The following is a 129,210-nucleotide window of genomic DNA, read 5'->3' on the forward strand; positions in this document are numbered from 1 at the left end:
CACCACTCCCCTCCCACCCCCCCATTCCACCCCCCCCACCCCCCCATTCCACCTCCACCCCCCCCCAGCCCCCCAACTCCACCCCCCCAGCCCCCCAACTCCACCCCCCCCAGCCCCCCAACTCCACCCCCCCCCCAGCCCCCCAACTCCACCCCCCCCAGCCCCCAACTCCACCCCCCCCAGCCCCCCAAGTCCACCACCCCAGCCCAACTCCACCCCCCCAGCCCCCCCAACTCCACCCACCCAGCCCCCCAACTCCACAGCCCCCCAACTCCACCCCCCAGCCCCCCAACTCCACCCCCCAGCCCCCAACTCCACCCCCCCAGCCCCCCAACTCCACCCCCCCAGCCCCCCAACTCCACCCCCCCAGCCCCCCAACTCCACCCCCTCCCCCAGCCCCCAACTCCACCCCCTCCCCCAGCCCCCCAACTCCACCCCCTCCCCCAGCCCCCAACTCCCCAACTCCACCCCCCCCAGCCCCCCAACTCCCCCCCCCCAGCCCCCAACTCCCCCCAGCCCCCAACTCCCCCCCAACTCCACCCCCCCAACTCCATCCCCCCAGCCCCCCAACTCCACCCCCCCAGCTCCCCCCCCAGCCCCCCAACTCCCCCGCAGCCCCCAACTCCCCCCGCAGCCCCCAACTCCACCCCCCTACTCCACCCCCCCAGCCCCCCAACTCCAACCCCCCCAGCCCCCCAACTCCACCACCCCAGGCCCCCAACTCCACCACCCCAGCCCCCAACTCCACCTCCCCAGCCCCCCAACTCCACCCCCCAGCCCCCAACTACACCTCCCCCAGCCCCCCAACTACACCTCCCCCAGCCCCCCAACTACACCTCCCCCAGCCCCCCAACTACACCTCCCCCAGCCCCCCAACTCCACCCCCCACAGCCCCCCAACTACACCTCCCCCAGCCCCCAACTCCACCCCCCCAACTCCACCCCCCCCGACTCCACCCCCCCGCCCCCCAACTCCATCCCCCGCCCCCAACTCCACCCCCCGCCCACAAACTCCACCCCCCCAGCCACCCTACTCCACCCCCCCCAGCCCCCAACTCCACCCCCCCAGCCCCCCAACTCCACCCCCCCCAGCCCCCAACTCACCCCCCCCAGCCCCCCAACTCCACCCCCCCAGCCCCCCAACTCCACCCCCCAACCCCCAACTCCACCCCCCCAACCCCCCAACTCCACCCCCCCCAACTCCACCCCCCCCTGCCCCCCAACTCCACCCCCCCCAGCCCCCCAACTCAACCCCCCCAGCCCCCCAACTCCACCCCCCCAGCCCCCCAACTCCACCCCCCCCAGCCCCCCAACTCCACCCCCCCCAGCCCCCCAACTCCACCCCCCCCAGCCCCCCAACTCCACCCCCCCAACTCCACCTCCCTAGCCCCCCAACTGCACCCCCCCAGCCCCCCAACTCCACCCCCTCCCCCAGCCCCCCAACTCCACCCCGTCCCCCAGCCCCCCAACTCCACCCCCTCCCAGCCTCCCAACTCCACCCCCCCCCAGACCCCCAAATCCAGCCCCCAGCCCTCAACTCCACCCCCCCAGCCAACCCAACTCCACCCCCCCCAGCCCCCCAACTCCACCCCCCCAGCCCCCAACTCCACCCCCCAGCTCCACCCCCCCGACTCCTCCCCCCAGCCCCCAACTCCACCCCCCTACTCCACCCCCCCAGCCCCCCAACTCCACCCCCCCCAGCCCCCCAACTCCAACCCCCCCCAGCCCCCCAACTCCACCCCCCCAGCCCCCCAACTCCACCCCCCAGCCCCCCAACTCCACCCCCCCAGCCCCCAACTCCACCCCCCAGCCCCCCAACTCCACCCCCCCACCCCACCCCCACTCCACCACCCCACCCCACACCACCATCATTCCACCACCCCCATTCCACCACTCCCCCATTCCACCACCCCCATTCCACCACCACTCCCCCATTCCACCACCACTCCCCCAACTCCACCACTCCCCCCACATTCCACCACCCCACCCCCACCCCACCACCCCACCCCCATTCCACCACCCTCACCCCCATTCCACACCACCCCACCACCCCACCCCCACTCCACCCCCACCCCACCCCCATTCCACCACCCCCACCCGCATTCCACCACCCCAACCCACTCCACCACCCCCACTCCACCACCCCACCCCCACTCCACCACCCCACCCCCATTCCACCACTCCCCTCCCCACCCCCCATTCCACCACCCCACCACCTCCCCCATTCCACCACCCCACCCCCACCCCCATTCCACCACCCCACCCCCACCCCCCATTCCACCACCCACCCCCATTCCACCACCCCACCCCATTCACCACCCCACCCCCACCCCATTCCACCACCCCACCCCCACCCCCATTCCACCCACCCCACCCCCACTCCACCACCCCACCCCCATTCCACCACCCCACCCCCATTCCACCATCCCACCCCCACCCCCATTCCACCACTCCCCTCCCCACCCCACCCCCCATTCCACCACTCCCCTCCCCACCCCCCCATTCCACCACTCCCTCCCACCCCCCCATTCCACCCCCCCCACCCCCCATTCCACCTCCACCCCCCCACAGCCCCCCAACTCCACCCCCCAGCCCCCCAACTCCACCCCCCCCAGCCCCCCAACTCCACCCCCCCCCAGCCCCCCAACTCCACCCCCCCCCCAGCCCCCCAACTCCACCCCCCCCAGCCCCCCAACTCCACCACCCCCAGCCCAACTCCACCCCCCCAGCCCCCAACTCCACCCCCCCAGCCCCCCAACTCCACCAGCCCCCCAACTCCACCCCCCAGCCCCCCAACCCCACCCCCCCCAGCCCCCAACCCCACCCCCCCCAGCCCCCCAACTCCACCCCCCCAGCCCCCCAACTCCACCCCCCCAGCCCCCCAACTCCACCCCCCCCAGCCCCCCAACTCCACCCCCCAGCCCCCCACTCCACCCCCTCCCCCAGCCCCCCAACTCCACCCCCTCCCCCAGCCCCCCAACTCCACCCCCTCCCCCAGCCCCCCAACTCCCCAACTCCACCCCCCCCCAGCCCCCCAACTCCACCCCCCCCAGCCCCCCAACTCGCCCCCCCAGCCCCCCAACTCCCCCCAGCCCCCCAACTCCCCCCCAACTCCACCCCCCCAACTTCCATCCCCCCAGCCCCCCAACTCACCCCCCAGCCCCCCAACTCCACCCCCCCAGCCCCCCAACTCCCCCCGCAGCCCCCAACTCCCCCCGCAGCCCCCAACTCCACCCCCCCTACTCCACCCCCCCCAGCCCCCCAACTCCAACCCCCCCAGCCCCCAACTCCACCCCCCCAGGCCCCCAACTCCACCACCCCCAGCCCCCAACTCCACCTCCCCAGCCCCCCAACTCCACCCCCCAGCCCCCAACTACACCTCCCCAGCCCCCCAACTACACCTCCCCCAGCCCCCCAACTACACCTCCCCCAGCCCCCCAACTCCACCCCCACAGCCCCCCAACTACACCTCCCCCAGCCCCCCAACTCCACCCCCCCGCCCCCCGACTCCATCCCCCGCCCCCCAACTCCACCCCCCCGCCCCCCAACTCCACCCCCCCAGCCACCCTACTCCACCCCCCCCCAGCCCCCAACTCCACCCCCCAAAGCCCCCCAACTCCACCCCCCCCAGCCCCCCAACTCCACCCCCCCCAGCCCCCCAACTCCACCCCCCCCAGCCCCCCAACTCCACCCCCCCAGCCCCCAACTCCACCCCCCCCAGCCCCCCAACTCCACCCCCCCCCAACCCCCAACTCCACCCCCCCCTGCCCCCCAACTCCACTCCCCCCAGCCCCCCAACTCCACCCCCCCCAGCCCCCAACTCCACCCCCCCCCAGCCCCCCCAACTCCACCCCCCAGCCCCCCAACTCCACCCCCCCAGCCCCCCAACTCCACCCCCCCAGCCCCCCAACTCCACCCCCCCCAGCCCCCAACTCCACCCCCCCAACTCCACCTCCCTAGCCCCCCAACTGCACCCCCCCAGCCCCCCAACTCCACCCCCTCCCCCAGCCCCCCAACTCACCCCGTCCCCCAGCCCCCCAACTCCACCCCCTCCCAGCCTCCCAACTCCACCCCCCCCAGACCCCCAAATCCAGCCCCCAGCCCCTCAACTCCACCCCCCCCCCAGCCCCCCAAACTCCACCCCCCCCAGCCCCCCAACTCCACCCCCCCAGCCCCCCAACTCCACCCCCCCAGCCCCCCAACTCCACCCCCCCAGCTCCACCCCCCCAGCTCCACCCCCCCGACTCCTCCCCCCAGCCCCCCAACTCCACCCCCCCTACTCCACCCCCCCCAGCCCCCAACTCCAACCCCCCCCAGCCCCCCAACTCCACCCCCCCTACTCCACCCCCCCAGCCCCCCAACTCCACCCCCCCTACTCCACCCCCCCAGCCCCCCAACTCCAACCCCCCCCAGCCCCCCAACTCCACCCCCCCTACTCACCCCCCCCAGCCCCCCAACTCCACCCCCCCTACTCCACCCCCCCAGCCCCCCAACTCCAACCCCCCCCAGCCCCCCAACTCCACCCCCCCAGCCCCCCAACTCCACCCCCCCAGCCCCCCAACTCCACCCCCCCAGCCCCCCAACTCCACCCCCCCAGCCCCCAACTCCACCCCCCAGCCCCCCAACTCCACCCCCCCAGCCCCCCAACTCCACCCCCCCAGCCCCCCAACGCCACCCCCCAGCTCCACCCCCCGACTCCACCCCCCCGACTCCACCCCCCCGCCCCCCAACTCCACCCCCCCAGCCCCCCAACTCCACCCCCCCAGCCCCCAACTCCACCCCCCAGCCCCCAACTCCACCCCCCAACTCCACCCCCTCCACCCCCCAACTCCACCCCCTCCACCCCCCAACTCCACCCCCCCAACTCCACCCCCTCCACCCCCCCAACTCCAACCCCCCCCAGCCCCCCAACTCCACCCCCCCAGCCCCCAACTCCACCCCCCCAGCCCCCCAACTCCACCCCCCCAGCCCCCCAACTCCACCCCCCAGCCCCCCAACTCCACCCCCCCAGCCCCCCAACTCCACCCCCCCAGCCCCCCAACTCCACCCCCCAGCTCCACCCCCCGACTCCACCCCCCGACTCCACCCCCCGCCCCCCAACTCCACCCCCCCAGCCCCCCAACTCCACCCCCCCAGCCCCCCAACTCCACCCCCCAGCCCCCAACTCCACCCCCCAACTCCACCCCCTCCACCCCCCCAACTCCACCCCCTCCACCCCCCCAACTCCACCCCCTCCACCCCCCCAACTCCACCCCCCCCAGCCCCCAACTCCAACCCCCCCAGCCCCCAACTCCCCCCCCAGCCCCCCAACTCCACCCCCCCCAGCCCCCCAACTCCACCCCCCCATCCCCCCAACTCCACCCCCCCCCATCCCCCCCAACTCCACCCCCCAGCCCCCCAACTCCACCCCGCCCAGCCCCCAACTCCACCCCCCCCCCAGCCCCCCAACTCCACCCCCCCCCCAGCCCCCCAACTCCACCCCCCCCCAGCCCCCCAACTCCACCCCCCAGCCCCCCAACTCCACCCCCCAGCCCCCCAACTCCACCCCCCCAACTCCACCCCCCAGCCCCCCAACTCCAACCCCCCCAGCCCCCCAACGCCACCCCCCCAGCCCCCCCCAGCCCCCCAACTCCACCCCCCCAGCCCCCCAACTCCACCCCCCCAGCCCCCCAACTCCACCCCCCCAGCCCCCCAACTCCACCCCCCCCAGCCCCCCAACTCCACCCCCCAACCCCCCAACTCCACACCCCCCAGCCTCCAACTGCACCCCCCCAGCCCCCCAACTCCACCCCCCTAGCCCCCAACTCCACCCCCCCAGCCCCCCAACTCCACCCCCCCCCAGCCCCCCAACCCCACCCCCCCAGCCCCCCAACTCCACCCCCCCAGCCCCCAGCTCCACCCCCCCAGCCCCCCAACTCCACCCCCCCAGCCCCCAACTCCACCCCCCCCAGCCCCCAACTCCACCCCCCCCAGCCCCCCAACTCCACCCCCCCCAGCCCCCCAACTCCACCCCCCCAGACCCCAACTCCACCCCCCCAGCCCCCCAACTCCACCCCCCCAGCCCCCCAACTCCACCCCTCGCCAGCCCCCCAACTCCACCCCCCCAGCCCCAACTCCACGCCCCCCAGCCCCCCAACTCCACCCCCCCAGCTCCACCCCCCCCGACTCCTCCCCCCAGCCCCCCTACTCCACCCCCCCTACTCCACCCCCCCTACTCCACCCCCCCTACTCCAGCCCCCCAACTCCACCCCCCCAGCCCCCCAACTCCACCCCCCCCAGCCCCCCAACTCCACCCCCCCAGCCCACCAACTCCACCCCCCCAGCCCCCCAACTCCACCCCCCAGCCCAACTCCACCCCCCCCAGCCCCCCAACTCCACCCCCCCCAGCCCCCCAACTCCACCCCCCCCAGCCCCCCAACTCCACCCCCCCAGCCCCCCCAACTCCACCCCCCCAGCCCCCCAACTCCACCCCCCCCCAGCCCCCCAACTCCACCCCCCCCAGCCCCCCAACTCCACCCCCCCCAGCCCCCCAACTCCACCCCCCCCAGCCCCCCAACTCCACCCCCCCCAGCCCCCCAACTCCACCCCCCCAGCCCCCCAACTCCACCCCCCCCAGCCCCCAACTCCACTTCCCCCAGCCCCCCAACTCCACCCCCCCCAGCCCCCCAACTCCACCCCCCCCAGCCCCCCAACTTCACCCCCCCAGCCCCCCAACTCCACCCCCCCCAGCCCCCCAACTCCACCCCCCCCAGCCCCCCAACTCCACCAGCCCCCCAACTCCACCCCCCCCAGCCCCCCAACTCCACCCCCCCCAGCCCCCCAACTCCACCCCCCCCCAGCCCCCCAACTCCACCAGCCCCCCAACTCCACCCCCCCAGCCCCCCAACTCCACCCCCCAGCCCCCCAACTCCACCCCCCCCAGCGCCCCAACTCCACCCCCCCAGCCCCCCAACTCCACCAGCCCCCCAACTCCACCCCCCCAGCCCCCCAACTCCCAACTCCACCAGCCCCCAACTCACCCCCCCAGCCCCCCAACTCCACCCCCCCCAGCCCCCCAACTCCACCCCCCCCAGCCCCCAACTCCACCCCCCCCAGCCCCCCAACTCCACCCCCCCCAGCCCACCCCCCCAACTGCACCCCCCCCAACTGCACCCCCCAGAACTCCACCCCCTCCCCCAGCCCCCCAACTCCACCCCCTCCCCCAACTCCACCCCCTCCCCCAGCCCCCCAACTCCACCCCCTCCCCAGCCCCCCAACTCCACCCCCTCCCCCCAGCCCCCCAACTCCACCACCTCCCCAGCCCCCCAACTCCACCCCCTCCCCAGCCCCCCAACTCCACCCCCTCCCCCAGCCCCCCAACTCCACCCCCTCCCCAGCCCCCCAACTCCACCCCCTCCCCCAGCCCCCCAACTCCACCCCCTCCCCAGCCCCCCAACTCCACCCCCTCCCCCAGCGCCCCAACTCCACCCCCTCCCCCAGCCCCCCCAACTCCACCCCCCCAGCCCCCCAACTCCACCCCCCCCAGCCCCCCAACTCCACCCCCCCAGCCCCCCAACTCCACCCCCCCAGCTCCACCCCCCCCAGCCCCCCAACTCCACCCCCCCCAGCCCCCAACTCCACCCCCCCCATCCCCCCAACTCCACCCCCCCCAGCCCCCCAACTCCACCCCCCAGCCCCCAACTCCACCCCCCCAACTCCACCCCCCCCAGCCCCCAACTCCACCCCCCCTACTCCACCCCCCCCAGCCCCCCAACTCCAACCCCCCAGCCCCCCAGCCCCCCAACTCCACCCCCCCCACCCCCCCAACTGCAACCCCCCCCCAGCCCCCAACTCCACCCCCCCACCCCCCCCAGCCCCCCAACTGCAACCCCCGCAGCCCCCAACTCCACCCACCCCCAGCTCCAACCCCCCGACTCCTCCCCCCCAGCCCCCCAACTCCACCCCCCCTACTCCACCCCCCCTAGCCCCCCAACTCCACCCCCCTACTCCACCCCCCCCAGCCCCCCAACTCCAACCCCCCCAGCCCCCCAACTCCAACCCCCCAGCCCCCCAACTCCAACCCCCCCCAGCCCCCAACTCCACCCCCCCAGCCCCCCAACTCCACCCCCCCAGCCCCCCAACTCCACCCGCCCCAGCCCCCAACTCCACCCCCCCAGCCCCCAACTCCACCCCCCAGCCCCCCAACTCCACCCCCCCAGCCCCCCAACTCCACCCCCCAGCCCCCCAACTCCACCCCCCCAGCTCCACCCCCCACCGCATCCACCCCCCCGCCCCCCAACTCCACCCCCCCGCCCCCCCAACTCCACCCCCCCCACCCCCCCAGCTCCACCCCCCCGACTCCTCCCCCCCAGCACCCAACTCCACCCCCCCTACTCCACCCCCCCCCAGTCCCCCAACTCCACCACCCCTACTCCACCCCCCCCAGCCCCCCAACTCCAACCCCCCCCAGCCCCCCAACTCCACCCCCCCAGCCCCCAACTCCACCCCCCCAGCCCCCCAACTCCACCCCCCCAGCCCCCCAACTCCACCCCCCCAGCTCCACCCCCCACCGACTCCACCCCCCCGCCCCCCAACTCCACCCCCCCCAGCACCCCAACCCCACCCCCCCAGCCCCCAACTCCACCCCCCCAACTCCACCCCCCCCAGCCCCCCAACTCCACCCCCCCAGCCCCCCAACTCCACTCCCCCAGCTCCACCCCCCCAGCCCCACCCCCCCAGCCCCCCAACTCCACCCCCCCAACCCCCCAACTCCACCCCCCCAGCCCCCCAACTCCACCCCCCAGCCCCCCAACTCCACCCCCCCCCAGCCCCCCAACTCCACCCCCCCAGCCCCACCCACCCAAGCTCCACCCCCCAGCCCCACCCCCCCAGCCCCCAACTCCACCCCCCAGCCCCCCAACTCCACCCCCCCCCCAGCCCCCCAACTCCACCCCCCCAGCCCCCCAACTCCACCCCCAGCCCCCCAACTCCACTCCCCCCAGCTCCACCCCCCAGCCCCCCAACTCCACCCCCCCAGCCCCCCAACTCCACCCCCCCAGCCCCCAACTCCACCCCCCCAGCCCCCAACTCCACCCCCCCAGCCCCCCAACTCCACCCCCCAGCCCCCCAACTCCACCCCCCCAACTCCACCCCCCCCAGCCCCCCAACTCCACCCCCCAGCCCCACCCCCCCAGCTCCACCCCCCCAGCCCCCCAACTCCACCCCCCCAGCCCCCCAACTCCACCCCCCCAGCCCCCCAACTCCACCCCCCCCAGCCCCCCAACTCCACCCCCCCAGCCCCCCAACTCCACCCCCCCCAGCCCCCCAACTCCACCCCCCCCAGCCCCACCCCCCCAACTGCACCCCCCCAACTCCACCCCCTCCCCAGCCCCCAACTCCACCCCCTCCCCCAACTCCACCCCCTCCCCCAGCCCCCCAACTCCACCCCCTCCCCCAGCCCCCCAACTCCACCCCCTCCCCCAGCCCCCCAACTCCACCCCCTCCCCCAGCCCCCCAACTCCACCCCCTCCCTCAGCCCCCCAACTCCACCCCCTCCCCCAGCCCCCCAACTCCAGCCCCCCAACTCCACCCCCCCCAACCCCCCAACTCCACCCCCCCAACTCCACCCCCCCAACCCCCCAACTCCACCCCCCCAGCCCCCCAACTCCACCCCCCCAGCTCCACCCCCCCCAGCTCCACCCCCCCCAGCCCCCCAACTCCACCCCCCCCCAGCCCCCCAACTCCACCCCCCCCAGCCCCCCAACTCCACCCCCCCCCCAGCCCCCCAACTCCACCCCCCCAGCCCCCCAACTCCACCCCCCCAGCCCCCCAACTCCACCCCCCCAGCCCCCCAACTCCACCCCCCCAGCTCCACCCCCCGCCCCCCAACTCCACCACCCCTACTCCACCCCCCCCAGCCCCCCAACTCCACCCCCCCAGCCCCCCAACTCCAACCCCCCCAGCCCCCCAACTCCACCCCCCCACCCCCCAACTGCAACCCCCCCCAGCCCCCCAACTCCACCCCCCCAGCTCCACCCCCCCGACTCCTCCCCCCCAGCCCCCCAACTCCACCCCCCCTACTCCACCCCCCCCAGCCCCCCAACTCCAACCCCCCCAGCCCCCCAACTCCAACCCCCCCCAGCCCCCCAACTCCACCCCCCCAGCCCCCCAACTCCACCCCCCCAGCCCCCCAACTCCACCCCCCAGCCCCCCAACTCCACCCCCCCAGCCCCCCAACTCCACCCCCCCAGCCCCCCAACTCCACCCCCCAGCCCCCCAACTCCACCCCCCCAGCTCCACCCCACACCGACTCCACCCCCCCGCCCCCCAACTCCACCCCCCCGCCCCCCAACTCCACCCCCCCACCCCCCAGCTCCACCCCCCCGACTCCTCCCCCCCAGCCCCCCAACTCCACCCCCCAGCCCCCCAACTCCACCCCCCCTATTCCACCCCCCCCAGCCCCCCAACTCCACCACCCCTACTCCACCCCCCCAGCCCCCCAACTCCAACCCCCCCAGCCCCCCCAACTCCACCCCCCAGCCCCAACTCCACCCCCCCAGCCCCCCAACTCCACCCCCCAGCCCCCCAACTCCACCCCCCCAGCTCCACCCCCCACCGACTCCACCCCCCCCAGCTCCACCCCCCACCGACTCCACCCCCCCCACCCCCCAACTCCACCCCCCCCAGCCCCCCAACTCCACCCCCCCAGCCCCCCAACTCCACCCCCCCCAGCCCCCCAACTCCACCCCCCCCAGCCCCCCAACTCCACCCCCCCAGCCCCCCAACTCCACTCCCCCCAGCCCCCCAACTCCACCCCCCCCAGCCCCCAACTCCACCCCCCCCAGCCCCCCAACTCCACCCCCCCAGCTCCACCCCCCCCAGCCCCCCAACTCCACCCCCCCCCCAGCCCCCCAACTCCACCCCCCCCAGCCCCCCAACTCCACCCCCCCAGCCCCCCAACTCCACCCCCCCAGCCCCCCAACTCCACCCCCCAGCCCCCCAACGCCACCCCCCCAGCTCCACCCCCCCGCCCCCCAACTCCACCACCCCTACTCCACCCCCCCAGCCCCCCAACTCCACCCCCCCTACTCCACCCCCCCCCAGCCCCCCAACTCCAACCCCCCCCAGCCCCCCAACTCCGCCCCCCCACCCCCCCAGCCCCCCAACTCTGCCCCCCCACCCCCCCAGCCCCCCAACTGCAACCCCCCCCAGCCCCCCAACTCCACCCCCCAGCTCCACCCCCCCGACTCCTCCCCCCCAGCCCCCCAACTCCACCCCCCCAGCCCCCCAACTCCACCCCCCCCAGCCCCCCAACGCCAACCCCCCCAACCCCCCAACTCCAACCCCCCCAGCCCCCCAACTCACCCCCCCAGCCCCCCAACTCCACCCCCCCAGCCCCCCAACTCCACCCCCCCAGCCCCCCAACTCCACCCCCCCAGCCCCCCAACTCCACCCCCCAGCCCCCCAACTCCACCCCCCCAGCCCCCCAACTCCACCCCCCCAGCTCCACCCCCCACCGACTCCACCCCCCCGCCCCCCAACTCCACCCCCCCGCCCCCCAACTCCACCCCCCCGCCCCCCAACTCCACCCCCCCCACCCCCCAGCTCCACCCCCCCCGACTCCTCCCCCCAGCCCCCCAACTCCACCCCCCCTATTCCACCCCCCCCAGCCCCCCAACTCAACCACCCCTACTCCACCCCCCCAGCCCCCCAACTCCACCCCCCCCAGCCCCCAACTCCACCCCCCCCAGCCCCCCAACTCACCCCCCCCAGCCCAACTCCACTCCCCCCAGCCCCCCAACTCCACCGCCCCCAGCCCCCCAACTCCACCCCCCCAGCCCCCCAACTCCACCCCCCCAGCTCCACCCCCCCCAGCCCCCCAACTCCACCCCCCCCCAGCCCCCAACTCCACCCCCCCCAGCCCCCCAACTCCACCCCCCCCCAGCCCCCCAACTCCACCCCCCCAGCCCCCCAACTCCACCCCCCCAGCCCCCAACTCCACCCCCCCAGCCCCCCAACTCCACCCCCCCAGCCCCACCCCCCCAGCTCCACCCCCCCGCCACCCAACTCCACCACCCCTACTCCACCCCCCCCAGCCCCCCAACTCCACCCCCCCTACTCCACCCCCCCCCAGCCCCCCAACTCCAACCCCCCCCAGCCCCCCAACTCCGCCCCCCCACCCCCCCAGCCCCCCAACTGCAACCCCCCCCCAGCACCCCAACTCCACCCCCCCAGCTCCACCCCCCCCGACTCCTCCCCCCCAGCCCCCCAACTCCACCCCCCCTACTCCACCCCCCCTACTCCACCCCCCCCAGCCCCCCAACTCCAACCCCCCCAGCCCCCAACTCCACCCCCCCCCCAGCCCCCCAACTCCACCCCCCCCAGCCCCCCAACTCCACCCCCCCAGCCCCCCAACTCCACCCCCCCAGCCCCCCAACTCCACCCCCCCCCAGCCCCCGAACTCCACCCCCCCAGCTCCACCCCCCACCGACTCCACCCCCCCGCCCCCCAACTCCACCCCCCCGCCCCCCAACTCCACCCCCCCGCCCCCCAACTCCACCCCCCCACTCCACCCCCCCCACCCCCCAGCTCCACCCCCCCCGACTCCTCCCCCCAGCCCCCCAACTCCACCCCCCCTATTCCACCCCCCCCAGCCCCCCAACTCCACCACCCCTACTCCACCCCCCAGCCCCCCAACTCCAACTCCACCCCCCCAGCCCCCCAACTCCACCCCCCCAGCCCCCCAACTCCACCCCCCCAGCTCCACCCCCCCGACTCCACCCCCCCCAGCCCCCCAACTCCACCCCCCCAGCCCCCCAACTCCACCCCCCCCAGCCCCCAACTCCACCCCCCCAGCCCCCCAACTCCACCCCCCCAGCCCCCCAACTCCACCCCCCCAGCCCCCCAACTCCACCCCCCCAGCTCCACCCCCCCCGACTCCACCCCCCCCAGCCCCCCAACTCCACCCCCCCAGCCCCCCAACTCCACCCCCCCCAGCCCCCAACTCCACCCCCCCCAGCCCCCCAACTCCACTCCCCCCAGCCCCCCAACTCCACTCCCCCCAGCCCCCCAACTCCACCCCCCCCAGCCCCCCAACTCCACCCCCCCCAGCCCCCCAACTCCACCCCCCCCAGCCCCCCAACTCCACCCCCCCAGCCCCCCAACTCCACCCCCCCCAGCCCCCCAACTCCACCCCCCCAGCCCCCCAACTCCACCCCCCAGCCCCCCAACTCCACCCCCCCCAACTCCAACCCCCCCAGCCCCTCAACTCCACCCCCCCCAGCCCCCCAACTCCACCCCCCAGCCCCACAACTCCACCCCCCCTATTCCACCCCCCCAGCCCCCCAACTCCACCCCCCCCCAGCCCCCCAACTCCACCCCCCCAGCCCCACAACTCCACCCCCACAGCCCAACAACTCCACCCCCCCCAGCCCCCAACTCCACCCCCCCAACTCCACCCCCCCAACTCCACCCCCCCAGCCCCCCAACTCCACCCTCCCCAGCCCCCAACTCCACCCCCCCCCCAGCCCCCCAACTCCACCCCCCCAGCCCCCAACTCCACCCCCCCCAGCCCAACACCACCCCCCAGGCCCCCCCCCCCACCTCCACCCCCCCCCAGCCCCCCAACTCCACCCCCCCAGCCCCCCAACTCCACCCCCCCCAGCCCCCCAACTCCACCCCCCCCAGCCCCCCAACTCCACCCCCCCCAGCCCCCAACTCCACCCCCCCCAGCCCCCAACTCCACCCCCCCCCACCCCCCAACTCCACCCCTCCCCAGCCCCCCAACTCCACCCCCCCCCAGCCCCCCAACTCCACCCCCCCCAGCCCCCCAACTCCACCCCCCCCAACCCCCCAACTCCACCCCCCCCCAACCCCCCAACTCCACCCCACCAGCCCCCCAACTCCACCCCCCCAGCCCCCCAACTCCACCCCCCCCAGCCCCCCAACTCCACCCCCCCAGCCCCCCAACTCCACCCCCCCAGCCCCCCAACTCCACCCCCCCCCCAGCCCCCCAACTCCACCCCCCCCAGCCCCCCAACTACACCCCCCCCCACCCCCCCAACTCCACCCCCCCAGCTCCACCCCCCAACTCCACCCCCCCCACCCCCCAGCTCCACCCCCCCACCCCCCCAACTCCACCCCCCCCCCAGCCCCCCAACTCCACCCCCCCAGACCCCCAACTCCACCCCCCCCAGCCCCCCAACTCCACCCCCCCAGCCCCCCAACCCCAGCCCCCAACTCCACCCCCCAGCCCCCCAACCCCAGCCCCCCAACTCCACCCCCCCAGCCCCCCAACCCCCCAACTCCACCCCCCCAGCCCACCAACCCCAGCCCCCCAACTCCACCCCCCCAACTCCACCCCCCCAGCCCCCCAACTCCACCCCCCAGCCCCCCAACTCCACCCCCCCAGCCCCCCAACTCCACCCCCCCAGCCCCCCAACTCCACCCCCCCAACTCCCCCCGCCCCCAACTCCACCCCCCCAGCCCCCCAACTCCACCCCCCCAGCCCCCCAACTCCACCCCCCCAGCCCCCCAACTCCACCCCCCAGCCCCCCAACTCCACCCCCCAACTCCACCCCCCCCAGCCCCCCAACTCCACCCCCCCAGCCCCCCAACTCCACCCCCCCAGCCCCCCAACTCCACCCCCCCAGCCCCCCAACTCCACCCCCGCCCCCCAACTCCCCCCCAGCCCCCCAACTCCACCCCCCCAGCCCCCCAACTCCACCCCCCCAACCCCCCAACTCCACCCCCCCAACTCCACCCCCCCAACTCCACCCCCCCAACCCCCCAACTCCACCCCCCCAGCCCCCAACTCCACCCCCCAGCCCCCCAACTCCACCCCCCCAGCCCCACCCCCCCAGCCCCCCAACTCCACCCCCCAGCCCCCCAACTCCACCCCCCCAGCCCCCCAACTCCACCCCCCAGCCCCCCAACTCCACCCCCCCCAGCCCCCCGACTCCCCCCCCCAGCCCCCCAACTCCACCCCCCCCAGCCCCCCGACTCCCCCCCCCCAGCCCCCCGACTCCCCCCCCCAGCCCCCCAACTCCACCCCCCCCAGCCCCCCAACTCCACCCCCCCCAGCCCCTCGACTCCCCCCCCCAGCCCCCCAACTCCACCCCCCCCAGCCCCCCAACTCCACCCCCCCCAGCCCCCCAACTCCACCCCCCCCAGCCCCCCAACTCCACCCCCCCCCCAGCCCCCCAACTCCACCCCCCCCCCAGCCCCCCAACTCCACCCCCCCCAGCCCCCCAACTCCACCCCCCCCAGCCCCCAACTCCACCCCCCCCCAGCCCCCCAACTCCACCCCCCCCAGCCCCCCAACTCCACCCCCCCCCAACTCCACCCCCCCCAACTCCTCCACCCCCCCAACTCCACCCCCCCCAACTCCGCCCCCCCAACTCCACCCCCTCCAGCCCCCCAACTCCACCCCCCCAGCCCCCCAACTCCACCCCCTCCAGCCCCCCAACTCCACCCCCCCAGCCCCCCAACTCCACCCCCCAGCCCCCCAACTCCACCCCCCCAACTCCAGCCCCCCAACTCCAGCCCCCCCAGCCCCCCAACTCCACCCCCCCAGCCCCACCCCCCCCAGCCCCCCAACTCCACCCCCCAGCCCCCCAACTCCACCCCCCAACTCCACCTCCCCCAGCCCCACCCCCAACTCCACCCCCCCCAGCCCCCCAACTCCACCTCCCCCAGCCCCACCCCCCAACTCCACCCCCCCAACTCCACCCCCCCCCCAGCCCCACCCCCCCCAGCCCCCCAACTCCACCCCCCCCAACTCCACCTCCCCCAGCCCCACCCCCCAACTCCACCCCCCCAACTCCACCTCCCCCAGCCCCACCCCCCAACTCCACCCCCCCAACTCCACCCCCCCCCAGCCCCCCAACTCCACCCCCCCCAGCCCCCCAACTCCAGCCCCCCAACTCCACCCCCCCCAGCCCCCCAACTCCACCCCCCCAACTGCACCCCCCCAGCCCCCCAACTCCACCCCCCCCAGCCCCCCAACTCCACCCCCCCCCAGCCCCCCAACTCCACCCCCCCCCAGCCCCCCAACTCCACCCCCCCCAGCCCCCCAACTCCACCCCCCCAACTCCACCCCCCCAACTCCAGCCCCCCAACTCCACCCCCCAGCCCCCCAACTCCACCCCCCCAGCCCCCCAACTCCACCCCCCCCAGCCCCCCAACTCCACCCCCCCAGCCCCCCAACTCCACCCCCCCCGCCCCCCAACTCCACCCCCCCCGCCCCCCAACTCCACCCCCCCCGCCCCCCAACTCCACCCCCCCCCCGCCCCCCAACTCCACCCCCCCCGCCCCCCAACTCCACCCCCCCCGCCCCCCAACTCCACCCCCCCCGCCCCCCAACTCCACCCCCCCGCCCCCCAACTCCACCCCCCCCAGCCCCCAACTCCACCCCCCCCCAGCCCCCCAACTCCACCCCCCCCCAGCCCCCCAACTCCACCCCCCCCCAGCCCCCCAACTCCAGCCCACCCCCAGCCCCCCAACTCCAGCCCACCCCCAGCCCCCCAACTCCACCCCCCCCAGCCCCCCAACTCCACCCCCCCCCAGCCCCCCAACTCCACCCCCCCCCAGCCCCCCAACTCCAGCCCACCCCCAGCCCCCCAACTCCACCCCCCCCCAGCCCCCCAACTCCAGCCCCCCAACTCCACCCCCCCCCAGCCCCCCAACTCCACCCCCCCCCAGCCCCCCAACTCCACCCCCCCCAGCCCCCCAACTCCACCCCCCCCCACTCCAGCCCCCCAACTCCAGCCCCCCCCCAGCCCCCCAACTCCACCCCACCCCTTCCCTCCCATCCCATCCACTCCACTCCCATTCCCATTCCACCACCCCCAACAGCCAGCCCCTCAAGAGATCACCCTCCTGCCCCCCGCAAACCCGGTGATTTCTCCACGCCCCGCTCCCCCAGCGGTGCCGTTACTCGGATGGCCGGGCGCGCTTCGCCGCCTCGAGCCGGGACAAATGGCTTTGAAAGGGATGGGATGTGAACGGTGCCTTGCCTTCTCTTCCCAGCATCCTCCTGGCCGCCCTGCGCGGTGCCAGGTGCAAACGGCAGAGGCATCCCTGTCTCCCAACCCGACAGAGCTCGGCTCCGACCGTCTGCCTCGGCTCTTCATCCGCCACCGTCTGCTCCTGGCCGTTTGCGGTAAGAGAAACTTGTTCAAGTGTAGAGAACAGGTTTCGATCCCTCGTTCCCTACAATCGCCGGCGTTTTCGGTCTGTTGGTGGCTGTAAATAATTTTTCAGAGGGCACGGTACAGGGGAAAATGGCGATCGGTGCAAAGCAGTGAAGGCTTTCAGCAAAATAACTGCAGAAATTACAATCCAGTTGCAGAAGTGAATATTTGCATCAGATTCGATTAATGGACATATATCAATGCTCCTTAGAAATTATAATAAAATGGCGAATAAAATAATACTGTGTGATTATCAAAGCTCACCCGTTAACTCTTACTGTACGTGGGAAAGTGATTTGATTGCATTGGATTTTTTAATTTATTGAAACAAGGGAGGCTGTCATTGAAAGCATTGTTGCTCGAACGATTAAATTGATTTTTGTTTCGGTGCTTCATCGAACCCAGAGTTAGTTAGTTACCTTTACTGTCAGTGAATCTGAGTCACAGAATAGCGCCTCACTTATTTCCAATGAGAGTATTCGAATGGAAATTGGGAAGCTGACTGGGGATGAGAAAATACATCACTGTTTATCCATTTCTACGCTTTTGAATATATTGTGTTTTCCTTAAAAAAAAATCACCACAGAAACTCCAAGGATAGATAATATTGTTTGTAACCTTTCCAAGGCAATGGTTTCTTTCTGAAATTACATGATATATATCTGCATATATATATACTAGCTTAGCTGATGTCCCTTGACAATGTTCATGGTTTATCAGAGGACAACAAGAAAAAAATAACTTTTTTTTCAAAAGACTTTTAATACAAATGCCTTTATTGAGGTAAATTAAAAGATGCTGGCCCAGATCTTCTATTCTCCAGAGGATCGAACCCTCCGAAGATGCGCTTCGGTACTCCTTGGAAGTCGCCACACAAGGACTGCATGGGAATTGGGTGCAAAGTTTCCATCTGGAACCTTCCAAAACTCTGGTGTAAAGTTGCAGACTCCAGATGGTTCTGACTCACTGAGCAGAATAGAAGGATTAAACCCTGTTCTAACTTCTGGGTAACTGCTAACACCTCTTAATTCCAACCCCCCCCCCCCCCCAACTGGGCTACCAAGCTATCCCTTCCCCATTCCCTGACTATCCCCAGACCCCTAACTACTCCCCTGCCACTCAACTACTTCCTGATACACCTGACGATCCAATCAACCTCTAGTAACTCCACACCCCAAACTACCCCGTCACCCCCGACCAACCACCCAACCATTCCCCCCCCCCCCATTCCCCATCACAGCCACTGACTACCAAGCCGCCCCCCCCCCCCCCCCCCCCTGTGAACAATCACTGGACACCACCACCTAACCCATCCTACACACTTAACTTCTCTCCTAGCTTGTCAAACAAAGGGATATTCAAACTTACCAGTATCATAGAATCATACAGTACAGAGGAGGCCCTTCGGCCCATCAAGCCTGCTCTGAGAAAAAAAACTATGCTTTAAAAAAAACCTACTCTACAATAATCCCTCTTCCCAGCACTTGGCCCGTAGCCTTGAATGTTATGACATTTCAAGTACTTATCCAAGTACTTTTTAAAGATTGTGAGATTTCCTGCCTCAACTGCCTTCCCAGGCAGTGCATTCCAGTTTCCACCGCCCTCGGCAAAAAAAAGTTTCCTCAAAACCCCTCTAAACCTCCAGCCTTTCACCTTAAAATTATTCCACCATGTTATTTACGCTTCAACTAAGGGGAAAAGCTGCTTTCTATCCACTGCCCATGCCCCTCACCATCTTATACATCTCAATCAGGTCCCCTCTCAACCTTCTCTGCTCCAAAGAAAACAACCCGATCTTATCCAGTCCCGCTTCATAGCTAAGGTGCTCTACCCCAGACAACATACTGGTGAAACTCCTCTGCACCCTGCCATATAGTGTTGTAAAGAAGGGGGCAATGGCTTTGAGGGCAGCACAGTGGGAGGGCAACACGGTAGCGCTGTTGCTTCACAGCTCCTGGGTCCCAGGTTCGATTCCTGGCTTGGGTCACTGTCTGTGCGGAGTCTGCACGTTCTCTCTGTGTCTGCGTGGTTTCCTCCAGGTGCTCCGGTTTCCTCCAGGTGCTCCAGTTTCCTCCCATAGTCCAAAGATGTGCAGGTTAGGTAAACTGACCATGGTAAATTGCCCTTAGTGTCCTAAAAGGTTAGGTGGGGTTCCTGGGTTATGGGGATAGGGTGGAGGTGTGGGATTAAATAGGGTGCTCTTTCCAAGGGCTGGTACAGACTCGATGGGCCCAATGGCCTCCTTCTGCACTGCAAATTCTATGTTTCTATGATTCTCCCGATGCTCCTACACTACACTGAAGGACTCTTAAGGACTTCAGGAGCAGCTGTGCTCCACATTTCTCAGGGGACACCGGTCAGATATTTTGGGAGAGAAATGTAGAGCTCCAGTCAAAGGTGGGAAAATATAAGTGGATTGGCAATCCAATGGTGATTGTTGCTCCATGAAAGAATCAGCCCATTGTTTTACAGCAGTTCATTTAATTAAATAGTGTGAGAGTTTGACAGACCAACAGGTACCCTTGGAGTTAATGCAGTATATAAATAATATTTGAGTGAAATTATACCACAGTGAGAATGAAATAAATCACATAGGAAGTTAATGACCACAATTTAAAAAAAATAATTAAGAGTTGAACTCATCAGCCACAAAGTTAAGTAAATAAGCCAGGACTAAAATAAAACCAAATAAAAAATGGCTGGTCCGTAATTTTGGCAGGTAGTACAATGTGGAGATCTTGTGGCGCAGTGTCTAGTGTCCCCCCTCTAAGCTAGAAGCATTGAGTTAAATCCCACCCTCAGACTTGATGGCTAAGGATGGTACGTTCATAACATGGCCAAGCATGTTGAGTATCAACCTGTAAATCCTTCCAACACAAGCCAATGGCAGGCGGTAAGAGTGGACGAAATTCCTGCATAGACATGTAATATAAAGAGTGTTGGAATCTCTCATCACTTTCCATAACTCCAGATTGCAACATGCATGTAAAAAGTGCATGTTTCTACAGCAGTTCAGACTCCCTAAATGGACTGTAACATACCACCATAATGTTGCCATGGCTTCCATCAGAATTGAAGGAGTTAATTAAACAAAAAGCAGCAACAGTGACAATTAAAAACAGATAGCGATGAATTAAATAAACTGGTAGCAATGATTAAAACAGAAACAATAATTTGTCTTTTTAAAAAAAGCATGAAAACTGAATTAAATTAAACTTGTCAGAAATTACTCAATTAAAACTTAGGAGATTGGGAAATTGTGGTCTTACCTGAGTGACTCACCACATTCCAACTAATGGCAGACTGATTACAATTACAGTATAATAGGCAGATAGGTTTTGCAATCAAGCCACTGATGCAGATAAGCCAGTGTGTAGCAGTGGTGGTCCCCAGCCAAGATAAATGGAGAAGGTTAGAGGCAAGAAGGACATCCAGCTGTAAAACCACATACCAAATTAAAAAAAAGATAATTGCTGTGAAGGGTGATCAACCAGCATTGTGGTAACCTCATGTAATATGGAGAAGCCGAAAGAGAAAGGAAGGCAACAGATAGGTATTGCCATTAAAAATGTTGATGTGCCCTTTATTACCCATGCCTATTTGCTGTGAGAAGGTAGCGTGGTGTTTTAGAGACCATTAAGAGACACCACCTGGAGTCCACCACCATTGGGTCTGGAGTCAGACCCAATAGAAGTTTCAGATTCCCATCTTTGAAGGACGCTAATGTTCATAAGATATTGGAGCAGAATTAGGCCATTTGGCCTATCGAGTCTGCACTGCCATTCGATCATGGCTGATCACATCCTGGCCTTAACTCCACTGTCCTGTCCGTTTTCCATAACCCTTCAACCCATATAATGAACCAGTTGGGATTTTGCCGTATCTGATTTTATTTATGGGATGCCAAGAAAACTGTTTCACAATTCTCAGTTTCCGAGCATTTATTTCTGTACACATGTTGCTGTAACAGTATTTATTTTCTTTAACAGACAACTTCCACATGGATACTGGAGGATAAAATATTGTTGAAGGCTGCAAATCCCAGGAAAATAGGACGTGCTCAAATCAGGTAGTTGCTGCTGATGTACATACATTTCACTATAAACTGAAACTAAAACACTCTTACTTCAGAATGTTATTTTAATTCTTGGTGAACTACTCCTAGTATTGTCATAAAGATTGTTGTGACAATATTTTATTGAAAATTAATCTGCTGCACTGATACAACAGAATACACCCAAAAAAGCTGATTATCCACAAATCTTAGAGTTTACAATGCAGAAGGAGGCCATTCGGCCCATCGAGTCTACACCGGCCCTTAAATGAGCACTCTACTTAAGCCCACACCTTCACCCTATCCCCATGACCAGTAACCCCACCTAACCTTTGGGCACTGTGGGGTAATTTAGCGTGACCAATCCACCTAACCCTCACATCTTTGGACTATGGGAGGAAACTCACGCAGACATGGGGAGAACGTACAGACTCCACACAGACAGTGACCCATACCAGGAATCGAACCCGGGTCCCTGACGCTGTCAAGCAACTGTGCTACCATGACGTTCATTGAAATGGCAGTTCATTGCCTTATTGTCAAATATGCTTTGCAACCTCTCCACTTGCCTTAAGAGATACAGTTGGAGAATTGCTTTCTCTCTCCTCATCTTGACCCAGCCCCCTGATCTGTCTAATTAATGACTCCATCTATTCCACTGGTCTTCCTCCTCCAGTAGCAAATAGAGTTCCCTCCTTTATCTCCCAGCAGTTCAAACTTTAAGATACAGCACCCACGGAAACTATATCATGTACAGACACAATTCCTTCCAAAACAAGCTTAAAGGAAATTCTTGCATGCAATCGGATGACAGTCAATGCATTTGTGCATTGCATCTTGCATCAAAGACTCCGAGGAGATGCTATTGGAAATCCATTCTGCCACCTCCTCGAGGAGTTTTACTGTATCCTCAGGATCTGAGACAGCACTAAAACAGAACATGCTGTATGATGCAGAGTTGCTGTCAGAGTCAGATCAGACCTCTTTAATGCAGTATTTGCAGAAATCTTTGACGTCAATACTACAGTCAGAGGGAGCACCATCTAAACAGGCTGGAAATGAGCCAGGTGAAGGAAGCAGATACCTTACTGAACTAAAAACAAAGGTGTTCCACTTACTGAACAAATACCAGGAGGTAGTTAAATAAATAAATAATCATGACAATCAAGGACATCACAGAAGTATCTGTATCTTCATTCCTGAAGGCATGCAGAAAAATAGATTTATCCCACTTCATCTAGAGCACCCTGAAATCTATCCTACCTCTTGGCAACTGATCTGCACTTGCTCTGGACAGTCCACAGAATATTCATCCTCAGAGCCAAAAAGCCCCTAATGAATTGCCAGGATACAAAACTACGAATGTAAAAAGATTATCGGGGCTAATACAGAAGTTAAGAGATAACTGGACTTCCATAGGCACCGACTCTTAATTTCTGTTCACATTTCTCCTGAACTCCTCTGGATGCCCAAGACAGTTAATGTCATTAAACAGCTGTCTGCAGCTTGAATGATTGCTGTATTCTGCCAAGCTCAAAACCCTGAATAAGGGCTGCCTGTTATCACTTAGGCTACGATCGCCAAAGACATGAGAGCCACACTGCCTGAAGGATACGTCATACCCAATCCCATGTTGGCGCCAACTACATTGACAGAAACCCAGATAAAACAAAAGCACCTTTAAGCTGAAGTTGAACCATAGCACAAATTAGATAGTAACACTGCCCCAAACATGAGAACCCTACTATAGATTTCGATACATCATCACGACAACACAACCACCCCGGAGGATCGTTCTGTGGATGAATGTTTAACCTCCAAACCTAAGATTGTTTTCCCAGAGTTCTTTCCCCAAGAGGTACAGGAACCTCTGTCTTCGAAGTGTTATAATCTTTGATTGTTCCGTAGGTTTTTATCTGTAGTCAGGACACTCCTATCACAAGCAATGAATGGTAATGAAATATTGCAACAAATGTATGGAGGCAGTTATCAAACCTGGCACTCTGTCAGCCATTTCATGACGCTTGAGTATTTAGCTTGCAACCTGGAAAAAGAAGAGGCAGCTGAACTTCAGCTATAACCTACTGCTTAAATTTCTAGGGGATTTTTTATCTAACCTGTACCCTTCAATAATAAAGTGCTGTAGCTACTGAGGGAGGGAAGGGAATACATTCTGTACATGATATTTAGGATTGCTCACCTTGTGCTTGCAGAGTCAATCTAGCCAGTCCCGAGGAGGCCTAGCTTGGAAAATAAAAGAGAATGATAGGTCCTGGAGAATTATGGATTAAAATTCTAATTTGACCAACATTAAAATGTTGGCTTAAATTGTCCGTAAGAGCGAAACAAATCCAGACATACTGGAAAAAGAACAGTATGTCTATATAAATCTCCACATTTCCCATGGCAACGCTCCCAATGTCACGTCCTGTGTAGGAGGAAAGTGATAATGGGAGTTGTATTCTATCCCCAGGCCTCAACAGGTTTCCTGCAGACCTGAGATGCTGAGCAGACAATCATGGCAAAGACTGGCGCTGTGACCCGGGTCTTGTGAGTGACTAAAATGTAGGGTTGGATTCTCCGTGACATCATGCTGAAATCACTATTTCTATTTCCTTGCAAAAGGAGCTGAGAAATAGAGGTCTTGCTTGAAGAGCAAAATAGCCACATGGCAGAATGTGAAATACTTTTGAAAGAAGATTTCTCCGTGACATCACGCCAAAATCACTAAAAAGCGATCGGCCGGAGAATCGGCTCCGATTCTGAAATCGGGCTTGACGCCTGTTTCGTGCCGATTCGGAATTCTCTGGACCCCCAATTCGACGAAATCACGGCGCCTGCCACGTGGACCGGAAGTACTGTATGCATCTCATTATCAGCCCTGACGACCGATTCTCCGGGGCCTCAGCGATTCTGCACCCTGAATGGGCTGATTTCCCGAAGGCATGTTTCTATCCACCTTTTAAAAATCGTGAAGCTGGCGTGCTGGCTGAGGCGGCTGTGAGAGGAGGTAGCTGGTGTGGGGGGACTGCGGTCTCCCGTATCGGACACTGGCCGTGCTTTCGGGGGGGGCCCTGCCAGGGCCAGGAGAGGGCCGGGAAAGCGGGTAGGAACAGGCCGAGCAGCCTGGGAGCCCCTAACATGACAGGGCGGTGCCCACGCACTGAGCCCCATTACGGCGGCCATCTTGTTGGCCACCCACCCCGGCCCCTGGGTGCACGCCGAGAAAACGGCTGTATGGGGCCATATGGGGCACCGACAGGGCCAGGATACAGGGGTGGGGGACATGTGTGGTTGGGACACACGGTGACAACCGGGGCCACCGTGTGGCCCATGGTACCTGGTTGTGCACAGTTGTATGCGCCATGATAACATGTTTTCCCCTCACCCCCTGCAGATAATAATGTTTGGTCAGCAACCAGCGATGTTGGCCGCTGTGGCAGCGGCCGCTGCCCCTGCATGCAGCCCTGTGGCAGCATGAGCGGGGCAGCTCAAGAGAGGAGGCGGAGGCTTCAGCAGAGGAGTGGGCTGCAGAGGAGCAGATGGCTGCCACTCAGGATGGAGGGCCGGCCGCCCGACAGGACGAGAAGGAGGAGGAGGTGGTGCCAAGGAGGCACACCTATATTGCGAACGCATGTCCTTTGAGGAACTCGCGGACCGGCAAGATGGAGAAGACTGCGGATGAGCCGTAAGACAGTGCGACACATCTGCCATCTGATGGCACACCTGGAACCGCGTGGGAATGGGGGAGGTCACCCGCTCCCGGTGGCCGTCAAGGTGATGCTGGCCTCAACGTCTATGCGACGGGGTCTTTCCAGTCGCTGAGTGGGGGCCTGTCCGGCATTTTACAGGCATGGATGCACAGGTGCATCCGCACCGTAACGGATGTCCTGTATGCCCTTGTGGACCGGTACATGAACGTTCAGGTGGTCTGTGACTACCAGGTGAGGATCCTGCACGTCTGCGCCTGGAACCCGGGCAGTGTACATGATTCGCTCATTTTGGCATAATCTGTGATCCCCGACATGTTCGTGGGACCCCCCTGGCTGTGGGGCTGGTTGCTGGGCGACCAGGGTTGCCCGTTGCAGCCGTTGCTGATGACACCAATACGGAGGCCACAGACCGACGTGGAGATCCAATATAATTATACCCATTGTGCGAACCAGGGATGTGGTCGAAGGTGCTTTGGGGTGCTGAAGATGCGCTTCAGGTGCCTGGACCGCTCTGGAGGGGCCCTCCAGTACAAGGCAAGGAGGGTCGGACGCACAATATAGCCCAGCAGAGGGGCGATGTGCTGGAGGAGAACGAGGAGGATGAGGAAGAGGGGGACAATGAGCGGGACATGGTGGCTGGCTAGGCATGGGAGGCACACAACGGAACTGCCAGGGCCAGCAAGCACGGGACACATTAATCGACACACGTTTCACCAACTAGTGGGGGGGGGGGTTGCTGGGCAGTGGCACGGACACCACAATACCACACCCCTTCACCACTGAACACCCTTACCTCACACCACTGACCACCCTCAACCCCCACCACCAACCACTCTCACCCCCACACCACCAAACTACTCGCATGCACACTCCCCTCCGTTATATATACTTGAGGCATAATGAGCCGAGGGCACTGGGTTGGCAGTGACAGCGGGTCTGGCCCATGGGATGGAGGATGATGTCAGCCCGCACCGCGATGAGCTCCGTGCTCCACATCGTTAGACGATGTCTGACTCATGCCCACAGTACCACCTTCCACCTGGGTGATCATTGCATGCGAGCTGACCCGTCCATCACATGGCCCTGTTGAATCGCTGTGGACTGAGTGATGGGGATGGTCAGTGGAGGGGGGGGCTGCACGGTCCACCCACTGGGCCTCACTCGTCCACCACCCCTCACTCCCAGTGGCCATCACTGACCGCGCCACTCCCACACCCGTCAGACAGAGCACAGAGGCAGGTATCAACAGAGTGAATATGTGTTTATTCTGAACAATCCCATACAGTCTGTGCCCGATGGCCCTTGGGCTTCTCCATGGGACGGGGTTGCGAGCGGATCCATCCCCTGAGGCCCCCCCGACACCTGGCGCTGCCAGTCCTGGATGCCCACTCTGGTATCGACAAGGGTCTGAATGTTAGCGACAATGGAGCACAGTGAGTGGGCCACCTCCCTCTGGGACTGGGCCACCTCCCTCTGTGTCTGTACGATGCTGGCCAGCACCTGGGCAATGCTGCCGATGCTGTCAGCAATGGCCTGCTGTGACTGGTCCATCACCTGGGCAATGCCGCCGACACTCTCAGACATGGCTTGCTGTGACTGGGCCACACCAAGGAGCGCCGCTGCAACCTCCCGGCAGCTCTGGCACATGGTTGATTGTGAGTGGGTAGCCCTGTCCTGGGCCTCAGCCCCCGCCTTCACAAAATACTCCAGGCCTTGCACATGCTGACCTATGTCTGACACCATCGCCCCATTGCCTCCACCACGGACGCCACCTGTGCGGTCTTGGCATGGGTGGCACGCATGACCGGAACCACTCCCTGCTCCTGCAGGACTCCTCTACCTATGTCTGCCGGTGCTGGAAGCCTGCTGTCATCTCCTCTAGTCCCTGTGTCTGTGAGTGCACCTGCCCCATGTGTGGGACTGATGTTCGAGGAGCCCTGGGCGGCAGCTGGTTGCTGGGGCCGGGCTGCCCTCCGACAGTCCAGCCCCTCGGCTGCTCCTACCTACACCTGCTGTACCGGGACGACTATGTGATGCGCACCACTGAGTGACCCAGAAGCCTCTTCACTAATTTGCACAACCGGGGTGATGGTCTGTGAGATGGTGGAGGGTGTTGGAGATAGCTGTGATGGAAAGCCAGTGTCCTCATCCGACTCAAACTCCTGGGTCGTGGTCTCCTGGGTCGTGGTCTCCTGGGTCATGGTCTCCTGGGTCGTCTCGGCCAGAGGCCTGGTGTTCCGACTGCTCTCTCCGTCGGTGTTCTGCTGTCTGGGGGGCACCGCCCTGACACTCGCTGGGGGTGGGGGGCCCCTGATGGGCTGGGCTCTCCCCGGCTGGTCCTGTAAGACACAAGACGGCATGTATGGTTAGACATCCGGACGGGGGTGAGGCGTGAGGTGGCGTGGTGAGGGGGTGTGAGGTGACGGGTTTGGGGTGAGGGCGGTTGAGGTGAGGGCGGTTGGGGTGAGGGGCTGACGGGTGTTAGGGTGTGGTGGGTTGGGTTAGGCACACATTTGACGTGAGGACCCGAAACCGGGCAGGGGGGGTTTGTGGTGCGCTGCCGACCTCCACGTCGGCGACATCCCTCTCCTCTGGTCCGCCGACAATGTCCAGTGCCCTCTGCTCGGGCACGGTGAGCGGACGCAGGTCTAGTGGTCCCTCTCCGGTGTTCTCCCGCTCCCCGCGGTTTACATAGATTACATAGAACATACAGTGCAGAAGGAGGCCATTCGGCCCATCGAGTCTGCACCGACCCACATTAATCCCCCACTTCCACCCAATAACCCCTCCCAACCCTTATGGACACTACGGGTAATTTAGCATGGCCAATCCACCTAACCTGCACGTCTTTGGACTGTGGGAGGAAACCGGAGCACCCGGAGGAAACCCACGCGGACACGGGGAGAACGTGCAAACTCCACACAGACAGTGACCCAGCGGGGAATCGAACCTGGGACCCTGGCGCTGTGAAGCCACAGTGCTAATCACTTGTGCTACCGTGCTGCCCAGCCTTGTGCGCAGCCTTGTCCTGGGAGGGGCAAATACAAACAACAGCAGAGTTAGACGGCCCGATGCTTGCAGCCCAGGGGTTGGGTATCTGTTGGCATCAGTGGCCAGGGCACCCGGCCATTGTGGCTGGCATGGGTCCAGCCATGTGTGTCAGGGTGTGTCAGGGTGTCCGACCGTCCCTTGAGGTGGGGGGGGGAATAGTACCAGGGGCACAGCGCTGGGTATTCACCCTGGCTGCCCTGAGGAGGTTGTGCAGTTTGTTTCTGCACTCGTCTCAGTCCGGGTCACCACTCTGACGGCGGCATCCACCTCTGTCCAGGCACGATGAACTATGGCGCCTGCGAACCTCCGTCCCGGCCCGGGGTATAGTATCAGCCTCCTCTCCTCCACGGAGTCAAGGAGGGGCTCGAGTTCAATGTCCAGGAATTGCAGCGCTGCCCTCCTTGTGGCCATGTTGGCTGCGGCGCTAGTGTGAGAGGGGGAGAATGCATTATGTGCAGCCGTGGCGTCGCGTCAATCATGGAACTGGTGAATCGGCCACCGGTCCGTTAACAGCATGTTGTGGTTCCCGATACGCCTGTGCTAGCCCCTTTGCAGTCTCTGAATATGTTCACCTGTGGACCCTTTCATGCCATTGTGAAACTCCACCGTTTTCATGATGGTGTCAACACTTAGTCTCCAGAATGGAGAATTCAGCCCATAGTCTTGAACCCACAGTTTTGCAAGCTGCAGGGTCATTACACCTCTGCCTTGAGTTCCACAATGTCTAATTCTTGAATTAAGATAGCTTTTCTCCCATTTTTTAACTATATATATTCTCTCAGGATCCTTAAAATCAGTTTTGATCACTCTTAGAGAAAGCCTAACATCTGTGCGTTCCACAGACCATTTCATTCTCTCAAATTCTGGCCTCCAGATTTGATTCAGTTACCATCCTCCCAAAATAAAACAAATTCATCTAAGGATACTTCTAGGTGAACATAATAACATTGTTATGTAATATTGTACTTGCTCAAATTTTCTGTGTTTTGCACCATCACAACAGCAAGAATGTTGTTGTAAATTCAGAAAAATGTTTTTGAATACATAGGCCTGGATTTTGCCGACAAACGTGAAAGAAGGGTGCTTGTTGCTGACCTCCAAGAGAGCAGATCCATGGTAGGTTAAATGTGACAAAGGGATGCAACTGCAGTGATGTCAGCAAGCAGTTAGGCAGTCAATCCTATTAAAACCTACACAGCAAACGAGAAAGTTAAAAGCACTTAAAATCCTTCAGTTTTACTTACATTTATTTCTCCATCAGAAAATGCATGATTGTATTAAGATAGAAGCTAAAATAAAGACTTTCAAAAAACCCTCAAAAATTGTGGGCTGGATTCTCCGATTTTGAGGCTGTGTCCGGAGGAAGCGTCTAGTTTTACAATGAAAAAGTCGGCGCCAGCCCTGCACCGATGCTCCGCCTGGTGGGGGCTAACAGCCTTTGCCACGCAAGCCCCCAGCTATGCCTGCAGATATGGATGGAGAATTGTCCAGTCCGTGGCCACACATGGCGGCGACCTGCAGCGGTTGCGCCGTACAACATGGCGCCGGCCGCACGCGCATCCGGCCTGCCAAATAGTGCTCCCCTGTAACCCCAATGCCCCCCCCCCCCCCCCCCCGACTGGCGGCGCTGGACACAGTCCGCAGCCACCATGGGAAAAGTCCCCAAAAACTGAGAGGACACGTGACCACGCTGTCGGGAAGTCGGCCCGTTGGGGATAGAGCATCGGGGGAGGGCCTCGGGTGACGTCCTGAGGCCGTCCCAACGGCGTGCCGGGTCCTCGGAGGTTACACCATTTTGGATGGAGCGGAGCATCTGAATTTCAGCATAAAAACGGATTCTCCGGCCAATTGCTGAATGTGATTTCGGCGTCGGCAATCGGAGAATCCTGCCCTGTGTTTCTGAACATGTAAAAATTTTAATCATGTGGACAGATTTGATATTCCAGAAATATAAAATTAGCTTTTCAGGGCCAGTAAGGCTATTTTGAAGTAATTATGAAATTAGAATATACCCACTACCATTAAAATTCCAGTTACAAAGCATTCAACAAGGTGCGACTTTTTTGGGGGGGAGGCGTTAAATTGTAAGTTACAGCATTGGTGGAAGTTCTGGTCAATTCATGATTTCAAGGGATATATCAATCTGTGTAAACTCAGCATTTTGTTATTTTGTACATGTCCAAACTCCTAAAGCTGCTGCTAGTTTCAATGGAAAATGACGGCAAACACTGGCAGTTTTGCAGTCGTTATCACAACAAAACCTGGATCATAGAATGGTGCTTTCTAATTAGCCCTGCAGAAGAAAATGGCTTTGGAGACGGGCATAGATTTTGGATCAAAATTCTTTAGCATTTCCCTCATCCTCCATTGATGACAAGTGAGCAAGTTTCTCTTGCATTCTTCCTCCAAAGTAGACTAGATAGAATTGCCTCTTATTTACCATTCCTTGTCCTGTCCACAAAGCCCACACAACAACCAAAAGAATGAACCACTGCATTCAAAGATTGCAAACAGGGAAAGTATTATATGAAATGTCAACAAATTACATCCTGCTATATAACACCAGCCTTGCCACTTACCCCACCCCCCACACACATTCTAACCCCCCCCACACACATTCCAAACAATCAAATAATTCTGCTAAATCCCAGGTTACAACCGGATTTACCCAAAGGTGGAAGACATTTTCATAGCTGTTTACTGGGAAAAATAATTTAGAATTGCTCATTCCTCAAAAGCATAAGTGGTAACCTGAGCAGATGGCAGAGCCTGTTTGTCTTAATGTTGAGTAAAGCGAGTGCCATAATGATGAATCTTCTGCCCTACCTCCACTTTATGTTCCAAATGACGCTAATTTGTAATGCAAATGTTTATGTTCCAAATGACGCTAATTTATAATGCAATTCTGTGGTTCCAGGACTTCAACAAGTTCCTTAGATCACAAAGGTGGCTAAAGGTATGCTTGTGATTTCTGCTTTCTAAAATAGGAAAATGGATACAATCCTCGAAACCTTGATTTAAAAAAAAAAAGGTTTTCAATTAAGAGGCAAGTTAGCGTGGCCAATCAACCTATCCTGCACATCTTTTTTTGGGTTGTGGGGGTGAGACCCACGCAGACAAGGGAGAATGTGCAAACTCCACATGGACAGTGACCCAGGGCCAGGATCGAACCCGGGTCCTCTGCGCCAGGAGGCAGCAGTGCTAACTACTGTGCCGCCCTAACCTTGATGTTTTTAACCACAATCCTGTTCCATTTTCTTGGATAGGACATATTTCCTGCTTAAGGTGAGCTCCCAGCACGTTTCCAATCAACAAGGGGTCCATTGGTGGCACAGAGGGAAATGCCAACAGTGTAACAATGGGACTCCCATTGTCGCAAACCGTGTGGTAAAACAACAAAAATTGTTTGAAAACTGAGGGAACTACAACCTTGTAGGCCTTAGCAGAGACCAAGGACCATGCATAAAAGTCGAACTGGAGGGAGTGCAGGCACACGAACGTCGCCCCTCCTTGGATCCTAATGGTCACTTTCAGGTCCTTTATCACCTCCCCATTCCCATCCTCCTCTGTAACTTGCATGACTTTCCCCCTCCCACTTTCTATTTTCTCCTCCTTCCCACCCCCCACTCCATCCATCCTCCATGCTTCAAAGATGGAGGACAAGGTTGCTCAACTTGGGGGAGTTGGAATGAATGGTAAAAATGATGTTCGTTAACTAGGGTGGGGGTTGTGAACTTCCTGTGAATGGAGGGGCAATTACCAGGCATGATTAAGAACCCTGCTATTAAATGCGAGCGTATCCCAAATCCTAGAAAGGAAATTTGGAACACCGGTTCTTAACTGTTTATTTTGCCATTTGGTACAATGTGAGAAAAGAGATAAAACTCAGTGAGGAACATTCCTGTCTTGTAATTATTCAAATAAATAATGTTTATTAAACTGTAAAACACACGAGAGGCAACAATACAGAACAAAAATACAATTAAGCACAATTATGACTACATATACAGTATAATTGAATTAACCCCATTCCAAATCTATCTACTGCCCTAAACCTCAAGAATGTGCCTTTCCATCACAACATCCCATTGATCTTGATACTACAGGCCAAAACCAGCAATAGTTACCACGCACAACCATTTGGGAACCTTTCTTCTTCTTTAGTGTAGCCCACCTAGAGTTTAAAACAGACCTCAGGCAAAAGCTTGTTTTGAGCGAGCTGAGCTTCCAGTTCGGCGTGGCTGTGATCTTGGTCGCCAGTCAGCTCTCCTCCAGTACAGAACTAACCATGCCACTGATGCACTGTGTATTCCTATTGATGTCATCTTACCTGAACAACTTATTTTAGAAGTCCTGCTTTTAGTAGGTAAGCATGACATTCATTCTTATTTCCCCCTTTGAACTCTTATCCTTTTTATCTTTAACTTCTGCAATTCTATGTCCTATTGTTCTCTACTTCACTTAGGTATATATTCATTCACCCTGTTACTAGGCTATCTGCATATCAAAAACCCTCAGTGCAGCTGAACCCGTATCAATTTCCTTTGATTCAATTCTTTAATCTTCATTTTTAATTCTAATTTATAAAGTTGAGAACAAAATACAACAGGAAGTCAAGTGATGCAGAGAGGATGTACAAAATCAAAATCCTGCAAATACTGGAAATCCAAAATAAGAATAGAAAATACTGGAAAAGCTGCAGGTTAAGCAGCATCAGTCGAGAGGAAAACAGTTAACTTTTCAGGGTGATAGCCTTTCATCAGACAGGAAGTGCATACAAACACCTAACATATTGTAAGTATTTCATTTTACTCTTTTGCTTAGCCCCAGAAACAAAGATAAAGTCTGCTGGATCGACAATGTGCCAACAGCCATATCGCCATACAACTCTATCCCAGACACTGCAGCCTCCTGCTATCGAACCTCTGCTCTTAAAGCAACCACAGAATCTTCAGTCTACCTCATCTGCAATGATGCCACCATCCTCCCAGTTGTTACCTGCACAGATGTTTAAACCATCTCAGTCAGAGCTTGTTCTGTTATCTCAAGAAAAAGTACCATCCTTTGACGCAGACCAAGATCCTATTTTAGCAGATCTCTGTAGGCCACTACTTTGTAAATTGTGCAATGTATCCCTGAATTCAACACAGCAAGCACAAGCACATTACCAGGTGAGTGGGCCAGGAAGGAAGTGCGTGTGTTTGCATTATGTTGAATCGCACTATAAAAATAACTAAAGATAAATTTGTATGAAAAAATAGAATGCTAAACTTAAATTTTCTAATTAGTATTATTTGTTGAACAGAAATGGGTAAATGGCAATATTAAAATAACACTAATTGGAAAATCTAGATTAAATCTGTTAAAGAGTGTCATTTTGAGTACAGTGTTCTTTAAGCCTTTCTCCTAATTGTTTCTCTGGCATCTGTTGAGGGTTTTGAGCAGGTATGGGCTTTAATGGTTCTTTTCAGTCTGCAAGATGGTGACTTGTAAGCCAGACCTGTTTTTACTAATGCTCCTGTTTTCATAGTTATAATTGTTACCACTTACTGTTCTGCTATTGTCAAACTTTGTTATTTATTGATATAAAGAAGTTCCTTCTTTTAAACAATGCATTCGACTATCTACTTTGTGGTCTCAAGTTACCACATTTTTATCGACGAGGAGAAAACAGCAAGAAAATGAAAAAAACTTTTTGATGTTGGGCATGGCAACATAAGGTTGCATTCAGTGAGAAGCTAGTTTTCATCATGGGTTTAATAGATTAAATTTTAAGTTGCATCGTGGCTATATTCAGGGTGGCCGGTGAGTTCGAATAGAGAAGCAAGGACTAGGCTGAATACATGAAGAGGTTGCAGCATTTCTTTTTAGCAAATGGAATAGATGATGAGGCAAAACAGTGCCCGATTCTCCCGAGTGTATGTGGGGCAAAGACTTATAAATTGATGAGGAATTTGACCATGCACCAGAAGCCAGGGGACATTTGATTTGCAAATACAGTTGCTTTGGTCCAGAACCAATATAACACAAAGCTCTCAATGATTGTTCAAAGATTCAAATGTCATAGCAATTTTCGAAAAGCAGGTCAATCATGAGCTAACTTTGTGGCAGAATTATGCCAACTTTCAGAACACTGTGATTTTGGTGCAGTTTCAGAAGATACGTTCAGAGATAGGCTTAACAAGGTCAGCATTCAGCATCAGTTGTTGGGTGAAGCTTCACTGACATTTAAGACGGCTCTGGAAATTTCGGAGGGCATGGAAGTGGCTGCCAGTAATGCTAAAGATATTCAGAAAGTTAACTTTGGTGTCCAGGTGGAGCCGCTGCTTCAATGAAGAAAGATGAAAGCAATGGAGTGTCTTGGGTGATGAGCCACAATATGGGAATCATTGGAAATTTAGGAATATTGTTTGTCATCAGTACAACAAGAAGGGGCATTTAGCGAAGAAATGCAAGGATGCGAAGCACAAGGTGAAGGCTGAGCAGAAAGATGATAATTCAAAGAAGCCTCAATCAGCTACACATTATTTTGATATCTCAGAGTAGGCAGTGGAGTAAGCTTACAGCATGTTTAATGTGAATGAGGCATGAGAGCCTATTTTTATTGCAGTGGTGGTCGATGGTAAACAAATCAAGTTGGAGGTGGACACAGGATTAATTAGTGATTAGTGAAGAGACCTACAAGTCAACATGGGACTCTAACCGAGCGGCAGTCCTTACTCTGGCTGAAATTAAACTACTGACATACACCGGAGAATCCATACCTTTGCTCGGGGCATTGGAAGTCCATATTACGTATTAGGGTCAAGAAGCAAGGGCACTTCTAATTGTGGTCAAAGGATAGGGCCGGGTTTGCTAGGGCGTCCCTAGCTCAGCAAAATTCCATTGAAGTGAGGTGAGATGAAGCAAACGAGAGTAACCGAGGATGTTGTCAACAAGTATCCAGAATTGTTCAAGGATGAACTAGGTTAAATATGTGGTACTACTGTGAATTTGAATGCAGATCCTCAGGCTACTCCTCGCCTTTTCAAGTCCAGACAGTGCCCTATGCCATGAGAAAGAAAGTGGAGGAAGAATTAGAGCGGCTGCAAAGGCTTGGAAACATTGAGCCTAATTGAGCTCCAATCATTCCTGTACATAGAAATGATGGTATGGTGTGCATATGTGGTGGCTACAAGCTCACCGGGGGGGGGGGCTGGTTCGTGGTGCCGAGCAAGGCCAGCAGCGCGGGTTCAATTCCCCTACCGGCTGAGGTATTTCATGAAGGTCTCACCTTCTCAACCTCCTCGCCTGAGGTGTGGTGATCCTCAGGTTAAATCACCACCAGTCAGCTCTCCCTGTCAAAGGAGAAAGCAGCCTATGGTAAACTGGAACTATGGTGACTTTACCTTTTACAAGCTCACCATTTACCAGGTTTCCAAGTCGGATGCGTATTCATTACCTCAGTTGGAAGATCTGTTTGCAAAGCTTGCGGGAATGGAGGCAAAATATTTTCAAAACTGGACATGAGCCAAGCATGTCAACAACGTTTGCTAGAGGAAGATTCGAAGCAGTACGTGACCATCAACACGCATAAAGGGTTGTTTAAGTACAATCATTTGGGTTTTGGCCTATCCTCCAGTCTGGCGATCTTTCAAAGGACAATGGACAACTTGTTGCAAGGCATTCCTCAGGTTGCAGTCTACTTGGATGACATCTTAATTACAGGGAAGATGGAGGAGCACCTCAGCAATCTGGATCATGTTTTAAAAAGTTTTCAGAGGCCGGACTGTGTCGGAAGAGGAGCAAGTGCATTTTCCAGGCACCAAGTGTAGAGTATCTAGGCCGCAGAATCACTGCACAAGGCCTGTGCCCCTCCTGTGGAGGGGAATATTTGAGCCATTAAGGAAGCTCTGGAGGATAGGAATGTATCAGAGCTCAGGTCATTTTTGGGCTTGGTAAATATAAAAGCTCAGGAGGCCTGAGAAGGTAAGTTCAAACAAAGTTTAATTTAACAACAAAAGCAAAGTTGCAGCGAGGTTTACAGTCTATAAGGTCCCAACCAGGACTACCAATCATTCCGGCCCCAATTCGGGCCAGCGATTTTACACGCCCTAGCTGGTAGGCCTCCGCCCACGTGCGGGGGAGCTTGTATTCCACAAGTCCCAAGGGTAGATCAATTGGGGTGTCCCCTTGGGTCTCATGAGGGTTATTACAGTAAACTATTATTGAAAGTTTTTTGTCAGATCTGTCCACTGTGTTGGTTCTCCTATTCCCAGTTCTGTACAAAGAAACCAAATGGAAATGGGAGTCTGTATAGAAAAACGCTTTCAAGCATATGAAAGCGCTGCTGCAATTGGCTAATTTTCCAGACCATTTTGATCTAGACAGGGAACTTACCCTGTCGTGCAATGCCTTGACCTATGTTGTGGGGGTGGTACTTTTTCATTTAATGGAGGATGGGCCCGAAAAACCCATCGGTCTTGCATCTAGGATGCTGACAAAGACTGAAAAGGGATATTCACAGTTGGACAAAGAGGGTCTAGCTATTGTTTTTGCGGTTAAAAAGATTCCATCAGCACCTCTATAGTTGTTTGTTCACCATAAGAACTGATCACAACCATTTGAGTCTTTTCAGTGAGTCAAATGTATTCCTCCCATGGCCTCAGCGAGAATACACTGCTGGGCGCTTGCATTGTTAGCTTATCAGTACAATATCATATACAGAGGGGGGAAAAAACACAAATGTGTATGCGTTGAGTCGTCTCCCATTATCCGGTTTGCCATCCAAAGTATTGTGTCCTCCTGAGACAATTTTCTTACTCGATAGGCTTACATATTTTCCAGTAAGTACGAAGCAAATTAAATAGTGGCAGACAGAGATCTTATTATGCCGCAAGTTAAAAGATTTCTAATGCCAGGATGGCCAACTATCATAGAAGATGATGAGTTGAAACTTCATGTGAAGCGTAGGGATGTGCAGGATGGATGCATACTGTGGGGGTCAAGAGTGGTCGTACTTCACAAGTCATGGGTGAAATTCATGAGGCTCATCCAGGTGCTTCCAGAATGAAAACTCTAGCCAGGTCTTATGTTTGGTGGCCTAATATGGATTTGGACTTGGTGAACAAGGGGAAATCCTGTTCAGCATGTCAGATAAACTAGAAGATGGCACCACCAGCACTACTTTATCCTTGGGAGTGGCCTGATAGACTGTGGTCCAGACTGTATGTGGACTTTACGGTAGCATTGTGGATAGCACAATTGCTTCACAGCTCCAGGGTCCCAGGTTCGATTCCGGCTTGGGTCACTGTCTGTGCGGAGTCTGCACATCCTCCCCGTGTGTGCGTGGGTTTCCTCCCACAGTCCAAAGATGTGCAGGTTAGGTGAATTGGCCATGATAAATTGCCCTTAGTGTCCAAAATTGCCCTTAGTTTTGGGTGGGGTTGCTGGGTTATGGGGATAGGGTGGAGGTGTTGACCTTGGGTGGGATGCTCTTTCCAGGAGCCTTTGCAGACTTGATGGGCCGAGTGGCCTCCTTCTGCACTGTAAATTCTATGAACCACATGTTTTTGGTTGTCAGATGCGCATTCAAAATATTGGAAGCACATTTCATGAGTAATATAGCTCCTGTGACAATAGGGATGCTATGTCAAATTTTTGCAATGTTCCACGATCATCCAAGGGTTACAGATGTCTCCCCTTCAATTGTCTCCCATCATCTCCCTCAATTCTATGTTGTCTAATTCAGTCTCAGCTCAGTCAATTGCCTTTATGTCCACATAAGCGACATGAACAAAACCAGTTTCTATATCAACATGGTGATTGGACCATGTATATGTAACTCGTGCTTCAGAGGATCACGTAGCCTCATGTGTCGTTTTTGGAAGGTTATTGATTGTCCTGATGCAGCTACATGAAGTCTGTTTTCTGTGTATGTTGTAGGTTTTTTTCCCTATCCGCATTGGAGGCATTCCAACGAAGTGCACTTTCCAATGGCCTCCATGTAGTGACTTTCACATTGGAGTTACAGTTTAATTAATTGTTGAGAACCTTCATCTTTCATGCCTGTCTGCAGCTTTAACTCGTTACCTTGTTTACAGCTGAACGTTGCTCCTTTATTAGTTCCCACTCTCCACTTGCATGATGCAGAGCAGTGGAAGTAGTTTGAATTTGTTGACTTTTGACATTTCTGTTGACGACATTGAGTTTGTGATGTTAGGTGTGTGCCTTGCCTCATGATGCTGGCCTGTTACATCTGGGGAAACTAGTTTGTACCTGAAGGGCTGGCAAGCGTGGCTTGAAGGAGTCCCTTTGCTAGGTCGCATAAGGACAGATGCCTTGGTGCCATTAGTGTATTAGGTGTTCTCATATAGATCGTACTCTGTTCAAATGAAAATGTGGACGACTGAATCTTCACAGTGCAGAAGGAGGCCATTCAGCGCATCGAGTCTGCACTAGCTCACTGAAAGAGCATTCAACCTAATCCCACTCCCCTGCCTTATCCACAAAACCATGCACATTCTTTCTTCTTAGATAGTAATCCAATTCCCTTTTGAAGCCACATGCTTCCCGGCGCTAGTGGCTGTATTCTCTGCTCCCGCCTCTGTCAATAGGCCCTTTTCATTGAAGCCACCCTATGCCTCTGGGAAACCCGCGGGCACGGGTGCACTGCCAGCTGGACCAGAGAATGCCACCGGCGTGAGTGTCCAGAGATTTCTGACCGTAGTCTTTTTTAACACCCGTTTTGCTAATTCTGCCAGGTCGCAGCAGTGTGTATAGATACATTGATACATAGAAGATAGGAGCAGGAGGAGGTCTTTTGGCCCTTCGAGCTTGCTCCACCATTTATCACGATCATGGCTGATCATCCAACTCAATCGCCTAATCCTGCGTTCTCCCCATAGCCTTTGCTCCCATTCTCCCCAAATTCTATATCTAGCCGCCTCTTGAATATATTCAATGATTTTGCATCAACTTCCTGCGGTAATGAATTCCACAGGCTCACCTGCAGAATGTGTAACATTGTACCTTTCCTCGGATGCACTCTGGCCGCCAAACATGCGTCATTTGCCATGTCTTTTGGGTGAACCACTGTCATGTGAGCCCGGTGAACGACCTTAAATTGGATCAGGCTGAGCCTGGCACATGTTGCGGTCGCGTTGACCCTACCCAACACGTCCACCCAAAGGCCCTCCTCTATCTCTCCCCCCAGCTCCTCCTCCCACTTTTGCTTCAGCTCCTCGGACTGCGTCTCCTCCAAACCCATAATCTCTTTATATATGTCCGAGATGCGCCCCTCTCCTATCCATCCTCCAGAAACCACCCTATCCTGAATCCCCCTTAGCGGCAGGAGTGGTAAGGTTGGCCTCTGCAGAAAGTCCTGCATCTGCAGATATCGAAATTAATTTCCCCCTGCCAATGCAAACTTCTCCTCCAGCGCCCTCATACTTGGGAAGCTTCCTTCTATAAACAATTCCCCCATCCTCTCAATCCCCACTCTCCGCCAAATTCGGAACCCTCCGTCCATCCTCCCCGGGGCAAACCGGTGATTATCGCAGATTGGGGACCATACCGATGGCCCCTCTGCTCCCACATGTCTCCTCCACTGCCCCCAGACCCTCAGGGCCGCCACCACCACTGGACTGGTGGAGTATCGCGCCAGCGGGAACGGCAGAGGCACTGTTACCAGCGCCCCCAGACTTGTGCCTTACAAGAAGCCGGCTCCATGCGCACCCACGCCGGCTCCCCCCTCCCCCACCAGCCACCTCCTCACCATGGTTATATTAGCCACCCAGTAATAATTGCTGAAATTCAGCAGCGCCAACCCACCATCCCCCCGACTCCGCTTGAGCATTGCCCTCTTCACTCGCGGGGAATTGCCCTCCCCCACAAAGCCCACAATAATTTTGTTGATCTGCTTAAAAAAGGACCGCGGGATGAAGATGGTGAGGCATGGAAAACGAATAGGAATCTCGGGAGGACCGTCATTTTTACCGATTGAACTCTGCCCGCCAGAGACAACGGGAGCGCATCCCATTTCCGGAAATCCTCCTTCATCGGCTCCACCAGCCGGGCCAAGTTCAATTTATGTAGCATGCCCCAATCCCTCGGCACTATTGTCACCTCTGGACTCATTGTCACCCTCGTATACCTTGGACATGCCGTCGGCAAATCCCTGACAAAATCCCCTCAGTTTTGGGCATGCCCAGGACATGTGGACATGGTTCGCTCGCGCCCCCCCCCCCCCCCCCACACTTCACACACCTGTCCTCCACCCCCAAAGAATCTCATCCGGGCCACTGTCATGTGAGCCCGGTGAACGACCTTAAATTGGATCAGGCTGAGCCTGGCACATGTTGCGGTCGCGTTGACCCTATCCAACACGTCCACCCAAAGGCCCTCCTCTATCTCCCCCCCCTCCCCCCAGCTCCTCCTCCCACTTTTGCTTCAACTTCTCAGTCTGCGTCTCCTCCGAACCCATAAGCTCTTTATATATGTCCGAGACACTGCCCTCTCCTATCCATCCTCTAGAAACCACCCTATCCTGAATCCCCCTTAGCGGCAGGAGTGGGAAGGTTGGTACCTACCTCCGCAGAAAGTCCCGCATCTGCAGATATCGAAATTCATTTCCCCCCGCCAATGCAAACTTCTCCTCCAGCCCCCTCACACTTGGGAAGCTTCCTTCTATAAACCAGTCCCCCATCCTCTCAATCCCCACTCTCCGCCAAATTCGGAACCCTCCGTCCATCCTCCCCGGGGCAAACCAGTGATTATCACAGATTGGGGACCATACCGATGCCCCCTCTGCTTCCACATGTCTCCTCCACTGCCCCCAGACTCTCAGGGCCGCCACCACCACTGGACTGGTGGAGTATCGCGCCAGCGGGAATGGCAGAGGCACTGATACCAGCGCCCCCAGACTTCAGCCCTTACAGGAAGCCGCCTCCATACACACGCATGCCGACTCTCTTTCCCCCCCCCCCCCAACCAGCCACCTCCTGACCATGGCTATATTAGCCGCCCAGTAATAATTCCTGAAATTCGGCAGCGCCAGCCCACCATCCACCCGACTCTGCTCGATCATTGCCCTCTTCACTCGCAGGGACTTGCCCCCCCACATAAAGCCCACAATAATTTTATTGATCCGCTTAAAAAAGGACCGCGGTATGAAGATGGGGAGGCATTGGAAAACGAATAGGAATCTCGGGAAGACCGTCATTTTTACCGATTGAACTCTGTCCGCCAGAGACAACTGAAGTGCATCCCATCCCCGGAAATCCTCCTTCATCAGCTCCACCAGCCGGGCCAAGTTCAATTTATGTAGCCTGTCCCAATCCCTCGCCACTTGGATACCCAGGTACCTGAAACTGTCCCCTACCACTCTGAACGGCAGTTCCCCCAGTCGCCTCCCCTGACCTCTCGCCTGAACCACAAACATCTCGCTCTTCCCCATATTGAGCTTATACCCGAAAACCGGCCGAATTCCCCTAAAATTCCCATAATTTCTTCCATCCCCTCCATTGGATCTGAGACATACAACAGTAGGTCATCCGCATACAGCGAGACCCTGTGCTCCACCCCCCCCCCCCCCCCCCCCCCCCAACCCCCGGACCAGCCCCTTGAGGCCCTCCGAGCAATTGCCAGCGGCTCTATCGCCAGCGTAAACAGCAGTGGGGAGAGGCGGCATCCCTGCCTCGTCCCCCAGTGCAGTCTGAAATAGTCCGAAGTCGTCCTGTTTGTCCGTACACTTGCAACCGGAGCCGGGTACAGCAACCTAACCCAGTCAATAAAGCCCCTCCAAAAACCACTCAACCCGGTCAAAGGCTTTCTCCGCATCCATCGCGACCACTATCTCAACCTCCCTACCTTCCGGGGGCATCATGATCATGTTTAACAGCCTTCTTACATTGGCCACCAGCTGCCTACCCTTAACGAACCCCGTCTGATCCTCCACAATAACGTCCGGTACACAGTCCTCGATCCTGGGGGAAAAACTTTGGCCAGAAGTTTGGCATCTATGTTCAACAAGGAAATCGGCCTGTAAGACCCACATAGCTCCGGGTCCTTGTCCCGTTTCAGGATGAGCGAGATCATGGCCTGTGACATCGTCTGGGGCAGAACCCTTCTTTCCTTAGCTTCATTAAAGACCTTCATCAGCACCGGTCCCAATATTCCGGAGAACGTTTCATAGAACTCGACTGGGTACCCGTCCGGTCCCGGGACCTTACCCGACTGTATGGCCTTCAAACCCTCCACTATCTCCTCCAGCCCAATCAGGGCCCCCAGCCCTTCTACCAGCTCCCCATCCACCTTCGGGCAAGTTAGCCCCTCCAAGAAGTGCCTCATACCCTCCGGCCCCGCAGGGGGTTTCGACCTATACAACCTGCTATAAAAGTCCCGAAAGGCCTTGCTCACTCCTGCCGAGTCCCCAACTAAGTTCCCATTCCCGTCAATAACTTTCCCTATTTCTCTAGCTGCCTCCCTCTTTCTGAGCTGCTGGCCTTCTCACCGTGCTCGTAAATCGCCCCCTTCGCCTTTCTGAGCTGTTCCACTGCCCTCCCTTTGGTCAACAAACCAAATTCCGCCTGTAGCCTCCGGCATTCCATTAAAAGCCCTGCCTCTGGAGCCTCGCATATCTCCTATCAACTCGTCGAATTTCTTTTACCAGTCGATCCGTTTCTGTCCTATCCGTCTTGTCCCTGTGGGCCCGGATCGAGATCAGCTCTCCTCTCACCACTGCCTTCAGCGCTTCCCAGACCACAGCTGCTGAGACCTCCCTCGTATCATTTAACTGCAGGTAATTTAGCATGCACTTCCTCAGCCACTCGCACACCGCTTCGTCTGCCATCAGCCCTATATCCAACCGCCATTGCGGGCGCTGCTTGCTATCCATACTCACCTGCATGACCACCCAGTGCGGAGCATGGTCCGAGATCGTGATTGACGAGTACCCCGTGTCCACCAACCCAGCCAGTAGGGCCCTACCCAAGACAAAGAAATCGATCCGGCAGTACACCTTATGTTGTGGGAGTAAAAAGAAAATTCCTTCGCCCTCGGCTGCCTAAATCTCCATGGATCCACCCCTCCCATCTGCTCCATGAACTCTTTCAGCTCCTTTGCTATTGCTGGCACTTTGCCCATTCTCGAGCATGACCGGTCCAGGCCGGGATCAATAACCGTATTAATATCCCCTCCCATAATCAGCTTGTGCGAGTCCAGGTCTGGAATCTTCCCTAGCACCCTCTTTATAAAATCCCCGTCATCCCAATTTGGCGCATATACATTGACCAGCACTACCTTCATCCCCTGCAGCTTGCCGCTAACCATGATATATCGACCTCCCACATCCGAGACTATCCCTTCCACCTCAAATGTCACCCGCTTGTTAACCAAGATCACAACCCCTCTAGTCTTTGTATCCAGCTCCGAGTGGAAAACCTGACTAATCCAGCCTTTCCTCAACCTGACCTGGTCCACTCCTCTAAGGTGCGTCTCCTGCAGCATTACCACGTCCGCCTTCAATCCCCTCAGGTGCGCAAACACACGTGCCCTCTTTACCAGCCCATTTAGCCCCCGAACATTCCAGGTGATCAGCCTAGTTGGGGGGGCAAAGTGACCCCCCCCCCCCCCCGGCCGATCAGCCATCCCCTTGCTTGGGCCCGCCTCCAGCCCCTGTGTCGCACCTCCTCCGTCCCGCCTCACGGCGGCCCCCACCCCCGAACTCCTCAGTGTCCCTCCACCGAAGTCCCTCCCTCGTCAGCAGAACCCATCCCCCTCCCCAGCAACACTACTCTAAAACCTAACCCAGCTAGTAAACTAAACATATACACCCTCCCACTGTGCTTCTGTGAGCTAGCTCACCCAGCTAGCTTGGTGGCCCCCGGCGCCAAGAAGCCTCCCACCTATTGTTCCCTCGCTCCCCTCCCCCCGCTCATACAAACAAACTCCCTCATCTAACAATCCCCAAACAAACCCATCAGGAAGAAAACAAAAGCACCACCCACCGAAACTCAAACATGCACGTCTCCATCCCACAAAAGTGCACATCAATAAAAACAAAAGGGACATTGCCAACATCTACTGAGAAAAAGAACCCAAACAGGAAAAATCGACTCTCCCCCCCCCCCCCCCCCCTTTTCTGAAACAGAGCCCCAAAAGCAGACACGAAACAATAAGAGAAGGCATAACCAATTTACGAAAGGAAAACAAAACCCAAAAATCCAAGGGGGAAAAAAACAGAAAAAAGGGGCCCAATATAGGCCAGCAAGTTATCACAAGGTCCGAGAGTTCTCAGACCTCCACCAGTCCTTTTCTTTTAGCAAAGTCCAGCGCCTCATCAGGCGACTCAAAATAGTGATGCTGGTCCTCATGCGTGACCCAAAGACACGCCGGATACAGCAGACCGAACTTCACCTGCATCTTGAAGAAAATAGACTTGACTTGGTTAAATCCTACCCTCTTCCTCGCCACCTTCACGCTCAGGCCCTGTAACACCCGCAGGATGCTGTTGTCCCACTTACAACTACGCGTTCGCTTGGCCCACCGAAGAATGCATTCCTTGTCCAGGAACCTATGGAATCTCACCACCATTGCCCTCGGAGGGTCCCCCGCTCGCGACTTCCCAGCAAGCGCTCGGTACGCCCTGTTCACGTCCAACGGTCGGGGGAATGCCCCCTCCCCCAGCAGCTTTTTGAACATACCTATGCCCCAGCGTCTGCTCCCTCAGCCCCCTCCGGGAGCCCGATAATTCTTAGTTCTACCGGCGGGACCGGCTCTCCAGGTCCTCCACCTTCTCTTGGAGCCTTTTCTGCTGTTCCCGAAGCATCTCCACCTCCAGCTCTACCGCTGTTTGATGCTCCTCCTGTTCAGCCAGCGTCTTCTCAACCTTCTGAATCGCCCGATCCTGGGCGTCCAATCTGCTCTCTAGCCGATCGATCGATTCTTTAATCAGGTCCAAACATTCCCGCTTCTGCCTGGCAAAACCATCCTGGATGGCCTGCAGCACCGGGTCCGTTGGTCGCTGCGCTGCCACCCCAGGGGTCCGGTCCTCGGCCATACTGTCTCCCGCTGCAGCTCCAACACAGCTCGTGGCTAACTTCTTATTTCTGCCTTTTCGTGCACTTCTGGTCCTTTTCTCCATACACCGATACGTGGAAACGGTGCCCATTGCCTCAGCCTTCGAATTTCCCGTTTCAAACCGGAAAAAAGTCCAGGGTAAAGGTCCAAAAGTCCGACCAGAGCAGGAGCCACCAAATGTGCGACTTACTCCTTCATAGTCGCCACCGGAAGTCCCCAGGCCACTCCTTACAGCTGCCATACACCCTGAAGGTGCAGAGGTGGCTTAGCATCCCTCTCAGAAAGAGGCTTTGATCAGGCTGAATACAGCTATGTGCTCCCACTATTTGTCTACTGTCAGCCTGTCTCCTTTAGTAGCCTTTCTCTAATTTCATAACTGCAAGCATTGTGGACTGTAAGACATGATCATGAAAATGATTATGTGGAGCCTTGTCGAGAACTTTTGCTTATGTACAATAACCGTGGCACCTTAATTGTTTGCACCGCCTTCCTACTTTACTTGCCCATATGTCTCCTTTACTGACATATGGGCAATCAGACCAAGTTAAATGTTTTCCTGAGCTTTAACGGAATCTCACATGAATGTGGTCCATGAGTTAAGGTGCAGAACTGCTTCAGTTGGCATTAGACACATGTTATTAGGTCTGAGTTGAGCCATAATCTGTAAGACAGTTTTTTACAAACTTCATTTTTATACTTTATCATTTCAGCTACTAGTCGAGATGGTGGTGCCGTAATTTATGTTTGAGACCAGCTTCCAGCCTCCCTGTCTTACCCTCCAAGTCCCTCCTATCCTCCTCCTTCCTCACCACATCCAAATTCCTCTTCCTCCAATCACCCTCCCACCTCCCCCTGTGATCTTGGGAGTTAATTGTGATTGATATTCTTAGCCTCCCCCAAAACCTTTTTTGTTTATTCTCAATGCCGTAGGCCGACTTGATGCCCTCCCTTCTCTTTTTTTTAATAAATATATTTTATTAAAGTTTTTCGATCAAACAAAATTTTCCCATTTTACAACTTTGTAATAATATATACATTGATCGTTTTTAAAAAATAAATAATATGCTAACTAACGGCAACTGCCAACAACAAAATAACAAACAACAGAAATAGTAACTAAAATAGAAACTTCGTAACATCTAATATAAATAACTAATATATAAACACACACATAAAACCCCTGAGGACCCAAATGAGCCCTCTTTCCACCCCCCCCCCCCCCCCCTCCCCCCTGGGTTGCTGCTGCTACCTTTCCTATTTTCCCTTATCGCTCTGCGAGATAGTCGAGGAACGGTTGCCACTGCCTGGTGAATCCTTGAGCCGAACCTCTTAGTGCGCACTTTATCCGCTCCAATTTTATGAACCCTGCCATGTCATTGATCCAGACCTCCACACCCGGGGGCTTAGCTTCTTTCCACATAAGTAGAATCCTTCGCCGGGCTACTAGGGACGCAAAGGCCAAAACATCGGCGTCTCTCGCCTCCTGCACTCCCGGCTCATCTGCAACCCCAAATATAGCCAACCCCCAGCCTGGTTCGACCCGGACCCCCACCATCTTTGAAATCACTTTTGCCACACCCACCCAGAACCCATGCAATACCAGACATGACCAAAGATGCCCTCCCTTCTCAAGAGCACAAGTACTGTGACATTCCAGGATTCTCCCAATTAAACCTTCCAATAGCTGCCCATGACTTACCAGCTCCCACTTTATCGGATGAGGGTGCCTCCCCTCACTGTGACTGTGCCATCTGTTTCTGTTTCCCAATACGAACAGCCTCTGGAGCACACTGACTAGCCCCTACACAGCATGCTCTCCTGGACTGTCACTTCCCCTCCTAGCGCTGAGACCAAGACATGCATGCATGCAGAGTTCTCTAGCATGGCTCGCTCAGCCCCAGGACTTGCATCTGAATCAGTCCCCGACAGTGTGGCCTCAACCCCAGGACTGTTTCACATTGTAACTTTGACAACTCCCACCCCAAAGAGTCATCGGACTCGAAATGTGAGCTCTTTTCTCTCCCTACAGATGCTGCCAAACCTGCTGAGACTTTCCAGCATTTTCTCTTTTCGTTTCAGATTCCAGCATCCGCAGTAATTTGCTTTTTTCCACCAGTCGGTTTTCCAGTCTTCTGTCCCATGCACTCTCACCTCCCACTTCCCCAATCATGTGTCTGTGTCTGTGTTCCAGACTTCCTGCCTATGCGCCACTCAAATCCCCTTCCAGCCGTGCCACTCCCTGCTCCTCTCACCCACCCCCCACCCCACTCCTGCCTTGTGCCTGCAGGTATTGTCTTCATGAAGTAGACTTGGCGCAGCTGCACAGAAGCACCGAGATCTCACAGCATCACTGTTAAAGATAAGCAAAAGAAGTGTCCCCTTATGCTCATGAACTGTAGGTCGCCATGTGCATGCTACTTACATGCTGTCGTGACACAGACCATTCTAATTGTCTGCTGGCATGCATTTATGTTTTGAGAGAGAATTTGATTCGGGTCGTTGCATTTTTCCTGAGCATTCTTGAGATGCAAATGGATGCAATGGGGTTCCTGACATAAGTCAGCAGGAAACTCAACATGCCATGAAAGTTGGGGCAACAAAATTCCAAACAAATTTCCCACTGCTGGGAAACTAACTTTTGCCATCACTCCAAATTTTGTGCCCCTGCCTGCCCAAGTCCCTCTGTTGGCAGGAGTGGAAAATTCAGCCGAGAGAGTCAGCTTTGAAATACACGGAAGGGCTGAGGTCAGGGTACATGCGTGTGTGATGGATACCGCCCTCCCCACTTAATTTCCACAAAAGTCTTCATTCCAATGGCGTTATAACTATTAATTACTGCTAAATAATATCTCTGGCACCGAAAGTTAACTTTTGCAAGTGTGGATTCGCATTCTTTCAGATTTTAATTTTTGTTGGAGACTTAACTTAAGTTTTTCTTTCCATCTCTACATCTCTCTGTCTCTTAATCTTTCCATCTGCTGTATGTAATTTTGTATAATTTCCATATTCCAACTGACACATCCAGATTCACACTCTATGTTGCTCGGGAATAATCCTTCAGTCTGATTAGTTAAAGAGATACACAGTTGCTTGCCCTTTTTATGCCTCGTAAAGGCATTACATAATTCATAACTTTTAAAATATGAACTTTACTCAGTGTGGAATCTTTTGACACTAACCTTTCTTTTAAAATGAACAAAATGTGCTGCAAAGATTGGGCACCGAGGGTCACCTGACCTGACTGTTGAATTCAAAACTAACACAAGGCGCGGGATTTACTACGCAACCCACCACATGTTTTGTGGCAGCGGAAGGCAGCCTGTTATTGGCCGGCAGCGGGATCTTTTGGTCAACGGGGTTTTCCACTGAATGCACCCCTTGCCTCCGGAAAACCCGTGGCGGGGCTGCACTGTTGGCGCGTCTGGAAGACCCCGCTGGCCTGAATAGCCGGAACGTTTTGGCCGTTGTCTCAAACAGACACATTCCAGACGAAAAGGTGTCAACTACCCATCTTTTCTAAAAATATATTTATTCAAGTTTTTCTACAAATTTTCAACAAACCCCCCCCCCAACAAAAAGAAAGCAACAAGAACACAAGTAGAAATTATACAATGGATTTCCCCCATAGACAGTAACCCCCCATATAACACTAAAGAGCACAAATAGGGAACAAAAACCCCACCTTAACCCAAACGCCACCCCAAGAGAATCCCCCCGCTCCCGCCCCTGGGCTGCTGCTGCTGCTGACCTCCTCCTAACACTCCGCGAGATAGTCTACGAACGGTTGCCACTGCCTGAGGAACCCTTGCACAGACCCTCGCAAGGCAAACTTTATCCTCTCCAGCTTGATGAACCCTGCCATGTCACTGATCCAAGCTTCCACACTAGGGGGCTACGCATCCTTCCATAGTAGCAAAATCCTCCGCCGGGCTACCATGGACGCAAAGGCCAGAATACCGGCCTCTTTCGCCTCCTGTACTCCCAGCTCGTCCGATACCCCAAATAATGCCAATCCCCAGCTTGGGTTGACCCGGGCATTCACCACCTTGGACATAATCCTCGGAAAACCCCTCCAAAACCCACCCAGTGCCGGACACAACCAGAACATATGGACGTAATTTGCCGGGCTCCCTGAGCACCTCCCACATCTGTTCTCCACTCCAAAGAACCTACTCAACCTCGCCCCTGTCATATGCGCTCTGTGAGTAACCTTGAACTGTATTAGGCTGAGCCTGGCGCAAGAGGAGGAAGAATTAACCCTACTCAGGTCATCAGCCCACAGACCCTCATCTGTCTCCTCCCCAAGCTCCTCCTCCCACTTGCCCTTTAACTCCTCCACCGAGGCCTCCTCCTCTTCCTGCAGCTCCTGATAAATCGCCGAAACCTTGCCTTCTCCAACCCATACACCCGAAATCACCCTGTCCTGAATCCCACGTGCTGGAAGCAGCGGGAATTCCTGCCACCTCACAAACGCCCTCACTTGCATGGAACTGAAAGCGTTTCCCGGGGGTAGCCCACACTTCTCCTCCAACGCCCCTAGGCTCGCAAACGTCCCATCGATGAACAGATCCCCATTCTTCTAATCCCTGCCCGATGCCAGCTCCGAAACCCCCCATCCATCCTTCCCGGGACGAACCGATGGTTCTCCCGAATCGGAGACCAAATCGAGGCCCCCACCTCACCCCTGTGTCGCCTCCACTGTCCCCAGATCTTTAGCGTCGCCGCCACCACTGGACTCGTGGTGTACTTTGTCGGCGAGAGCGGCAGCGGTGCCATCACCAGCGCCCTCAGGCTCGTGCCCACACAGGATGCCATCTCTAACCTCTTCCACGCCGCCCCCTCGCCCTCCATTACCCACTTACGGATCATCACCACATTGGCGGCCCAATAATAGCCGCACAAATTCGGCAGCGCCAGCCCCCCCTGTCCCTGCTATGCTCCAGAAACACTCTCTTCACCCCCGGGGTCTTATTCGCCCACACAAATCCCATGATGCTCCTGCTTACCCGTTTGAAAAAGGCCTTGGGGATCAAAATGGGAAGGCACTGGAACACAAAGAGAAACCTCGGAAGGACCGTCATTTTTACCAACTGCACCCTACCCGCCAGTGAGAGTGGCAGCATGTCCCATCTTTTAAAATCCTCCTCTATCTGCTCCACCAACCGCGTCAAATTAAGCTTATGCAGGGCCCCCCAACTCCTAGCTACTTGGATCCCCAGGTACCGCATCCCCTCCTCCCCCGCTGGGGGTTCAGACCTGTACAGATCCCCATAGAAGTCCCTAAATACCTTGTTTATTCTCACCGCACTCCGCACCGTATCCCTAACTCCACCAATCTCCCTCGCTGCCTCCCTCTTACGAAGCTGATGTGCCAGCATCCGACTCGCCTTCTCCCCATACTCATAAACCGCCCCTTGCACTTTCCTCCACTGTGCCTCTGCTTTCCCCGTGGTCATTAGGTCGAATTCCGTCCGGAGGTTCCGTCGCTCCCTAAGTAGCCCCTCCTCAGGGGCCTCTGCATAACTCCTGACCACCCTTAAAATCTCCCCCACCAACCTCTTCCTCTCCCTCCTCTCTCTCTTCTCCCTGTGGGCCCTAATGGAGATTAGCTCTCCCCTGACAATCTCCTTCAACGCCTCCCAGAATTCCTCCCCCTGCACCTCCCCATTGTCATTGGCCTCCAAGTATCTTTCAATACGCACCCGCCCGCACACCACCTCATCCACCAACAGTCCCACATCAAGGCGCCACAGCGGTCGCTGGTCCCTCTCTTTCCCCAACTCCAGCTCCACCCAATGCGGGGCGTGGTCCGAGATGGCTATGGCCGAATATTCCGTTCCCTCCACGTTCGGGATTAGCGCCCTACTCAAAATGAAAAAATCTATCCGGGAGTAGGCTCTATGGACGTGGGAAAAAATGGAAAATTCCCTGGCCTGCTGGTAAACCTCCATGGATCCACTCCCTCCATCTGGTCCATAAACCCCCTGAGCACCTTGGCCGCAGCCGGCCTCTTACCCATCCTCTACCTAGAACGGTCCAGTGCTGGGTCCAGCACCGTGTTAAAGTCGTCGTCTCTCCCCCCCCCCCCCCCCCCCAATATTCTGTGCCTCGAACGACACCCGTTTCCCCACCAATATTGCAACCCCTCAGTTCTTCGCAGCCAGCGCTGAGTGAAAGACTTGCCCTACCCATCCCTTTCTCAGCCTAACCTGATCTGCCACCTTCAGATGTGTCTCCTGGAGCATAACCACGTCTGCCTTCAGTCCCTTTAAGTGCACGAACACCCGGGCCCTCTTGACCTGCCCGTTCAGGCCCCTCACATTCCAAGTTATCAGCCGGGCTACTCGACCCCCCCCCCCCCCCCCCCCCACCCCACCCTGCCGACTAGCCATCTCCTTTTCTAGGCCAGCCACGTGCCCACGCCTCCCACACCCTCCAGTCCCCCAGGCGGCGGGACCCCTGCCCCGACCACCTCTCCTACTTCCAGCTCCCTTTTGGCCAATGCAGCAGCAACCCAGTTTCCCCCCCCCCCCCCCTCCCGCTCCCCCCCTACCCTCCCGCTAGATCCTCATCTAGCCATTTTGCTCCCCCATGACACTCCCGTAAGTCAGCTGACTCCTGCTGACCCCGGCCTCTCCCACCATTCCATCGACCCCCCAGTGTGAGAATCCCCCCCACCCCTTGGCAGTCAGTGTGCGCTCCTCTCCAGCACTGCCCTTCCCCCATCCTTCCCTAGCGCGGGAAAAAGCCTGCGCTTTCCGTCTGAACCGGCCCCGCCCCCTCTGGCACAGCTCCTTTTTGCGGCCTTACCCCAACTCCTCATCCCCGGGCCTCCACCCCCCCCTCTTCCTCTGAGGGACCCTGCCCCTCCAACACCGACGCCCACACTCTCCCACAGCCCCCACACCAAATCCATTCACCCATCCCCACCCAGCACCGAAACAAAAAGAACATTCCCCAAACACAGTAAACATCCCCCCCCACGACAAACCTTCAGTTTTGAGTCCAACTTTGCAGACTGAATAAAGTTCCATGCCTCATCAGGCGTTTCAAAATAGTGGTGCCGATCTTGGAACGTTACCAAGAACGTTCGGGCTGGCTGCAGCATCCCGAACTTCACCCCCTTCCGATGGAGAACCGCCTTCGCCCGGTTAAAACCAGCTCTCTTCTGAGCCACCTCCGCACTCCAGTCCTGGTAAATACGGATCTCCGTGTTCTCCCACCTGCTGCTCCGTTCTTTTTTGGCCCATCTCAGGACACACTCTCTGTCCATAAAGCGGTGGAACCTCACCACTAGAGCCCTTGGCAGCTCGTTGGTTTTGGGTCTCCTTGCCAGGACCCGATGAGCCCCATCCAGCTCCAGGGGCCTCGGGGAAAGCTCCCACGCCCATCAGCGAATTGAGCATCGTGCTCATATATGCCACAGCATCGGGCCCCTCCACTCCTTCAGGGCCACTCCTTCAGGGAGACCCAGAATCCAAAGATTCTTCCTCCTCGACCTATTCTCCGGGTCGTCAAATTTTTCCTGCCACCTCTTGTGCTGCGCCTCCACCTTCACCGCCAGGCCCAAGGTCTCGTCCTCGTTCTCCGAGGCTTTTTGCCGCACCTCCTGGATCACCGCCCCTTGGGCCTTCTGGGTCTCTACAAGCTTCTCAATCGCCGCCTTCATTGGCGCCAGCATTTCTGTCTTCAGCTCCGCAAAGCAGCGTTTAAGGAATTCCTGCTGCTCCTGCGACCGCTGCGCCCATGCTGCTTGGTCTCCACCCGCCGCCATCTTGCTTTTCCTCCCTCGCACTTTCCGCTGCACCAGGATCACTTTTTTAACCGCTCCACTCCTGGTCCAATCCGTATAATGTCGGGGGAACGTTGCTGTCACCTTCCCACACTGGGAGCCGTCGAACAATTGCCATTGGGGCCCCTCTGAAGAGCCCAAAAGTTCATTCCCGGCGGGAGCTGCCGAACGTGCAACCTACCTAGGCATAGCCGCAACCGGAAGTGACTACCCATCTTCTTTTTTTAAAAATATGTTTTATTGAAATTTTTTTCCCAAACAACAATTTTTCCCCTCTTACAAAGCAAACGCAACAATAACAATACAGAAATTTTTAACAATACACAAGTAACAAAACCCCTTTATCTTTGACCTAAACTAAACTAAACCCCCCCTTCCCCCTGGGTTGCTGCTGCTGGTCATCTGTCTTCCCTCTAACGTTCCCCTAGGTAGCTGAGAAATGGCTGCCACCGCCTGGTGAACCCTTGAGCCGATCCTCTCAGGGCAAACTTTATCTGCTCCAGTTTAATGAACCCCGCCATATCATTTACCCAGGCCTCCAGTCCGGGGGGTTTCGCCTCCTTCCACATGAGTAGGATCCTGCGCCGGGCTACTAGGGACGCAAAGGCCACAACGTCGGCCTCTTTCGCCTCCTGCACTCCCGGCTCTTCCGCAACTCCAAATAGAGCTAACCCCCAGCCTGGTTTGACCCGGGCCTTCACCACCTGCGAAATCACTCCCGTCACTCCCTTCCAATACCCTTCCAGTGCCGGGCATGCCCAAAACATATGTGCGTGGTTTGCCAGGCTCCCGCCACACCTCCCACATTTGTCCTCCACTCCAAAGAACCTGCTCAATCTTGCTCCCGTTATGTGTGCTCTATGTAGCACCTTAAATTGAATCAGGCTAAGCCTGGCGCATGAGGAAGAAGAATTTACCCTGCTTAGGGCATCAGCCCACATACCCTCCTCTATCTCCTCCCCTAGTTCTTCTTCCCACTTTCCTTTTAGTTCGCCCACCGACTCCTCCCCCTCTTCCCTCATCTCTCGGTAAATCTCTGACACCTTGCCCTCTCCGACCCACACCCCTGAAAGCACCCTGTCCTGTATCCCCTGTGTCGGGAGCAACGGAAATTCCCTCACCTGTTGTCTAGTAAACACCCTCACCTGCATATATCTCAAGAAATTTCCCCTGGGCAACTTATACTTTTCCTCCAATGCTCCCAAGCTCACAAAAGTCCCATCTATAAATAAATCTCCCACCCTCCTAATTCCCAACTGGTACCAGCTCTGAAATCCTCCATCCATTCTTCCTGGGGCGAACCTATGGTTGTTCCTGATTGGGGACCCCACCAGGGCTCCCCGCACCCCTCTCTGTCGCCTCCACTGTCCCCAGATATTCAATGTTGCCGCCACCACTGGGCTCGTGGTAAACTTTTTAGGTGAGATCGGTAGCGGCGCCGTCACCAGCGCCTCTAAACTCGTCCCTTTACAGGACTTTCTCTCCAGTCTTTTCCACGCCGCTCCCTCACCCTCCATCCTCCATTTACGTATCATTGCCACATTGGCGGCCCACTAGTAATCGCCCAAGTTCGGTAGTGACTACCCATCTTCTAAGACCATCCAAATCTCACTTCCTGACTTGAATAGATCTTACTGAAACAAAGACGATGATTGTCTGAAACTGCATTCCCCAGAGTGTATGTCTTCAAACAATAATACAGACTATGGCTAATGAACTGAAGACCAACACTATATTTGGAAAAGAGAACTGTGAGAAGTCACATAGTAGAACAGCCATGTTGGTCTCCCCTTTTATCTTTAAGTGCTGTCTACAGAAACATACAGCTGCAGCATAAAAGACAGTAGCACCTGTGACTTAAGAAACTGAGACTATAACAGTATAAGGTCTTCGAGCTTGTTCCCTTTCAAGTCCACCAATACAGGAAACTGACCTGATAAAGACTAAAGGTAACTTACTTGGTGACCTTCAAAAAGTCTATCTCTTCGAAAGGGAGAGCAAGCCCTGAAAAGATTGTTATACAACTTCAGCTATTGAATTGACCTAAACTACACTTTAGGAGTGAAGGCATCTTTTCATCAGGTCTTCAATGTGTGTGTTTTCCAACAAGAATCACATGATTCACCAACCATTAATTTTGTTTATAACTTATAAAACTGGCAACAATCGCTCCTTCAAAGTGTTTGTGTGTCAGTGAATGCTGTAGCATTAGATTTTCAAGGTGAGCATGTGAATAAACAATCCTCTTTAAACCCATGAAACATTTGCTGCTAGTTATTCAAATTGTGAAAAACACACACATCTTCCTTTCAAAAACTTATAGTTTATGAACAGTGGAGAACAGAACTAGGATAGCAGCGATACGCTCTCTCGCCTTGTCTGCAACGCCCTGTTCACCTCTGCCCTCCTGAACCTAGCCCCAACCCCGGCCATTCCCACCGTCATTTGGCTTCCGCATCGTGCCCCTTGCCCCGCCGGTGCCTGTCATCAGCTCCACCCCCTCTCCCTGCTAGCGATACGCTCTGTGTCCCCTGTCCTCCGCACTCCTGTGGGGTCTATGGTTTGGTCACGTGGTTGTTGGGGAGGGGGGCACCGTGTGTCAATGACTGGCGCCGTGCTTGGTGTGGGCAGGCGGGGCTTAGTGACGGCCGGTGATCCTGCGGGGTGGGCTAGATGGTCGTGCCACTGATGGGGCATCCATCCTGGGGGTGCAGTGTGCCAGGGAGGGTGGCGTGGCCACGGTACATGCATCCGCTGTTCGGGGTGCGCTCTGCTCTTCCCCTGCTCCACCTACAGTGGGGCAGCGCCTCGATGCGTGCACTGAGGCATGCCAATACCTCTGGCTGCACTGGACCATGCCCATCCCATTCATACGTTGGCTGGGATCTGGGGGTTTCTAGGGGAGTGGTCTGGTGGGGGCTGGGGGTGGGGGGCACCCTGCCCATTTACGGGACAGAGTGGGTAGCCAACGGAGTGCACAGCCACATGGCTGCCTTGCAGGTCAAGGCAATGGTGGTCCGTGCCCATCCACCCAATTCGGGGGGGGGGACACCCTGAGTCCACAGCACATCGCTCCCCCGCAACTCCCCCCGGTCCTGGCAGGTGGCCCATCCAGCCAGCGGCACAACTGTCAGCCCACTGTTATACCTTTGGAAATATTTCTTACCACTTCTCTTTCCCTCAGCAGCCACGGTGCCCAGTCCCCGTTTTTAAATACCACAATTGAACTGCGTCAGCGTCACTTCAGTTTGGGGGAGGCGGAGCACCGCGAGAGGCTGGAGACTACCAGGTTAGGCTGTTTATGATATTTTAACGAGTATTATGGTACGATTTATATACTCACGTCGTGCAGGGCATGGAGTGCATCCACGTTGCCATCGAGGCACCGGAGCATGGCACTCCATTGTGCGCTGGCGTCAACCTCTATTTTTGGCTGATGCCCGATTCTCCGCTCGATCGTGATTCCGGTGTCGCTGGACAGAGAATTCCGCTCAAAGCCTCCCAAATGGAGAATCCACCCCCTAGCCTCCCAAACAGAGAACCTTGCCCAGTACTATTACCTTTAAGAACAGGAACAATTGTAGCTGCCCAACTTGAAACTAAATGGGCTCAATGATTCCTAGCTTTGCAGCTACTACAACTGCTCCTTTACTTTGCCTTTCATAGTGTAGGACACTGTCCTTAGTTTGGAAAAATGAGTAGCCGCCTGAGGATCTATGGACAATTTAACTAGTGCCCCGCAATGTACCCAGTTCGTGTTTGAAAACCTCAGGATATTTGTGAATGATGTCATCTGTCACTATTGTGTGCTTTATCTTACCCCTGTTCAACTGAATTTTCCTAAGCCAGTCACATCCCAGTAAACTAGGCCCATGCCCTTTTACCACCAAGTGCTGTGCTCCTGCTTCTTGGCTGTTATTCTGCAATGGTATAGTCTCACCAGTGTACGTCCGAAGGTTGATTCCTGCCTGAGTAGGAGTGTTGCCTGCTTCGAGCCCCAAATTTTCCTGACGGTCTTTTCACTGATTATCTCGATTTTCTGTCCATCGACATCCACTATAGCATAAATGGGATCTTCACGCTGCTCACTCTTGTTAAACTCCGTAACCATGCTCCACTGCCAGGTCTGAGCTTTCCAGGCAATACGCCGTCCACAGATACTTCCTTGCATTTTAATCTCACTGCTCAGCCTTCGACTTCCTCTTAGAACCCTGGCACTTTTTTGCTAAATGCCCCTTTTGGTTACACTGGTGACAAAAAGCTTACAATGATTTGCATAATGTGACTCTCCCTCCCCTGTCACCACCTTTTGACTTGCAGCTTCTTTTTCTATTTGATGCAGTGCATGCTGCCATTGGCCTTCTGAATATCTTTTGCATCATTGGCATCTATTTCCATGTCCTGAGAAACTTCTACTTCTTCTTGAAAGTAAGTGTGGCTTCTGCCAGCAAATGCTGCTGAATGCTGTCCTTGTTAATGCCGCAAACTGGTCTGTCCTGAAGCATGTCGACCAAAACAGTCCCAAATTCGCAATGTTCAGAGAGCTGGCTCAATTCAGTAACAAAAGTATCTACAGACTGTCTCTTCTTCTGAAAATCACTATGGAATTTGAAACGTTGTACTGAGGGGTTAGGATTGTGGTGATTCTGAACGAGTGTAACTGGAACAAGTGTAACTAAATCCTCAAATTAAAAATCCCCCGGTTTCTATGGCGTAGTTAAGTTTCTCACTAGCTTGTAGGTCTTCGCCCCGTTCACACTCAGGAGAATTGCGCGCTTTGTAGCCTTGTTGGCAATTCCATTTGTCAAGTAAAAGTGTTTAGTGTGCTGAAACTCAATTTTTTTTATCCTATCCTCGTCGCCGAAAAGATGTGACACCTTGACCATAAAAAGGTAGTCGAAACAATGTGATGAAAGTTAATCTTTTATATATTAAATAACAAAGTTTAAAATATAATATGGACTCAAAAATGGGAGCAACTAGCTAAACATTAAAACAACAGTAACAAAATAGAATTAGACTGACAATTACATGTGAATATACACAGGTAACAACAAATTACATTACAGCACTTAGCAATGGATTATGTTTCAACATCCTGGGCTAGTGCACGGTCAATTCCAGCCCCACTTGACCCGGGGTCACAACACAATTGAATTAACCAATAATTCTTAGAAAAATATCCAAAGTCTTTGGCCCTTGGCTGCCCAATAATCACAGTCACCAAGTTTGTAAGTTTAAACACAATTACTTTTTATTTATAACAAGAACTATCATGAAATATACAGCAAAAACAATTAGTTAACTTTGGTCTAATATGGCCTAATTTGGACAGCATGGTGGTGCAGTGGTTAGCACTGCTGCCTCACGGTGCCTAGGACCCGGGGTCGATCCCAGCCGTGGGTCACTTTCCGTGTGGAGTTTGCACATTCTCCCCGTCTCTCACCCCCACAACCCAAAAAGATGCGCAGGGTAGGTGAATTGACCACGCTAAATTGCCCCTTGATGGAAAAAGAAATGGGTACTTTAAATTTTAAAAACAAAATCTATCCTCTAATTCCTAATCCCTCATTTTAACTTACCCCTACCACTGCACACACATACACAAGACTGACAACACAGAGGGAAGGAGAGGGGTGTAAACTTACAAATAAAAGATGAGTCTTTGTTTCAGATGGTTGTTTCTAGCACACTGTCCTTCAAACCAGGCTTTCAGGGTGAGATTTCTGCTTTCCAGTCTGTAATGGTTTTCACTGCCGATTCAATCAGGTCTATGCAGTTTCAGAAATACAGCAACTCACAGTCTTTCTGGAGAGAGAGAGAGAAGAGAGAGATGGTCCTTTCCCCTGAGTGTCCAGGACTCAAACCTGAGCTCTCTGAAAACCATTCCACTTGAGTAGGACCCAATTACCACCTGTTAACAGGCATAATAAGGCATTTTGGGCAATTCATTGGCCACCAGCCAATTATTCGAACGGAGTCCCACCCCATTATCTCTGGTGCCGAAAGGTCTGGGTCTTGCTGTCCAAAGCTAACAGCACCATATATTATGTTGCATCTTCTTGAATTCCTCCTCCTCTCAGCTCCTTGACTTAAAGATACATTTTCATTAAGCATCCCAGAATCAAAAATGATAACGGCATAAATAAAGAAAGGGGAAAAAAGGGAATCAGAGGAAGGACCCTTAGAATTTAAATAAGATGATACACAATAATAACACTCTGTAACACATTCTTAAATGGTGGGGGGATTCCTAAACAAGCCTCATGAAAGAGCTATAGGATGCAAATCCTGGTGCTTTCTGTTTGAATTTACATGAAAGAAACCAAATCGTTTCCATGTCATCAACCATACATTCTATTGCATGGTGACCTGAAAAATACCAGGACACTATTCCCAGGTTAAAATGGTTGTTAAAGGGCGGCACGGTGGCGCCGTGGTTAGCACTGCTGCCTCACGACGCTGATGACCCGGGTTCGATCCTGGCCCGGGGTCACTGTCTGTGTGGAGTTTGCACATTCTCCCCGTGTCTGCGTGGGTTACACCCCCACAACCCAAAGATGTGCAGGTTAGGTGCATTGGCCACACTAAATTGCCCCTTAATTGGAAAAAACTAATTGGTACTCTCAATTTATTTTGAAAAAATGGTTTTTAAAGATATTCAATTTTATCAGTTCCTTTCTATTTTTATTTTATGTTACCTTTATCTTACATAGAACATACAGTGCAGAAGGAGGCCATTCGGCCCATCGAGCCTGCACCGACCCACTTAAGCCCTCACTTCCACCCTATCCCCGTAACCCAATGTCCCCCCTAACTTTTTTGGTCACTAAGGGCAATTTATCATGGCCAATCCATCTAACCTGCACGTCTTTGGACTGTGGGAGGAAACTGGAGCACCCGGAGGAAACCCACGCAGACACTGGGAGAATGTGCAGATTCCGCACAGACAGTGACCCAGCAGGGAATCGAACCAGGGACCCTGGCGCTGTGAAACCACAGTGCTACCGTGCTGCCCTGTTTCTCATTTAGAAATTAATTGACTACCGTTGAGATTTTCCGCAGCAGTGGTACTAATGAGGGGCCAGTTTAGCTCAGTGGGTTAGACAGCTGGTTTGTGATGCAGAACAAGGTCAGCAGCACGGGTTCAATTCTTGTACCGGTTATTCATGAAAGCCTGCTTTCTCACCTTTACCCTTGGCCTGAAGTGTGGCGATCCTCAAAAGGGGAAAGCAGCCTATGGTCACCTCGGACAATTTACCTTTACTAATGCTGTGTCATAGATTTGTGCTGCTAGCTGGAATCCTTACCTATATAAGATTTGTGGGTGTGCTTTATAGGTGTGCTATAAATCACGCATGGCATGCTCCTTCAATTATGATATTTAGTTATGAAAATTACTCTGGCATTTTCCTGCAATCAAATTTTACTGCATATAACAATAAAAGCAGAATATTCTGGAAACACTCAGCAGGTCAGGCAACATCTGTGGCAGGAGAAACATATCTTTATCAAGCCTTTTATCTGAACTCAGCAGTTTGGACAAACATCAACCTGACAATTACTTTGTTTTATTGACATAAGAAATATCTTCATAGCTTCTCATAATTTGTCTTTTTCAAATTCATTTTGGAAACAATTTGAGGTAAGCTTAAGGATAATATGAAAATGTGGAGAAACGGTCTGTTGAAAGTTGGCAGAGGCCTGAGGGCTTCATGAAAGCAGGACAAATATGACCGATGCAACACAATATTTTTTTATTGTGTAATGTTTTGTTATATACAGGTGAAGATATTTTTCTGAGTATAGTGTCACAACATATAAATTCATTACATAGTGGCTGTTCTCTCTACCCAAATAATTTGTTAACATTTGTTTTTTTAGGGTAAAAACCACTCAAAGAAACTTCGTAATTACTATGCTGGGCATCAGTGTGTGGCTGCTCCCAAAGTGACCCATTTTGTAGATCAGCCAGGCACACAACTCCATCCACCAGCATCCCAGGTAATGTAAATATATGCTAATAGGAGATCATCCAGATGTGAAAAAATGACTGAAAATTATAATTATTATTTGTTTCCTGCAAAGCTGTATAATTCAGTTGTCACCATTGTAATTTACTTTAACTATATGCAATAGTACTGTGATTGTGCAGTCAATTTTCCACCACTCACAGCAATTTTGAAAAGAAGGAACTTGCATATAGCACCGTTCACGTACTAAGGATATCCCAAAGTACTGGAGGGCCAATATTGTATTAGGTGTTAAATCATCTGACATGTACAGATAGGTTTCTGAATAGTGTGATCAGGAACAAATACAAGCAGCCATTCACGTGTGTCTTGTTCATACCTCAGACAAACTGCTAACCTTAGAGCAATATCTAATTAGAGGGGGTAAGACTACTTATTTGTACTCTTGCAAATTCTTAACACATTGCCTTGGCATTAAAATTGGATATCAAGAAGAAACTTGATATTCTGATTTTAGTGATATTGGTTGCAAGGTTCAACTCTTCAAAGCACCATGGGAACCTTTACACTCGAGAATAGATTGGGCTTCAATGTAATGCCTCTGCTGATAAACAGTACCTCTAGCAGTGCAGTACATACTTCCTCAGTAGCACACTGAATCATCAGCACAGATAATGTCAAATCTTTGGAGTGGAGCTTGAACCCATGACTTGTGATTCAGAAGCAAGTATGCTACCAATGGACCAAGGATGATACTTAAATATTGCTATTGTATCAGCTACTCAAGATGTGTGTAACAATGTAAAGATAAGAGGTAAATGCAAAACTTGGGAGACTTGATTGGAGTAAGAACTGCCTGAATCTTATTAACTTTCATACACAAAGATACTGCTGTGCCCCCACTAAATCTGTTTGGGAAAACGGATCACTTAACTTAGTTACAGTGACATAGCATTCACATAGCTGCATAATCTGTTGTGAATTCCTCACAAATACCTTACTTGCTCGGAGTGCAAGTTGTTCAACCTAGGTAATCCTTTTCCCTTGTGAAATAATCCAGCTAATTTAACTTTTGAAAGAAGATTATATCCAGCAAGCACTTTAAACAAAAGATGTGGTTTATTACTGACAAAAATGTAGTGCATATTAATGTAGTTCATCGGAACAACTTCGATAGCAAAGCTCTTGCAACAAGATATGGGAGCTGGATATTGAAGAAATTCTTAGTTGCTCAGGGTATGCCTATCTTATTTTCACTTTTCTTTATGAATCACAAAGCAAAGCTGCTAAAGAAACCCTTTTTGAAGGAAACAGATGAGGAGGAGATGGAAGAGATACTAGAGATACTTAGAAACATGTCAACAGTGCCTCAAAGCATTTCCCAGCATGGCATCTAAAGTGCAATGTGCATCAGATGATCATCTTTTAATGGAAAGCACAGTTCATTTCAAAGTGGAAGAGGCTTCACACCAGAGCTCAAAGAACACAAATGCTCTAAAGAAAATGCCTCGACAATTGGCAAGAGTATATATAGAGAATTTTGTAAACATCTGGGGAAAGGATTTACTCCTGTGAGTTAACTTCACAAATATAGCATTGGTGTTGTTGGAACTTTCTGCTCAATATTAACTTGCTCAGTATTGTCTGGCATGCTGATAAATCAATTTGACAACCATTGCAGCCTGTCAATCACCTCTTGAAAATTCAAATTCTACATATCAATGGCTGTCCAAGGTTATGAAAAATTAAATAGTGCATCTGGTAGTAACATTATAGAATATTTCAAACTTATTTTTAGAAATTGTCCAAAACATTCAAAACCATGAATTCCTAATGTGTTTTTAATTTTTCAGATGGACTGCTATTCGTTTGGCTTTCCTGTGTTAAAAAGCTTCACAGTATGATGATAGATCCATTTTGCATGGTTTGACATTTGGATAGAATGGGCAGTCCTTTGACTGGCTATAAAAGTTATTCCTCAGAGTGTCTGTTAGGTATCTCAGGAAATGGTGCTAAAACTTTGCACAAATTCTAGTTAGTCTTTTTTCCTGGCCGTGTTTACAGATCTTTAGTGTTCTATCTATGCAGTCAAGACCAAGGGCAATCGTCCGTCTGACAGTTGCTTGTTTTATTTATGGACAAAAGTTTAGGCAATCAGCATTAATCTGCATTGAGTAAATCGGGTTATAGAATATACCTCCTTATGATGTTTTTAAAAATGAAGGAACTTGCATTTCGAGTGTGTTCAGGGCCATTAATCTTTTGTTTGAAGTAGACAAATTTTGAAATCCCAGTTACCAGCTAAGGGAATAAAACTCAAGATTCCACATACATGTGCAAGACCCCGAGATTGTACTGAATACCACCCTCCAAAATCTTTCCAGATTCAGGCAGGACCAAAAGATATGAACGTGTTTGCGGGCCCCCTCCCACATCGCTCACAAACATCTTCCACCCCCCTCAAACATCCGGCCCATCTTTGATTTTGTGAGGTGTGCCCTATGTACAACTTTCAACTGTATCAGCTCCAACACGAGGTTGATCAACCAGGCTGATCATATGGAATGTGAGAGGGTTGAGGGGGGGGGATTTTAACACTGTTTTTGAGCCGAAATTGGATCGGTCAAGTCCGGGTTCGGGGAGGGTATCAGCGGTGGCGAGGGAACTGAAAGGGTTTATGGAGAGTATGGGAGGAGTGGACTCGTGGAGGATTGGGAGGCCGAGGGAATTTATGTTTTTCTCCCACGTACATAGTGTACTTCCGGATCGACTATTTTGTGATGGATAGGATGTTGTTGACGGGGGTGGTCGGTTCGGAGTACTCGGCGATTGTGGTTTCGGACCACGCGCCGCATTGGGTGGACTTGCAGGTGAATCAGGGGATTGGGGGGACGGGTAGAATGACTAGGTTAGTGGATGAGATTCTGCAGGTGGATAGGAGGTATTCGGGGTTGTTGAGGGAGCGACAGAAACTTCAGACGGAGTTTGGACTGATATTCACTTGTAAGGCAGAGGAGGACTAGGATGGGAGGTCTATGAATACGGGTAAAAGGTGAGTAGGATGTTGCCACATCAATTGAGGAAGCAGGAGGCGGCGAGGGAGATTGGAAAGGTGAAGGATAGGAGGGAGAATACGGTCTTGGACCCCGGTGGCAGTGAATGGGGTGTTCGGGGAATTTTATAAGGAACTGCATGAGTCGGAACCCCCTGTCGGGGTGGAGGGAATAAGGCATTTTTTGGATGAGTTTGAGTTCCCTAGAGTGGTGGAGAACCTGGTGGACTGGGAGCCCCCATTGGGCTGGTGGAGGTCTTGGAAGATATGGGGGCGATGCAGGCGGGGAAGGCCCCAGGCGCAAACGGGTTCCCGGTGGAATTATATAAGATATTTTCTGAGGACTTGGGGCCCCTGCTGTTAAGGGCGTTCATGAGGCAAAGGAGCAGGGGGTGCTCCTCCCTCAGTTATCACAAGCCTCGATCTCCTTAATTTTAAAAAGGGATAAGGATTCCCACAGTCCAAAGATGTGCAGGGGTAGGTGGATTGGCTATGCTAAATTGCCCTTCGTGTCCAAAAAAAGGTAAGGTGGGGTTACGGGTTAGGGTGGGGATAGGGTGAAGGTGTGGGCTTAGGTAGGGTGCTCTTTCCAAGGATTGGTGCAGACTTGATGGGCCAAATGGCCTTCTGCACTGTGAAATCTGTGTGATTCGGAGCAGTGTGGATTTTACTGGCCAATCTTATTATTAAATGTGGACGCTAGGTTGCTGGCCAAGATCCTGGCCTCAAGGATTGAGGACTGTGTGCCTGGGGTGGTAGGGGAGGACCAGATGGGGTTTGTTAAGGGGAGGCAACTATCGGCTAACATCAGCCAGTTGTTAAATGTTATAATGATGCCCCTGGAGGGACAAAGTGTGGAGGTGATGGTCGCCTTGGATGCAGAGAAGGTCTTTGACCGGGTGGAGTGGGACTATTTGTGGAAGGTATTGGGGTGGTTTGGATTTGGGCAGGGGTTAGTAGATTAGGTCCAGCTGTTGTACCGGGCACCGAGAGCTATTGTGCGAACGCACCAGGTGAATTCGGAGTATTTCAAGTTGCACCGGGGGACGAGGCAAGGATGCCCACTCTCCCCATTGCTCTTTGCCTTGGCTACAGAGCTATTGGCAGTGGTGCTGAGAGCATCATGGGATTGTCAGGGGATGGGGCGGGTGGAGCATAGGGTCTCGTCGTACGTGGATGATTTACTGCTCTATATCATATCCTTCGGAAGTTATTGGGATTATGGGCATATTGGAAGAATGTGGTCTGTTCTCTGGGTACAAATTGAATATGGGGCAGAGCGAGGTTTTTCCGATCCAAGTGAGGAGCAGGAGAGAAGGTTGGTGGAGTTGCCGTTTAGAGTAATGGTGGCGAGCTTTCGGAATTTGAGCATTCAGGTGGTGTGGGGGTGGGAGCGGCTGCATTAGCTGAATTTGGCTCGGTTGGTGGAACAGATGAGGGATTTTAGGAGGTGGGATGTGCTCCCGCTGTCGTTGGCAGGACGGATGCAATCTGTGAAGGTGATAGTTCTCCCAAGATTCTTATGTGTTCCAGAATATCCTGATCTTCATTCCTCAGGCGTTTTTTAGGAGGGTGAATGCACTGATTTTGGGGTTTGTTTGGGTGGGTCAGGTTCCGCGGGTGAAGGAGGTGCTGCTGCACCAGGGTCGAGGAGGGAGGGCTGGCTCTCCCAAACTTGATGAATTATTACTGGATGGTGAATATAACCATGGTCAGGAAGTAGGTGGTGGGGAAGGGGTAGGTATGTGAGCAGATGGAAGCAGCCTCGTGTCAGGATTTGTGTTAGGGGCACTGTTGACGGCGCCTCTTCCATTCTCGCTGGCCAGGTACTCCACAAACCCAGTAGTGGTGGCGGCCCTCAGGGTGTGGGGACAGTGGCAGCAGCACCTGAGGCTGCAGGGGGCCTCGGTTTGGCACCAATCTGTGGGAATCATAGATTTGCTCCAGGGGGTTAGATGGGGATTTCGGGGGTGGCAACGGTGGGGAAAGAGAGATTTGGGGATCTATTCGTGGGGGGGCAGCTTTTTGAGCTTGGAGGAGTTGGTAGAGGAATTTGAGTTGCCCATCGGGAATGGGTTTCCAGTATTTACAAGTGAGGGATTTTGTCAGGAAGCAAGTACTATCCTTTCCCCACCTGCCACCCCAGGGGCTGCAGGACAAGGTGGTGACAAAAACAGTGGTAGGTGAGGGTAAAGTTTTGGAAATTTATAAGGAGTTGATGGACTGGGAAGGAGCCCCGATTGAGGTTGTGAAGCGTAAGTGGGAGGAAGAGTTAGGGAGAAAAATGGAGGCTGGGCTGTGGGAGGAGGCTTTGAGGAGGGTGAATGCACACTCGTCATGTGCTAGGCTGAGCCTTATTCAGTTTAAAGTGGTTCACATGACTGTGGCTAGGATGAGTAGGTTTTTTGAAGGGGTGGAGGATAGGTATGGGTGGTGAGTGGGTGGGCTCGCGAATCATGTCCACATGTTTTGGGCCTGCCCAAGGCTTGGGAAATTCTGGCGGGGATTCGCCGATGTTATTTCGGAGGTCTTGGGAGTGAAGGTGGTCCCGAGTCCGGAAGTGGCAGCGATCTTTGGAGTGTCAGAAGAGCTGGGAGTCTAGGGGCGAGAGACGCCGATGTCCTGGCCTTTGCCTCCCTGGTAGCCCGGAGACGGATTTTATTGGAATGGCGTGATTTGGTACCGCCGAAACCGGGGGATTGGGTGAGCGACCTGGCAGAGTTCCTCAGGCTGGAGAAGATAAAGCTCACTTATGGGAGCGGGTGGTTAGACATTTATTTGTTCTGATTATTTGTATTCCTGTTCGCTTGCTTTTTTTTATGGTTGTGTTTGATAAATATATATATATATATATATATAAATGCCTTAATAAAATGTTTTACAAAAAAAAAGAAAAAGTTATAAGAATTATAAGTTCTTAAATGGGTAACTATTGTAGAGAACCAGACTGACCCCTGCCACAAGACTCCATCCACCGGCCCGCTTGCCCCACAGTATACCACAACATCCCCCCCGATCCCCATGGGATTCCTACTATTCACACGGGACTTCTCCACACCCCACGGGCCTGCCCTTATCCCCACACCCAACCAATACCTCTGATTTCCCCCCCGATGCCCCCAAAATCCTATTGACTCACCGTACACAATTACCATGTCCCTGGCCTAGCAATTTCAATGGACCTTTAAACTTACCTTATTTACCACAGCTAATGCTGTAAAAATAGGCCTTGTCCTTTTTCAATTCGACAGAGCTGGATTTCGAAGCTGAGCCTCGGAGTGCCACGCTACCTGGATCTTATCTGATCTGTCAGAAGGTTGGGCGAGACAGGCATGGAAGAAATTTATTGTATGTAATTGGGCAACCCGATGCTGATTGCCAGTCTGACAAAGTATGGCCCTAGTTAGTAACTCTATTAATAATAATATTTATTATTGTCACAAGTAGGCTCACATTAACACCGCAATGAAGTTACTGTGAAAATCCCCTGGTCGCCACACTCTGGCACCTGTTCGGGTACACAGGGAGAATTCAGAATGTCCAATTCACCTAACAGCACATCTTTCGGGGCTTGTGTGAGGAAACCGGAGCACCCGGGGGAAGGCCACGCAGACACAGGGAGAACGTGCAGACTCCACACAGCTAGTGTCCCAAGCGGGAATCGAACCCGGGACCGCGGTGCTCTGAAGCAATAGTGCTAACCACTGTGTTACCGTGCTGCCCTTCTCATGTGAATAAGCAGACAAGCCTTGGGGTTTGAATTAATTTCAAAGGGAGATCAGTCTTTTGTAACTTAATGAATGAGATCCCAGTAACAGCAAAAGATGTATGACTAATCTTATGCTGCTGTTGATTAAATCTGAATATTGGCCAGAATGTATGGAAGAATGTCCAACACTTCATGAGGAAAACAAATAATTGGCCCTTGCATATTCAGGTGAAAGAACAGGTGAGACTTTAGTTTAATGTCTGATCTGGAAAAAAACACATCCTGCACTAACTGTCATCCTGGATTACATGCTGAAGTGCTGCAGTAAGCTTTAATTCAATTTTATATCAAATTAGCTTTTCTACTTCCCTTCTGAAAAATCTCAGCTACCTGTGGTGCTAACCTCCATTCTAAACTCCCTTGCTCCACTGCCCCTGCACTCTTCCATGTGTGTGTGTGTGTGTGTGTGTGTCCGCTACCTAAATCCACTGCCATTGGACAAGAAATGGGCCAAAATCCTAACATTTGCAACCCTGGCTGGAATATTTTATGTTTTCAGCTGTAGTAAATTTATGGTGATGATTTAGACCCCCAAAGTAGGTGCAGTCTCCAAAGTTGTGGTCCTTTGGTTGTCTAATGGGTTTGACAGCAATTCATTTTCACACTTATCCTTTGGCTTACTTTCTTTGGAAATTGGCACATACTGTAATTTTCTGGAAATTCACTTTCCATGTCCATTCCTCCCGATCAGCTATGCACCTCTGAATCTTTTCTGATGCCATATTCAAACTAATAGAAGATAGCCACCAGCAAATTATGAGAAAGCTCCAGTCCTTTGTTTTGGTAGCGGAATATTATTCCGCACAAATTCAGCAAAAAATGAATAACAAGATTGAACTTTTCAGATATCCTGCTATTGGGCAAACCTCCATCAAAATAGCTTATCTGTGATGTCTAGCTGGGATATAGTGTACTACAGCTCACTGTTCAAAATCTTGTCAAAAGCCACATTCAGAAATACTGGTTCAGGGAGAGTGTTCTGACAACGATGGCTGTTCTGTTGGTGTAGACCCAGCTTTGTATTAAATAAAAGGAGGTTAACTGCATACACATTGATAAAGCAAGAGAAATTATTCCAACCTTGCCCCCAGAGAGCCCATTGGTGCACTTTGTAACTTGGACTTGACACAAACTGGAGTTATATTTCACATAGTATGATAGATTCTTATACTTTTCTTATCAAAGTGGTTACATATTGACACAAAAGTGATTTTGTAAAATCATTTACAGGACCTAATTCTGAAAACATTGCAAATTTTTAATAACTAGAATATTGGAATGTTGCCAAGAATTTGGTCTTTGCTACCTATGCAATGCAAGAATAAAGAGTAACTGTTATTGTGTTTTTCTTAAATGCACAGGATCTCTCTGCAGACTTAACATTCATCATTTTTCCCCCTTTATGTTTGTGAATTATTGATGGATGTTATTTTCCATTCAGTCAGGGTCCTCCAAGACAGCAGGTCGTGTGATACTGGCCACAGCAAATGACTACTGCAAACTCTGTGATGCCTCTTTTAGCTCCCCAGCTGTGGCACAGGCACATTATCAAGGAAAGAACCATGCCAAGAGACTGCGGCTAGCCGAGGCCCAGAAATCCAATTCACTTTCGTATGTATGCTAACAACTAAGAATTCTGTAACAGGATTTTTATTGTGTTACATTTTTGTACAACATTTAATCTCTGTTATAGTCCCATCATAATTTTGAAAAAGTAAATAGATATTTCACCTCTAAACATAGAAACCTAAAGAAATTTTGATTCAATGATAGGCATCTAAATATCAGTTGTTTCTTTTACTGTCTACAGACAAAGGTGATTCTTCCTCATGCGTTCATCCTCTACATACCTTAGGACAGTCCTATCATCCAGCCAGCAGCCAATCATTGGAACAGTGCCCTCTTGAGAGTTTTGAATTTTTAAATCTCTACCACCCCCAAACCCCACCCACCATAAGTGCACATTGCACAGAAAGCCATTCCACAGCAATGTTTCTTTCCTCATTTCTGCCAGCAGCATTGGAGCTGTTTTTTGTACCCTTTCAGTAGGAAAGGCTTCTGTGAAGTATTTTCTGCTTTGTAATTACCCAGTTCAGCTTTTGAAACTTTGATTCAGTTCTTCTATTAGATATCTTCAATGTAACCTTTCACACAACAAGTATGTTGATATTTATTCCCATACTTGGCTCAAATTGTGAGTGTGCAGTAGTGGATCATTCTCTCTGAAGGCAGAGAAAGTTTGAATCATTTTCATTCATTGGGAGATTTTAAGGATTAAAATCTCTGAAATCTAATCTGAAGAGAAGCATAGTTAATTAATGTTGAGAAAGTTCTGTCTTTTAAAGCAGTCATTGAACTTATTTGTGAGTGAGGCGGATCCGTTTTAAGAGCATCAGTCTTGGGGATATCTGGATGACCAGAATGGAAGCCAGTCATCATTTTCAGTTGAGACACCTTTCTCTAATTTGTTCATTAAAACCTTAATGCCAGGAGAAGTAAAAGAGTGTCCAGTACAATGTAGTTTGGACTATCTGCCACAATATTCCAGTTAGTAATTTCTAACCATTTTTGATTTGATTTCTTAAAAGGCATAACCCAATGACTTTTTCTGACCGAGGAACTGCGATTACTACAATTCACAATTGTGACTTAAACATATTTTTGAACACTACTGACTTACTTGATATTTATGGATTTTAAAAATCTTGATATTGGGACATATTGGCAAGACTACATTTATTATCTATTCCTAGTTGGCCTAGGGGCTTTTCACAGTAACTTCATTGAAGCCTACTTGTGAAAATAAACAATTATTATTAATTGCCCTGAGAAGGTCTTCTCCTTGAACCACTGAAGTTCTGGTGCCTGCACAATGATGTTAGTTGTGAAATTCCAAGATTGGTATGAAGGAACAATATTTTCCCAAGGTAATGTGGTGTGTGATTTGGAGTTTTTTTGGATAATATCATGCTTCCCAGTTTTAGAGATCACAGGGAAGGAAGGTGCTGTTGAAGTAATCATGAAGGTTATTGGTATTCCCACCTTGAAGAAATGAAGAAATATATCTTGATGTCCTGTTTGAAGTCAAAGATCCCAGACAATTAGCTGAAGTATGCTGTCTGACACAACCTTTTGTCATAGAAAAAATTGCTTTATTGGTGGATGTTGGCTTCATAAATTTCATTTTGGTTTCAGCTACTCCTACTCCTCCAATGTATCTCATACAATCACAGTAGTTCAGTCTGCTGATTCACTTGGAGATTTTGAAGTCCTTGTTATCCATTGTAGTCTTTTGATTTACAAAGCAATAAGAAGACCTGAGGTAAATTGCTTCTTGGCATCTCCTGAGTTGACCCAAATACTATTGATTTAGAGCATACCCTTGTTTGATATACCTACAATTTCATGACATGGGTTAGAAATTTGTCCTGGATGGTATTACGTGGGCCACATGTTCCGTTCCATTAAAGTCAGTGTAAATTGATATTGGGAACAACATATAACAGATGAGTTTTGTTGAACTGCCCAAGATATATTTCTACCTGTGTATCTCAATCTTGGAAGCATCAGAATTATCATCCCCCTATATGTTTCCTTAGATTTCCCCTATGGCAAGGAACTCCTCTTTGGGAAGCAGATTGAAGAGATGCAGGAGTGCTGTAAGGAAAGGTTTACGCTCCTTTCAGTGGAAGGCCTGCTTCTGCTTCATTTTTTCCCCACATCATGGATTTGTTTCCTGATCGTAGTGGTATTTCTATTACAATGATTGGTCTCTTAGCACTTGTGGAAAAGATCTTTACGAATGGTTTTGAGCCATCCTTTATTTCATAATGGAGGATCAGCTTGTTTTATGTAAGATTTAATAGACTACTTTCAGGTCTGTATCGGTGCTAAACTGTGGTTCTGGTGGCTTTGTTGTGATTAGTTCGTAACATTTCAGACAGCAAGTATTGTTGCTTCTCAAAGAGCATTATATAATTTCTGCATAATATAAATTATTTGCTTTAAATGGCCAGCAACCAAAAGCTGATCTATTTTTACCTAATTCTTCCTAAATTGGATTCATTTTCTTAGAATGCCAGTTAAACTCATCACTTTCCATAATTTGGCACAGATGGTTTAGTTAAGAGAAACAAACTGTCAAATAAAATTTTTCGCCTGTAGTGGTTAATGTAGAAAATACCCTCAAAACATTCAGCATCAAATGGATGACATGTGTTTCATTATGTAGAGTATTTTACTCTAATATATTATGATATTTCAACAAAATGTATTTGCAATATTTATTTACTCCAAGCCTCAAAGCTAATATCACCAATGATTGAAGACATATTTTCTGTGCTTTTACATTTTATAGGATTAAATTATGAAGCAAATTAATTCTTAATTTCTAATAATAAAACTTAAGGTTACTTCATAAAGCTAAGGACTGTGGAATGTTTATCTTTAAGGATTGATAAGGCCAGTTCATGACACAACGATCCTCATGAGTTAACATTAATAGATTTCCTTTAGATTCTGTTTTCAGCGGAATACATTTGATTAATATTAATACCTTTTAATAAGTACCACTCTGTGAACTTTTATCTAAAGTTACTCTCTTGTGAATTGATTCATAAGGCAACCTTAACCTCAAATTAAAGTAACCCTGCCCCCAATTGCAAGGCCTGATTTAGTTGTTGTGATGTGGGGCAAAGCTGGCAGGGTTACATTTATTGCCTATCCTTTGTTGCCTTTTGAGGATCATGATTTTTTTTTGGCCATTTGTTTGTATGAGGTGGTTAGTTAGGGAATTTCATGACTTTGACCCAACAACAATTAAGGAACATTTTCAGATTGAGAAAATTGACCTATGAGGAGAGAATGAGTAACCCACATTCTCTAGAATAAAGAAGAATTAAAAGTGATTTAATTGAAACATATACATTTTATTTATTTTTTAAAAATAAATTTAGAGTACACAATTCATTTTTTCCAATTAAGGATCAATTTAGCGTGGCCAATCCACCTACCCTGCACATCTTTGGGTTTTGGGGGCGAAACCTATGCAAACACGGGGAGAATGTGCAAACTCCACACGGACAGTGACCAGGGACCGAACCTGGGACCTTGGCGGCGTGAGGCAGCAGTGCTAACCACTGCGCCACCGTGCTGCCTGAAACATATACAATTCTTAAGGGATTTGACAGGGTATATGCTGGGTAGATATTTCCCCTGGTTAGAAAGTCCAAAACTACGGGTCACAGTTTCAGAATAAGGGTTTAACGTTTTAGGGAGGGTTGTGAATCTTAGGAACTCCTTACTCCATTGGATGTTCATTGAACACATTACAAACAAAGATTGATACATTTTGGCTGTTAGGGGATAGTGTGGGATGGTAGAGTGAAAGTAGATTACCAAGCGTTATCTTATCGAATGATTGAGCAGGCTCGAAGGGCCAACATACATACCCCTGTTCGTATTTCCTATGTCCTTATCTTGATATATATACAAACCAGCATACCTTATGATTTGGAGGGGAATTTTCAGGTGATAATATTCCCATGACATTGCTGCTTGGAGATAAAAGTTGCTACGTTGGGAGGTGATATCAAAGTAAAGCTTAGTGAGTTATGATAGCACATACTGCAACCACAGTAGGCCAGTATTCAATATCAGAGGCTGGTGAATTAGATGAAGGAGATTGCTGTCTTCTGAATTACTGAGTATTTGTTGCTCCAATCATCCTGGCAAATGGTCTATCATATTCCTAATTTTGAGTCTTGTACATAGTGGATCAAGAAGTAAACTAAAAGCAATACACCAGTATTATGTATTCTTGTAGCCATTGTGTTGATCTGATTAGTCCATTTAAGCTTCTGAGCAATGCTTGAGATATTGATAATGTAGGGATTCTGCTATAGTCTTGCTGCTGCTGTACATCATGGGCAGATGGCTAGACTTTATGGTTGAATACAATACTTTCTGGCATTTCTGTAATACGCATTGCCTGCATTTGTCAGGTCAAACCTGGATATTTTCCAGGATTATATCATAGGCTGGCATGGACTGCTTCATTTTCAGAGAAAAGTTTGAATGGAGTTGAATGAATGTACTGACATTATGATGGAGGGGAAGTCATTGACAAAGCAGCTGAAGATGGTTAGGCTGAGGATGTAAGGTATGTGAAGGGAAAACATAAGAAAGACAAAACCTACCTTCTGGATGATCATCCTCGTTCTTTGAATGTAATTTATCTTAGACATATCTTGTACACATCCTCCTCTACTATTTCTGACTCTTATTTTAAATATACTTATTGTTATTTAACTTTGTATTGTTTTCTTCTCCAAGTAACAATGCCTTCAATTCATTCTCAAAGTACTGAGGACTGGCCTGTGGGCAGGGCTTTTTTATTTTAGAGTATTACGGGAAGTTAGTTGATTCTGTTATGATTTCACTGAGTGTAAAACCCCTCCAAGGGGCACTGGTCTATTGATTTTTGCCCCCTCTCCCAGAAAAAAATAGGCATATCCTAAGGTACATGGTGGATAAACTACATTTGAAGAATAAGGAGGACCATATCAAAGGTAACTAATCTTACTTTATATTTATGTTGAGCAACTTGAAGGTGTCAAACAATGAAATTGGTCTTTTTTGCTACTTGTCACCTTGCCAAAAATGATACCAGTTATCATTCATTATTACTGATGTATCCATGTTAATTCTTACAAAGGCTTCCAATTCAATAACTATTACATAGTAGTAGCATTTTAACTTGTAGCTTGTTGATCTCACAGTTAGAATAAGGTGATTTTTGCTGATTTGGAAAAGATTAAGTATCAAATAAAGATAAAAATTGACAGTTTTTTGAGATAAAGATAGATAGTTTTTTGAAGAATAAAGGACTGGTGTTCGGGCAAGAAAGTGGAGCTGAGTCCACAAAAGATCAGCCATGATCTCATTGAATGTCGGAGCAGGCTCGAAGGGCCAGATGACCTACTCCTGCTCCTAGTTCTTATGTTCTTAAATGAAAATTAATCTAGTGTGTAAAATGATGTAATCAAAACTTCAGTTACTCTAGTATTCTAAGGCTGAACTTGTATTATACTCAGTAATACTCCAATATTTGTAAATCATCTCCCTGGAGATGGTCTCCCACCTTAAGGTTTTAATGTGGTTTGTAGTCTCCTGCTTGAACTGCCATTTCTGCAATGATGCACACAAGAAAGCACTTCTTATTCTTTTGGAAATGGCAATTAAAATAAATTCTAATTCTTTTGGTACATTCATGGGATGTGGGCATCACTGGCTAAACCAGCATTTATTGCCTCCCCTAATTTCCCTTGTAGGTGCTGGTGTCTTCTGGATCCTCTGCAATCCAAGATCAATGTTGAGTCACCCTGTTTTTTTAGACCTTATATGTATAGGGGCGTGACTTTTATACCTTTTAACATACACAACAGGTAGACATAAATGATGCTGGGAAATGAGAAAAATATTGCACCATAGTGTAAACTTTGCTGATCAACTGCTTTATGAATTGTGTGTTGCATTTTGGAGGAAATTATTAATTACATTTTTATGGTTGTGCTTTTATTCAAGTTACATCAGAAAAATGTTTTGTAACAAAATGTTTTATTTTTTTCAATCACTGAACAGCTTAAATAAAATTTACAATCTCAGTTTACCTCAGTGGTAGCATTCCACCTTCTGCGTCACATGTTTAGTGATTGAAGCCCCTCTCCAGAACATGAGGACACAATCAAGGCTAACACCTCATTACAATACTGAAGGAATTTTGGATATTTTGGAAGCATCAATTTTAACACCATAAGTCGTAGGAGCAAAGGTAGGCCATTTGGCCTATCGAGTCCGCTCTGCCATTCAATTAGATCAATCCTCGACTCCACTTTCCCACCTTAACCCTGGATTCCCTTACTGACTAAAAATCTGTCTTGAACATATTTAACGATCCAGCTTCTACAGCTCTCTGCGGTAAAGAATGCCACAGATTCACTACCCTCTGAGAGAAACAATTCCTCCTCATCTCTGTCTTAAATGGGCAACCCTTAACTCAGATTCCCCTCGTCAAATCTCCCCCAGCACCCGCGCAGGGCACCCCCGGCCTGCAAGTGCTTGTTAGGTGAGTTGGACATTCTGATTTCTCTCAGTGTACCCAAACAGACACCGCAGTGTGGCAACAAGGGGCTTTTCACAATAACTTCATTGCGTGTTAATGTAAGCATACTTGTGACACTAATGAAGATTATTATTATTATTAGTGATGTTGATTATTGGATAATACTATCTATTACATCTGGACAAACCCCTACCCTTTGCTTTCAAATAGTGCCATGAGAAGGTATATGGGACTATAGTTTAAATCCTTATCTTAAAGATGGCAGTGCAGCACCCCCTAAGGACTGAACTGGAGTGTTAGCCTAGATTTTTGTGCTCAGAACTCTGGAGTAATACAGTTCCTGATTCTCATAGGTTCACACCACTGCTAAAATGGCGGAGAGTGAATTTTTAGGCAAACATGTGTTTGTGTCCCATTGCATAATTTCAAGGTTTGGAAAATTTGTCAGAAAAGTAGAGTAATCCTTCCAGTGCCTTGAGATCTTATCCAATCACAATGCAAGTCATAAGGAAGGTGCCAGGTTTGATTCGTATTCTGCCTTAATTGCTGGACACGTTCGAGCGAGGGATAAATCAACCAGGATTCTCACTTTTAATTGTTTTTTTTAAATTACCATTTTATTGAGGTATTTCTTTGGCATTGTAACAGCAACAAAATCAACAATATACATAACAAGGAAAATATTAACATAGTGCAAATACCGTCTCCCTCTCCCACCATTATTTACCCCCATAATCTACGCTGGCCTAACCCCCCCCCCCTTCTGCTGACGATTAATTCTCTGCGAAGAAGTCGACGAATGGTTGCCACCTCCGGGCGAACCCTAACAGAGACCCTCTCATGGCGAACTTAATTTTCTCCAGGCAGAGGAAGCCAGGTATGTCCGATAGCCTGGTCTCCGATTTCGGGGGCTTCGAGTCCCTCCATGCTAGTAAATCCGCCTCCGGGCTACCAGGGAAGCAAAGGCCGGAACATCTGCCTCTTTCTCCTCCTGGATTCCCGGATCCTACGACACCCTGAAAATTGTCACCTCTGGACTCATTGTCACCCTCGTATACCTTGGACATGGCGTCGGCAAATCCCTGACAAAATCCCCTCAGTTTTGGGCATGCCCAGGACATGTGGACATGGTTCGCCCCCCCCCCCCCCCCCCCCCGCACACTTCACACACCTGTCCTCCACCCCCAAAGAATCTGCTCATCTGGGCCACTGTCATGTGAGCCCGGTGAACGACCTTAAATTGGATCTGGCTGAGCCTGGCACATGTTGCGGTCGCGTTGACCCTATCCAACACGTCCACCCAAAGGCCCTCCTCTATCTCTTTCCCCCCCCCCCCCCCCCCAGCTCCTCCTCCCACTTTTGCTTCAGCTTCTCAGTCTGCGTCTCCTCCAAACCCATAAGCTCTTTATATATGTCCGAGACACTGCCCTCTCCTATCCATCCTCTAGAAACCACCCTATCCTGAATCCCCCTTAGCGGCAGGAGTGGGAAGGTTGGTACCTGCCTCCGCAGAAAGTCCCGCATCTGCCGATATCGAAATTCATTTCCCCCGCCAATGCAAACTTCTCCTCCAGCCCCCTCATACTTGGGAAGCTTCCTTCTATAAACCAGTCCCCCATCCTCTCAATCCCCGCTCTCCGCCAAATTCGGAACCCTCCGTCCATCCTCCCCGGGGCAAACCGGTGATTATCACAGATTGGGGACCATACCGATGCCCCCTCTGCTTCCACATGTCTCCTCCACTGCCCCCAGACTCTCAGGGCCGCCACCACCACTGGACTGGTGGAGTATTGCGCCAGAGGGAATGGCAGAGGCACTGTTACCAGCGCCCCCAGACTTGGGCCCTTACAGGAAGCCGCCTCCATACGCACCCATGCCGACTCTCTCTTCCCATCCACCTCCTCACCATGGCTACATTAGCCGCCCAGTAATAATTCCTGAAATTCGGCAGCGCCAGCCCACCATCCACCCGACTCTGCTCGATCATTGCCCTCTTCACTCACGGGGACTTGCCACCCCACATAAAGCCCACAATAATTTTATTGATCCGCTTAAAAAAGGAATGAAGATGGGGAGGCATTGGAAAACGAATAGGAATCTCGGGAAGGCCGCCATTTGTACCGATTGAACTCTGTCCGCCAGAGACAACTGAAGTGCATCCCATCCCCGGACATCCTCCTTCATCAGCTCCACCAGCCGGGCCAAGTTCAATTTATGTAGCCTGTCCCAATCCCTCTCCACTTGGATACCCAGGTACCTGAAACTGTCCCCTACCACTCTGAACGGCAGTTCCCCCAGTCGCCTCTCCTGACCTCTCGCCTGGGCCACAAACATCTCGTTCTTCCCCATATTGTGCTTATACCCCAAAAACCAGCCAAATTCCCCCAAAATTCCCATAATTTCTTCCATCCCCTCCCTTGGGTCTGGGACATACAACAGTAGGTCACCCGCATACAGAGAGACCCTGTGCTCCACACCCCCACCCCGGACTAGCCCCTTGAGGCCCTCAGAGCAATTGCCAGCGGCTCTGTCACCAGCGCAAACAGCAGTGGGGAGAGGGGGCATCCCTGTCTCGTCCCCCGGTGCAGTCTGAAATAGTCCGAAGTCGTCCTGTTTGTCCGTACACTTGCAACCGGAGCCCGGTACAGCAACCTAACCCAGTCAATAAAGCCCCTCCAAAAACCGAACCGCTCTAGCACCTCCCATAAATAATCCCACACAACTTTGTCAAACGCTTTCTCCGCAGCCATCGCGACCACTACCTCAACCTTCAACCTCAAGATCACGTTTAACTGCCTACCCTTAACGAACCCCGTCTGATCCTCCACAATAACGTCCGGTACACAGTCCTCAATCCTGGAGGACAAAACTTTGGCCAGAAGTTTGGCATCTACGTTCAACAAGGAAATCGGCCTGTAAGACCCACATAGCTCTGGGTCCTTGTCCCGTTTCAGGATGAACGAGATCATGGCCTGTGACATCGTCTGGGGCAGAACCCCTCTTTTCTTAGCCTCATTGAAGACCTTCATCATCAGCACCTGCCCCAATATTCCGGAGAACGTTTTATAGAACTCAACTGGGTACCCGTCCGGTCCCGGGGCCTTACGTGACTGCGTGGTTTCAAACCCTCCACTATCTCCTCCAGACCGATTGGGGGCCCCAGCCCTTCTACCAGCTCCCTATCCACCTTCGGGAAAGTCAGCCCCTCCAAGAAGTGCCTCATCCCCTCCGGCCCCGCAGGGGGTTCCGACCTATACAACCTGCTATAAAAGTCCCGAAAGGCCTTGCTCACCCCTGCCGAGTCCCCAACTAAGTTCCTATCCCCGTCAATAACTTTCCCTATTTCTCTAGCTGCCTCCCTCTTTCTGAGCTGCTGTGCAAGCATCCTGCTGGCCTTCTCACCGTGCTCGTAAACTGCCCCTTTCGCCTTTCTGAGCTGTTCCACTACCCTCCCTGTGGTTAACAAACCAAGTTCCACCTGTAGTCTCCGGCGTTCCCTTAAAAGCCCTGCCTCTGGAGCCTCCGCATACCTCCTATCAACTCGTAGAATCTCTTTTACCAGTCGGTCCTTTTCTCCCCTATCCGTACTGTCCCTGTGAGCCCGGATCGAGATCAGTTCTCCTCTCACCACTGTCTTCAGCGCTTCCCAGACCACTGCTGCTGAGACTTCCCCCGTATCATTTACCTGCTGGTAATTCAGCATGCACTTCCTCAACCTCTCGCACACCGCTTTGTCCGCCAACAGCCCTACATCCAACCTCCATTGCGGGCGCTGCTGGCCATCCATATTCACCTGCAGGTCCACCCTGTCATGGTCCGAGATCGTGATTGCCGAGTACCCCGTGTCCACCACCCCAGCCGATGGGGCCCTACCCAAGACTAAGAAATCGATCCGGGAGTACACCTTATGTACGTGGGAATAAAAAGCAAATTCCTTCGCCCTCGGCTGCCTAAATCTCCATGGATCCACCCCCCCCCCCCCAATCTGCTCCATGAACCCTTTCCGCTCCTTTGCCATTGCTGGCACTTTGCCCATTCTTGAGCATGACCGATCCAGGCCGGGATCAATAACCATATTAATATCGCCTCGCATAATCAGCTTGTGCGAGTCCAGGTCCGGAATCTTCCCTAGCACCCTCTTTATAAAATCCCCGTCATCCCAATTTGGTGCATATACATTGACCAGCACTACCTTCACCCCCTGCAGCTTGCCACTAACCATGATATATCGACCTCCCATATCCGAAACTATTCTTCCCACCTCAAATGTCACCCGCTTGTTAACCAAGATCACAACCCCTCTAGTCTTTGTATCCAGCCCCGAGTGGAAAACCTGACTCACCCAGCCTTTCCTCAACCTGACCTGGTCCACTCCTCTAAGATGTGTCTCCTGCAGCATTACCACGTCCGCCTTCAGTCCCCTCAGGTGCGCAAACACACGTGCCCTCTTTACCGGCCCATTTAGTCCTTGAACATTCCAGGTGATCAGCCTAGTTGCCCACCCCGGGCGCCGATCAGCCATCCCCTTGCTTGGGCCCGCCTCCAACTCCTGCACCGCACCTCCTCCGGCCCGCCCCATGGCAGCCCCCACCCCCGACCTCCTCAGTGTCCCTCCACCGAAGTCCCTCCCTCGTCAGCAGAACCCCCTCCCTCCTCCCAGCAACACTACTCTAAAACCTAACCCATCTAGTAAACTAAATGTATACACCCCCCCCCCCCCCCCAACCCCCGCCCACTGTGCTTCCGTGAGCTAGCTCACCCAGCTAGCTTGGTGGCCCCGCTCCCGGTGCCAAGAAGTCTCCCACCTATTGCTCCCCTCCCCCCGCTCATACAAACAAACTCCCTCATCTAACAATCCCCAAACAAACACCCAACAGCAAGAAAACACAAAAACAAAAGCACCACCCACCGAAACTCAAACACGCACGTCTCCATCCCACAAAAGTGCACATCAATATAAACAAAAGGAACATTGCCAACATCTACTGAGAAAAAGAACCCAAAAATGAAAAATCTACTTCCCCCCCCCCCCCCTTTTCTTAAACAGAGCTCCCAAAACAGACACGAAACAATAAGAGACGGCATAACCAATTTAAAAACAGGAAAACAACCCCCCCCCCAAAAAAACCACGGGGGGAAAAAACAACAGAAAAAGGGGCCCAATATAGGCCAACGAGTTATCTCAAAGTCCGAGAGTTCTCAGACCCCACCAGTCCTTTTAGCAAAGTCCAGCGCCTCATCGGGCGATTCAAAATAGTGATGCTGGTCCTCCTGCATGACCCAAAGATGCGCCGGATGCAGCAGACCGAACTTCACCTGCTTCTTGAAGAAAATAGACTTGACTTGGTTAAAGCCTGCCCTCTCCCTCACCACCTCCACGCTCAGGTCCTGGTACACCCACAGGATGCTCTTTTCCCACTTACAACTCAGCGTTCGCTTGGCCCACTGAAGAATGCATTTTTTGTCCAGGAACCTATGGATTCTCACCACCATTGCCCTCGGAGGGACCCCCGCTCGCGGCTTCTTAGCAAGCACTCGGTACGCCCTGTCCACCTCCAACGGTCGGGGGAATGCCCCCTCCCCCAGCAGCTTTTTGAACATACCCGCTACCTATGCCCCAGCGTCTGCTCCCTCAGCCCCCTCCGGGAGCCCGACAATTCTTAAGTTCTGCCAGCGGGACCGTTTCTCAAGGTCCTCCACCTTCTCCAGGAGCCTTTTCTGCTGTTCCTGAAGCATCCCCACCTCCAGCTCTACCGCTGTTTGATGCTCCTCCTGTTCAGCCAGTGCCTTCTCAACCTTCTGAATCGCCCGATCCAGGGCGTCCAATTTGCTCTAGCCGATCGATCAATTCTTTAATCGGGTCCAAACATTCCTGCTTCTGCCTGGCAAAACCATCCTGGATGGCCTGCATCACCGGGTCCGTTGGTCGCTGCGCTACCACCCCAGGGGTCCGGTCCTCGGCCATACTGTCTCCTGCTGCAGCTTCAATACAGCTTGTGGCTAACTTCTTATTTCTGCCCTTTTGTGCATTTCTGGTCCTTTTCTCCATACAAAAATACGTGGAAACGGTGCCCAATAGCCTCAGCTTTCGAATTTGCCGTTTAAAACCGGAAAGAAGTCCGGGGGAAAGGTCCAAAAGTCCGACCAGAGCGGGAGCCACCAAATGTGCGACTTACTCCTTCATAGCCGCCACCGGAAGCCTCACTTTTAAGTGTTGATCAGTGATCCATGCTCTGTAGAAGTCAGATAGGAACAGGATCGCACTTTACTCTGATGTACCTATCGTCAAATTGCCTGCTAATATTCACTGTCAAACCCTAGCTTTCTCTATCTATAGTAAAGGAATTGCTTGGGGATAAAGGAAAAAGGTAACAAAGTGTAATAATAGTCTTTCATCTGGTTTATGGTTTGGCCAGAAAAGCCTGTATCATCAACTCACTTTGGGTTGGTATGGATTAGTAGTTTTATTTTGAAGTGGTGGTATTCAGAACATGCATGCAATTATGAATTTCCTCCAATTATGAATATTTTGCAGAAATTTTCAAATTTAGCAACTTTCCAGTCTCTTAAATTCTTGAGTTATTTTGGGCGCGATTCAGCGGCCTTGTCGCGCCCGACTTGGTGTCGGGACAAGGCCTTTGAATCTCGCGAGAAGCCTCTCAGAGGATTTGCAACTCTCATGAGATCCAACGGAATCTCGCAAGATGTCCCGATCTGGATCTTGCCTTCACTGGGCATGACCCAGATCAGCGTTCGCCAGATTCCATGATTCTATATACATTCGCCAGATTCACTTGGCTACCGGGATTCAAAGACTGAGCCTGTGACACCTCGGGCAAGTTAGTATCCTGGCACACACCCTGACACCTTGGCACTGCCAGCCTTGCACCCTGGCAGTCCAACCCAGGCACAGCTAGGTGCCATACTGACAGTGCCAGGTTGGCAATGCCAGAGATCGGGCTTGGGGCTTAACCAGTTAGAAGGGGAGGTGGTTCCCGGGAGCCTCCCCAAGGTTGAGGGGAGGGGGAGAAAGATCAGAGCAGTCTTCCAAAATGGTGCCCCATCTGCGAGGAGCCATCACACCAGCAGGAAATCACAAGAGAATCTCCCCGAGGCCAAAGAAAACGGCAAGATGCCGTTGAATAGCTAAATATTTCTCGCCGCTGCAGTCCCGAGAAACACCCCACCAAACGTGCCCGAAACTGGACATAGAAATTTTCGGGTGAATGTCACCCATTGAATTGAGCATTTGTTTTTTCAATTTTTATATATTTTTTTCATCTGAAGGGATACTTAATAGAAAATAGCACTGTCAATTTACTAAAATTGTAAACTTCTTGTTAGCAACACAGCACAGCTTTGCACTTGCTAAATAATTTATTTACAGAATAAAATAACAAGAGGATTACTAGAACATTTTTAGACTAATGGTACAATTCTTGTACCTTTGAATAACAAAAGTATCTTAATTTTTCAGAACAGCAGCAGAGCTCACAAAGAGGAGACAAAGGAAAGAAGGGAATGAATTTAAAGTTGTGCCAAATCGTCGCAATCTACATGGGGTTCAAAATACACTCGGTATCTACTATTTTGTGTTTACAAACATGTTAAATATTTGCAACATAATAATATACAGCAGTGAGACAAGTGTTTTCATTAATGTTAGCCCAGACACCAAAAGACCTTCCATCATTTTGTTGAAATAGTGTCATGAGATCTTTACATCCAATTGAGAAGGTAGATGGACGCTCAGTTTAATGTTTCTTCTGAGAGGCGATACAGGACCTCTTACAGTATTCCCTTAAACTGCACTGAAGAGTTAGCCTCATAGATTATGTGCTAAAATCTCTGGAGTAAGATTTGAACTTTTTATCTTCTGACTGGAGGTGGGGGTGCTACTAGAGATATGACAGGCATCTAACACTTGCAGTTGACAAGGCTGCGTACATTTTAATTTGGCATCGTCGGTGACAGAAATATCAAGATTTTGGTTCATTTTTAATGTTAGTTGCAAATATGAAAAATAAATTACTGCTTGAATCCCATTTTGTAGGCTGATTGCCTATCACTGATCTGGGAGCAGACTGATAGTTCAGGGATAAAAAATTGATTGTAAACTCAGTGTTCAAAAGAAATTATGGATTAGCAAAATAACAATTTTTTTAAAAGCTTCTTTTCAATCCCTCTCTTTTTTTAACCTGTCCCATTTTCTCACCTTTTTCCTTGCTCGCTACGCAAAGTAATGGCTGATGTGATTGTGTGCTTCCATAGATACTGGCAACTGTAGGACCTGACACAAATGGATATTTTTCATATAAACCTGGACAATGCATGTCTGCAAGTTTTCTAACCATGGTGGTGGGGTGCCCAATTCTGTTCTCATCTGATACCAACAAAGAAGTAATTTCCAGAGGGTAATGTGACTTGATAACAATCAACAGCAGGAATGAAAGCTTTTTCCTCCTACATTTCTTCCCCCATGACCCCTACTCCCATGACCAGGTCATACCGGTTTCCTCCCACAGTCCAAAGATGTGCAGGTTAGGTGGATTGGCCATGCTAAATTGCCCATAGTGTCCAAAATTGTCCTTAGTGTAGGGTGGGGTTACTGGGTTATGGGGATAGGGTGGAGGTGTGGACCTTGGGTAGGGTGCTCTTTCCAAGAGCCGGTGCAGACTCGATGGGCCGAATGGCCTCCTTCTGCACTGTAAATTCTATGAAATTCTATGATACAAATGAATTTGTGTGATTGACTGCCACCTGAGCTAAGATTAGCTCATTTAGCATATGTGTTGATTGAATATGGAAAATTCCTATTTTATCTTAAATACGTGTTGACTAAATTATGCCAGATCTTATTAAGGAAGAATCTATACTACGTGTCTGATAAAATTACACAAGATCTGATTCTTTTACCAGAATTATAGAAATCTATATGAAACAGGCCATGAGAACCAACAGGCCTGTGCTAATGCTACATATGAGCCGCCTCTGCATTTACCTTTCTCAGCATCCCTTTCATTCCTTTCGTCTTCTTGTGCTTATTTAGTTTCTCCTTCAAAATTTAAATGGTCTCATTTGTAGTTCTTAGGGATTTTGTTCCTTTGATTTGTAGCTGCAGGTTAAAAATTCCTTATCCGAAATGCTTGGGGCCGAGTGCGTATCGAATTTCGGAATTTTTTTGATTTCAGAATATACTGCGCATGTGTGGCGTGTTGGAAACTGTGCATGTGCAGCGCATGTTGGAAACTGCGCATGTGAGACGCACGTTGGGAACAGCGCATGTGAGGCACGCGTTGGGAACTGCGCACATGCGGAACAGGAACTGTGCATGTGTGGAAGGTTGGGAACTGTGCTCGTGCGGCACATGTTGGGAATTGCTCATCACCCGGGAACCTTGTGGGATTTCCCCCTCGTGAAATCACGTCGGCGCTCAAAAAAAGTACGGATTTCGGGATTGTTTGGTTTGCAGAATTTTGGATAAGGGATGCTCAACCTGTTTTTCAATTTAACCATGGAGTGACTTTATCTTACACCATGAGTCAAGCCATAATTAATATTGTAATCAGTTTATGCCAAATTGCCACATTGGAATAACTGTTGTGGCTATATTGGCCTGGATCATACGTGAAGCGGCACTGATGGTCAGATTTCCGCTGCACTCGAACATTCCCCCGACTCGGCGCTGTCGTGCATTTTTCCAATCCTGGCTTTCACAGAAATGTGCATTAAAGCATCCCTTGGGGAACTCCATCAGAGTAGAGTTGGCGAAAGACAAGACACAACCCCTTTTTACAACCCCTAGCTGCTCATAGTAAGTTCAAAGGTCCAGGGCAGGATTCTCCTTCAGCCGACGCTGGAATTGGGAAAGGCGATTGGGCGGAGAATCGGTTTTGATGCCGAAATTGTGGCAGGCTCCGGTTTCACACCAAATTTCAAATCTCTGGTGCCTCGACAGTGGTGTGGTGTCAATGCGTTCCACTCTGCATGTACAGTAAACGTCATTGGCATATCATTAGTGAGCCTGGCTCGGTATTCTCCTAGCATCCGCGATGCTCTGCCTCCACTGAGTCGAATACCCGACGGCGGGATTCACTTGTGCTTTTAAAAATCGTGTAACAGGCATGTGGCTACTGAGGGAAAGAGAGGAAGTACAGAAAATGTCCAACATCGCCATAGTTTGCTGACTGTTGTGCTGCTGGCCGGGATGATTCTGCTGGGCTGGGGGAGTAGCAGGGAGATGTCAGTGAATGAATGAGTATGAGTACATCAATGGGTGAATGGGTTAGGTGGATGATTGGGTAGGTGAGTGAGTGGGTAGAGGTCAAGGTGCTCTCAGGTCAGTAGCTGTTTGGGTCATGGTTGTGTGTGCAGGGGAAGTGATTGGGGGGATCAGTTGTGGAGTTACCCAGGTGTTAGACTACGGCAGAATCCAACAAAAACATTTCAAAGTGCCATTTTGGGTGTGTTTGGCAGGGTGTTTCCGGCTGGCTTCTTGGTGAGATCTACACTGGTATTGAGGGTAGCAGTGCCATGGTGCCAGGTGCCAGAGGGAGAGCCACTACCTGTTCCTGACCACCCAGGGGTCTTCAATGGCCTGGGAATCCCCCAGGTGCCATTAGACCTGGTCAATGTTTGTGTGAACCAGTAGTAAACGGTGCCCTCGCAAAGTTCCCCCAGGCAAGGCTGTTAGATCCCGGGTCTCGGCAGAATCCTAATGGCTCATTTAAATTAGGGTTAGGATTAGGGTCCAACTCGATTTTCAAATTTGCTGATGACACCACCGTAGTGGGTCGGATTTCAAACAATGACGAGACAGAGTACAGGAATGAGATAGAGAATCTGGTAAACTGGTGCGACGACAATAATCTCTCCCTCAATGTCAACAAAACGAAGGAGATTGTCATCGACTTCAGGAAGTGTCGTAGAGAGCATTCCCCTGTCTACATCAATGGGAACGAAGTAGAAAGGGTCAAGAGCTTCAAGTTTTTAGGTGCACAGATCACCAACAGCCTGTCCTGGTCCCCCCATGCCGACACTGTAGTTAAGAAAGCCCACCAACGACTCTACTTTCTCAGAAGACTGAGGAAATTTGGCATGTCAGCTGCGACCCTCACCAACTTCTACAGATGCACCATAGAAAGCATTCTTTCTGGTTGTATCACAGCTTGGTATGGAGCCTGCTCTGCCCAAGACCGCAGGAAACTACAAAAGGTCGTGAATGTAGCCCAGTCCATCACGCAAACCAGCCTTCCATCCATTGACTCTATCTATAATTCCCGCTGCCTCAGAAAGGCAGCCAGCATAATTAAGGACCCCACGTACCCCGGACATACTCTCTTCCATCTTCTTCCGTCAGGAAAGAAGCCACCAGACTTTTGAATGGACCTACCTCGTATTAAGTTGATCTTTTCTCTACACCTTGCTATAACTGTAACATTATATCCTGCAGTCTCTCCTTCCTTCCCTATGTACGGTATGCATTGTTTGTACAGCATGCAAGAAACAATACTTTTCATTGTATACTAATACATGTGACAATAATAAATCAAATCAAATAGACTTTTCTGGAACTCGCCCAATGACGGTGAGATCCAGATCACAACGTCTCGCGAGGTTTGGTTGAATCTTATGAGACGTTTCAAGCGTTGCAAATCTTGCGAGAGGTCTCTTGCGTGATTCAACGGCCTCTTGTGACAGCCATGGCTGAGGGACTTGACATCATGTCTCAATCCCTGAGGTTCATGTCCCAGATGCAGGTGGACATTGCAAAGGCACTGCAGAGCATGGCCCAGTCACTGAGGACCATTTCTGAGGGCATCAACACCATGGTGGAGACAATAGGGAGCTGCCAGGACTGTCAGAGCCAGGTGACTCAGGCCTCTGGAACTCACTCCAGCAGCCCTTCCGTCTCATGGAGTCCCCAGGGCCCTATGGACACCGTCAGGGAGGAGGAGGCCCTGGGGCCTGCCACCAGGAAGATGATGGCGATCTCTGGTTCTTCCAAATCCCCCCCCCCCCCCCCCCCCCCCCCCCCCCCCCCAATAAGATGTATCTCAAGGGCAATGGGCAGAATCGGGTAGCACCGGTAAGTTGGCCGGGGCCCTCCGGTCCCAGGTCTTCCAGAGGGCATCAAAGGGCACGGAAAGCAGCAGGCTGCCTCCATCTCTGATGTGCATCCTGGGAAAACACCTTGATATAGTAGCAGACCACAAAAGATCAAGAAGAAGGAAAAGCACTGAGTGGGCACTGGGTGGGGGTTCACTTTCTGTAACTAGGGGGAATGGAAATCTGTCACAGTAAAATGTTCACTATTAAAACATGTCACACCTCATACACGTGAAGCCTCGGTCACGTTAATATTCACAGCGGATCTGCCTGCACCCCCTCCGCTCCCCCTACTTCCCACTCCTTGGGCATAGTGGTCCAAGATCAAAAGCCCCCTATGCAGACCCCGTTCAGAGGATGGAGTGAGCGCACTGTCAGCATAAAGACAAGAATCAGACATTTGCAGAAACTGAGGAGCACCAGAGCTTTCCTCACAGCGAGTTATCATCACTTTCCTGCCTAGTTTATTGACTCGCTGATGGTGCTGACACAGACCCATCACCCTGGAGTGATTTTACACAGACCACTTGAGGGTGGAATAGGGTACTTGGGGAGGGGGGAGGGGGAAGAAGTGAAATGGGAGAAGGGACAGGAGGGAAATGGGGTAAGGAAGGATTGGGGGGAGGGAGGGTTGAACTGATGGACACCAACTCATCCTATGAGAGTCTGGAGACGATGAGGACCTCCCTGGTTCTCTGGGTGTGACAGACTCTTGTTGCCTGTCCTCCATTCTCAGGCTCGACCTCCTGGTCCGCCTCCTCCTCCTCCTCTGATGAGGCTGCATGCCCTCCTGCTCCTCCAGCATGTCATTTTGTTGCGGTACCAGTTTGTGGAAGGCACAGCAGACCACTACAAAACGGCAGACCCTCTGGGGGATGTACTGCAGTGCACCTCCAGAGCGGTCCAGGCATCGGAACAGCATTTCAGCAGTCCTATGCACCTTTCAATGTCGGCACGGGTGGCAACATGGGCCTCATTATACCCGGTTTCCACCTCGGTCTCAGGCATCCACACTGGCGACATCAGCCATGAACTCAGCAGGTGTCCCTTGTACCCCAAGAGACAACCCGTCATCCTGGGGTGGTCCTCTAAGATACCGGGGATTTAGCCATCATGCAAGCTCCCTGGTTAGCGGGCACACACATGCATGATCCGAGGCTGTGATCACACACAATCTGAACAGTCAGTGAGTGGAACCTCTTCCTGTTAATAAAATTGATTTTCAGTAATTCTCTGTTCTGGAAGTGTTTGGTAGGACAGACAGGCTACAGCCGTGGTTGCCCAGTTATGGCATGGTAGCACAATGGCTAGCACTACTTCTTCACATCGCCATAGACCCGGATTCAATTCCGGCCTTGGGTCACTGTCTGTGTGGAGTTTGTAAATTCTCCCTGTGTCTGTGTGGGTTTCCTCCGGGTGCTCCAGTTTCCTCCCACAGTCCAAAGATGTACGGGGTAGGTGGATTGGCCATGCTAAAGTGCCCCTTAGTGTCCAGTGCTGTGAACGTTAGAGTATGGGGTTGCAGGGATATATTGGGATATGGATTGGTGCAGACCTGATGGGCCGAATGGCCTCCTTTGCACTGTAGGGATTCTATAGGTCTCCACAATATTTAAAGATGGTTTGAAGGCTTCAGAGAGGCAAAGCCCCTCACCCCCGCCCCGGCCCAGGGTCGACCCCTGACCTAGAACGCTTCATTCCCCCCCACCAAACACATCTTCCCCTCACTCCCCCTGTCAGCATTTTGCAGTATCTGTTCCCTCTGGGATATCCTGGTCCACTCCATCTCCCCAACACCTCACCCTCTTCCCATGGCACCTTCCAATGCAATCACAGAATTTGTAACACCTGTCCCTTTACCTCCTCCCTGCTCACCATCCCAGGACCAAAACACTCACATCAAGTCAGGCAGCGCTTCTCGTGCACCTCCTTCAATCTGGTTTATAGCATTTGCTGCTCTACTCTACATTGGAGAGACTAAACATAGACTGTGATCGATTTCCTGAACACCTTTGGTCCATCCGTAAGCAGGATCCAGACCTTCCTGGCGCTTGCCATTTCAACTCACCGCCCTGCTCTCACACCCACATGTCCGTCCTTGGCCAATGTTCCAGTGAAGTCCAGTGCAAACTGGAGGATGAGCACCTTCATCTTCCGATTAGGCATGTTACAGCCTTCCAGACTTAACATTGAGTTCAACAGCTCCACACTGTGAATTCCCTCCTCCACGTTCCCCCCCATTTTTATTTCCATCAATTTATTTTCATTTCTCCCATTGATCTGTTTTTCATCACCATTGTCCCCCCCCCCCCCCCCCCCCCGCCAACCGACTTGGGCCATCTGTTCCCTGTTCCTCGTTGCCCTTTGACACACTGCTCACCTTTGTTCTGTCAGTAACACATTCTAATCTCTTTATCTGCCGCTATCAGCACCCTTCTTTGCCTTAATCACCTTCATTTGCATTCCTTGTGTCTTTCTATCCACAACATCTTTGTCAATCTCCATCTATTTTGGGCCCTCTATCCAGCCCCACCCCTCCACAACAGTATAAATCTGACCCTATTTCCAGTTCTCTCCAGCTTTGACAAAGAGTCATCCAGACTCGAAATGTTCGCTCCTTTCTGTCTCCACAGATATTGTCAGACTTGCTGCGATTGTCCAGTATTTTCTATTTTTGAATTAAATACCATGTTGGGAAAGTTATGTACAAGAGGAATGAACTTTGATCATTCAAAATGTTTTCTCATTTCTGTATTCTTAAGTTGGATCTGTCAGGAAGCTTTGATTGTTCTTCCTGCTTTCAGTATGTATCTTATTAAATAGAGAAACAATTACAAATACATAAAGACATGTATATGGGGGAAACCTAAAAGAGGGGAAATCAGTACCATGGCTTTGAGGAAACAGTACAGCCTCAAATGTTTACAGTTTTGTTTTGTAATGGTATTCTGCCAGTATTGTGATGTTATTCAAGATACACAAAGAGTTACATTTTGAAAAACACCATTAAATTTTCCCATAGGTCCAAAGTCTCACATTTTGTTCTGCATTCTGAATTAACACAATTCCTGAATTCTACAAATGGTTAGGTGTATTTTTCTGATTGCCATTTTTGAGAGCTGAGAGCCATTCAATAATGTTTTATATTATAGAATTGTACTGATACACGTGGCTTCATGGAGACCTTTGCAGATAAATTGTTACTATAAACGTAGGAGTCAAAAACTAATGGACAATAATGCAACAATATTTGGGACTAAATTAAGATCTCATGAAATAGAAAGCAGCTATTTGTTGTTACGATCTTCATGGAGACTGATAACCTTTTAAAAAGATATTTGAACTTAACTGACTGACTGAAAAATACTTTTACTGTAATAAACAAACTAAAAGTAATAATGAGTAACACTACTTTTGTAGGCAACATATACTTTATACAGTATACATTGTTCATTTATTATCACAAGAACGTCCAAGAAAGAACAGGTGCTCAGGACAAAGAGACGGCCCCTATAAAAAACTGTGGTTAGAACAACAGCTGCTCTTCAGATTTAATGGACCTCTGCAGTGCTATATAATAAACAACTGCCTTGACCTGTCAATCAAGAAGCTTTTAAAGGGCAATGGTCCATAAAATTGAATGTAAACAATACAGTTCAAAGCTTTTAGACTTCTAGGCATGCACATGGGCTTGAAAACAATAGGACAATTAACTTGACTGAAAAAGCCACTTCAAAGTTTTCCCACACATTACTTTTAGCTTTATCTCATAGATATTTGAACTTGACATGCTGACAGACAGTTTAAAATGTTTAAGGCTGCAGATGGGAAGATTCTCATTTTATTCTCAGCGAATTTTAATATTGACATGCTGACAGACAATTCAAAGGGTATAAGGCTGCAGATGGGAAGACTTTCACTTTATTCTCAGTGAACTTTAACATTGAAATGCTGACAGTTTAAAGGTTAAAGGCTGCAGATGAGAAGTCCAACCAAACAACCGGCATCCCAAGAAAGAACCCCGACCTGAGCTCCTCCAGGTCAGCCCAAGCCCCCCCATCCACGACTTCCACCTCACATGAAGATACCCCCTCGGCACCCTGTAGGCAAGTGAAGGGAGGGTACTCGCCCTCTTGCCCCCCCTTGGAGTGCAACAAGTCCCTGTGTCTCAGGACCTGCCCCAATTCACACCAGCGGGACCCCTGGCTGGGGTGATTGATTGGAGCATCACAGAAGGCCTCTGAATCAGGCTTCCAACCCAATAATTGCATTCAAACTAACGCAGATGCGGACTTTGTATTTTTCTGCCAGGTCTGGGTGGGAAATCTGGCAGGGCAAGTCAGGAGACTCACAGCAGGTTTGACGCTCGACCAAATTCCACGGGCCGTCGTGAAAACCACCGCTAGCTAGAGGACCCAGAGACCCCCTATGAAACTAACAGAAAGTAAAGGGAAAAAACATTTTTAAAGGGGAGAGAAGTTGACCTCAACAGGAAGAAATATGCAAGATCGTTCCAAGAGGACTGAGGGATACCATAAATAGACAAATGTCAGAATCTATTTCTCAAAGACCGACCGAGACAGAAACTAACATTCAGGGATGACTTTCACTCTGGGGTCGAGAAACAGGAGCCAGGTTTGTTTCTGAGTCCTGAACCTGTTCCTAACAATCATGCATTTTGATTTTGACCAGGGCACCGATAACTGGCATGAAGACAGGTACCCCGGCCAATTAAGGGTAGTGGGCAGACAAGATCTCAAAGTGGGAGCGGTATGGGGTGTGTGGGCAGGCAGGGTGGAGAAAACAATATGATACCTTTCAGCTTCAGAGGAGCACCTAGCTGCAGTGAATGGTAAGTAACTAAGAGGGCACTTCAACACTGAAGGTGATCTCCCAACCACTTTAAAAAAATTGTAAACAAAAAAAAGAAAGAATTGAGGCCAACATTGTGGGGCAGGGGTGGAAATTCCTCTGTAGAGCAGCATTCGACAGCACCCCCACCAGCCAGGCAGCAAGGACCTGTAGGTCTACCAGGAGCGATGGCATGCTGCCCAGCTGCATGTGCCTACCTACAGGCAGTTAAACTGTCCCATGTTGCATTGGGAAACTGGAGGGTGACTGGAAAATCCCAGTCACTGCCTTAACTTACCTTTAACAAGGCTCTTAACTGGTCTAATTAGCTGTCATTCACCAGGAATGGAATTGGGATACTGGCATGCTAGTCGGTCCTGGTACTTTCGGGCCTTGTCCACCGCTATTCCTGACTGGGTAGTGCCTGAAAATCCTACCCTTGGAAACTGATGATAAATTAAAGAGGAAATCAAGAAGTTTGAGCAGAACTAATTTGTAGTGAAACTGTGGCAAACACTCAGTGCATATTGTATGAGAGAAGTTTATTTCCTTCAGTAGATATTATAAGAATAAAAAAATCATTTAGACGATACTAGACACTGGAGAGACAATTATCATTTCTCTTTAAATGATTCAAGATCAATTTATGTTATCTTATCATTTTATAGGTCCTTACTTTAATCCACGTTCCCGTCAGCGGATTCCACGCGACCTAGCAATGTGTGTGACACCAAGTGGACAGTTCTACTGTTCAATGTGTAATATTGGTGCCAGTGAGGAACAAGAATTTCGTCTTCATCTTGAAAGCAAACTGCATAAGAGCAAAGTGTCAGAGCAACGGTACCGCAATGAGATGGAAAATCTTGGCTATGCATGAAGCCTTGGAAATAAGTGCATCTTGAAACTACAGGAGAATGGTTATAATTGTTGATGATACATTTACAATTTCTGTATAGAAAGTTTTAAGACTTGATAATTAAGAAAAAAATCATAGAACCCATCGTTTTATAAAATTGTACAGAAGTTAGTCATTTATGTCAAAATGTACTTTGTATTCCCTTAATTTAAAGCTTAATTTAATGCTACTATGTGTATAGAAAACTTCAGTTTATTGCTAAGATTTGTCCCTTAAAGGGATGTTTGTGTAACTGGTCACTTGCTGCTTTTGCAGATGATTTGAAAGCATCTAATTGGTTTAATATTTGTTTTTCTAACAAAATGTTCAGCTTTTGTGGACTTTATATGTAATTCAAATTAGTTTCGTTAATATTGAACTTATTTTTGATTTGAAGTCTATAATACTCATCTGAAGTTGATCCAAAAGGTGATATACTAATAAATGTTCAACTCTGAATCATTCATTTATTGTTGAATGACCTTTGTATAGAGAGTTTCGCCATCAGGATCCCTGTTAAAAAAAAAAAAGATACAAATGTATAATAATTTGTTAATACTTGTTTGTTGTGTCTCCTGAGGTTTTTGTTTTAAAAATGTATAAATTGCACCATTATTGAAGAGTTGATGAGCTTGATGTGATGTTGCTAAATTAACAAAATTGAAGCAGCCCTGGGCTTATGTTTACAATTATACATACATACATATATATATGTATGTGTGTATATACATATATATAGGGCTCAATATTTAGCCACTAATGCCATCATCAGCATGCATGCGCTGTTAAGTCAATAACAGCAAAATGAAAAGACATTAATATTGTTCTTGTGAATCTTGAAACTAGTTTTTTTTTAAATGGATCCTAATGGTGATATCTCCCTTTTAAGACTGGTTTCACGTTACCAAATCTTACTAAAATAATCCACTAAAGTGTAATTTAAAAAAAATTAGTAATGGTCAAAATTATGGGAAAGTTATATAACTTTTGCAAGCTGGTCAATTCAAATTTCAGCATTTTGTGGATAAAATCCTTTCCAACCTGAGAGGTGACCGACTTGATGTGACTGAGGGGCTGGTTTAGCACACTGGGCTAAATCGCTGGCTTTTAAAGCAGACCAAGGCAGGCCAGCAGCACGGTTCGATTCCCGTACCAGCCTCCCCGAACAGGCGCCGGAATGTGGCGACTAGGGGCTTTTCACAGTAACTTCACTGAAGCCTACTCGTGACAATAAGTGATTTTCATTTTCATGTGTCAGAGCTTAGAGTGATCGAAGGTAAGTTTGTGAATTACAAGGTGGAAAATAAACCTAGCATGGCCAAGAAAAGTAACAATGAGTTAAAGGCTGCATTTGCGTAGGATATACTGCAAATTTTCTATTTTAGTGGTGGAAAATGGTTATTTCCATGAACTCCATGTTACTTATTTTATATTCAATGACCTCTATGTCCTGGCTGTCAAGTATATTTAAGAACAAATGCATAGGAACTTTTAACAAATGACAGCCTTTATGCTCTTTCTCAAATTATAGCTTATCTTTTATAATATTTTTCACAGATAAAATTGTGCTGAATTTTTCTATCATTGTTATATTTTTCTCTGCACTGGATTTAACGTGAAAGATGTTTCAATGTCTACATTTTAAAGGATAATCAAAATGAGTCTTTAAGGCTTGCGTAAAAGATGTTGATACGAAAAAAGTGCATTTATAAATTTATGGTTCAAGCTATGTCCATTGCATGATTGTATTTATTTGGAATCTTAAGAGGCTAACATTTCCATTTCAAACATGGATTCACTTCAGGTCTTACTTTTAGTATTCTGTCTCATTAATAATTTCAGATCAACAAGAATAGTTGCAAAATTTCACGTAGTATGGATATAAAATAAATTTAAAAGCCACTGGTTTTTGATGCGGACGTTTTGATTTATTGTATATATATATATATTTCACAATATATATTTTTTCATAGTTTATTACCACGTTAGATCACAGAAATAAGAGACTGAATTCACCAAGGGTGAATAAAAACAAAAACAGACAATGCTGGAAATATTCAGAAGGTCAAGCAGGAGCTGTGGATAAAGAAACAGAATTACCATTTCAGGTCAATGACCTTTCATCACCAAGACGAATCTTTTGTTTGATGTTCTATTGCCATTTTCTTCTGCCTTGCATTATTATCCCTTTTGTCATTTAATCCCTCCTGCCTTCCTCCCTATCAGAGACCTTACCTCTTCTTCACCCCATACCACCTCTTTAATTGCTGAAAACCTGTTACATCTCTAATAATTCCAGTACTGATGAAAGGTCATTGACCTGGTACATAATTCTGTTCCTCTCTCTACATATGCTACCTGATCTACTGAGTATATACAGCATTTTCAGTTTTAATTTCAGATTTCCGGCTTTTGCAGTATTTTGCTTTTGTAAGAATGAATTGCCTGAACATACCTTTGAGTTTCCTTTATTTCACAGAGCTTTACGATATTCTTCTATAAAAATTTAAATTTATGGAATAAAATAATTTGATTTTTAATAATTTTTATTCGTGGCTTTATTTTGTACGAATGTCAAAATAATCTGTTAACAACAAAACTGAAATGTAGTTGTGAGTGGTAATTGATCATTTTTCTTTACATTAATGTACAAAAACTTCCTTCTCTAAGTGAAGAAGCAAAAGTCCAGAATGTATATCCTTTTCTTGACATTACATCTTCTCCTTACCCCATCTGCAGAAGTACAATCACATCTGATGGAGTATTTGATCAATTCACTCAAACACTATCCCTATTCCTGTACCAGCTGAGGTTCTTCATGACTTCTCAACTTTGCCCCTCGCCTGAGATATGGTGATCCTCAAGTTAAATCACCGCCAGTCAGCTCTCCCCCTCTTAAGGGGAAAACAGCCTATGGTCATCTGGGACTGTGGCCATCTGGGATGGCCACTTCCAATTAGGTACAGAGAAACACGCAAAGCCTGGCGGGTAAAATGGACAAGCCAAGACTCAGGCAGGCTCAGAGCCTGAAATGCATATTGTCAGCAAAAAGTCCAGACGGTATCGAAACTCCGTCCAATTAGTATTTTAATGGGGCCGATTAGTATTTGATGGCCCACCTTCCCCAAAACAAAGGACTGGTACTCAAGCAACCGGGACAGTCTCAGACATTTCGGCGCCACTCCCTGTTCAAGGGAAACGCAAACAATGGGATCAGTGACCGATTGGGACACGCCCAGCCATCCAGATCCCCACCCACTTATTGGCTAAGGAATCTAACGGAGTGATCAGGAATCACCCAATTAGTAAGGCCCAAATCGAAGGACCGCCCAAAAGAGCGTGAAAACCCCTCTAGTCTAAGAAGAAGAGTTCGCCATATGTTCGCGCTCTCTTGGCCTTGGTACCCCGGTCACGGCCATCGCCAATTGCACCAGAAGCGAGTCCAAGTTCAACGCCCGCTACCAGACTGATGAGCCCAGCTGAGCAGCAGTTACTCCTTCGAACCCGAGAGATCCAGAATTGAACAGCGGCCACTGTTTTCTGACCTAAGCCGGGCCCGAAGTTAAGTACAGGTTGTCTTAGCTGATAGGTATAGTTAACTAGTAGTGTTTATGTTGCATGACTAATTGTTTGTAAAAGTACCCTTGACCTTGAACTAACTAACTGGTATTTGGCTCTTTGATCGATAGCCGGTTGAAACTTGTGGTGGTATCATTTGATACCTGGCGACTCTAAGCATTCGGACATAGATGACATAGAAAGAAAGGCAAACTCATTGATTGCCATAATTGGAACAGAGCCACAGAAAAGACATGAGTAAAAGAAACGCGCAACAGTTATTGGCGACTCTGGTGGGATTCGACCCAGAAGTGACCGTGTCACTCCGAGAGAACCCACAGAAGCATTTGAATTAGAATCCAAATTGGCAAAGTAAAAGAAACCACAAGCGAAACCAGTATCGATCAAACCTCCAGAATTCGGAAGTTTGTAATTTGCATGTGTACTAACAAAGGGATATAAGGTAAACTCGATAGATTTTGTTGCGTGAAACTTTCGGGAGTTGAGTAAACCGCAAAATAGCTTGAGCCACACCCGTGTTTGCACCACCGCTTTATTCCCCCTTGTTCCAAATTTCCGGGAGTCAGACGTATTTGTAGGGATGGCCATGAAGGCAATGGAACGCCTTATGCATCCACAAGAGACCAAGATCGCAGCGACCAATAGATCAGAACAGTGTCCTGTATGGGAAGAAGAGATTAGGAGATACCTAAAGGGGAAAGGATGGCCCCTATGATCTGAGTTTTGCGTGAATGAAGAGACAGGTCCTGGCAGCATAGGACAGACTTGGTGGACAGCCTGACCGAGATCCAGAAAAAGAGTTTGACTAAGGTTCGTAAGCCGATGTCAATTATGTCCTGTCTGGCACAATTGCGAGGCACAGAGGAGGTCGTGAGGACTCTCCGCAAGCAGCTAGAGGAGAAGGAGAAAAGTAGTGAGGGAGATTTAAGTGAAAGTGAGAGATTAAATGTACAGCTCCGGGAGCAGTTAGCAGCGAAGGACAAGGAAATGGATGATGTCAAGAGGGCACATCAACCCCACAACACAAAGATGTGCAAGTTGGGTGGATTGGCCACGCTAAATTGCCCCTTAATTGGAAAAATTAATTGCGTACTCTAAATTTATTTTTTTAAAAGAGGGCACTGTTTAAAAGAGGGGCTGTTTAGCACAGGGCTAAATCGCTGGCTTTGAAAGCAGACCAAGGCAGGCCAGCAGCACGCTTCGATTCCCGTAACAGCCTCCCTGAACAGGCGCCGGAATGTGGCGACTAGGGGCTTTTCACAGTAACTTCATTGAAGCCTACTCGTGACAATAAGCGATTTTCATTTTCACATCAATCCTGTCTCGCCCACCTTAGCAGCTTCCAAATCCTAAGGCCTACCAGGACACACAACATGCTGTAATGGTAAGAGAAGAGACAGAGAATAAGGTGCAGCAGTTAAAGAAACAGTGCGATGATCTAAAAGCAGCCCTCCGAGCACTCCACAGTTCCACCACGGAACAGAGACAGAGTTCGGTGGACCATGCCAAATGCAGGTAGCAAATTGCAAGGTTGCAATCCCTGCTATCAGTTCAAAATGGGTTTAGAGACACCTTTGGCCCACAGCTAGACCAGGAAGATGGCTCCGATTGGCAGGAACTCAGTGAAACGGCTCAACGATACGTAAGCGAGACCGAGAATCAAAATAGAGCCCCCCATGTCCCGAAAAGAAAAGCACCCACACCACTGACTGCACAGGCAGCACCCAACCCAATGAACCCCATTACCACGGAAGGCCAACCCGATTTTGTGTACACCACCCCATTATCTATCACCCAGTTACGAGATGCCCGCGAGAAGATGGATACGTTCCATCCCACATCGGACCCACATCACTTTTTGAGTTAGTGAAACAACAATCCCTCATGTATGGTTTAGATGAGCTGGAACAGGTTAAGCTCATAGTTATATGCTTAGACCCCTCAGTTAGTTCAGCCCTTCCCGACCCACAAAATGTAGGAGGAGGTAGCCTCCAAGAAATGAAAATGGCCATTTTAGACACCATAGGATATAACAAAGGAGATCCGGTAGACGGACTCAACCGATGCAGGCAGAAAAAGGGAGAGCATCCAACAGCGTTTGCTGGACGCCTTTGGATCCATTTTACTGCTGTATTTGGTGAGTTAGCCCGCGCCCAGTTATCAGCAGACAATACGGCCAAATGGACCCATACGTTGGTATCCCATGCCACAGAGGCAGGACAAAAGGCATGTGCCAGTTACGACCCCTCAGACCCAGCACACAATGAAGTGTGGGTTCTGAAACGATTGTCCAGAGCTTGGGAACAGTCTGTACAGAAAAACACAAGAGCATAAGACAGTAGACGCCACAATGAATCCAGTAAGGGCACACCAAGACCCCGCATGGGTAAATGAAGGCCGAGGTACAGCGCAGCACCCCAAGACACAGGAATGCTATAATTGCGGACACGAAAGACATTATGCCCGAGAATGCAATGCCCCCCTAAAGCAGCAAAGGAATCAGCACCCAAATGCCCCCCCCCCCCCCCCCCAGAAACAATACCCGACCCATTCACAGCGTTAGCGCCCGACCAGATAATTCGGCCATGAGTGGCACCGATTGACGGTGTTCGGGTTCCCCAACGTGGGTCTGCGATACCATTTGGGATAAGTCCGGAAGACCGGTAGTTGCAGGCACAGTCTGGGGACACCCCGTAGAGTTCGTTTGGGACACGGGAGGGTCCCGAACCATGTTAAACTCCTCCACCATGTACCATAGAGATATGGCCCACTACGGATACCATTACCCTTAGTGGCTTTACAGGTCACCTCCAGCTGGGACACAACACACCCCCTGTGGACGTACAGCTCGGTAATATTAGGACAAAACATTCGGTTGTTTTAGTAGACTTGCCCCAGGCAGCAGAACACATCCTAGGCATCGATTTTGTGAGCGCACACAACCTTTCATTCGACCCAGTCAACCGATGCATATGGAAAATGGCTAGAGCAGCGCGAGCCCCTGCCATGCTCACAGTAGGAGATTATGCCCATAGAATCAGCTCAGTAGGAGAGTACTGGTTTGATCCACAGACAAACCGGATAGCGAAGTCTTGAAAAGACATAAAACAACATTTGCCCAGCGCACGCACGACTGCGGCAGAATTCCAGGTTTAGTAAACATTACAGGTCCCGATCCCAAGCCCCAGAAACAGTATGGCTCCCCCCAGCAAGCCGAGGGAGAGATAGGCAAGGTAATTCAAAGTTTATTGAATCAAGGCGTGATTCGACCCGTTGCATTGACAAATAATGTCCCGATTTGGCCAGTAAGAAAACCCGTTGGATCATGGCGACTGACCATCGACTACAGAGAATTGAACAAAGTGACTCCCCTAGCAGCCCCCACCATTGCCACAAGTCCCGAGACCATGTTGAGACAGGGACTCCAGTCAAAAAAAATATTGGTATTAGATATCAGTAATGGCTTTTGGTCCATACCACTGGACAAAGCATGCCAGTATAAATTTGCGTTTACCTTCCAGGGACAGCAGTACACGTGGACGTGCCTTCCACAAGGCTTCCACAACTCCCCCTCCATTTTTCACAGACAATTGGCAAACGGGTTATCTAAATTTTCCCGCCCTGAATGCCTTGTTCAGTATGTGGATGACTTGCTCCGACAGACTGGCACCAAGGAAGAGCACATCTCGCTTCTTTCTGAATTACTAGAACTCCTTACAACGATTGGATGCAAAATTAACCCCAAGAAAGCCCAAATCCTTCAGGAAAAAGTCACATATTTAGGTACGGTCATCACGCATGGGAAGAGTGAAATGGAACTCAAATGCATTGATTCCATTGTAAATTTGCCCTTGCCCCAAAACGCTACAGCACTCCTGTCATTTTTAGGACTGGTTGGATATTGTCGGAACCATATAGACGGATTGGCCACAAAAGAAGCTATCCGAGCTACTAAAAAAACAGGCTCAATGGAAAAGGCTTCCACAGCACACTGATGCCGCGGAGGCATTGAAACGCGCCCTGAGCACAGCTCCCGCTTTGCAAGCTCCACATCCCCACTCCCCATATGCGATAGAGGTAGCGACCACAGACCCTTTCGGCCGTACTCCTGCAGGAAAGACACGATCGTGTAGGACCCGTAGCCTGTGCCTCACGAGTCTTAGATCCGGTGGAACAAGGATTTTCAGCCTGCGAAAGGCATCTGTTGGCAGTTTTTTGGGCGGTACAGTACTTCTCATACATAACTGGACTCAACCCAGTAACCATTTTGACCGAGCACACCCCGACATACCTTTTATTGGGTGGCAGACTAAAAGACGGCACAGTAAGCCAAATTCGAGCAGCGCGATGGACCCTACTCCTACAGGGACGCGACATCACTGTAAAACGGACATAAACGCACACGTTTCTGGCCGATAATTTGCATTATGCAGGAACCCCACATAAGTGCGAGATCATAGCCCCAACGCACAGCACAGGCCCCTTTGTTCCCAAGTCGGTACCAAGAATGACCGGTATCGGACCCCAGCCCACAGACAAAGCACTGAGAATTTACGTAGATGGCTCTTCCACAGTCCTTGAGGGAAAAAGGATAACAGGCTCTGGTATTTATGTAGAGGACGCACGGGGACGCGCTTTAGAAGTGATAGCTTTAAAGTTGCCTGGACACTTCGGTTCGCAGGCAGCCGAGTTAGCGGCCATTGCTTACATTGTCCAGCACCCCGATTCATTCCCGACCCTGCAGACATATATTCGGACAGTTTGTACGTCTGCAACAGCCTAAAGGAATTCCTACCTCTGTGGGAATCGAGAGAATTTATTTCCGTGGACGGAAAACCTCTACCATCAGCCCCACTGCTCAAACATATCCTTCAGACAGCTAAAGGCAGGGAATATGGCATCGTCAAAGTAAGAAGTCATCATCGTTCCTCCCCACCCGGTAATGTGAAAGCTGACGCCCTAGCGAAGGCAGGCTCACGACATGGCCACTTTTGGCAACCCCCCGAGAGTGCCCCAGTACACGCAGTTCAGGTCTCAGACCAACATCCAAGACATAGCCCAGGCACAGAAAGAAGACGAAGCGTTGAAAGACATTTTAAAAGGGAACTTCCCAGCTCCCTATGAAAAGTTTAGGAATTCTTTGATGGTCCATGAGGGAATCGTTTTAAAAGATGGAATTTATGTAGTCCCCACCCAGGACCGGAATGAGATAATTTGTAAGTTCCATGATGGACATGGACACCAATGGATTGAATCCACCCTTGCCCACCTCAGACCCCTCGGCTGGTGGCCTGATTTGAAAAACGATGTGTCCCATTACGTCGAAAACTTTAATTTGTGCTCAAAACGTCCCCGATAGGTATGCGAAAAAAGTCCAGCTACGCCACACCCGCCCTGTAAATGGCCCGTGGAAAAACCTTCAATTGGATTATATTGGTCCCCCCCCCCCCCCCTGCAGAAATGGATACAAGTATGTGTTAGTGGTGATAGACACATTTATGAAATGGGTCAAAAGCGTTTCCCTCGAGAACAAACACAGCCAAGTCCACGGCGAAGATCTTAACAGCAAATTTTTACGAGATGGAGACTCCTTTGTATTGAGTATTGAGTCGGACCAAGGTTCCCACTTTACGAGAAGGGTCATGAAAAACCTACGAGGGAACAAGCGGTCCTAGATCTGGTCCTGTGTAATGAGACAGGATTGATTCATGATCTCATAGTTAGGGATCCTCTCGAAAGGAGCGATCACAATATGGTGGAATGTAAAATACAGATGGAGGATGAGAAGGTAAATCAAACACTAGTGTTTTGTGCTTAAACAAAGGAGATTACAATGGGATGAGAGAAGAACTAGCTAAGGTAGACTGGGAGCAAAGACTTTATGGTGAAACAGTTGAAGAACAGTGGAGAACCTTCCAAGCGATTTTTCACAGTGCTCAGAAAAGGTTTATACCAACAAAAAGGAAGGACGGTAGAAAGAGGGAAAATCGACCGTGGATATCTAAGGAAATAAGGGAGAGTATCAAATTGAAGGAAAAAGCATACAAAGTGGCAAAGTTTAGTGGGAGACTAGAGGACTGGGAAATCTTTAGGGGTAACAGAAAGCTACTAAAAAAGCTATAAAGAAGAGTAAGATAGATTATGAGAGTAAACTTGCTCAGAATATAAAAACAGATAGTAAAAGTTTCTACAAATATATAAAACAACAAAGAGTGGCTAAGGTAAATATTGGTCCTTTAGAGGATGAGAAGGGAGATTTAATAATGGGAGATGAGGAAATGGCTGAGGAACTGAACAGATTTTTTGGGTCGGTCTTCACAGTGGAAGACACAAATAACATGCCAGTGACTGATAGAAATGAAGCTATGACAGGTGAGGACCTTGAGAGGATTGTTATCACTAAGGAGGTAGTGATGGGCAAGCTAATGGGGCTAAAGATAGACAAGTCTCCTGGCCCTGATGGAATGCATCCCAGAGTGCTAAAAGAGATGGCTAGGGAAATTGCAAATGCACTAGTGATAATTTATCAGAATTCACTAGACTCTGGGGTGGTCCCGGCGGATTGGAAATTAGCAAACGTGACACCATTGTTTAAAAAAGGAGGTAGGCAGAAAGCGGGTAATTATAGGCCAGTGAGCTTAACTTCGGTAGTAGGGAAGATGCTGGAATCTATCATCAAGGAAGACATAGCGACGCATCTGGATGGAAATTGTCCCATTGGGCAGACGCAGCATGGGCTCATAAAGGGCAGGTCGTGCCTAACTAATTTAGTGGAATTTTTTGAGGACATTACCAGTGTGGTAGATAACGGGGAGCCAATGGATGTGGTATATCTGGATTTCCAGAAAACCTTTGACAAGGTGCCACACAAAAGGTTGCTGCATAAGATAAAGATGCATGGCATTAAGGGTAAAGTAGTAGCATGAATAGAGGATTGGTTAATTAATAGAAAGCAAAGAGTGGGGATTAATAGGTGTTTCTCTGGTTGGCAATCAGTAGCTAGTGGTGTTCCTCTGGGATCAGTGTTGGGCCCACAATTGTTCACAATTTACATAGATGATTTGGAGTTGGGGACCAAGGACAATGTGTCCAAGTTTGCAGACGACACTAAGGTGAGTGGTAAAGCAAAAAGTGCAGAGGATACTGGAAGTCTGCAGAGGGATTTGGATAGGCTAAGTGAATGGGCTAGGGTCTGGCAGATGGAATACAATGTTGACAAATGTGAGGTTATCCATTTTGGTAGGAATAACAGGAAAAGGAATTATTATTTTGCTAGTGTCACACGGGAGGGTTTAAACTAGTATGGCAGGGGGGTGGGCACGGGAGCAATAGGTCAGAAGGTGAGAGCATTGAGGGAGAACTAGGGAATAGGGACAGTGGGGCTCTGAGGCAGAGCAGACAGGGAGAAGTTGCTGAACACAGCGGGTCTGGTGGCCTGAAGTGCATATGTTTTAATGCAAGAAGTATTACGGGTAAGGCAGATGAACTTAGAGCTTGGATTAGTACTTGGAACTATGATGTTGTTGCCATTACAGAGACCTGGTTGAGGGAAGGGCAGGATTGGCAGCTAAACGTTCCAGGATTTAGATGTTTCAGGCAGGATAGAGGGGGATGGAAAAGGGGAGGCGGAGTTGCGCTACTGGTTCGGGAGAATATCACAGCTGTACTGTGGGAGGACACCTCAGAGGGCAGTGAGGCTATATGGGTAGAGATCAGGAATAAGAAGGGTGCAGTCACAATGTTGGGGGTTTACTACAGGCCTCCCAACAGCCAGCGGGAGATAGAGGAGCAGATAGGTAGACAGATTTTGGAAAAGAGTAAAAACAACAGGGTTGTGGTGATGGGAGACTTCAACTTCCCCAATATTGACTGGGACTCACTTAGTGCCAGGGGCTTAGACGGGGCGGAGTTTGTAAGGAGCATCCAGGAGGGCTTCTTAAAACAATATGTAGACAGTCCAACTAGGGAAGGGGCGGTACTGGACCTGGTATTGGGGAATGAGCCCGGCCAGGTGGTAGATGTTTCAGTAGGGGAGCATTTCGGTAACAGTGACCACAATTCAGTAAGTTTTAAAGTACTGGTGGACAAGGATAAGAATGGTCCTAGGATGAATGTGCTAAATTGGGGGAAGGCTAATTATAACAATATTAGGCGGGAACTGAAGAACATAGATTGGGGGTGGATGTTTGAGGGCAAATCAACATCTGACATGTGGGAGGCTTTCAAGTGTCAGTTGAAAGGAATTCAGGACCGGCATGTTCCTGTGAGGAAGAAGGATAAATACGGCAATTTCCGAGAACCTTGGATAACGAGACATATTGTAGGCCTCGTCAAAAAGAAAAAGGAGGCATTTGTAAGGGCTAAAAGGCTGGGAACAGATGAAGCCTGTGTGGAATATAAGGAAAGTAGGAAGGAACCTAAGCAAGGAGTCAGGAGGGCTAGAAGGGGTCACGAAAAGTAATTGGCAAATAGGGTTAAGGAAAATCCCAAGGCTTTTTACACGTACATAAAAAGCAAGAGGGTAGCCAGGGAAAGGGTTGGCCCACTGAAGGATAGGCAAGGGAATCTATGTGTGGAGCCAGAGGAAATGGGCGAGGTACTAAATGAATACTTTGCATCAGTATTCACCAAAGAGAAGAAATTGGTAGATGTTGAGTCTGGAGAAGGGTGTGTAGATAGCCTGGGTCACATTGAGATCCAAAAAGACGAGGTGTTGGGTATCTTAAAAAATATTACGGTAGATAAGTCCCCAGGGCCTGATGGGATCTACCCCAGAATACTGAAGGAGGCTGTAGAGGAAATTGCTGAGGCCTTGACAGAAATCTTTGGATCCTCACTGTCTTCAGGGGATGTCCCGGAGGACTGGAGAATAGCCAATGTTGTTCCTCTGTTTAAGAAGGGTAGCAAGGATAATCCAGGGAACTACAGGCCGGTGAGCCTTACTTCAGTGGTAGGGAAATTACTGGAGAGAATTCTTCGAGACAGGATCTACTCCCATTTGGAAGCAAATGGACTTATTAGTGAGAGGCAGCATGGTTTTGTGAAGGGGAGGTCGTGTCTCACTAACTTGATAGAGTTTTTCGAAGAGGTCACTAAGATGATTGATGCAGGTAGGGCAGTGGATGTTGTCTGTATGGACTTCAGTAAGGCCTTTGACAAGGTCCCTCATGGTAGACTAGTACAAAAGATGAAGTCACACGGGATCAGGGGTGAGCTGGCAAGGTGGATACAGAACTGGCTAGGTCATAGAAGGCAGAGAGTAGCAATGGAAGGATGCTTTTCTAATTGGAGGGCTGTGACCAGTGGTGTTCCACAGGGATCAGTGCTGGGACCTTTGCTCTTTGTAGTATATATAAATGATTTGGAGGAAAATGTAACTGGTCTGATTAGTAAGTTTGCAGATGACACAAAGGTTGGTGGAATTGCGGATAGCGATGAGGACTGTCAGAGGATACAGCAGGATTTAGATTGTTTGGAGACTTGGGCGGAGAGATGGCAGATGGAGTTTAATCCGGACAAATGTGAGGTAATGCATTTTGGAAGGTCTAATGCAGGTAGGGAATATACAGTAAATGGTAGAACCCTCAAGATTATTGAAAGTCAAAGAGATCTAGGAGTACAGGACCACAGGTCATTGAAAGGGGCAACACAGGTGGAGAAGGTAGTCAAGAAGGCATACGGCATGCTTGCCTTCATTGGCCGGGGCATTGAGTATAAGAATTGGCAAGTCATATTGCAGCTGTATAGAACCTTAGTTAGGCCACACTTGGAGTATAGTGTTCAATTCTGGTCGCCACACTACCAGAAGGATGTGGAGGCTTTAAAGAGGGTGCAGAAGAGATTTACCAGAATGTTGCCTGGTATGGAGGGCGTTAGCTATGAGGAGCGGTTGAATAAACTCGGTTTGTTCTCACTGGAACGAAGGAGGTTGAGGGAAGACCTGATAGAGGTCTACAAAATTATGAGGAGCATAGACAGAGTGGATAGTCAGAGGCTTTTCCCCAGGGTAGAGGGGTCAATTACTAGGGGGCATAGGTTTAAGGTGAGAGGGGCAAGGTTTAGAGTAGATGTACGAGGCAAGTTTTTTACGCAGAGCGTAGTGGGTGCCTGGAACTCGCTACCGGAGGAGGTGGTGGAAGCAGGGACGATAGTGACATTTAAGAGGCATCTTGACAAATACATGAATAGGATGGGAATAGAGGGATACGGACCCAGGAAGTGTAGAAGATTGTAGTTTAGTCGGGCAGCATGGTCGGCACGGGCTTGGAGGGCCGAAGGGCCAGTTCCTGTGCTGTACATTTCTTTGTTCTTTGTTTGTATTTAAATAATAAAATATTAAAACATGCTGCTGTGCAGAGACCTGGGTGTGCTAGTGCATGAGTCGCAAAAAGTTGGTTTAGAGGTACAACAGGTGATTAAGAAGGCAAATGGAATTTTGTCCTTTTTGCTAGAGGGATGGAGTTTAAGACTAGGGAGGTTATGCTGCAATTGTATAAGGTGTTAGTGAGGCCACACCTGGAGTATTGAGTTCAGTTTTGATCTTTTTACTTGAGAAAGGACGTACTGGCACTGGAGGGTGTGCAGAGGAGATTCACTAGGTTAATCCCAGAGTTGAAGGGATTGGATTACGAGGAGAGGTTGAGTAGACTGGGACTGTACTCGTTGGAATTTAGAAGGATGAGCTTATAGAAAGATATAAAATTATGAAGGGAATAGATAGGATAGATGTGGGCAGGTTGTTTCCAATGGTGGGTGAAAGCAGAACTAGGGGGCATAGCCTCAAAATAAGGGGAAGTAGATTTAGGACTCAGTTTAGGAGGAACCTTATCACCCAAAGGGTTGTGAATCTATGGAATTCCTTGCCCTTCATTAAATGTTTTTAAGATAAAGATAGATAGTTTTTTGAAGAATAAAGGGATTAAGGGTTATGGTTCGGGCTGGAAAGTGGAGCTGAGTCCACAAAAGATCAGCCATGATCTCATTGAATGGCGGAGCAGGCTCGAGGGGCCAGATGGCCTACTCCTGCTCTTAATTCTTATGTTCTTATGTTCTTATGATGACAATATTTAGGATTAAACAAAGGTTCCACATTGCCTATCACCCGCAGTCCAGCGGCATTGTGGAGCGCATGAATCGGACGCTAAAGGCCATACTTAGGAAAATGGTGCAGCAGTAAACACAACATGTTGTACTCCAACTCACACTGGTGTTTATTAGGAACACAGTGTTGGGCTCAACAGGATATACCCCCCATACGCTCATGACCGGACGATCCATGAAGGGTACCGAATACTTATTCGGACTTGATTTGGCTAGCCCCGCAGTCACCGCCCTGACCCATGAGAAAGCAGTCCAGCACATGTTAGAGAATATTAAAGCAGCACAGCTCGCTGCAGCTGTTCGGCTAGGCGCTAAACGAAAGCAGAGTAAGGCCTGCTTTGATAAAACAGTACACCTGACAGAGTATACAGTCAGACAGCAAGTAATGATCACCTTATACAACCCTAGCTCATTCCTCTCCCCTATATTTGCAGGACCCTATTCAATCTCGGACAAAGTAAGCCACTCAGTTTATAAAATCACGTATCCAAACGGAAAGTCAGGATGGTTCCATGTAAATCAGCTTAAGGTTTATGGGACGCAGTGCAGCCACTCGCACCACCTCTCATTGGCGATGGCAATGAGGACCCACCCACTGACAGCCCGAGTTCCCCCTTCCCCAGCAACAGCACGTCCACAGACACGACCTTGACCATGCCCCCAGAATCAAATTTTACCCTGCGCTTGATTCGGCTGCTAGCAACAGCGACAGCACTACTGAAGCCCCTGAGAGACCCGTATGAAGATCCCACGAACCAGGCCCCAGGCATACAGGCACAGAGACCCCGACCACGATACGCTTAGCCTCTTTGAAATGATTTACCTGACCCGCCACCCGACGATAGCGACGGCCCCCTTGCAACCTCCCTACGGAACATGAAGCACTGGCACCGTGACAATTCCTGTCGCTTGACAAGGAATGATGAAATGGACCCCACATCGGCACACGCCGCGTTAGCACGCAAACTCCATGAACGAGTTTGGCACCCGGGAGATGATGACAACTCCGAGTCTGACTCCCACCATGGTAACCCCTTTGCAAATCTTTTTGAAATGGAATTTTGAGGTGTCCAGATGATGATAGTCAGGAACCGATTGAGATTTACGGTGTCCTGTACTCTGATGGAGCCTGCCCACTTTTCTTTCTTTAATTTGTTATTTTTAAATGTTGAATGTTTGTTATTTGTGCGACTATTTGTGTCGATCTCACTAACATTTTTGATACAGTTTATTATTTCGGTCTCACGCCAAATGTCTTGATGCACTCATAATTACTCTTCTGACGCCACCTGGCAGTTAGTGAAACAAGTTTGTCTGGAGCCCATATAGTTACAAATTCATACCGCTCTTCGAAGGTCACTCAGGCAGTGGAGTAATGGCACTTATCCCCGCCTTGCCTGAGGACCCCCTATACATTTGGTCAGCCAAGCTCGGGTAGTGGAGCAACGGCACTGATCACCGCCCTACCCGGGGATTCCACCCATTCTTGCCCTGCCGCGGATCATACGCACCACTCCATTCGGATACTTGTTTTCAAAACTCTTTTGCTGTTCTTTTCCAGTCCTGTGGTTTAAAGAATGCTTTTTGCCACAACTTTTGCCCTTTCCGGCAACCTTTCGGTTGCTATCGCCCACATACTATTTACATGTCAGAAACACTTGGTTGGAAAAACAAGTTTGCAGAGGACAGAGAAATTGTCCGCCCACTCAGCCCATCGACCACAGGCTGCGTGGTTGCTTGCACTGTGACACAGAATTTTTTTTTGGATGTCTTGTCACTGCAAATGGTTGTTTAAAAAGAAAAAAATGAGGGAGTCACATATGGTGACGATTATAATGGGAAATTGACGCTAAGGAGAAATAGACGGACATACGAGATGTTAAACAACATGATTATAACAGATACTATGCTCGTTCCCCTAGGAAGATACAAAGATACTCGACGGTGAAGGAAAGCCCGAAGAAGATGACCCTGATGATCGGCATCATGATCGTCGCTGAAGCAGTCCAGTTGTGCGCATTACCCACCTCTACCCCCCTCACCACACAGACCCCGAACACAACCACCCAACACAACACCCCCAGCTCGGACAATACACCACACACACACCCAGCCACCGATACCCCCACATGGTGTGAGAACCTCGTCAAGTGGTATTCACTGTCCTACAGTGGAAGCCTTACTAGTGATAGCCATATTGTACAGTGTCATTCAGACAATTAGATTGTGAAAATGGAGGAGGAGAGCCTCCCGCCCTCCAGTATACACATTTAGAGCCCCCTTCCTCGGACTCCAGCAAACCCCACACTCTTTCTGAACCTTTCTCCTTAATAAATTCCGCGGTTGTTGTTTGTGTTAATAAAGTTACTCCTCTGTATGTGAATGTTAGTGATAGTAAGAAAGTACCCTTGACCTTGAACTAACTAACTGGTGTTTGGCTCTTTGATCGATAGCCAGTTGAAACTTGTGGTGGTATCATTTGATACCTGGCAACTCTAAGCATTCGGACATAGATGACACAGAAAGAAAGGCAAACTCACTGATTGCCATAATTGGAACAGAGCCACAGAAAAGACAGAGTAAAAGAAACGCGCAACAGGACTATGGCAACTTTACTTACTTATCCCTACAACCCCCAATGCCAATCCCATTTCCACCCAATATTCAGTTCACTTATTAAAACATTATTGGTACACCCTCAACTAATTTTGCTTGAAGTCTGTTTCACATATCTATATCTTGGAGAAAGGGAGAAAATGGATCTTCTTAAGGCAATCTTATGTTCAGCTACTTACATCTTCAAGTTCTGCATTCAATCCAAGATAAATACCAAGATTGCATTTACATCTTCTGTTATCTTTGACATTCTTCAACAATATGGTAATCAGTTTATTTCCCATTTACCTTTCCTTTTAACTGACTTCCGATGACAGCCATGGTGTGTGTGAGCTGGCAAAACGGCGTGCAGGGTTCAACAAAGCCAAGGAGTGCTGTAATGACAACAGATCAGGTTTGGGGTGCTCTACCCGGCGAATCTTTGGGTGACGTATGAAGGGTGATGTCGGACCACAGCGATCGGGTGGTAGCATTGGAAGCTAGGTTGGGCTCTTCGGAGACCTTTGCAAGATGTTGAGTGCAAAGCTGACGGAGCAGGAAATTAGATTGAGAAGACAATCTGCGGATAGTGGGCTTGCCAGAAGGAGTGGAAGGTGCAAGTGTCATGAGGTACGTTCCGAGGATGCTGGCAGGGCTGATGGGGGAGGGGGTGTTGGTTAATGCCCCTGAAATGGACAGAGCGCACAGGTCTTTGAGGCAGAAGCCTAGAGCGGAGGTGCTGCCACGGGCAGTAATCGGGAGGCTCCATAAGTTCGTGGAGAAAGGGAAGATTCTGGAGGGGTCCAGGGAGAAGCGCAACTGAATGGGAGGGGAACAAGGTCCGAATATACCAGGACATTGGAGCTGAGCTGGCAAAACGGTGTGCAGGGTTCAACAAAGCCAAGGAATGCTATAACAACAACAGATCAGATTTGGGGTGTGTGGTAAACCACTGTGTTCTGATATTGGAGGTTGTACGGTAGAACCTGCACTACAGGTTCACCTGCGGCCCCTGCATGCTAGCTCCGCCCAGGAGGCGGGGTATAAATATGCGTGGCCTCCAGCTCGCAGCCATTTCGCCAGCTACTGTGGAAGGCCACACATCTGATACTAATAAAGACTCAGTTTGGATTCAACTTTGTCTCCAGTTAAATTGATTGTGCCTCAATTTATTAGTATCAGATTCAGAAGATGGACCACCGTATTAAACCAAATCGCCTGCAGCTGGATCCACCCTCAAGCAACGCCAGAAAGGACTTCCAGCACTGGCTAGCTTGTTTTAAAGCTTGTTCCAGAGGCTCAGAAGATCCAGATATTATACTCCAGACTCAGCTCTAAAGTCTTCCCGCTGATCCAGGATGCGGCCAATTACGCTGATGCCATGACTCGACTCAGAGAAAATTATGAACAAAAGACAAACACGCTCTTCGCCAGGCACGCGCTTGCGGCTCGTGCTCAACTACCTGGTGAGTCAATCGAAGATTTCTGGAGGGCCCTGATCCCACTAGTTCGGGACTGTGACTGCCAGGACGTTACAGCTAAGGAGCACGCAGATCTCCTTATGCGGGATGCTTTTGTAACTGGGATTGGGTCCAATATTATCAGGCAGCGGCTCCTAGAACACGTGACCTCGCAGAGACTAAAACACTAGCGCTCTCTGTGACGGCCGCCCTGCGCAATGTCCAGTTCTAAACCCCCAACCACTCGGCCCACTCCTCCTACGCTTCATGGGCCTCACAAGCAGCCGTCCCAGCGAGGGTGCTACCCACCCAATACGCCTGCGCTACGCGCCAGCCAGCGAACCCTGGGGGGCCCCGATGCTACTTTTGCAAAAACACCCCCATCAACGCTGCCCGGCCCGCGCTGCCCTTTGTAAAGCCTGCAGGAAGAAGGGCCACTTAGCTGCGGTGTGCCAGGCCCGCTCAGCAGCCGTGGTCGCCCCCACCCCCCCGGTCACGGACAATGGCCGCCACCATCCTCCCCTCCCCAGGCCATGTGCGACCAATGGGCGCCACCATCTTCTCCACGCAACACTTGCGTTTCATGGGCGCCGCCATCTTGCTCCACCACCGCAATGGGCGCCGCCATTTTGTAACCTCCAGGATCTCCTGGTGCCGCCATTTTGTCCACACCACAGCACATGGACACCAACGGCGTCCCAGGACCTCAACTCAACAGCCGACTCACTACCCGACGATCAACCACGGCTCGCCTCCATGGCACTTGACCAGTCTCGACCACATAACCTGACCAACGCATCCACCAGTTTGAAAGTCAACGGCCACGTGATCTTTGCCTACTGGACTCCGGGAGCACTGAGTGCTTTGTACACCCAATACGGTAAGGCGCTGCTCCCTAAAGATACACCCTACCAATCAAAGTATCTTCCTGGCCTCCGGATCCCATCGCGTAGCAATCCGGGGGTACTGTACGGTCACGCTCACGGTCCAAGGTGTAGAGTTCCACGGCTTTTGCCTCTACGTCCTCCCTCACCTCTGTGCTGCACTTATCCTCGGCCTGGACTTCCAGTGCAATGTCTAAAGCCTGACCCTTAAATTTGATGGACCCTTACCACCCCTCACTGTGTGCGGCCTCGCGACCCTAAAGGTCGATCCTCCTTCCCTCTTTGCCAATCTAACTCCAGATTGCAAACCCGTCGCCACCAGGATAAGGCCTTCATCAGGTTTGAGGTCCAGTGGTTGATTCGGGAAGGCATCATCGAGGCCAGCAACAGCCCCTGGAGAGCTCAAGTGGCAGTGGTTAAATCTGGGGAGAAAAACCGAATGGTCGTGGACTACAGCCAAACCATCAACAGGTACACGCAGCTCGACGCGTACCCCCTCCACACATATCTGACATGGTTAACCAGATTGCACAGTACCGGGTCTTCTCAACGTTAGACCTGAAATCCGCTTACCACCAGCTCCCCATCCGTAAATCGGACCGTCCATACACCGCTTTCGAGGCAGACGTCCGTCTATATCACTTCCTTAGGGTCCCCTTCGGCGTCACCAACGGGGTTTCGGTCTTCCAAAGGGAGATGGACCGAATGGTGGACCTGTACGGTTTGTGGGCCACATTTCCGTACCTAGACAAAGTGACCATCTGCGGCCATGACCAGCAGATCCACGACGCGAACCTCGCTAAATTTCTCCGCACCGCCACTCTTCTCAACCTCACGTATAACAAGGAGAAGTGTGTGTTCCGCACAAACCGCTTAGCCATCCTCGGCTACGTGGTCCAGAACGGAGTTCTGGGGCCCGATCCCGACCCCATGTGCCCCCTCATGGAGTTCCCCCTCCCCCATTGCCCCAAGGCCTTCAAACGTTGCCTGGGGTTCTTCTCATATTACGCGCAGTGGGTCCCAAACTATGCGGACAAGGCATGCCCACTCATACAGCCCACTCATTTCCCCCTGACGGCCGAGGCCCAACAGGCTTTCACCCGGATCAGAGCTGATATCGCCAAAGCTGGAATGCATGCTGGAGACGAAACACTTCCTTTCCAAGTAGAAAGCGACGCTTCGGACGTCGCCCTTGCCGCCACCCTCAATCAGGCAGGCAGGCCCGTGGCATTCTTTTCCCGCATCCTCCATGCCTCTGAAATTCGTCACTCATCCGTTCAAAAAGAGGCCCAGGCTATCGTTGAAGCTGTGCGACATTGGAGACATTACCTGGCCGGCAGGAGATTCACTCTCCTCACTGACCAACGGTTGGTAGCCTTCATGTTCAACAACACACAGCGGGGCAAGATCAAAAATGATAAAATCTTGCGGTGGAGGATCGAGCTCTCCACCTATAATGACGAGATTAAGTATCACCCTGGCAAACTCAACGAGCCCCCAGACACCCTATCCCGAGGTACATGTGCCAGCGCACAAGTAGACCGCCTCCGGACCCTGCACGACCGCCTTTGTCACCCAGGGGTCACTCAGTTGTACCATTTCATTAAGGCGCAAAATTTGCCCTACTCCGTCGAGGAAGTAAGGACAATCACCAAGGACTGCCAGGTCTGTGCGGAGTGCAAACCGCACTTCTACCGGCCGGACCGCACGCGCCTGGTGAAGGCCTCCCGCCCCTTTGAACGCCTCAGCGTGGATTTCAAAGGCCCCCTCCCCTCCTCCGATCACACATATTTCCTCAGTGTGATCGATGAATACTCCTGGTTTCCCTTCGCCATCCCATGCCCTGACATGACGTCTGCCACTGTCATTAAAGCCCTTAATTCTATCTTCACTCTGTTCGGCTTCCCCGCCTACATCCACAGTGACGGGGGATCCTCATTCATGAGTGATGAGCTACGTCAGTTTCTGCTCAGCAGGGGTATCGCCTCCAGCAGAACGACGAGTTACAACCCCCGGGGAAACGGACAGGTAGAAAGGGAGAATGGGACGGTATGGAGGGCCGTCCAGCTGGCCCTGCGGTCCAGAAATCTCCCGGCCTCCTGCTGGCAAGAGGTCCTCCCTGATGCACTACATTCCATTCGCTCATTACTCTGCACTGCCACTAACAGTACACCACACCTTCCCCAAGGAAGTCCACATCTGGGGTATCGCTCCCAACTTGGCTTACAGCTCCGGGAACCGTGCTTCTCCGTAAACGTGCGGCTCCACAAGGCGGACCCGTTGGTGGAAAGGGTGCACCTGCTCCACGCAAACCCACAGTACGCCTACGTGACGTTCCCCGACGGCCGCCAGGATACCGTCTCCCTCAGGGACCTGGCACCAGCAGGCTCCACCCCCACACCACCCCCGTCGCCCCCCCCACGCCACCCTCCCCTCCCCTGCCGCTCCCATCACCCCCCCCCTAGGACCGTCCATCCTCCCCCTGCCCATCCCCGTTGATGAAGAGGATTTCGGTACGCTCCCGGAGTCAACTTCGACCACGACAGCGCCAACATCGCCGTCACCACTTCGTCAATCTCAAAGAACCATCAAGGTACCGGACCAGCTGAACCTCTGACCGGCCGGCCGGATGCCCAGAGACATTTTTTTTGGTGCTCTGTAAATATTAAAATATCTAATTGTATATAGTTATCCACCACCCCCGCCAGACTCAATTTTAACAGGGGGTGAATGTGGTAAACCACTGTGTTCTGATATTAGAGGTTGTATGGTAGAACCTGCACTACAGGTTCACCTGTGGCCCCTGCATGCTAGCTCCGCCCAGGAGGCGGGGTATAAATATGCGTGGCCTCCAGCTCGCAGCCATTTCGCCAGCTGCTGTGGGAAGCCACACATCTGATACTGATAAAGCCTCAGTTTGGATTCAACTTCGTCTCCAGTCAAATTGATCATGCCTCAGGGTGCTCGACCCGGCGAATCTTTGGGTGACTTATGAAGGCTGGAATCCTATTTTGAGAACCCAGAAGCGGCCAATTACTTTATCAAGGAGCATAAACTGGGGGAGAACTGAATTCAACAATTCTGGAAGACTGAGGAGACAAATTCTGGGAGGTGCTGGCACTTTGAAGTAATTGGGAATATGGGTAAAGTGGGGGCTGGAGGGAGTGGGGGCTTTTCTTTTCCTCCGATATGGAGGTTGTTTCCTTTTTTTTACTGTTGGATTGACAAAGGGTAGCAGGGTGAAATATTTGTACACGTCGGCTGTCCCCATCTCCCCTCCTGCTGCCTGGGGCTGTGTTTCTTTCCTGTTTGGTTGGGGAAAGTGACCTGTGGTTCAAGATGATCTTTGTTCAGTTAGGGGAGGGGAAGGTCAGCAAGGAGCATTCTTCACACAACAGAGAGGTGAAGGCGGGGGAATGGTGTGGGGGTCAGTGGGAGAAGCCATTGGGCAGGTGTTGCCACGCTGCAGGTGATGCTGGGGAACAGAAGTGAGGTGGGGGAGAAGGCCCAGAGAGGCAGGCAGATGTGAGGGGCCGGGAAGGGAGGGTGATGCGACGAGGCGAGGTTGGAGAAGGAACATGGTCAGGGGCAGAGAAAGGGGCCATCTTGGATGAGCCAGGTATAAGATGTAATTAACGGGGGGTAGAGCCAAAAGTGGAGGATGGCAGACAGTAGAGAGGAATGGAGGTGTAAACCGATGGTAAGGCTGATAACGTGGAATGTGCGAGGGCTCGATGGACCTTTGGAGCTTGGAAGCGGAGGTGGTCTTTCTTCAGGAGACGCACCTCCGCGTGAAGAACCAGGTTAGGCTAATAAAGGGGTGTGCGGGTCAGGTTTTCCACTTAGGGTTTGATTCAAAGTTGCGAGGAGTGGCAATCTTGATGAGTAAGAAAACAGGGGGCGGGATTCTATATTTACCGACCACGTTCACGAGGTTATAAAAATTGTGAACCTGGTGTCCTGGCTGCTGAGCGAGAGAGAGAAGTTAGGAAATGGTGTGGAGTGACTGCGGACTGCCGGCCCGGACGCCAGCCGTGGTGGCTGCGGAGGGGTGGGGATGTGGGGGGGTGTGGGCCGAGCAGCCGGGGTTCTTTCCCCCCCCCCCCCACAGGACTGGGGCGGTGCCCAGGCACCGACCGCTGTCTTGCTGAACACCCACTGACCACCCATCCCGGCACCAGGTTCTACACAGTGACACCGGCCGTATGGTTGCGCCTAGCCCCGCACCCCACCGCCGAACCGCGCCTCTCTCCCAGCTCCAAGCACCCGCGTGTTGGGAGTGAGGGGGGTGCTGGTTTGGGGGGAATAAGGGGGGGTTGAGGGTTTGACGGGGGTGGGTAGCGGGGGGTGTCCACATACGTGTCATGGGGATCCGCAACTAATCTCACATGCTCGCCCCCGCTGACCACCTCGGTGACCTCCCTTTCCGCCAGGCCACCGACCACGTCCAGTGCCCTCTGCTCGGGCATGGCGAGGAGACACAGATCTGGTGGTCCTCCTCCAGTCTTCTCCCGCTCCCGGCGATTGTGCGTGGCCTTCTCCTGGTGTGGGGGGGGGGGGGGGGCAATCACAAACAACGACACTGTTAGACGTTCCGATGCATGCAGCCCAGGGGTTGAGTATATGATGGCATTAGTGGCCAGGGCACCCGGCCATTGCGGCTGGCATGGTGGGCATTCGACGGTCCCCTGTGGGGGGGCGGCCGGGTTGCGGATGTGTGGGAGGGGGCAGGGTGAGTGCCAGGGGCACCGCTCTGCCTACTCACCCTGAGGAGGTTGTGCAGTTTCTTCCTGCACTGGATGCCAGTCCGGACGATGTTGCCCAAGGCGCTCAACACGTCTGCCACTTGCACCTAAGCACGGCGAACGGCAGTGCATGGTGGCCTTCCTCCTGGGCTGGGGTACAGGATCATCCGCCTCGTCCACGGCGTCCAGGAGGGTGTCCAGCTCAGCACCCCTGAACCGTGGAGCTGCTCTCTTTGTGGCCATTTTGTTGACTGGGACGGTGTGTGTGGGGGAATGGATCATTTAAGTGCGGCTGTGGTGTGTGAGCCTCATGTGCGTCACTCACAGAACTAATGAATCCGGTGCCATTTTGCCTGGAACCGGTTGCGTTCCACGTGCCGATGGTGCTGGCCCATTCAGAGTTGCTGAACCGGTGCAGCTGTTCTACCATTTTTCCTGTTGTGAAACACCAGTTTCCACGCCGGCGTCAGCACTTAGACTCAAAATCGGAGAATCCAGCCTAGGATTTGTGAACGCGAAGGAAGCGAGCGATTCAGGTAGGAGATACATGATTGTGAGATGGTATTAGAAGGGACGCCGGTGGTGTTGGTGAATGTGTGTGCATCGAATTGGGATGATATAGGTTTGGTGAGGGGGTTGTTGGCAACAATCCCGGACTTGGCCACGCACCATTTGATTATGGGAGATATTAATTGTGTCCTAGAGCCAAGAGTAGACAGGTCGAGCGAGCCCCAGGTCAATGGGTAGGATACAAATGACAAAGGAGCTGGGTGGTTTATGGAAAAGATGGGTATGGTGCTGTGGCGCTTCAAGAACCTGGGGGGAAGGGTGTATTCCTTTTTTCCGCATGTGTACAGGGTATATTCCAGAATTGTCTTTTTTGTGGTGAGCCGGGTGATTTTGGTCAGGGTGGAGGGGGACAGAGTTCGTGGGGATAGTAATCTTGGACCATGCACCCCATTGGCTGGAGATTCGGCTTAGATCCGGGGAGGTAACAGAGGCCGGGGTGGAGGCTCGATTCGGGGTAGTTGGCAGCTAGAGGGTTTTGTGATAAAATGCGGCTGTGATTAAAGATTATGCAGAATTGAACCAAAACGGGGAGGTATTGGTGGCCACTTTTTGGGAAGCCGAGGGGAGATTATCTTTTTCAAGACACATGCGGGTAGGAAAAGGAGGGAGAAATATTAACGGCTAATGAACGAGATGGTGGAGGGAGATGGGGAATGCCAGAGGATTGGCGAAGAGGAGAAAATTACAGGGGCAATTTGATAGGCTGACGACGGTGATGGTGGTAGGACAGCTGCGTAGAACAGGAGTGCAGTAACAATACAGAGAAAAGGCGAGTCTAATGTTAGCACATCAGCTGCGGAGGCAGGCTGCGTCCAGGGAAATATTGATACGGAATGGGGCAGGAGAAGATAAACAAGGTGTTCTGAGAATATTATAAGGAGCTGAGCGGATCTGGGGGGTGAAGAGAGGGACATGAGACTGTTCTTAGACGTACTGGAGTCCCCACAGTTGGAAAAAAGAAGAGGCAGATGCTAGAGGAGTCCCTGGGGCTAAGGGAAATATTTGACAGTATAAGGAATATGAAGTCGGGAAGACCCCGGGGCCCGATGGCTACCCGGCAGAATTTTATAAGGAGTTTGCGACGGACCTGGCACCACATCTCTTGGGGGCGTTTAATGAGGCGTTGGAGAAGGGGAAGCTGCAGGAGACGATGACGCAGGCAACGGTCACATTAATACCAAAGAAGGGGAAGGACACGTTGGAATGTGGACCATATAGGCCCATATCGCTGTTAATTACAGACGTGCAAGTGCTGGCTAAGGTGGTGGTGGGGAGGATGGAAGGTTGTGTCCCGTGGGTGGTTGCGGAGGACCAAACAATCTTCGGAAACAGCAGGCAGCTTTCTGGTAATATAAGGAGGCTGTCAAATGTGATTATGACCCTATCAGGAGCTCAGGTACCAGAGGTCGTGGTGTCCATGGATGCGGAGAAGGGATTCGACTGGATGGAATGGCCGACCTGTTTGAGGTCCTGGAAGGTTTGGGTTTGGGCCGACGTTTGTGGCATGGGTGTGGCTGTTACATGTGGCACTGACAGCGAGTGTGCGGATCAATGACATGGGTTCACGGAACTTTGAACTACACAGGGGAGCAAGGCAAGGTGCCCGCTCTCGCCACTGCTGTTTGCGCTGGTTATAAAGCCTCTGGCAAAGGCATTTAGGGGGTTGGCAGAGTGGCAAGTGATTATGAGGAGACAAAGGGAGCATCAGGTGTTGCTCTATGCTGACAACCTACTATTGTATGTTTCGGACCCGTTGGGGGGCCTGGAGAGGAACATGTGCTTTTTGGGGAAGTTTGGGGTGTTCTCGGGATATAAGTTAAATATAGGGAAAAGTTGGGCCAGGCAAGCCAATTTAGAGGGGATGCCATTTAAGGTGGCTAGAGACAGGTTGAGAATACCTGGGGATTCAGGTAGCGAAAAATGGGTGACGCTTCACAAATGGAATTGAACAAAACTGGTGGAGGAGGCTAGGGAGGATCTCAAAAGGTGGGATACGCTGCACTCGACTTTGGCAGGGAGGGTCCAAGTGATGAAGTTAAACATTCTGCCGAGGTTCCTATTCATATTCCAAGCGCTCCCGATCTTTATACCGAAGGCCTTCTTTCGGAAACTGGACACAATTAGTTCGGATTTTGTATGGGCAGGGAAGGTGCCCAGAGTTAAGATGACCCTCTTATAGAGGCGGAGACAGCAGCGAGGATTGGCGTTACCGCACCTTCTACATTACTACTGGGCGGTGAACGTGGAGAAGGTGAGGCGATGGTGGAAGGAGAAGTGGTAGAATGGGTTAGGATTGAGGAGGAATCCTATAGGCAGTCCAGCTTAAGGGCTATGGTGACGGCACCATTGGCAATGGTGTTGAGCAGATTTTCGGAGCCCGGTGGTGCAATCCATGGTGAAGATCTGGAACCAGCTGAGGAGGCACTTTATGTTAGAGGGGATGTTGTGTGAAAGTGCCGGCGGGATGGATGGCACATGTAGGAAATGGAGAGAAATGGGGCTGTTTAAGACGAGGGATTTGTATCTGGAAGAAGGGTTTGCCAGTATAGATGAATTGAAGGTGAGGGTAGAGCTACTGAGAGGAAGTGAGTTTAGGTACCTGCAGGTAAGGGACTTTGCGCAGAACGTTTGGAAAGAGTTGCCCAGGTTGCCTAGGTACACCTTGCTGGAGCGACTTGCTTCCAGATGTGGAAGGGGAGGGCAGGAGCGGAGACATATACAGCCAAGAATGAGTGGGGTTTTTCAGGGGGTGGCAGACGAGTGTGAGAAGTGTGGGCGGGAGTGTTTGCGGCGCCATCAAGGATAGTGGCTGAGGAGGTTGAGCCGGACTCTTTGGTGGCGATATTTGGGGTATCGGAGAAGCCGGAGCTGATAGAGTGGAGGAAGGCCGATGTTGTGGCCTTCGCTTCTCTGATTGCCCGGTGACGAATTTTATTGGAGTGGCGGTCAGCAACACCACTGGGGGTAGCGGCCTGGCTGGGTCATCTATATGACTTTCTTCGGCTGGAAAAGAATAAATGCAAGTTAAGGAGTCCAGCGGAAGGTTTTGAGGCAAGGTAGGGGATGTTCGTGACTGTGTTTGAGGAGGTGTTCGTCGCGGGGGGAGGTGGGTGGGGGGGAGACAACAGCTCAATGGTGACTGAAAAAGGGGAAAATTTTTACAAACTGTATCGTTGTGTATTGGGAAGTTTGTTTCCAGAACTGTTTCTGTGTTGTAACTTTTCATTTATGTTTGGAATAAAATACCTTAAAAAAAAAAGCTTTATGTCTCAGAAGCATCAAATTCACTCCACTGGAATTGTCGCCTGGACCTGCCTCGTCCAAATATCCTGATGCCCCAGCATCTGGTTGGGTTGCAAGACATCAGAATGGCACTCCATAATAGGTTACTGGTGCTGTGTGCTCTGAGAAATGTCACCAAACTTCTGCAGTTCTGCAAACAACAAGCAAGGTGAGCTGGCCCTGCCCTTATTTAAAGGACCAGGCATCCTTGGAGGTGAAATAATTAAGAACTTCAGTGCCTCAGAATCTGCAGGATAGCAACGAGATAGAGGAAAGACTATGAACAGAGCAAATGCAGCATGTGCCATCTGCCATCTTGGAACTGGACTCCTCCATGCACCTTGACAGTGACAGGACACTGACAAGCCAGCCAATGCACCCAACATCTCAGTGTGCAGCGGTCTTCTGTACGTTGTCCCGTTGAAGTCCTCACCTGCGTCCTTTGCAACAGGATCCATCTTTAAAGTCTCCCTCCAGTGAGCATGTAATCCCTTCCCCTGCAGCCCACTTTTGCTTGGAAGGTACACCAGGGCTGGTTTAGCACACTGGGCTAAATCGCTGGCTTTTAAAGCAGACCAAGGCAGGCCAACAGCACGGTTCAATTCCCGTAGCAGCCTCGCCGAACAGGCGCCGGAATGTGGCGAGTAGGGGCTTTTCACAGTAACTTCATTTGAAGCCTACTTGTGACAATAAACGATTTTCATTTCATTCATGTGCTGATCCCAACTAGATGGTAGCAACCAAATTATGTGCAGTTTCTGAGTTGATGGCTGAAACTGCCTGATTAAATGACACGGCTTCTTCAATGCTGCTCTGCTATTTACTCTCTTCCTTCGTGAGCTGTTGTAGATTGGTAGACAACAGTTCTAGTGTGTCTGAAAATGGAAAAGCAGAAGGGAAGGTTGGTATAAGGGAGAGGAGCTGGTGGGTTGGGGAGGAAAAGGCCCATTATCTCACCAGCTTGCTCATCATGTCAGATAGATGTGCTGGGGGTTGAGAAGGAGGATACTGTCATTCTCAATGTTCTCGGTGGTGTTGGATCCCTCATGATGCCGAGAGCCAGTTCCTTTGTCGGGCTGAGATGCAACATCCATGACATCTGCAGAGTTGCTGTCTAACCCCTTCTATTGCGTACCATCTTGTTCTGAAAGAGAGATGGCTGAATGTCAATAATTGTGTCGCTTTGCATTTGGATGATGTGCAGGCCATAGCTGAATATTTGTAGTTATGTGGAGGTAATGAGAGCTGGCTGTGAGTTTGGAGGCAGTGCCAAGTGTATGAGGGGTGAGGTGGAGTTTGTGGATGTGAAACCTGATTCCAGAGCTGCTATATTTGATGGGGGTGTGGTGCACTGAGCAGCATGAGAAGTTGGTGGTACAGTAGGTAGGAGATTGTCTTATGAAGATGTATTCACTGTCCTCAGCAGTAAGGTCATTAGACTTCATATAGCATAAGTGTCAGGTCTTTGGGTCCAGAATCGCCATTTGACTTCCATAGCCCTCCTGCTTCCTCTCAGATTGGTCCTAGAGGGCCTCCTGGCTTCTTCTGGAACCATGGCATCTCTCCTATCCACCTTCACACCTAATCCATCACACTGGAACCTTTTCGGTCCCATGTTACAATCTTGGTCATAAGGTCATGTAAAGCCCACCACCTAAGGAACTGTTGTGAGCAGATTGCAAATCGAAACCTGGACTGATAAACCTCCAATCTGTAGTATTAAGTTTTGGAATGCTATACAAAGGAATGAATAGAAAGTAGGCCACAAGGCTCGAACAATACAGAGTAAGAATGGTAAGTGGTTCAGCACATTAGAATTATATGCAATGAGACTGATTGATCAATGGTTCTGAAAACCATTGCAAACGTCCAAGCGATCGAAAACAAGCTGGATGAACTTAACGCCAGACTTACCTCTCAGAGGGAAGTAAGAGACTGCTGTGTGCTCTGTTTCACTGAGACATGGCTCACCCCTGCCTCACCGGACTGTGCCATACAACCTGAAGGCTTCTCAATTCACCGCACGGCATCATCAGGCAAAACGAAGGGTGGAGGGGTTTGCCTCCTCATCAACTCCTCCTGGTGCTTGGATGTGGCGACTCTGGCGACCTACTGCTCCCCAGACCTGGCATACCTGACCTTGAAGTGCCGCCCATATTATCTTCCACGTGAGTTCACTTCAGCCATTACCACAGCGGTCTACATCCCACCCCAGGCAGTAGTGAGGAAGGCGCTGGACGAACTATACACAGTAATAAACAACTACGAAACAGAACACCCAGAGGCCTTGTTCATCGTGGCCGGAGACTTCAACAAGGCCAACCTCAAGAGTGTACTGCCAAAATTCCACCAGCACATCTCCTGTCCCACCAGGGGCGACAACACTCTTGACCACTGCTACTCAAAAATCAAGGGCGCCTACCGTTCCATCCCCCGACCGCACTTTGGGAAATCAGACCATAAGACGGTGCTCCTTCTCCCGACATACAAGCAGAAACTCAAGCGGGAGAATCCAGCTAAGAAGGTTGTGGAGTGCTGGTCCGAGGAGACAGAAGAGCTCTTACGTAACTGCTTAGAGACAGTGGACTGGTCCATATTTAAGAACTCAGCGACCAACTTAAATGAGTATGCCACCACCGTCACAGACTTCATCAGCAAATGTGTGGACGACTGCGTGCCAAAGAAAGCAGTACGTGCGTTCCCCAACCGGAAACCATGGCTCAATCGCGAGATTGACTCCCTACTGAAGGACAGATCTGAGGCGTTCAAGGCAGACGACCCTGACCTATACAAGAAATCCAGGTACGACCTCCGCAAAGCCATCCGGAATGCCAAGAGAGAATATCAAACCAAGCTAGAGTCACAGACAGACACTCGGCGGTTGTGGCAAGGACCAAACAACAGAACGGGCTACAAAACGAAGCCGAACAGTATTTCTGGCAGCAGCGCACCCCTCCCCGATGAACTCAATGCATTCTATGCCCGGTTCGAGCAGGTAACCAACAATCCGCTGGCGAGTGCCCCAGCAGCCCATAATTCACCCATACCCACCATCACAGCTTCCGAAGTCAGATTGGCCTTCCTGAAAGTGAACCCTTGGAAGGCGACGGGCCCAGACGGGATCCCTGGTCGTGCACTCAGAGCCTGCGCGGACCAGCTGGCAGAGGTATTCACGGACATCTTTAACCTGTCCCTACTCCACTCCGACGTCCCCACCTGCTTCAAGAATACCACCATCATACCGGTACCAAAGAAGAACCAGGCAACATGCCTCAATGACTACCGACCAGTGGCCCGGACTTCAGTCGTAATGAAGTGCTTTGAGAGATTGATCATGAAGCGCATCACCTCCATACTCTCAGAACGCCTTGATCCACTGCAATTCGCATACCGCTGCAACCGGTCCACATCAGACACTATTTCCCTGGCTCTACACTCATCCCTAGAGCATCTCGAAAACAAGGACTCCTACATTAGACTCCTATTTATTGACTACAGCTCCGCCTTCAACACCATAATCCCAGCCAAGCTCATATCAAAGCTCCAGAACCTAGGACTTGGCTTCCCACTCTGCAACTGGATCCTCGATTTTCTGACCAACAGACCACAATCAGTAAGAATGAACAACAACACCTCCTCCACAATAGTCCTCAACACCGGCGCCCCGCAAGGCTGCGTACTTAGCCCCCTACTCTACTCCCTGTACACACGCGACTGCGTGGCAAAACTTGGTTCCAACTCCATCTACAAGTTTGCTGACGATACGACCATAGTGGGCCGGATCTCGAACAACGATGAGTCCGAATGCAGGAGGGAAATAGAGAACCTAGTGGAGTGGTGTAGCGACAACAATCTCTCCCTTAATGCCAGCAAAACTAAATAGCTGGTAATTGACTTCAGGAAGCAAAGTACTGTACATACACCTGTCAGCATCAACGGGGCCGAGGTGGAGATGGTTAGCAGTTTCAAATTCCTAGGGGTGCACATCTCCAAAAATCTGTCCTGGTCCACCCACGTCGACGCTACCACCAAGAAAGCACAACAGCGCCTATACTTCCTCAGGAAACTAAGGAAATTCGGCATGTCCACATTGACTCTTACCAACTTTTACAGATGCACCATAGAAAGCATCCTATCTGGCTGAATCACAGCCTGGTATGGCAACTGCTCGGCCCAGGACCGCAAGAAACTTCAGAGAGTCGTGAACACCGCCCAGTCCATCACACGAACCTGCCTCCCATCCATTGACTCCATCTACACCTCCCGCTGCCTGGGGAAAGCGGGCAGTATAATCAAAGATCCCTCCCACCCGGCTTACTCACTCTTCCAACTTCTTCCATCGGGCAGGAGATACAGAAGTCTGAAAACACGCACGAACAGACTCAAAAACATCTTCTTCCCCACTGTCACCAGACTCCTAAATGACCCTCTTATGGACTGATTTCATTAACACTACACCCTGTATGCTTCATCCAATGCCAGTGCTTATGTAGTTACATTGTATATGTTGTGTTGCCCTATTATGTATTTTCTTTTATTCCCTTTTCTTCCCATGTACTTAATGATCTGTTGAACTGCTCGCAGAAAAATACTTTTCACTGTACCTCGGTACACGTGACAATAAAAAAATCCAATCCAATCCAAAATTAGGCAATTCTCTTTGTCTTGACCACCTAGCAGAAAGGTATCCACTGACGTCCTTCTCAATTCCTGCACTCTTCCACTTTAAGCTGTTATTGAGGATGCGGGATGTGACTCACTGGAAACCAGTGATGATCTTCTTTAAGAAATTAGATTGATTCTGATTATGTCACCCAGGGCCCAACTGTCACTTTAACTGGGGATCCGAGTGGGGAAATTATTGTGGCTCTCCTATTTGATGAACGAAGCAGGGTAACAGTCCCGGCCAGAGGAGGTCGAAAAATTAGACCTGCCCTGACCCGACATCTCCAACAGCCTCCAAAGTGACGTCTTGGAAACCCTGGGGGTGATTATCAGCCCACGTTAGCCATCAAGGAGAACGGCAAAGTGGGTGGAAAAGACCGCGAGAATCGGAAAATGTGATTCTTGCCGACGAGATGGTGTTTCCCAATTCTTCACGCCCCTGGTCAGTGACATAAAGTGGTTCATCGGCAGCACGGTAGCACAGTTGTTTCACAGCTCCAGGTTCGATTCTTGGCGTGGGTCACTGGCTGTGTGGAGTCTGCACATTCTCCCAGTGTCTGTGTGGGTTTCCTCCGGGTGCTCTGGTTTCCTCCCCCAGTCCAAAGATCTGCAGGTTTGGTGGATCGGCTATCTAAATAGCCCTTAGTGTCCAAAAAGGGTGGGTGGTATCATGATATTCAAACACACACATCATGATAGACACACCAACAGACAAATCAGAACACACAACACCTCAACCAATCACAGACAAGGACAGGGACAGTATAAAAGGACAAACACGCCACCTGGTAGCCAGTAGAACTGGAGACCAGGACAAGGACAGGACCTGTTACACTACACACTCAGGGAGACACCACGTGCAGAGTATCCAGACCGAATTGTATATAGCAGTTGAAATAAAATAGAGTTGTACCAAATACAACTGTGTTGGTTCATCTGTGCATCAGAGCACCCAACACCACATGGTACAGGAGTGGATCGATACCTGCCGGCATACCTCAGTGTACAGAGACAACCGGCAGTACCCAGGCAAGATGTATTGGCTCCTGGTTCCGCAGCCGTTCCAGTGCCACGGCGATCTCCGCGAAAACTGGCGGCGATTCCGGCAAGCGTTTGAATTATTCCTGGTGGCAGTTGAACTCAAAGACCTGGATGATGATGAAAAAATTGAATTTCTCCTCACCATCGCCGATGCAAGGGCAAAAGAAATCTTCACAAAATTCAAGTTCTTCGGGAGGCAACAAAGGTACGATTACCAGGCAGTCCTGAACAAATTCGCCAAATACTGTGAGGAAAACGCACTCCAATCGGCAAGTAAAGGTAAGAAAAGCGGCAGTACTCACCTCGTGGTCGGGATCCCGGAGGCCGAATACCCAGAGGCCGAAATCCCGGGCCTGAGAGAGATTTGGGTCGAGGTTGGTGGCCAGCTTGCTAAAGGTATCACACTAGCACAGTTGCGCGAGCAGTGCGCAGAACCGGAAGTTTTGGTTGCGCATGCGCGAGACGCTACGCATGCGCAGTCAAGAAAACGGCCATCGGTAAATGAACATTCCTACGTGCTACATACCGAGCGTCAGGATGTCAGAGGCCCCAGACTGCACCAATTTAAAGGGGAAACGTCCCAAATCCAATTTAAAAGGGAAACGTCCCAAATCAAAAAAACAAAAATCTGTTAAAGCTGTAAAACAACCTTCCCTCACCTGGAATGACAGCACATTGCCGTAAATTGACCCAGGAGATGAATTTGACCTCCGAAGAACCCTGCAACAAGCAGTTACCTACGCACAAGCCGATGATTACGACCTCAAATACTTCGATACCGATCTTTACAGTGTTTCCGGACCTCGCGAGCCCAATTACAACTCCGTGGTCCTGTACGACTACGACTCGGACGAACCTTTCGTGTTGCACATTGGCGACCCTCACATTGAATCCGACGCAGATGCGGATTCATTTTTCGGATTTGAAGATCTTCAACCCAGCAGATATGACGTCCCAACTCATCAGTGCAGGATGATGCTGCAGCCTGAAATTAGGAGACAGGGAGCGGTGCAAGCCCACAGAGAGCGGCCTGCTGCCACACAGAGCATGGTCCACGTCCCGCTCAGCGTTCCCGACTCTATGAAAGAAGACATGCAAGACTCCAGAGCGCAGTCCTCGCATGAACAAGAAGTGACTCCAGTGTCACAAGCCTCCACAGAGAGCTCGTGGACAGACTCCACAATAGAAGCAACGCAAGACTCCAATGTGCGGTCCTTGCAGGAACAAGACCATGAGGGTCTAGCAACCTCTCCTGACCAACCAGCGGCAGACGATGCAAGTCTGCCATGCTCACGTGAACAGCAAGAAGGCTATAACAGCCTACCATGCTCCACTACACAGCAGCATGACCATGACGGTCTCTCATGCTACAATGAAGGGCACAGCGCTGATGACTGTTCAAGCCCAACTGAAGACAAGCCAAAGGAATCGCCTCTTCCAAGCCCGAAGGAAAAAGGTTTATGCACTGACCTTCAGGATCATTATAGCCGAACAGAGATTAATAATGCTGCACGGTCACAGAAGGATGCTGAGGATTTGCTAAAGAAATTACTTGTATGTTTAACTTGCAAGGAGCAGACTGAGAATTGCCAGTGTTTTAGTACGGATCGAAAAAATGGACAAGACATTGATCCTCAGGTAATGGAAATAACACAACCTGAATCATATCTACAGCAGGGAC

At 51.3% G+C, this 129,210-nt stretch overlaps 1 protein-coding gene across 4 annotated transcripts; it reads left to right on the forward strand.

The window, feature by feature from the left end:
* The first annotated feature begins 16,936 nt into the window (after positions 1 to 16,936).
* zmat3 (zinc finger, matrin-type 3) lies at positions 16,937 to 96,151 on the forward strand. Of its 4 annotated transcripts, XM_072474360.1 has the most exons (9): positions 16,937 to 17,139; positions 21,160 to 21,239; positions 29,037 to 29,104; positions 30,906 to 30,944; positions 32,813 to 33,159; positions 60,723 to 60,842; positions 69,074 to 69,243; positions 83,232 to 83,332; positions 93,382 to 96,151. In XM_072474360.1, exons 5-9 carry the CDS (start codon positions 32,848 to 32,850, stop codon positions 93,588 to 93,590), a joined length of 912 nt encoding a protein of 303 aa, XP_072330461.1. In that variant the 5' UTR covers positions 16,937 to 17,139; positions 21,160 to 21,239; positions 29,037 to 29,104; positions 30,906 to 30,944; positions 32,813 to 32,847; the 3' UTR covers positions 93,591 to 96,151. The 4 variants fall into 4 exon arrangements, with proteins under 4 accessions (XP_072330461.1, XP_072330462.1, XP_072330460.1 ...); XM_072474361.1 differs by lacking the exon at positions 29,037 to 29,104; XM_072474359.1 differs by lacking the exon at positions 30,906 to 30,944 and having other exon boundaries at positions 16,939 to 17,139.
* The last annotated feature ends 33,059 nt before the right edge of the window (positions 96,152 to 129,210 follow it).

This window comes from Scyliorhinus torazame, chromosome 14 (assembly GCF_047496885.1).
Source record: "Scyliorhinus torazame isolate Kashiwa2021f chromosome 14, sScyTor2.1, whole genome shotgun sequence".
NCBI classification, from domain to species: domain Eukaryota; kingdom Metazoa; phylum Chordata; class Chondrichthyes; order Carcharhiniformes; family Scyliorhinidae; genus Scyliorhinus; species Scyliorhinus torazame.

What these genes read in the sequence shown, in the direction of transcription:
- zmat3 (XM_072474360.1), top strand. Translation starts at nt 32,848, where the DNA reads ATGTGCCAACAGCCATATCGCCATACAACTCTATCCCAGACACTGCAG. An exon ending in AAGCACAAGCACATTACCAG is followed by an intron (nt 33,160 to 60,722) that starts GTGAGTGGGCCA and finishes TTGTTTTTTTAG; the next exon opens with GGTAAAAACCACTCAAAGAA. An exon ending in TGGGGTTCAAAATACACTCG is followed by an intron (nt 83,333 to 93,381) that starts GTATCTACTATT and finishes ATCATTTTATAG; the next exon opens with GTCCTTACTTTAATCCACGT.